Raw genomic sequence first — 144,179 nt, forward strand, 5'->3', positions numbered from 1 at the left:
GGTGGCGACTCCAAACCATTGTAGATGTGGTCGTCGTAATGACGAAATCACGTGTCTACAGTGGGTGATAGACACGTGGTACTTAAATTGATGTTTGTTTTCCAAAAATATGGCCAAAGAAATGGCCCAATTGTTTTTCGTGCACATGACACATAAATTGATGGCAGTTTTTCCAAAATATGGCCAATGAGTTGACCCACTGATTTTCACGCACGTGGCACTTAAATTGATATTCATTTTTCCAAAACTTAACCATTGAGTTGACTCACTAATTTTTGTGCATGTGGCACCTAAATTGATTTTCATTTTTCCACAACAAGGCCAATGAGTCGACTCATCGATTTTTTGCGTACCACATGTAGATTGATTTTCTTTTATTTCTAAAATTTAGGTCATGAATAGATTCAACCATTTTTGTGCATTAATTCGCAAATCACTTTACTAATATGGCCATAGGATTTGGTTGGCCGGCTTAACATAAATGATGATGATGATTGGATATTAAAGCAGTTAAAACTATTTAAGAAAAACTTGAAGGAAATTGAAATTGAACTGAAAAAATTATTGCTCTTGGCTTCATCAATCTTTCTAATGGAGGGATCTAGCTTAGGAGGATTGAGAAGGAAAGAAGATATACGAAGTAAAAAAGCCTTTAGTGATTGCAACTTCAAGAATACACACTCTCTCTCTCTGAATTTAACAAAGAATTACAAAGAAATTGGTAAAGAAGAAAAAAACTAAACTACACTAAATTATTTACAGGTTGGAGCCTTCATTTGGAACATTCGAGGTTTGTACACATGTGAGAACATCAATTACAATCATTAGCATGAGACAACAAATAAGGACAAGGCCCGCGACATAACTTGATTCACCAGCCACGCCACCAACACCTTTGATCATGCCGTAGTGATTTTGAGCTTTGATTCCACCAAAACTTTGGTGATTTGTCCTTATTCAGGCCTTGAGTGTAATGGAGCTTCCAATTTTGTGCAATGGTTCCTCATATGATCTGAATTATCTTCAAGACCTCCAAAATAATTCCTACATAATTACGCTCCTTTAATTACACATTAAACTATGTCAAAATGAATGAATGAAATAATTATTTAATATAAGGCATTAAATTGACATTAACATTATTTTTTATGTAAAACCTTGAATAATACCAATAAAAAGTAGATAACTGCCTTCAAAATACATGAAATAATTCAAACATTTAGGCACTCATCGGTTGTTTCTAGAACAATTGGCCTTGCTCTACAAGTACCTTACTGCAAAGGTGCCCATACCTTAGAATTTACTAGATCTATTGACCTAATTCATATAGGTCTACCTCACGAAGTACGAGAAAGTGTATTCAACATTTATTTATCTTGTTTTGAATTTGTTCTGTGTAACAAATGCTTGTATATAAGTTTGTCTCTTCAGATTGCGCTAGTTATATGAATCTGGCCGATCGATCCTACTCTTCTGTGTTAAATATTCAATAATTTTAATTTTAGTCTAAAGCAAAATATGCATGAATTAGGGGATTTTAGCATCTAAACATGAATTAGGACTAGGTTTAAGACTAATGTTGTAGGGTTTCAACATTAGGATTTTCACAACATCAACCAAACAAAACACATGGAAAGATTCACATTTCAATAGATCAATTCCAACTTCGACAGACACAATCTCAAGATTTTCTTCTTAAAAATATCTTGAGAATACCAAGTTCAGATAGAGAAGGGGAAAGATGAGAGGAAGGCAACGAACTGGCATTCGATGGGTTTAGTAGAAGACATGACTTGTTGTGTAATTTTCATAATTTAACGAGGATATAATAGGCATACAACCGTTATTTTGACGATAAATTTGTGCTCCGGGCAAGAGTAGTTTTGAGAAGTCAGAAAAAACTGTTCCGCCAATTAAAGTATTTTCTCTTTTGTGGAGTAATTTCATTTTTTTGGAAACCGAACGCATGGATAAGTACTTCTAGCTCCAGTGGGGAGCTATAAGTACTCTTTAGAATGTATCCATACACATACTCTCTCTCTCTCTCTCTCTTTAGATAAGTACTTCTAGCTCAAGCCGGGATCTAGAAGAGTTCTCTGGAACTTATCCATGCACTCTCTCTCTCTCTCTCACACATTCTATGGATACGTACTATAAGGAACGTATCCATAGAAATACTCTCTCTCTCTCTCTATGGATAAATACTTCTAGCTCTAACAGGGAGCTAGAAGTACTCTTTGGAACGTATCCACACACATGCTCTCTCTCTCTCTCTCTTTCTCTCATTCTGCTTCTTCCTTCAAAACAATGAACTAGAACAGTGCCACCCAAACACTCTACACTTTCACTGAAATACCAAGCTCTTTTAAAGATCTTCTTGACTTTTATATCCTTACTATCAAATATTTGATACTTCATTGACACATCACAGGCAAAATAACAATGTGTTAGCGTTGGAAAATAACAATGTATTGTTGCTTTCATACCAACAACATATTTGATTGTTAGTGATCCATTTTCCAATCCATAAGAAAAAATTTATTGACAAAACCAGATTTTCGGGGAAATTTATTAAGGAAGGTGACACAAAGGCAACATAAAAGTCAATATCATAAGAAATCTGGAAATATTCTACAACACTAATCAAGCCTAAAATCATGCATAAACAATTCTCTGTTTTGAGATTTGTAACTGATGCATTGATGTGCATTTAATTAGGTAGATTCTGTAACTGAAGTGTATATGTCAGTTTTGATAGCAGTATATTTCCTAAGATAGATTTACAAACCTGTATAAAAATATACTCAAGATATCAATAAGAATGTGTGCTGAAATTTTCCATTGTGAGCACTTGATATTTTTACTGTTCTATATGGTATCAGGAGTCCCTATCTCTAACGAGAATTTGATCCTTTTTTCACAAATGTCTTCCGCAAATCAACTGATCTCTTCCTCTGAAACTCCTCTTGTTGTTTTCAACATTACAACTCAGATTAATGAGAAACTCACACCCTCAACATTTCCCCAATGGCGTGCTCAATTTGAGGCACTCCTAATTGGCTATGATCTAATGGATTATGTCAATGGAGAATTGCAATGTCCCTCCTCCGATGGAACCCCACTGTCTATCTCCAAGAGAAACCACTGGGTTCGGCAAGACAAGCTAATTCTTAGCGCTATTCTTGCATCTACATCACCTACCATCACGCCACTCATTGCCACAGCCAAAACCTCTCAGAAGGCATGGAAAAAATTATCAACTATGTATGCAAGCAGATCGCGTACAAGGGCAATGCAACTCAAGGAAGAACTAACCTTGATCCAGTGTGGAAATCGACCAATCCCAAAGTATCTTCATGCGGTTAAAGGATTGGCTGATGAGATTGCTCTCATCGATCACCCAATCTCCGACGATGACTTAACCCTATATGTTCTAAATGGGTTGGGTCCTAAATTTCGAGAGATTGCTACACCTATTTGGACAAGGGAAAAATCACTTGCCTTTGAAGAACTCCATGACTTACTTGTTGGACATGAAAACTACTTGAGAAGAATGGAAGTTGCTACACAGCAACTTGTGGCTGCTGCGAACTTCACTAGCCGTCGACCTGGGTTATCTAGAACTCAACAACAAAGGGGAAATAACAAAGCAACCGGCCCTTCACATCAACAAAACCAATCTCGATCTCCAAATGGCCCACCTCGAGACCAAAGACGCAACAACAACTCGGGTCGCTCCAACTCAAATCAACGGAGATTTCAACCCAAATGTCAATTTTGTGACCAAGTGGGCCACATAGCTAAGTCCTGTCCACAAATACAGTCTCATGAAATGACTGTTAACTGTGTAGCAACATCTGATGCACAAGAAAACAAATGGCTCATTGACTCTGCAGCTTCTCATAATATCATTGGTGATCTACAAAATTTATCCATTCATTCTGAATGTGACGGCACTGATGAAGTTATTCTTGGTGATGGTACAGGTTTGGCGGTTACACATATTGGTTCTTTAACCTTACCCACATCGAAAAAAAAAATTCATTTACATGATACTTTATGTGTTCCAAATATTCACAAGAACCTCATTTCAGTTCATCACTGTACAAAACAGAATGATGTTTTTCTTGAGTTTCACCCATTTCATTTTCTTGTGAAGGAACGAGTCACGGGGGCGATACTTCTAAGAGGTGCGTGTGAGAATGGTGTCTACATATTTTCGAACTCAATGGTGGCTTCTCCAACTCAAAAAATGGTTGCTAATGTGCATGAACGGACCTCAATCGATGTGTGGCACAAACGTCTTGGACACCCATCGATTAAATTTGTTCAAAACCTTGTTAATTCCTTTTCTCTTCCGCTTACCACAAATAAGCTATCTTCTTCATGTACTTCCTGCTCAATAAATAAAGCACATCAACAACCATTTGGTTCTACAAGCTTTCAAAGTCATTCTCCACTTGAAATTATATACACTGATGTTTGGGGACCTGCTTATATCACTGGTCTAGATGGCTCACGCTATTATCTAATATTTGTGGATCATTATACCAAATACACGTGGTTTTATCCAATGCCTACAAAATCACTTGTTTATAGCATTTTTCCTCAATTCAAAAAACTTGTTGAAACAAGATTTAAATCCAAAATAAAAAGTTTGTATTCAAACAATGGTGGAGAATTTCTAAAATTAAGCAAATACTTGTCTGAAAATGGTATAAGCCACTACACTACTGCGCCCCACACCCCACAACAAAATGGTGTTTCTGAACAGCGTCATCGCCATCTTGTGGAAACGGGTCTCACCCTACTTCATGATGCTTCTTTACCCCTCTCTTATTGGCCCCATGCTTTTCAAACCACTAGCTATCTCATAAATCGTCAACCAACTCCACTTCTCCAAAATAAGTCTCCTTTTGAGGCACTTTTTGGTCAAAAACCAAATTATCTAGAATTGAGAAAATTTGGATGTCTCTGTTATCCCCTCACAAGGCCATATAACACTCACAAATTACAAGCAAAGTCTATACCATGCATTTTTATAGGATACTCACTAACACAGAATGCATATAAATGCATGGATCCATCCACACATTGGCTCTACATATCTAGACATGTGACTTTTGATGAAACAAAAAGCCCATTGTCAACAAGTACCATACACGACCCAATACCGAATGAGATCCCATCTGCAAATAGTCACTATCATCCCTCATCTCCTTTACAGAACTCGTTCCCCAACCTTTTCCTTGCTGCTCCATCAGTTCCCGTGCAATCTCCTCTCTTGGGTCAATCATCGCAGCCACCAACGAGATCGAAAAATGAAGTCATCGTTACTACGCCACCTCCAGGTAACACCCCCTCTTTCTCTACTCTTGTTTTCAGTGAATCACATGAAATGCTAGGTGCAGAAAATTTAAATTCAAATTTAGCAAATATGAATTCTGATTTAAATGTTGGTGCACCGAATACATCAGTCTCACCACAACCTGCATCCATTTCTATCTCTGATTCAATGTGTCTTGTGCAACATGAAAGTCACCCAACCCGAATCCATCCCATGACCACACGAGCCATGAATAATATCTTTAAACCCAAACAATTGCACACTGTCTCAAAACATCTCCTTCCATTACCTCTAGAACCAACATGTGTGAGCCAAGCCGTATCTCATCCTGAATGGCGTGACGCCATGTCCAGTGAGTTAACAGCCCTTATGCGACATGGCACATGGGATTTAGTTCCCCCACCCAAAAATTGCAAAGCAATGGACTGCAAATGGGTGTTTCGAGTCCAACGAAAAGCAAATGTATCAATAGAAAGATTCAAAGCCCGGCTTGTTGCAAAGGGGTATAACCAACGACCTGGAGTTAATTATAAAGAAACATTTAGCCCCATTGTTAAACCAGCCACAATACGGACAGTGCTCAGTATTGCCATCATGAATGGGTGGGATTTGAAACAAATGGATGTAAACAATGCTTTCTTACATGGAAAATTGACTGAAACTGTTTACATGATGCAACCTCCAGGTTTCAAAGATTTGTCCAAAATTGATCATGTGTGCAGATTGAAGAAAGCAATTTATGGCCTCAAACAAGCCCTGCGGGCTTGGTATTCAGCTTTAAGAAATGCCTTACTACAGCTCGGGTTCCACAATTCTAAAGCCGATTCTTCATTATTTGTTTATCAACATGACTCCATTATATGTTATTTCCTAGTCTATGTCGATGATTTAATCATCACGGGAAATGAAAAAAAATTTGTGACTCATGTTGTTAACAAACTTAGTGAACAGTTTTCCTTGAAAGATATGGGCTCACTACATTTCTTTCTTGGAGTGGAAGTAATACCAACTCATGCAGGATTATTTCTCTCACAACATAAATATGTTTGTGACATTTTGGAGAATGCAAACATGGTTGGAGCAAAGGATGTCTCTACACCATTGTCAACAAGTCAATTACTTCAATTGGTGGATGGAACAACTGCAGTAGACAGCACAGAGTATAGGCGAGTCATTGGCAGTTTACAATACCTAACCTTAACCCGTCCGGACATCTCTTTTGCAGTAAACAAGTTGTCCCAATTTATGCACAAGCCAACGGTCACACATTGGACAGCCGCTAAAAGACTCATTCGGTATCTCAAGAAAACAATATTCCACGACATCCACATAAAGAAATCAGCAGCACCATGCTTAACAACATATAGTGATGCTGACTGGGCTGGAAACATTGATGACAGAACCTCTACATCGGCATACATCACATTTCTAGGCTGCAATCCAATCTCATGGAGATCAAAAAAATAGAGAGCAGTAGCACGCTCAACTACGGAAGTTGAATACCGAGCCCTGGCTAATGCAGCATCGGAAACCATGTGGTTACTTGCACTTTTTCAAGAACTTGGATTTTCATTAAAGCAGCCACCTTCTCTTCTATGTGATAATCTTGGAGCAACTCATCTTAGTTTCAATCCGGTTCAACACTCACGAATAAAGCACATCCAAATAGATCTTCACTTTGTGCGTAACCAAGTTCAGAACGGTACACTTAATGTGAGTCATGTACATACTCAAGATCAACTGGCGGATTTGCTGACCAAGCCATTGTCCCGGGAACGTACAGAATATTTAAGATCCAAAATTGGTCTTACCGATGGAAGCTCAATTTTGCGGGGGCGTATTAAGGAAGGTGACACAAAGGCAACATAAAAGTCAATATCATAAGAAATCTGGAAATATTCTACAGCACTAATCAAGCCTAAAATCATGCATAAACAATTCTCTGTTTTGAGATTTGTAACTGATGCATTGATGTGCATTTAATTAGGTAGATTCTGTAACTGAAGTGTATATGTCAGTTTTGATAGCAGTATATTTCCTAAGATAGATTTACAAGCCTGTATAAAAATGTACTCAAGATATCAATAAGAATGTGTGCTGAAATTTTTCATTGTGAGCACTTGATATTTTTATTGTTCTATAAAATTCTCAAAGTTCTGTATAATGGGATTGAAATGCAGGACATGGATTGAGGATCCAAACTCACTCTTCAAGGTTATGTTGTTAGGAAAATAAATCCAATCTACCCATCAAACGAAAACATAAATAGAAAAAAATTCATCCTAATCATTAATCGGCTCTAATCAATACTGAAAACTGAAAGCAATTGCGTAATCCTAATATTATTTCACACCATCTGATTCTATTGCACTATAATCAAGCTATAGAGAGAGAAGCTTTGCAATTTCTAGAGAGAGAAACTATAAAAAGAAAGTTTAGGAAGATTCGTCTTTCTCCCTCCTTGTGTAGAAGATTATAGAATCTCCGTACTTTCTGTGTAGTTTTTCCTTTTTGAATTAATAGTGGCTTTTTCATCTGGTAATTCTTGGAAAGATCTTTTAAAGGGAGGTCGCACTTCTACGATTGAAAAAAGGCTGGAATTTTTTCCTGAAGTGAATGACGACACGGTTTTGTTGCCAGAAGACACAATAGAATCTGGAGCATCTAAATGGGAGAACTCTCTTGTGGGATATCTCTTAGGGTAACGTCCATATTTTCATGGCTTAAAAATTTATGTTCAAAGGATGTGGAAAATAAAAGGAAATATGGAGATGCTATCCATGGAAGATGGATTTTTTTTATTTAAATTCAGTAATTCAGAGGATTGTAATATGGTTCTCAACTCCGCAAAATGGAGTATTAGAGGTAGACCATTAATTCTTAGAAAATGTTGTGTGGACTCTAAGCCTATGTGTGAAATGCTATCTTCGATTCCGATTTGAGTTCGGATACTGCAATCACCAATTCATTTTTGGTCCCCTATCTACTTGGGTCGAATAGGAAATAAAATTGAACTTCCGCTGCATTTTGATGAGGCTACTGCAAATAAATCACATTTTGGATTTGCTCGTATTTGTGTAGAGATTGATTCTCTCTGTACATTCTCGGATATATTAATTTTAGAGAGGGAGAATGGAACGAAATACAATCAACGAGTTATTTGTGGATGGTAGGCAAAGTCGTGTAAGGTTTGCGTAACTTTTGATCATAGTCATGATCAATGTCCGGAATCGAAAATAAAGAAGCCTGTGATTACGGTCTCTACCTGGGCTGCAAAGCCATCAAGGGCTAGAAATAATACGAAAGCTGCTAATGATGAAGCATTCGAATATCTGGGTGGTAATGATGCCGAAGTAGAAGCAGAACTGGTAGTTAATGTTGAATTTGAGGTTGTTGCAGGTGCAGTAATGGGGGATCGAAGTGGAAAAGATGATAATGACATGGCGATAACAAAAGCCATGAATCGAGTTTTAATGCTAACTTTTAAGTAGAATACTTGACTAGCTTGAAATGCAAGAATGAAAGGCTCATTCTCTTCTTTGTCAATTCCTTTGAATTTGTCCATGTTACACAATATCAAATTTGTGTCAGGATCAACTTTACATCTGTTCGTCCTATCTTCTACTCTAACCCAATCACAATAAAAAACAGTTTGACGAAAATCAATGTAATTCAAATCAATAATCTTCCTCACAACTCCATAATAAGTGGTGTCTCTTCTTCCTAATAATTTTTGTCTTTGGCACTTGCTTTGTATTTAGTGATGGCTTTCATGGAGACCCTACTATTTTGTGTCATCTTGTTGATCTCATACTCACTTGGAGTGAATAAAAAATCATTTACACGATATTTATTGTAACTTTTTGCTTTGAATGTTGGTCCATCTGCTAATCGCTTCAATATTGACTCACCATCAATATGTTTCAACTACAAAAAATTAAATAATTTGATATTAGTATCATAGTTATAAATAAATATATCACTCTATGTTTTAGAAAAAATAATAATAATTAAAGTGATTACCTCCTTCCTTAACCAAAGGATGAAACCTCCATCTCTATCCTTCGACTCAGATCCCTTTTTTTTAGGCCTTTTGTATTAATTGATTTCAGATATGTTTCATATTTCCTATGTTAACAATAGACATATTTCATTGTAATTAAATGCTCATCTAATTATTCAAATTGAATGCTAAGTAAAATTTATGTACTTACTCTTTCCACTCGTAAACTCTACCATAGCAATGTAGAACCCATCTACGTACTTGTTGATATTGTACTTGAGTTAGACATATGTCCTTGCCTTTGCCTAAAGGTCCTTCATCGATGAATTCATCATCCTCATCTAAGAATCTTTTACATGTATACTTATGATTTCCTTTTTCACTATTTGGCATGTATTCCATATAATATAAAATAGACTCCTCTACGATATAACGCTCAACAATACATCCTTCAGGGCGTGCAAAATTTCTCACGTATCCTTTATAAGTTTTCATTAATCTGTTCAGAAAAATGTCCAATTATGAATGTACTTCTCAATTTATGCATGAATTGATACATCTTTAATAAAATTATAAAATATACCGTTCAAAAGGATACATCCAACGAAATCTGACTGGACCGCACGATAATGCTTCATCAGCTAGATGTATCATAAGGTGAATGCTGATAACAAAAAATGAAGGTGGAAAAAACTTCTCCAAAACACACATTACTTCCACAAGATTGTGTTTGATAGTAATGATATCATTTACTCGGATCACCTTTGAGCATAACACATTGAAGAACATACATATCCGTCGAATAGCGGTATGCAGTATCTTATGCTTCGAAAATGCATGTTGTATCAACACAGGAAATAATTGTTGCATAATTACATGATAGTCATGCGACTTGAGTCCCTTTATTTCAAGATTCTCTAGGTTCACATGATGCTTCAATCTGGAACTATTAGGGACCTTCAAATCATGTAAAGTATGGCATAACAATTCTTTCTCCTTGCGGCTTAGAGTAAAGGGAGCCTTGGGTTTATCTATTTTTCCATCTATTTCTTTCATCCACAAGTTTTTTCTTATGTTCATTACATCACGTGCACTTATGTCGTCCTTCGTCTTTTCTTTGACTTCAAGAATTGTCGATAAAAGATGGTCAATAACATTCTTCTCAATATGCATGACATCTAGGTTATGACGAACATTAAATTCCTACCAAAAATATTTATGATGTAATATTAAGTTCTAATTCGTCAACATAAATGTAAATGATCATTAATTTATAATTTGAGGAAATTACCTTCCAATATGGCAAATCGAATAGCTTTGATCTTCTATACCATGCTGTTAAATCTTTTGTCTCATCGTCATAACTTTTTTATTTTTTCTTTTTTGATTTACCGATTTCCATCTTAATACCAGTTACTTTCTTTTCAATTTCTGCACCACTCAACCGTTCAGGACATCTGCTATTCTCTACTTTATTATTGAAAGGTGCCTTTTGGGTCCTGAATACATTTTTAGTAGGAAGAAATCTTCGATGACCCTGATAAGAGTACTTCTTACTACTTTTAAGACGTTCAGCAAAAGTTCCCTTAGCACAAATAGGACATGTATATAAACCATGTGTTACACAACCCGATAAACTCCCGTATGCAAGAAAGTCATGAATTGTCCACATCAAGATAACTTTCAAATTGAAAGTTGTCTTAAATTGAGAATCATATGTTGACACCCCATTAGCCCACAACTCATTCAACTCTACAATCAAAGGTTCTAAATAGACATCAATATTCTTACTTGGTCCTTTCGGCCTTGGTATTAATAAGGTCAACATTGAGAATTCTCTTTTCATGCACAGAAAAGGTGGAAGATTATAGGGTACTATAATCACAGGCCAACAACTATAAGCACTGCTAAGATGACCAAAAGGATTAAAGCCATCAGTTGCAAGCCCTAAACGCACATTGCGTGCTTCCCTGGCAAAATGTGGCCATGTGACATCTATTGTCCTCCAACTTGATGAATCAACGGGATGCCGCATTATACCAGTAGATTCTTTAGATCTAGCATGCTAAGTCATTTGCTCAGCTATCCATGGTACACTACAAAATAAAGTTTTACGATTCATAGTTACGTATCATAAATATCTATTATTTAGTGAGATATTAAAAATATGTTGAAACTTGATTATTACTAACCTGTAAAGCTTTTTTAGTCTTGGTGTGAGAGGAAAGTATCTTAACACCTTCGTAGGGATTCGTTTACCTTTTCTCTGTACCAAATAATCTGATTTTCATCTAGACACATGATAGATTGGACAATTATTTCTATATTCATTATCTTTTCAATAAAAGATACAATCATTTGGACACGCGTGTATCTACTCATAATCCATTCCCAAGTCTTTGATCATTTTCTTCGCTTGATAAGATTTATCAAGTAATGTGTTTCCATCCGGTAAAATTTTCTTAATCAATTCAAGCAGTTCATTAAAACTATTATCTGACCAACCATGCCGTACATTTAAGTTGTATAACTCAACAATAACTGACAACTTTGTTAATTCCTTTAGACATGAAGGGTACAATGGTTGTCTTGCATTGTCACATAAAGTCTTGTATCGTCTTACTTCATGGTCTTCATGGTCATGAGATTCTACTGAACATAACCCACACTCATCTTCAATTTTTCCCATATCTTCCATAACAACATCAGCATTTCCACCTATTTTTTCAAATGCATCATTAACGAGTTCACCCATTCTTGGATAGTTGTCGTTATGTAGATCAAGAAAGTCATTTATAGAATTTGTTGTTGATGGTTGTTCTTCATTTAATGATTCATGTTCTCCATGAACAAACCATACAATATATATTTGATCAATACCATTTATGATCAAATTCTCCGAAATCATTTCAATAGAGATTTTTCCCTTTCTATTACGACATTTCGTACATGGACATGAAAATAATGTATCTCCACCATAATTTTTTATAACAAAACCCAAAAATGATTGAACCCCATCAAAGTACTCTGCACTTGTCCTAGATTTAGTCATCCATGCTTTGCTACTTGATATCATTATTCTACAAAATTAAGAAAACATATCAGTGTGAATAAAATTCACCTATGAATCAAAAAAGATATACTTTATAAATAAATGCAGCTCCTCTACAAGAATACTACAAGTACTTACAAATATCAAGATTCAAGCATATAATAAACCCAACATTTATAGCATTGAAATGTTGTTCACAGTCTGAAAGAAATTGAAATTAAGTTGAGGTACTCCAGACAAATATAAATTACCTACTAGATATTTGGGGTTGAAAGTCCCTATTATATCCACAAAATCAAAAGTGCCTTATGCAATCTTATGATCATACCTTTGGATGTTTCTCAAGATTAATAAGACATGATGTGGATGGTACAAGACATGATACAGGCTTATACTTTTACCTAAATGATGAATTTGAGATCAAGAATAATCTTCTAAAGGAATTAAAGTGTAAACTAAACACTCCTTCAACCATAAACCAATAAAAAAAATCTAGTAAGGAATTACTTCAGATTGTAAGGTAATCATAGTATTACGATAATGAATTCCTTAAGTATCAATAGAAGGGATGTCAATGAAAGAACGATCTTCTGCTAATTAGAGTTTCTATCAATAATCCTAATGGAGTCTCCTAATGAAATTAAGGTTTCAAGACAAGTCTAGGACCAAAAGGGTAATTGATGTCTAACACAATTTTAAAGAAAAAATTAATTTATTGGGTATGTGAGTAGGACCATGATGGTTAACTAAATGAAAGGTCTGAGATTAAGAATAGATTACTTAAAGCAAAAAAAATAAAAATAAAATCTGTCATTCATCCAAAATACAAAGAATATCAGATAAATAATTATGTTGAAATTCCAATGTAAATCTGAACTTTGAGATAATAGAACAAACAAAACTGTGTTTAATAACATCTAAAAACCTAAATCTTTAATCCAAATCATTAATACAATCTAGATAAAGAAAAGAGAGATTAGAGATAGTACCTAGCCCAAGAGATCGATTGAGCGAGCGACTAAGCAAGAGAGAAATGAGATCGAGCGAGAACGACTGAGATCAAGCAAGCGACTGAGCGAGAGAGATGACTAAGCTAACGACTGAGCGAGAGAGAGAGATGAGATCGAGGGAGAGCGACTGAGATCGAGAGAGACGATCGAGTGAGAGAGAGATGAGAGAGCGACTGAGATCAGAGAGACGATATCGATTAAAACCAGAAAATTAGAAAACGAAGAACATGAAATCGAAACAAAAGAAAGAGAAGAAAAATCAGAATAATCGAAACATTAGAAGAACAAAGAAGCAGATTTTACGCTGGATTAAGCTTCTTGTGAGCGATAGAGCCTTTTGGAGGTCCTCTCATGGCGTCTTCACTTGAAAGTTGAAACAGAGAGACGATCGATTGAGAGAGAGACGAGAGAGCGACTGAGATCAGAGAGACGATCGATATCGAGAGAGACGAGATCAAACAGACGATCGATTGAGAGAGAGACGAGAGAGCGACTGAGATCAGAGACAAGAGAAAGAGAGAGAGTCGAGTGAGAGAGACAGCTGAGAGAGATGGATCGGACTTTCGTTCCATCTAAATAAGCGGATATGGGTCGGATAAAACGGTTTTTAAAAATAAAACGGTTTAATACCGTTTTTTAATAAAAACGGCTTAATACCGTTTTACCCTTATGTTCCAATTTTACATTTTTTTTGTAGTGCATGTGGTTCGGAGTTGGGTGGAGAAACTGATACGGGTTTGAGAAAGACTAATCTGGTGCTGGATTCCACTCCAACAAAAGATGGATGGAATCTGGTTGTTAATAGACATGCATCCTTGTCAAAGAAAGGTGGGTTGGATATGGGGATACCAAACGGAGATGATATAATAGTGGATAATCCGAATTTGACAGTAAATCTCGAGGTTGTTTTGAATGTCCAACCAATGAGAATCAAAATTGCTTTTCAAGCATTAGAAAACGCAACTGAAGTTAGAGATTCTGTTCCTTCACAGAAATTTGGGGAAAGCAACAATGAATCGGTAGATTTACATAGTGAATTGCCTAATGTCATTAGCAACAACATTACTAAATTTGTTAAGAAGCAGGGTGGGAAGAACAATAAGAAAAAGAATGTGGTGGAGGGCGCCAACAGAACCACGAGATCAAAATCTATCCCTATTGAGGGGAATCCAAATATTCTTTTATAATATCAGTTATAATGTGGAATGCTCGAGGGCTGAATTATGCGAGAAAGAGGAAATCTATTCGCGATTTCATTAGGGATGAGAAGGTTGAATTGATGGTCTTCAATGAGACAAAGGTTCAGGTGGAAGATGCATCACAATTTCAAAAGAGGTGGTGCAGAGCAAGGAAATTCATCGATAATTATGATTCTTACTACTACGGCCATATTTGGGCGGGATGGATTCTGTTGTTCTTTTATGTGTAACAGATTTTTGAATCGAGTCAGGTTATTCATTGCAAAGTAACTCATCTAAGGGGTGGATTTGTTTGTTTTATGTCATTTGTTTATGCTGAAAATTTTGGAGAATGATAGACGACAGTTGTGGATAGACCTTAGTCATTTATCCATGCCGAAACCATGGATAGTGTTGGGCAACTTTAATAGTGTTAGGTTCCATGAAGAGAAGGTTGGAGGACAACCAGCATCAAGCCGTTCAATGTGTGAATTCAATGGTGTATTAATTTGATTGGTGTTTAGGATTTGAATTCTAATAATGATTGATTCTCATGGAGTAATAAATCAATGGGAGATCAACGAATTCTATGCAAGTTGGATAGGGCGTTAATCAATCTAGCATGGTTAGTTAAATTTCTACAAATGACTGTGAATTATTTGCCTTGTAGAGTGTCAGATTACACCCACTAAAATTGGTATTTCCAAGAACTTCTGGAGGACCAAAAATGATTAAATTTTTTTCTTTGTAGATAGGTAAGCTAGGCTTAAAAGAAGTGGTATTCAATGCATGGAAAAAAGAAATTATGGGGACTCCAATGTTTAAGATCACAAGAAAAATTTGAGCGTTAAAAAACTCCATTAGAGAGTAGAACAAGAATTATTTTGGTACTATTCACAGCCGAAAAGAGAAAGCTAAGGAGAATATTTCCGATACAAAATTAGATTTGGAGATAGTCGATAGATAATAATCTTCAAGTTCAGGAGGTGGAGGCAATGAGGGTTTATAATGCTGAACTAGAGAGTGAAGAAAGTCTTTACAGGCAAGAATCGAGAATTCAATGGCTTCAGGAAGGGGATAGAAATACTCGATTCTTTTATACTTCAGTGGCCACGAATATTGCAAAGACTGGAATTATAGAGCTGAAAACGGATCATGGAGAAATACTCAAAAATGAAGAAAACATTGAAGCATCAGCTACACAGTTTCTTTTAGCAATGTTTCACAACCCGAGTCCTATTGTAAGTATGCAAGTGCCGTTTATTTCTAAATTTTCTAAAGGACATGTGCAAATTTTATCAAGTCTTGTTACAAAAAAGGATATAAAATCTGTTATTTTTTGCTTCCCCAAATAATAAATCTCCAGGACCGGATGTTTTTGGGGTTGAGTTTTTCATCAAATTCTCGGATATTGTTGGAGAAGATATTTGTGTAACTATGTTGGATTTCTTCAAAATGGGAAAGTTGTTGAAGGAAATTTATACCACATTAATTTGTTTAATCCCAAAGGAAGAGAATGCCAATTATCTTGAAAAATTTAGACCCATTGCCCTTTGCAATTTTATCTATAAGATCATTTTCAAAATCTTAGCAAATAGGTTAGTCATTTGTCTTCCACATATTATTTCTTCTAATCAATCGACTTTTGTTAAGGGGAGAAAAATTCAAGATAATATCCTTCTTGCCCATGAAATGGTTCATAATTATCATATTTCAGTCTCCTGAATCTTTTTGTGCCAAAATTGATATTTGAAAATACTATGATTGTGTTAATTGGGATCTTTTGAAATCAATTTTCATTCAATTAGGTTGTCTTCCTGTTTGGATTGACCAAGTTAAGGAATGTGTGTCCATTCCAAGTTTTTCAATTCTTATTAATGGCATGTCTTGTGATTTTTTCAGAAGTGAAAGAGGTCTAAGACAAGGTGATCCTCTATCTCCTTATCTATTTACAATGATTATGGAAGCAATTTCTTGCATCCTTATTCAGAAAATTTCTTCCAAACATTTGAGTATTCCTAGAATTATTGGTGTTCCAAGTATTTCCCATTTGATTTTTGCTAACGATGTTCTAATTTTTTCTAATAATAATGTAACATTAGTATCGTCTATTCAAGATGTACTAAATTTATTTTACAATGTTTCCGGTGTTCAAGTAAATGAAGCAAAGAGTCGAAGTTTTTTTTTCAATAATTCATGTAAAAACTAGAATCTTATTCTATCTACTCTTGGATTTTCGAAAGGTACTCTACCTATCAAATATTTCGGACTTCCTTTATTCTCATTAAGATTATCCCATACTCTTTGTGAATCTCTGATTGATAAAGTCTCTAAAAGGGTTGAGGGGTGGAGAGTGAACCTTTTGTACTGTGTGGGACAACTAGAATTAATTAAATAAGTATTATCTAGTTTTCAAGTCTATTGGTCTGTATCTTTCAATATTCCGGTGAGTGTCTTGAAAAAAAAAGTAGAAAACATCCTTAATAAATTTTTGTGGAATGATCCTTCATTCATCCTATTAGTTGGGAAAGAGTGCAAAACATATGAAAAAGGATGCCTCGGCATTCGATGCCTAAGGGATATAAACAAAATTGTTATAGTTAAATTATACTAGAGATTGGTGAAAAATAATGATGGATTGTCGAAGCATTAGATGCGCGTGGAAAACAAAAGAATGGTACGAACACGAGTGCACAATCAACCATGCTAAATGTGACACGTGTGCGTGGCGCATACATTCACAATTATCAATATGTGATAGTTGGCAGCACACTGCACAAGAGAAACATTTAAAGCGCCATTATGGAAGTCCGAACGGTTGGACTTTGAATTTGATGCCAAAAGCAAAAGAAGAAAAGAAAATTGAACATTAACAATCCAATAAGAAGCTGCCACACATCGATAATTGGATCAAGATCTAAAACACCAATAGGGGGTATTGTGAATGATATTTTTCAGACGTTGACTAGTGGCAGTTATGAGATGATTCTGTTAAATACCTGACCTAATAGTAAGATTGGAAAAAGGAAGATTAGATGTTACAAGAGGAGGATCTTAAACCTAGAATCTGAGGATCGAGGATGTAGTTTGGAAACATCGTATCTCAGAAAATCAAGCATTGTTTCATATTCACGAGAATCAAAGGAAGTCCCAAAAAGGGCAGAAACGATTGAAACGGAAAGAATGGAAATCATGGAGGAAGCCCTTATAAATAGAAGGGCACAAGGTATTGCAGAGGTACGCGATTTTCTCCCTTAAAATCCTAAATAATATTTTTATATACGAAAGCTCTGACTTGGATGTCGGAGAGGTATTGTTGCAAGTACACCCAAGTGTATAGGAAAGGAAGGAATCTGATTTCACTAGTAATCTCGAGGAGTACAAGTTTTTACTACTACAATGATCATAGTGGTGGAATTGGTGTTCTAGGAAAAGTAAATAAGAAAGGAATGAAATTTAAAATTGGTGTTTAAGGTCATGATCCAAAAAACTAGAGCCTAAGTATTATTAAAAGGTATCTTCGCTAAATACCTCCATATATAATCTTTTTTTTTTCTTTTAAAAGAAAAAAAAAATTTTAACTACATTGTGTGTCATCGAAAGATAAACACTATGTTTGTTTCAAATCACTAATTTATTAGAATAAAAGTAGTTTTTTTTTTTTATATAGCTAACAGAACAACAATCAAACCACTATTAAAAACCAAATCGATAGTTAAACTATATTTGAATGATCAAAGTTCTACTTTTTCAACCTAATTTGGACACTTGATAGGCTAAATTGATTCATTGGTAGTACATGAATTAAGGAATGGCTCAATAAAACAAACTCATCTAAACTGAAAATAGTGGAAGAAGCTTTCAATTAAAAAAAAAAACAACAATTAGAATTTCAATCACATTAAAAGACTACAGATCAAAATGAAACACCGACTCACAATGAAATATCACTCAATCCTCGCTTAATGGCAATAGGAAAATTTAGGTTTTCTAGATAACATGCCAAACAAATGCAATTGAGACAGAACATGATATAGGTTAGGGTTAGTGTTTGTGTTGAGATTTGAACCTTTAAGAAGAGATTAATGGTTCTAGAGAAAGTTAGGTCTAACTCTAAGGTGTTAAGTGTAGGTGGGTTCTGAAGTAAGTTCCTTGTATAGTTGTAAACCCCACTATGGTTAACTCATCCAAGACCGAGACGTATCGCTCGAATTAACTCAATATCAAAATTGAACGAGACCAACTCACAAAGTCATTTTTTGACCGAGATTTATGACTCACGTTCATTTTTTTTATTTAACTCATGAGACATCTCAAACGTATCGAAAAACTCGTCCGAGATGACTCGATATCGGACCTGGACGAGACGAGACGAAAAATAGAGTTTAAAAACCATGATCCCCACCGCTATTTCCAATGATATTTAAGTCTTTCAATATTTTAAAATATAAAAGAAAAAGTATAGAAGAAATTGTAGAATAAGAATAAATTAAATCCCGATTTTTGGCATCATCATCTCGCCATATGCGATGCTAAATGACTTTGGATGACACAATCACGAACAAAATTTTAAAACCATCGTGCTTCAACTGGAGAAAATTATATGTAGCAAGACCAAAAGAAGCTGGGTTAAAAGGCTAATAGCCAACATTAATTTCAATCAGACTTAACTTCTAGACTACATACCAAATGACTATTATACAATTAATTAAAAAAATTTACGATGAGATTAATAGTTCTAAAGAAAGATTAATGGTTCTAAAGAAAGTTAAGTATAACGTAGAGGGGTTTAGGAGGATCCAATAAGTTCCTTGTCTAGTGACAAGGATATACTCATATCTGACCCGAATTCGACCCATTTTAATCCCTACCGTCTTGTCTCATTCATTTTACCAACATGACTTTAGTCATCTTGGTTTTTGAAGATTTTGAAGTCCAATTCCAATTTTTGAACCAGAAAATAGAACTGAAAAAAATATTGAAGATAAAGAAGAATGTAATTTTCTTTTTTGGCATCTCATCTTGGTCTCCAAGTAATCTCTATCTCAAAAGATTTTCGAGTGATTCTATTATGATTGGTCCATTGAGAAGTGTGAGATCTAACTAAGAAAAACAATAAAGAGAAAGGAAAAAAATCAAAAGAGAAGTTGTGTAGAGAGAGAGAGAGAGAGAGAGAGAGAGGATTCCTCTGTAATCCTCCGCTAGTTACAAAAACAAAAATCACTCATCCAATCTCTCTATATGTAATACAAAATAATACCAAAAAAAAAATTAAAGATCCAACCCAAAGTCACCAATATAGCACTTCTCCTAGGCCTAGAATATAAGAAACCGAATCTCTCAAATTACAAAACAAATTACTCAACTACTCTCTATATATGTAAATTACATAATGGAAAATGTTCAACACCAAACATTTTGGCAAAACATTTTTCAAAACATGAGTTAGAAGTTTTGGAATGGGCTGATTTTTAGTGAGGATGATCATCATCACCAAAAATCAGCCCATTCCAAAACTTCTAACCCTATCAAAAATGGTTTACAAAAAATGGACGGTCCACGATTTTTCAACTTGTAAACATGGGGCTAAAAGTTTTGGAATGGGCTGATTTTTGGTGAGGATGATCACCTCACCGTAGAGATCAAAATATCAGCCCATTCCAAAACTTCTAACCCATGTATGACAAAAATGGTTGGCTAAAATGTTGGCCAAAATGTTTGGTGCTGAATGGGACCCTTACATAATAGCACTAAAAAGTATATTCCTATTTGCATTTTAAATGACAAAATAGATCCAACCCCAATTCACAAATATTGTACTTCTCTTAAGTAGAGAGAGAGAGAGGAGGTTCAAGGTATACTTATTGCCCAAGACAGCTTGAAGGTGTATTATCATTTTCTCTTCATGATCAATAAAATTACCACGTTTGATCCCTGGCCTAAGGTGATTAGTCCATCTGAGTCTACAACTCTTACGACATCTACACAAACCTGTTGAGAACACACACATCAAAGAAAATACAATATTTTAATCATCAAACCAACCCCAAAACAAAATTAAAATAAACAAATGGTTATCATAGATCTATGGTCTAATTCATTTGAGTACCAAGTGGAGCTCCTCTCTTGCCTCAACTACAGTCCCTATCATTGTTGTAAACAACAAAGATGAGATCCGACGTGTTTTGGAGAAATATACAGGGGGACCTTGGCACACCATAGTGAACTAAATACAGTAGTGAAGCATTACTACTCTTCCGTTCATGTATGTGAAAATAACTGAATACTTGAATAATAAACCGTGTCATCATACCTACCAACCATGGCCTCCAACAACTACCACACTTCCAATTCCCAAAACCATCAATCTCAATGACCAACAAAATGATTCATATAGAACCCATTTGGTGGGTCTTTCAATCAGATTAAGAGATTATAGGTGTTTCAAATAAGAAGAGCTGAGTGATTTGAAATATGATTACAGCATTGTGTTTTTAACATATCGAGGTCGAGAAGCTTATCCAATTTATTTAGGGAACAAAACCCAAATCTCAATACCTCAGAATAAATTGTTAAAGTACTAATTCTTAGACTGTGCTTTGTAACATGTCTTGTATTGTTTTACATTCCAACATCTTAAATAAACCAAAATCATGAAGCTAATGTTGTTTTCCAATGGTTGTTGAATTCTACTCTTTCCTTATTACTCATAATTATAGATTTACAGTAGAATGATCACTTAAAACCTTTTCATTGCCGAAAAGATTTTCTTGCACAAGAGGTTATGTTACCTTAAAGTGACCGGACTAAGCCTCCAAAATGCAGAAAAAAGATAAATTTTGATAGCTCCAAGTCGTCACAAAATTTAATAAACTTTTGTAATAATTCATAAATTTTTTTTTGAATAATTGAATTGGCAAATCAACGAATTAATCAGCGATTTTCTAATTAATCATACCTACATACCTATACTCCGCTTCAACATCAAGATTCATCTTCTACAAACTTCAAATCTCAAGAACAAGATAGGTGTTTTTAGGGAGGTTAAAAATATAATTTGTATCATCTCTGAATTCTTTTTCAGAACTTCTATTACTTATCTGAATTAAACTGAATTGCCCCATCACTGATTAAATGTTGTATTCAAACTCAGTTACTATGCTTTCAAGGATTAGACCCTTGAGGAATGAGCACACAAATGTTTCACCTGAGATCAGTATCACCCTTTTTCTCAAGATGGCTGACTTAATACACTACCATCTATAGCCATTGAGGTGGTCGGCCTCCACACGATGCCCGAAGTTCCTATGTTCATTTGACTCCACATCTCTATTCAGGTCCTTCTCTTAATTCAAGTTTCCACAAATCTGCGCTACTACCTCAATCCAAGTTTAGGCTCATGTAAATAAACTAATTTACACTCTCTTGGATTTTTAATCAGTATATATACAAGTAGTGTTTTAGTTGGCAGCATTCCACATAACTAAACAGAAAACATGTTAATATAAAAGGAAAAAAATTCATCATTCATGTTCGTGTTCTTGAAGATCATATATAATTTTTTTGGGTAAACTGGGCTTCAACCCATAACCTCAGGGTTGCTTTGCAATGTTTCAGATTTGTAGGATATTCAAGGTGTAATTTCACAATTAAATGATCCAAGCAAAGTAGGTAATACTTGTTTAGAGCAATTAAACAAGGTATTGCTCCTATAGTATTATAAGGAGGCATGGACCTTACAGTTTTTTCCACAAATAACTCTCACATGGTAGCAATTCACAACGCCCTTTTATGCAAGGGAATAGAACGATTAACCACTAAACAGAAAGAAATTAATTAAGCATCATAACGTACCTTTCGTCACGTCACTCAATTTCATGCTTTCTCCTCAGGTCAGCTTTTCGAGCCTCAAACTCTTCTCTGCTCATCATAGCAATCTCAGAGAGATCTATAAAATTGTGCTCCCTGAAATTTAATTTGCAATGGTTTGAAAAATTCATAGGGACTGTTATAATTAAACTTGCCATGGAGAGAAACTGAGGACAGAGCAAAACCCAAACCCTTCATCATAGTTGGGCCCCATTACTTAAATATGGAATCCAACTAATATTTGATCACACTAATGAGATCCACTTAATAATTTGGTGCAGTTGGACCACCTACATACTTTGTTTATAAATGAACATAACCACCTTAGCTTATTGATCTTCAACTTGTTGGCTTTCAAGATACTCCCAATCTTCTAGAGACAATATTTAGTAAAAACAGTAGCACATTTCAATAATTATAAGAGACTTACTAATAAATATATTTTGGATCAGATCAATCGTTGATAAGTTATTGGATCAACAGAACTCCTAGCAAGCCACGAGTTATTGATCATGGTAATTGAGCCATGGGTTTTTACGGGGCTTCTTGACCCGACGAAAGGCTACCTAAACTGCACTGTTACGCTTGAACCCAGACCTGAATGCTCACTACCACACGTGGTCACCTCGCTTTACCCTCTCCTTTGGCTCTAAATAGGCCAATTCATACCTAATATTGCTACTTGAGGTGTTACCAAAATGATGCAAGGTCATTCAAGATGCTTTGATGTTCTTATCACTCAATTCTAGGAGCTTTTGTAGCTCCTCTAGTACAGTTTTACTAGCGGCGTGCATGCAAAAGTTCTCAAAGGAGAGGTTGAAATCTGGAATGTCCGGTTTTGATGCCCTAAGATAAAGGTGAATTTTTTTTTTTTTTTTGTAGAGAGATGTGCAAAAAACCTGCCTAATTTCATCTATTTAGAAGCTTTAGAGATCAAGGTCGTTTACAAATACGATTCAGGTCTTTTTCTTACAAACGAAAATCAAACACATTTGAATCTCGCATGTTTATTCAAGAAAAAGAACACTTAGAAACAGAGACATTTTTAGAGTACAAATATTTCTATAGAACCCCAACTGAGATCATGAATTTTTTTTTAATACAAGACCAATAGGTGAGAAAAACTGATATTGACTTGTAAGTATTGTTTCCAAAGAAATATTTGTTGTAATTCTATCTTGTAGAAGTTGATTCTTTCTGAGAAGATGAAATCTCAATCTTCTCTTTATAAACTAATGCTAAATGACCTAAATTCCCTTGTCTTCAACAAAGAACCAAAAACCACTCATTTTTCTTTAAAAACCAGCCATCTTTGAGCTCTTAAATCCATAATCTAACGGATTTCAACCAAAGACTCTAATCCAAACCTATTTTTAATCTATCTTAGATTCATCTTCAATCTACTGTATCAACTCTACCCTAATACCTTGTCGAAAACATCTGATTTTTAGAAAATCCTATTTTCTTCTTGAGATTTGAAGATTGAAATAGATAAAATCTGTAGGTTGTAAAAACATACCTGAAGAATGTTAGTAGACAGATCCGGAGATGGAGAGCTTCAATAGAGAGAGGGGGACTTTCAATTGAGAAGGAAAGAAACAATAGAGAGCTTTTAATTGAGAGAGAGAGAGAGAGGTGCATCAAATAGTGGAAGTAAACCCTAAGAGTTAAGATAAAATCAAAACCCAAATTTTTGCCATTATTGTAGCAGAGAGAAAGAGAGAGTTGTGATTAGAGGGTAGAAGAGGGTTTCGATCTGTTGGGGAAATAAATCAAGGTAGATCCATTGAAAATATGTAGTTTCAGAGTAAACGACAGATTTTATCAGTCGTTTAGAAATGACCGCCTTTGGCAGTCGTTGTTTGTGCCATATGATAGTAGCAATAAGGCGTTTTTGACATAGTGAATCTTTAAAATAGAAATATATATATATATATATAGATATATATATGTGAAGAAAAAATTGTAGAATAAGAATAAATTAAATCCCGATTTTTGGTGTCATAATCTTGCCATATATGATGCTAGAGGACTCTGGACGACTCAATCACAAATAGAATTTAAAACCATCTTGCTTGAGCCAATGAAAAGTATATGCAGCATGACCAAAAGAAGCTGTGTTAACAGGCTAATAGCCCACATTAATTTCCATCAGACTTAACTTCTAGACTACAAACCAAATGGCTATTATAATGTTAATTAGTCCAACTTGCCCAAAAAATGGAAATAATATTGGTATTTAGGATCGGGGTTAGTAGTAGATGAAGTTCAGGTGATCAAGAGTGTGGTTTCAGTGTAAATGTATGACACAAATGCTATATTCAACGTTTTGTGCAGTGATTTACTATTGTTGGAAGGAACAGAATCAAAGAGTATTTGGAGACATTATGGCTCCAAAGAAATTTGTGTTGAAACAGGTGGGAGAGACGATTAAGAATCAGTTTGATGGGGTAGCTGTTGAAGACGATTCAATGCAAATAAATGTACTGATATAGAAAAATTGGAGCTGCTGCTATTCAATTATAACCCCACCGATCAAACATATTTCTTGGGCAACACAGGCTGAGAATGTGGGGAAGATCAATGCAGATGGGGAAAGATCACTGCATGGTTCAGGATTTGGATTAATCGGCAGATATAACGGTGGTGAAATTCAATTTGCAAGCTGGAGTAATACACTTGCAGAGGATATCATTATGATCGAGCTTCAAGCGATATTAGAGGCAATGAACTACGCACGAGCAAGGTGTTTACAACGAATTCTAATTTCTTCAGATTCACTATATTCAATCAAATGCCTCAAGCATGAAATCGAACCTTCATGGAAATATAGTGAAAACTGCTGGAAATTTCTGAACAGGTACAATACTTTGATTATTGTTCCTTTAAATTCTTTTGGAGAGAAACAAATCGGACTGCGGATTATTTAGCTTGTACTTACACTCGATAGAAGTGTTTTCAGGGTGTGGTCCTTTTAACTCGAGATAATAAAATGTCCAACCAAAATAGAAACTGAATGAATGGAATAATAATTGCTGACCTTCGATTTACTACTAAGTTGGGATCGGGCCAATGACCTCATGCTTGCAGTGCTAATCTTCCACTTAAGATTTTTCATCTTCAAATCTTTTGTCCCTTAAATTTTGAGAGATCAATCAATTGACCTACACGCACAAAATTCAATAAAGATCATACCTTTAACAGTGAAGAAGTAAGTAAGAAAACAATGAAATTTGAAAGTGATGTCCACAATTATGTGAAAAAGGGTGAAATAAAAGTGGTAAACTAAATATGATGAAACTCCAATCCCCTAAACATGAAAAGCAAGATTTCAGGCTTTCCAAAGTGACGATCTCAATAGTTTGAAGTAGCAAGATCGTTGCGAATCTGCCAGATTGTCACATTGAAAAAAAAAAAAAAATCAACGATCTTGCTATTTAAACTAGCGAGATCGACACTTTGAAAAACTTGTGCCACCACAATGTGTTTATTTCCAATTACTTAGAATTTATCAAAATCAAAGGAGATATTTTGGAAAATTAAAAAAACAAAATGAATAGCTAAAATATACTTTAATGATCAGATTCTACTTTTATAATCTGATTTGGAGACTTGAATAAGCTAAATAGGATTCAGGACTCATGGGTATTGGGTACAACAGGAATTAAGTATTAAAAGACTATAGATCGGAGCGAAACATTGACTCACCACGAAAATTTCATTTGAACCCCGCCCGAGCCTTCAATCAATGGTGACTGCAACTACTTGATAACAAAAGCGATTAAGACCAAAGAAGAAATAAGTAAGGGTTTAGGGGGAATACGTGAACCTTGGAGAAGAGATTAATGGTTTATGAGAAGCTTAATAAGTGAGAGATATAGGGTTAGGGTTGGATTTTGTTGGGAATAAAGATGGAGATTTCGGTGGGATTTTGTTTCCATTTCAAGAAGTGAAAGGTCTTTTTGGTTGACTTATCAGTCAATTTATTTCAAATGGGATAAATCATTGAGTCACGCTAGGGCCCACATGTATCATCAACTAAAAAAAAATAAAAAACAACCTAGATTAAAGATAAAAAAAAATATTCAAAATAATAACCTTTGTGTGCTTGATTAGTTGAAATGGATTTAATAAAAAATCCAAAAAAAAAAAAAAAATGCTCTTGATTGGTTGAAAAAAGAGGAACACCAAACTCCCAAATTTCAAAGAAAAAAAAAATAACTTTATAAAATATAAGTTCTCGGAATTTTTTATTCCAATTTTGGCATCGTAATAGGTACATGAGGAAAATTAAAATGTTTATGATTCAATATCACAACAGGTAAAACTTTTTGCGTATGTTAAAATATACCTCTAGAGATCCATTTTATATATTGGGTGCTATGACTTGTGCCCTAAGGGCTCATATTAAGATACATTAAATAAACCTCAAAAATATATTTTAAAATGTACTCAAAATATTTCCTACTAAACTACCCTCAAAGTCTTATTTCCAGAGTGTTTTTAATGCATCTTGACATGTGCTCTTAGGGCACACATTAAGAAAAATCCATTTTATTTATGAAAAAAACATAGATTGTTTACACCTAGTAAGGTGGGTTAAAACCAGCCTCCCTCACCTCAATTATTCCCACATAAATATAAAAAATCTTTATTTACTTGACCATTTAATCTCAGATCTATGTGCAAAATTTGAGGTGTAGAAGGTGGGCTTTAATCATCCACCCAGGGTATATATCATCCAACTGCTTTGCTAAATTCTATGATAACGTCGTTAGATTATTTATGTTTGAGTTTATTTCAAAACGTTTTCATTAAATAATGTAGGATTAGAGAATTTTAGGAACATTAAAATCTTTACCAGTTTTAAGAATTTTTTTCTATTTGAATAAGATATTAGATTTTTGATAAGAACATTGATAGTACTAAGTGGATCCAAATTAGATAATCTGAAAATCTATTTCAATGAAGGTGAAAAGTGTTATTTTTATTAACAAAACTATCAATAAAATTTTAGTTTCCTTTAAAGAATCATTTCTCTTCTTCATCTTGTGATAGTAGAGATTCTATAATGGTGATGATGGTGACCACATGATCAAAACTAGCAATAAAGATGGTGGTTAATATTTTTGAAATATTACAAGAGCATACCCTATTTTATGAGAATGCCACATTTCGTACGGAAACAAAAAAAATGGATTTGGGGAAGAGAGATTTATGGTTCTAAAGAAAGTTAAGTATGAGGTATATATAAGAGTTTAAGAGGATCCAATAAGTTCCTTGTCTAGTGACAAATCTCATTTCATGCATGTAGGTCTTAAAATGGGTCATAACTTATCCAAAATCTGAGTGATTCGAATCCAAATTTAAAAGATTTGGTTCTTTCAAGTATATCCAATTAAAAATCGGTCGGATATGGGTTAGTGTCCATTGACTCAAGCCTAATATGGGTCAATCCCTATATATGCTTAGATCCGAATGATATGTTTTTTATATTCTTCAATGGACAAGTGTTGGGCACAGTGGCCAAGGCACCTTTTGACTATACCTTAGGCAATTTTTCTTGAAATAATCTTGAAAGTTTTGAAATTATCATATCAATCTTATCCGAATCAATTAATTCAGTCGGGTCAGATACATATACAGGTTTAGTGAAAGCAAAATGTTTAGGATATGATTTTAACTAGTCGGATCTGAGTCGGATCAGATTTGGATCCCGCTAAAAAATTCTGATATGGATATACTCATTTTACCAACATGACTTGGATTAGTCATCATGATTTTCAAAGATTTTTTAAGTTCAATTCCAATTTTTGAACCAGAAAATAGAGAACTGAAAAGCATATTGAAGACAAAGAAGAACGTAAATTTTGGATTTTGGCATATCGTCTTGTTCTCCAAGTAATCTCTATCTCAAAAGATTTTCGGGTGATTCTATCATGGTTGGTCCTTTGGGAAGTTTAGTCAATTAGAAATGTTGGAGTATTTGATGAAGAGAAGTGAAAAATTATTCCTTGGATTAAGGTGGATTTAATCATGGACCTAAATGCCACAACATCGAAAGAGGAATGAGGACTTAATTAATGAGGAAATAGTACAATGGTTGGCTATAATCTCACATTGACGTCGATGGTTGCATTGTCAGTCTAGAAGATGGATAATTTGAAAAAGATTAACCTTGAAAGATAATAAAGGAGTTGACCATTAGCCACTCCTGTTCTTAGAAACAAAATTTATATATAATTTCCTTTTTAAGCAATTACAAAGAGTATTAGCAGAAGAAGATGCACTACTGTTAAAATATTCGGCAGAAATCAACTATATAAGCCTTGGGGTGTCCCAAGAAGCTGAGAACAATACATTTCTTCTTACTTCACTCCCTTACATAACTAATACTTTTAACACTAGGCCATTATATGCCCCACTCCCTTACATAGCCAAAAAGAATGGAAAAAAACATATATTCCTATACATGTGTAGCTACTTTGTTAATTGCTTAGATTTTATAAGCTCAAATGTTTTCTCAATTGAAGATATTTGTTAGAAACTTTACCTTGAGAAATTGAGTTTTCTTGAAAAAATGTTGGCATCTGGATTCATTTCCAAGAAAATTAGTTTTTTGGGGTTTGAGTTTGAGAAAAATACTTCAACTAGGGAAAATGTTCTTTTATATGAAAATGTAATCATATTTGAGAAAAGTACCAAAACACTATATGAAAATTTAAAATTTACCAAAAGGGAAAACTATTAATCTTAATTCCAAAAAGAATAATTTACCATTCTCAAAAATAAATTATATTTTTATAATGGTGAAAGTGCCCTCAATTGGAGGGTTGCAGATCCACTTTTTTGGTGTTTGAGAGTCACCACCTAAGTTTACGGTCTAGAAATCGAATCATGACTCTAAATAGATAAATAACACTAATCTATAAAAAAGAAACTACAGGTCCGGAGATCATGTTACGGGATTGGAAAGTGTTAGGCACCAATCCCACTTAGCAAATGCCGATTTCTACTTTTCTCAAAAATTACATTATTAAAAAATGACATAAACAATAAAATAAATATATAAAAAAAACTAGTTTACCTGAGTGATTATGACTGCTAATTCCCTCAATATTGACGGAGTGCGTTCCTCGTATGAGTCTTTCTACTTTTGTCTCTGTCATTAGATCCACTTCCGATCTCCAAGATGAGGTGTCTTCTTCCTATATCTGAATACCTTTTGAATGTTTTTGGGTGTTTTGAGAGTTTCTGAGTATTTTTTGAGGATTTGGTCATTTTTTTTTAATTTTTCTCGTAAAGCTTTTTTTTTGTCTCAAAATAATGATTTCTATGTTTTAGGTCATATTTTACTAGCACAGCGTAATATAATTTCTAAAGTTTTGCTTGCTTGAAATACCTTATTTGAATTTCTGAAACATATCTAAAAACAAATAAAAAAATTAGAATATTCATCCATCATTGGGAACCGTCACAATCGGGTTGACGAGTTGATTAATCAAGCAAATGCAAAAATGAGGTGTCTACAGATGTCTCTCTTTGACAGGGGGTTGAAGCAAACTAGATAGTAAATCTACTTTGGTAGATAGTGCGATATCGAAATGTCAAAGTTAATGACAATTCATTTTGCAGTTTGATTTAGCAATTCGTCGGGGTGTTCGGATTCTTGAGGGTAAAACGCTCCCTGAATTAAAAGTTGTCAAGTCCTCGAGCACGTACTCTCACTGACGGCGTTAGATCCTTGAATTTTAGAAAATTCTCATTGACTAATACAAATGTAATGAATGTGCACGTGTGTGCATAGTGTAATGATGATTTTGAAAAAGTGCGTCTCCATTTTGCGCATTCATGAAAAAAACTAAGTAAGATGAATGAGCAAAACCTGAGAAAAAATTTGAATTTAAACAAAGAAAATTTTGAATAAGGTCTAAGAAAAATTTGAACAAAAATTGAATGTCCTACTCTACCTACTCTGGGTAAAAAGATGCATGTGGCATGCACGAGTTTTATTTTTAGCGTAGTTCTATAGCTTTTTTATTAGTAGAGCACTAGAGCTCCCCAATCAAAAATAAAGACCATTGGAAGAGTAAACACAGCTCAAAAGAGAGTAAGACATACAAGAAAGTACAAGGGATATTCAGAAACATACATGTAGACATGTGTCCTTGATGGTCGAGCATTAATTTTATGTGACCCTTTCACAAATGAATAAAAATGCCTTCACCTCATGCAACTTAAGATTGAACACAAATACTTTTTAAGAGATCAATAATCATGTAACTTTCTGGTAAGTGGTAAGGTATTGGAAGGGAGTGGATTGTTGATTATGAGGACATTATCATTTTTCTTTCTTTCTTGTAAATTGCATAATGTGTCTCTATTGTAAAGAAATTGTTTATGTGCAAAAGTTTGACATAGTTATTGGGATATAATTACGAACTCAAATTGTGCCTCTTAGATCATTTTGATGCTACCTTCATCCATCCTTACTAATGCTGTAACATCTAAGCAGAGGAGCCCGTTCTACAAAATGTAAACATGTCAATAAACCCAAATGAAGTGGTTGCAATTGTAAGTAACTGTCTACCCTTTTTTTTTCCTTCTGCTACAAAGATCAAGAAATAACTTTTCTTTTTTGATTAGGTTGGTCTTAGCAGTAGTGGGAAGAGCACATTAGTAAATCTTCTGCTTCATCTATATGAGCCAACAGATGGTTAAGTAAGCTTCATTAGTTCACTTCATTTGGCCTTGTTTACGAGTCAAACAACATGAAATGTAGTGAATAATTTACATGAAAAGAATTCGTACTTATATTGTTTTAATAATCACTAACACTCTGTTTGGATTGAAAGAAGCAAAGAGAAGAGAAACTCATTAAGAGAAGAGAAGACTAGTCCTTCTTCACCTTGTTCGGATTGAAAGAGAAGAGAAGAGAAAGAACCAAATTTCTCCTATTTGATTAGGATTCATAAGAGAAAATAAGAGAAATTATTCTTGTCAAATGACTATCATACCCTTCATCGCTTGCCCAATAGCCTGTCCAATAGCCTACCCAATGGTGACACTTATAATAAAAATTACGGTGGAGAATCCATTTAAGACAAGAAATAAATGTCACTTTGGGATGACAATATGAGAATATTAACGAGTTACTAACCCAATTTTTTTTTTCTACACTATTTTGTTTTATTCCAATCTTGAAAATGGAATTCCACAATATGTTGCAGATCTATTACCTCTATGTTTAACCTAATTTTTTCTGTAGTTTGGTTTATATTTCTATTCTGTTTTTTTTTTTTCCAAGGAAGAGTACTTACAATGGTTGAAATAATGATTTTCATGGCATAGTTGATAGTCGGAACATCGGCTTTGTGGGGTTGGAGGAACTAAGCTTACTCCAAATGAAAGCATAAGAGGAATGGATATGCAACAATGAAGCGGTTGTCATGTCTTGCCTCCGGAGTTTGATTGACTTTATGTAAATAGGTATATTTTTATGAAACATTACACGTACAATATAATTATGAGTTTTAATTTTTATCTAGTTGTATATACCAATCTTTTTTTTACTGAAATATTAATAGGCCTAAATCATTGTAAATTATTTTTTAATAAAATTATTAAAAATATATATATTAATATATTATTATCGATGGTTAAAATAAGCACCTCGAATATCTTGTTTTTTTTTTATAAATGTATTATTAATACTATTACCGATGGTTTCAAAAACACCTCTAATACATTATTTTACAATGGTGTCTAGTAAATGCCGTTAATATTATATATTTACCGGTAGTTAAAATAAATGCCTCTAATACATTATTTAACGGCAATTTACAATAAATGACGTTAAAAGGATCCATTACCAGCGATTCAAGTAACCGCCTCTAATAAAAATTTCAGTAGTGGTTTCCAATAAACGCCGTTTATATTAGACATTGCTGACGGTTTATAACCACCAGTAATAGAAAAATACACGTGGACAAAGAGTTTTGTTGGTATTTAATAACCGCCGGTAATTGGTCCGAAAACTACCTTCAAAAATCTATTATTGTTAGCGGTTCTATAACCGCTGTTTCAACCGCCACGATAATTTTTCGTGACGCCATAATTACCAGCCAAACTCTAACCCCGTTGATATATACTACCGACGCTTCTTTCACATATGGCAGCGATTTGAAAACGTCAGTGAAGACTGTTTATTTTGTAGTACTTGCACATGGAGTTTTTGTTTTTCGTCTACTTGATTCGTGTCTATTGTGTACGCATCGTTAACATCTTTTGCCATTCGATTTTGGCTAAGATAGCAATAGTAGAACACTCGTATGCAATTTACTTGTAAAAGAAACAACCATATATAGCAAGCAAAACTATGAATTCATGAACACGATCATATGATCATGACTATACTAATGAAAAACATTTTTAATTGAATGTAATAGGAAATATATAATTTAGCTTACAAATCAAAAACTATAATCATGACGGTGTATTTATCGAATAAATCAAAATGAAGAAGGATTCTAGCTTTGCAAGCTTTTCACCTTCTCCTTTCCCTACACTTGAGAGCTTCCAGCTATCTCAATTATGCAGAAAACCTTAGTGTCTGTACTAAAATATCAGTTGTTAAAGCAAATGGCAAAGAATCAAAGGTTGAAAGTTTGAACTTCTTGAGTTGGACTAGTTGAAGTCTTTGAGGGATGTTATTTACAGAGATCAAGGGTGGGTTGAGGAGTAGCTTGGAGTTACTACTAAGCAAAGAGACAAAATAATCTCTTTCAGAGGTTTTATAGAGACCCTAATTAGTTAATCATGGTTTGAGTTGGAGTTGTACACGTGGCATAAACTGTGGTGGGGGCAATATGTGCCCCCACAAAGACCATGGTTAAGAAACCTCATGGTTAGGTGTCAAAGGCTACCTATGAGTCATCTTGACTCTAGTCAATTCTTATTGACTCAACTTAATTAAGCTAATCCTAATGGGGGCGGTTCATGGGACATATGTCAAAACAATAGTTTTCCAAAATATGAGTTAGAGGTTTTGGATTGAGCTGATTTTTTGCGAGAATGGTCACTATGATGAGAAGATCCTTACAAAAAATCATCTCATTCTGAAACTTCTAAATCCATCAAAAGTGATTGACAAATTATTGGCAAAAATTCAACGGTCCACTAAATCACTTTTAATGGGGTTAAAAGTTTTAGATTTGACTGATTTTTTTTTTTTTTTTGGATGATCTTCCCATCATAGAGATCATCCTCACTAAAAATCAACTCAATCCGAAACTTCTAACCCATATTTTGAAAATTTATTAATGTTACATTGTTTTTACATATGTCCCTTCATCTGTTCCCAATCCTAATTATTTAATTTTAATTATAACTGAATTGATTTTTCAAGTGGGTTGTGGCGCCCATCTCATGTGAGACAGAGCTCATTACTCAGTATTTTACTTTGGTCAAACTTTATTGACCCATATGATTTTTTCAGGAAAATCTGACTCTGGGACACTTGATCGGGTTCAATGACTTCGGGACACCGTAATGGGGTAACAAGGATGATGGTGGACATCACATTGGGGTAGAAGAATAGGTCTAGAGTGAGAGATGCAATGATATGATGAAGATGATGAGAATGATAGAATGAGACCCCTTTGGTTCTCTTTGTTTCAAATCTTTTTTTTTATTCCTTGATTGATGGATAATTAATTCCGTATCCTTCCAAAATCCTGATTCTCATTGGCAATTTTTTTAGTAAAATTTTATGAAGATCAATTCCTGGCAACCTGTTTGTTTGGTGCATCATTTGGGTTCACGCTAGCTGACTCTGATGCTTAAAGGAAAATCTCTTACAGCGGTGAGAATCAATAAATCAAATCATTTTCAAGACTCAACTGTTGTCTTCTGTTCTGAAACAAGAATAAAAACGACAAAACAACATACAATCTGAACATTTGGATGATTTTTTATTTCTATTCTTGCAAAACATCTGGACATGGATTATAGATACATCTCACCTATTATAATTATAAACATAAACTTGTTCTTGTTTGGAACAAAATTGTTTTTAGGGTTTAGGCTTTATCGTCACTATTACAACATATGTCGTGGAGACACTTTAGCATCCACCACCTTCAATATCATCCCTCAGTTTACTTACTCTCTCTCCATATGTCCATCTTATTTTCTTGATTCATTAATGAGAAAAAAAAATGGGACTATTGGTCTTTTATAGAACGAGAATTATGTTTCCTGTCATTGTTTTCTAACATCTTCGGTCATTTATTCCAGCCATTTGTTGTAACCTATAACTTCTATAAACCTTGACGCATAAGAAATGTTCGAATTAGTTCAATTTCAGTCTATCTCGGACACCCAACCCAAGCTTCTCATTAGTTAACCCCAAAGCCTTCTTTTACATAAACTGTGACGAGAGTCACGAATCAATTATGCAGGTTTTTAGAAACCGAAATACAGTTTGTTGCAACATTTTCTAAAAATTTAATTAATTGAAAAAAAAAAAAAATTATAATCTAAAATTAAAGTCACTTATTTTTCTAGGCAAGCAAAGGTTCACCAACTGTAAGGTGAGCAAACATAGATCAGAACAATGAGTTTAATATAAAAATCCTTCTTAGAAATATGCTGACAATCTACAAATACTTGTTAGAGATATATATGTGTGTGTCAATACATCTATTAGCTCAATGGCAAAAGCATTATGAGCACGTCATACCAAAATAGTTAGGCTTACATACAAAACATTCTCGTGCTCATTAAAGTCATATCCTTCGAACAAAAGGCTGCATACTTAAAGGAGAGCATTTGTTTTAGTAAACCAAAATGATGATGGGATATGCTCACCAATACTCTTTAAGAATTCTCGGCCACTGCCTCGTCAATTTCATCCAAATGATCCCGAAGTATAGTCCACTTCACAAAGAAAAAATGGGACTGAGTCATTAAATTTCTTAAACAGTTGAGAGGTATAAACTATAATGCAAGAAGAGGGGAAAGAGCACACCTGATCCATGCTTAGAGAGATACCTGGAAGAACGAATGGCATAACAACAATCAGTAATTAAAGCCAGTAGAAAAGAAAAAGAAAAAAATAGCACTCCAATAAGCTGTAAAGCAGTTAAAATTCATCAGCATATATGCTGCCAAGAAGTAGTTGATGTCCTAATTTTCGTTTGTGGTACCAAAGTGCTCTGATCAAGACAACTTTCGCATAACTATTGAGCGTTGACCATGATGTACGGTATTTGTAAATGAAGTCTAATTTCATCTTAGCCCCTCATCGGAAGAAAATCCAATAATTAAACAAACGAATAGATGACACTTCTCTTCACACCATAGTGGTGTGGAATGTATAATGTGGTTAAGAACATCTATAATAATGATCAGAAAGACAAGGCCGAGGATTTGGGATTTAGTTATCTATTAGAATTACTGAAACTTTTAAGAGTGGAACACCTTGTAGCATCTTTGACATTTACCCAAAAAGGGAGATTTTATATGAAAGGTGAGGTTGAATATCACCCAGAAGAATGTAGTGATGATCTCAGGCTTACTGGTGATGGTTTAGCAGAAAATAAGATTTATGATGGTGCAACCCAAGCATAAAATTGATAAGGTATCATTAACTTAAAACTTGATTTATGTCTTTATTCAACTGTTCTCTTTTTCCTTGAACATGCTAGTTTTAGGAAATGCTTCATTTATCATTTTAAAAATATTTTGAAAACCTTGTAAAATTTCTGGACCAAACCTTGATTGACCATGTTAAATACTGATGATTGAGGATAACTGGAGTGACTTGTATGTACCATGTTTCAGTTGTCTAGTCTTGTGGTACCCAGCATATCAAAAATAAAAGGCTAAAAATGTTGAATTTCGATGTCGTTCTAAGATTCCGAAAATAAATGACAAGGAGTGAGATTAAGCACTGGCATTATTAAAACTGGTAAGATATATTTTAAGATAAGAAGATCCAATGGAAATATTAATTTTAAAAAATAATTAAATAAATAAGCTCTCATGGAAAATCCTGGCTGGTGGAGATGGGGAGTTTGTTTAGGGAATGAAGAGTTGAATTTTTTATTTATTTATATTGTTTTTTTTTTTTTTTTTTGATAAGCAAAACTTTTATTAATAAGAGGACAAGGTGTCCTCAAAGAGTATAGCACAACTAACCTCTCACATTACAAACGAGGTCCTATCTAAACATAAAGTCCTCAAAAAAGAAACCTCTGAACTCTCCAAACTGTTTGCTCCAAAATTAAGCAACGAATGCTTGCAATGAGATTCTGAGAAGAAGCTTCTTTCCTTCAAAGCATCGCATATTCCTCTCTTTCCAAAAGCCCCAAGAAATGGCAAAGGGAACTGGGTTGACACCATGCACACTTAACTGAGCGAGACAAATTGCAAGGAGAAGATGGTCAACTAATTCCCCACTCGTCTTACACACAATAATTGACAAGAATCAGACCTCTCGACTTGAGATCAATTTTATGGCATTTATTCAGTATAGTGACCCAAATGAAGAAAGAGACTTCAAAAGGGACCTTTAGGGACTAAATAGCATAAGCTGGAAAAGAAGACTCAGGACTTCCCTCAAGAAGGTCAAAAAAGACTTTTAACATAAAAAATACCATTCCGGTTTCCATCCCAAATTCTTTGATCTTCCCTCTCAGAGGAAGGAGCACAAGAGGATATTAGATCGATGAGAAAGGCTGTTTTTGGGATTTTCAAATCGTTAGATCTTCTTCAAGGGTTAGAAAGGCTGACAATATGCATTCCTTTCTTAGAAGACAGCAGGTAGAAGCCTGGGAACAGAGCATGAAGATGGGAGTCACTAAACCATCGATCCTCTAAAAATCGAACATTGTTTCCTCTTCCTACATTAAAACAAATATGCTTGCCAAAGTCACGTGCAACTTTGTAAATCCCTTCCCACACACTACACCCATACGAAGACCTAATTGACTTGGTTTCCCAACCCGAAGGACTCTCCCCGTATGTAACTTTGATGATCATCCTCCACAAACCTTCTTTCTCTTGACCAAAGCACCACAACCATGTCCCCAACAAAACTCGATTAGGTAACCTTAGTCTTGAGATTAGGGGTGTCAATGGAGAGTCGAAATTTCGGATATCGAATTCGGATTCGGATACTTTAATTTATTCAATTGCTTATTGGATACAGATACGGATATTGACATATCGAATCCGAGACTATCCAATCCGAAATAACATTAATATTGTATTATTTATATTTGTTATATAATATATATAATAAAAGTTAAAATCCCTTTTCTTCCTCAACACGTCTCTTCTTCTCTACTCTCTCTAGGGTTTGGGGATGAGAGCTGCTATATCAAGCAAGAGCTCATGGCAGACGAGATTTAAGGTTGAATATGGGCTGATTATGATGATGAAATTGAAAGAGTTGAAGATGGTTTTGAGAAAATACATGGGTTTTTGATACATGATGAAGGCTAGGGTTTTTTTTTAGTGGATCTTGATTGAAGATGAATGATAGTTGGACTTGGGGGATTTTTATTTTTTTTATGAATGGGATTGAGAAAAATGAAGTTTCTTGTACAAGATGAAGACTTTTTTTTTTATTTTTATTAGTGCATCTTTATTGAAGTTGAATGATGGCTGGATTAGAGAAAGAAATTGATTTTTTTTCTCCACAGGATATTGAAATTCGAATCAGATATTATCCAATATCCGATAAGATAATCAAATTCGAACAGAATTTTAGATTATCTGACAGATTAGGATTCAAATTTGAATTCGAATTCGGATATGAGATAATTTTTTTGAATTCGGATACGACTATAGCTATATCCGAACATATAGGTATCCGTTGACAACCCTACTTCGGATATCCAAACTCCCATTTTTCTTTGGTCGACACACTAACTTCCAATTCACTAAGTAGAATTTCCTCTTTCCTGACTTACCATTCCAAAGGAAATCCTTCACCAATTTTTCCAATTGAATTTCGACTTTCTTCAAAATTGAGAAAATGGCTAAGTGGATCAGAATACTCAACAAAGTGCCCTTGATTAAAGTCAGCTTTCTTCCTTTCGAAATAAATTTTGCTTTCCACAAGCTCAACCTTTTACCCAATCTCGACTATGAGGTCCTAAATGCTTTGAAGATTTGTAAAGAACCTCAAGAGGAAGAACTAGATAAGAAGGGAAGCGACCAATCTGACAACCCAAGAATTACGCCCAAGCTTCAATGTCAAGGGCATTCCCAATGCCCAAGATCTTACTTTTCCTAAGATGGATTAGAAGATAGGAGACCTCATAAGAAGCAAACTTAACTATGAGCCACATCGACGAACAAAAGGGTGTTACTTGCAAATTGCAAATGAGATATTCTTAGACCTTTCTCGCCTGCCTTGAAACCTGTCAAAGCTCCCACTCTAGTAGCTCTAGAAAGCATCCTCTCCAAAGCTTCAACCACGATATTGAATAGAAAAGGAGATAAAGGATCACCTGCCTTAAAGCTCTTAAACTTTTAAAGAAACCTATTGGATTGTCGTTGACCAAAATGGAGAAAGATGCTAAGGAAATACATTTGCTGATCCAGGATAACAATTTCTCTCCAAATCCCATACGTCTCAACAAATAGCAAAGAAATTCCCATTTCAAATGATACAAGATCTTCATTTCTCTTAAAAGATTCTTAAGTTGTATTCTTGGCCAATTAGAGTGACAAAAACAAGATATTTCTGATTCCTTTGTTTAGGGAATGAAGAGGTGGGAACTGTTAAGGTATATTGTTTGCCAATTAGCGTAGTAGAAACAAGATCTTTCCAATGCCTCGAAATTTAAAGGACCAATTGTCAAGGCTTCTTGTAGTAAATGATTCCTTGAATATGATTAAATGAGCAAAAGGATAGGTGATAATTTCCTAATTATATAGATCATATTAGAGAAATAGTTAATAGTTAGGGTATCTTCTTTAATTTTTGTTAAACTTTCAAATAACCCAGTAATGTAGCTCATGACAAGACGTTCTCCAAAAACAATGCAAGCATCATAATCCAACTGCAATTGTGAGTTTGCAGGGTTGGCTATGGGGATAGGATTAATAAGTTGCAAAAATAGCTAGTTGCTGCGAAGAATTGGCAAGGGTTTTTTTTATTTTTTTATTTTTATTTTTTGTTTGATAAGTTAAAATTTTATTAGAAAAAAAGGCGATGAGAAGACCCCGAGGATACAAAACTCATCAAAAAGTGAAAAACCAGAAAAGAACTACACAACTTCTAAATTACAAATGACTTCCCACCGAACAACAAAGCCCTCGAAAAAACACCCCTTGAACTCTTGAAATGCCTTTCCCCAAAAGAACAACAGCCCCAACACAAAAAGAGTGAGTTCATCAAAAGACAGATCCTTTCCTTCAAAAATCCGATTGTTCCTCTCTTTCCATAGCCCCCAACAGATGGCAAAAGGGAGGAGACTCCACAGAATTCGCTTTGAAAGTCTTAGGGAGGAACCCCAAAACAGCCACATCTCACATTGGACAAGTGCAAGTAAAAACCTAGTCCAGGAAGACAAATTATTTTGGCCACTTGGACTTTAGCAACTTTGAAAAGTGTGGAGTGAGAGTCAGTTGATTCATTAGAGAAGAAGAATCAGCACAAGTGAGAGAGATATAAAAGGGGAGAAAGCTTGAGGCCTTGAGATGACTACTTTTATCCATGGTATTGTAAGTGTATGAAGCTTAACCAATAAAATTTCAAGAGAGCAAGATGGAGTACATGAAACTCCACATAAAGAGGATATGTACAGGAGGCAACCTAAATGGGCACACGTAAAGATAATAGAGGACATCAAAAACTGCATGGATGACAAGCAGCAACTTTCTCTTGGAGCTAAAAGGTGTTGACGTTGTTCAGATTCCTTGACCCTTAAAGTTGGGAGATGCACTAAAACCTTTATTTATGCCAACCTAAAAAGTATAAATGTTTGCAAATTCCCTTACAAGTCTTCTAGAGAGCGGCGGGGAGGGTGGCATTTTATCGTTCAAAAATGTTGAAGGTATGGTCATACAATGCTAGAAGATTGGGAAACAAATCTAGAAATGTAGTCGTTCAATCTCTTAGTAGAATGAGAAGGAAAAATGTAGTAGTCCTGCAAGAAACCAAGTTGGACAATTTCAATACTAAAATAATTTTGAAGCTTCGGGGTATCAAAAAGAGTTAGGGTGGTCCAAGCTTCCTTCGGTGATGCAAGAAAAGAAGGGGTCAACATGTCTAATTTTTTAGTCAGGGCATCTTATCTGTCTTTTCAATTCTTCAATGCCACAGTGGTGTGGACTGTATAATTTGGTTAAGAACCTCTATAATTATAAATAAAATAAAATAAAAGGCAAGTTTGAAAGTTTGGGATTTAGTTATCTTTTAGAATCTCTCATAATTTTGTAAGTAGAACACCTTGTGGCATCTTTGACCTTTACCCAAAAAGGGAGCTTTTATATGAGAGGTGATGTGTTGAATATCACCAAAAAGGATGTAGTGATGATCTCGGGCTTATTGGTAATGGTTTAGTAGATAATAAGATTTATGATGGTGCAAATTTGAGCATAAAATTGATATCATATCATTCACTTAAAACTGAACTTAAACTTTCTTCAACTGCTTTATTTTCCTTGAACATGATAGTGTTAGGAAATGCTTCATTTATCATTTGAAATGATGTGATTCCTTATATATGGAAAACCATTCTTTATATGAGAAATCATGTACTTGCAAATCTACTACAGAACTCTCTCTCTCTCTCTCTCTCTCTCTCTCTCTCTCTCTCTCTCTCTTCTAGAATTTCTAGGCAATGATGGGACACAAAGCATTGTTGTGGGATTTGACCTAGGTTATCCTAATCTAATTTGGGCTTCAATTAGACGAGGTTTTTTTTCCTTCTATTCCTGAAGAAGGGGTGGATGATCTATCCCATTTCATAATATGCAGATATTGTCTTTAGTAGTGATCTAGAACTTTGATATAGTTGCCATATGCCTACAAGTAAAGTTAGTAATTTAGCTTGAGATGTATGGGAACATTGGTTTAGTAAGTTAGTAATTACCTAACTAGATAGGATTGTGGGTAGTTTTAGATAGGCAACGAATTGGGTAGTTAACCTTTCGTGTGTTGAGGTGAAATGTTAATATTTAAATTGACGTCTTCTCTTTAATGCAATTATCAGATTATCAAACTTAACTAAAATTTCTCCGAAAATTAGGAGGATTCGATTCCCCTTGAAGCGAACCAACAGTTATTGTTTCTTGTTTATTAGTCAATATATAGGCAAGAGAAGGAGTGCCCGTATCAATTTGGTATCAAAGCCAACTGAGACCATGTCTGACTCTAGAATTTCTTTAAATGAGGTCGAGATCAAATGCTTAAGGAAATCAATACAACAGTTTGCCGCCCTTAATATCAAATTTAAGCATATTTCAATAAACTCCCAACCTGAGCGAGGAGAACGATCTGATAAACACACCAATGTATGCCAAGGTCGAGCTAATGTTGTGGGTGAATCATCTCAAGCTAGATTGTTTGGCTCCACACAATGTCAAACTATTCAACTTGACTTACCTCGATCTCAAGGTAGGGAGCCATCCAGATGGGTCTATCAAGCCGAACAATTTTTTTCCTACCATCAAACACCCCGAGATCAAAAACTTAGTATTGCTTCATTCCGCTTAGAAGAGAAGGATGTTCAATGGTTTTATTGGTTAGAGAAATCTCAAGGCATTCCTACAAGGGGTCAGATTTTGTAGCTACTCTCCATGCTTGATATGGACCAACTGAGTTTTGAGCATTATGCGAGTGCTCTTGCAAAATTGGAGCAAACTACCACGGTGCGAGATTATCAATCTCAGTTCGAGAAGCTTGCAAATCGAACTAAAAGGCTCAACAAATCCTTTTTCGTCAGTTGTTTAGTGTGTGGATTGAAAGATGAGAATTTAGATGGATATCCAAAAGTTTCATCCCATCGCACTCACTGCTTCCATTGGATTAGCTCGTTTACAAGAAGAAAAATTGAATGCTAACTCAAAGCAAGCTTGTATAGAAATGAACTAGGGCACATTTTCAACTAATATTAATACCAACAAGGTCTCAAACCCACCAATCAAAAGGTTAACCCCAATGGAAATCAAAGAAAGGAGAAATCAAGGACTTTGCTACAATTGCGATGAAAGGTTTTATCCTGGACAACATTACAAAAAACAAAGACCTTATTTTTAATCGAAGGTGGGTGGACGGAGGAGAGTGAGGAGTACAACTAATTGTTGCAACTGAAGGATCATTCATAGAGCAACATCCAAATGTTAACCTTGAGGACAAGGTTCATCCAAGGGGGGTGGATTGATATGTGTCATGTGCCTAGGGGTAGAGTTAGTAATTTAGCTTGAGATGTAGGGGATCAGTGTTTGTAATGGAATATGAGTTTAGTACGTGGGGTAGTTCCTTAACTAGATAGGATTGTGGGTAGTTTTAGATAGGTATTTGATATAGGAAGGAAACTGTTTTAGGAGTGGGGTAATGAATTGGGTAGTTACCCCTTCGTGGGTTGAGGTGAAGTGTTTGTATTTAAATTAATGTCTTCTCTTTAATGAAATTATCAGATTATCAACTTAACTAAAATTTCTCCATAAATTAGGAGGATTCGGTTCCCCTCGAAGTAAACCAATGGTTCTTGTTTATTAGTCAAGAGGAGTGCCCGTATCAAACTTTCTAAGATATAATGGTAGGTCGAAGTATGCTTGTTTGTGGGGTCTATAAGGCTTGAACTTGTTTGGACAATTTTTTTGAGGTTGTGTAGATTGAAAAGTTGATAGGCTGATCTTGGGAAATGAATTATATTAATCGATTTTTGGGTGTTGTTCCTCAAGTTCTAAGGAGATCCAAACCATTGATTGGTATTTCTAACTGATGGATCTCATATATGTGCCAGTGAAACAAGTTCAATTTTGTTAGAAAGTCTATCAACAGGATCTAGAAGTGATCTAGACACTTGATTAGGTTTTCTAGATGGAATTACTTCAGATCTAGCCCTTGAAAGAGTTTGGATAGGTTTAAAGTATGATGATGCGTTTGGGAAATCAGGACACCCTACGTCCATTTTTTGGGTTGAGTTTATCTTAAAAATAATCCATTAGGTGAATTTTTTGGATTTCATTGGAGTTTGATCATGTGTGTGGGATAATATGGACCCTATATGAGGTTTAGGCAAGTTGGGGCTCTAATTTAGGCCATTTAAAGGAATTGAGGTCACATTTTAGGGCATGTGTTGTGTACCAATCAATCAATTTAGGTGGTGGGTATCAATCAACTATAGCCGTAGTCAAAATCATAGTTACCAAGTCGGGGTTCAGGAATAAGTCAATAAGGGAAAAAGTCAAAAAAACAAAAACAAAAAAATCGGGAAAAAATCTAAATAGTGTCAAGACAATATATTTTTTTCTACTAAGTGATTTTATCATTTATATCATCAAATCCTATTTTAAACTTATGAATAAATGATCTTCGAAAAAACCCTTTTAAAACAACTTGTTCAGCAAAAAAAAAATATCACATTTTTTTGTGTTTAAATCGCGACTTTTTCAAAAAGTCGAGATTTAATCGCCAATCTTTAAAATCACAATTTAAACATGATTTTTTGAAAAAGTCGAGAACTTTGGTGACTATGGTCAAAATGAACAAAAACTTCACTGAAACCTTAGAATGAGTTGAAAATGAGGAATTTTAGGCTAGTCCTTATTGGGGTTGGACATCTTCACAATCAGAAAAGGTCGAGAGTTACCTCAAAAGTATTTTGGTCATTTTGGTTAAATCAAGGAATTCCGGGGAGATGGTTTTTAGGCTAAAGTTCTGTAATTTTGTAGTTATCGAGGGTTACCCCAATAAGGGATATAGGTTTCTTTCCTAAGGAATGGTATTTTAGATACTCGACATCATTTTAATTTTTTTAAGTACTTCAAAGGTTTGGAAGAAGTTTTGCTCATCACTAGACATATCACCTCAAGAAGATAAGTTATTTAGGCGTGTACAAAATGGGTATGATCAACCTCAACCTTTGAGTCATTGGCATGGGTGATGTCAACTTAAGCACCTTTGTAACAACAACAAGATGACTTGAGCATGGGCACCCTCCCCCTACATATCTTTTGTGTGGGCACTATTGGTATGGTGGCATGGGCATAGGTGCCACTGAATGTGAATCATTGTCGAGCCCAAATGGCCACGTTTGCTATCAAAAAGAGTTAGGGTGGTCCAACCTTCCTTTGGTGATGCTAGAAAAGAAGGGATCAACTTATCTGATTTTTTAGTCGAGGCATGTTCTCTGTCTTTTCAAGTAAATTGTGTGGGGCAAAATTGTTCTTGGGTGCTTATAGAAGTTTATGGACCTTCAGTCTCTGGGAAAAACATTGATTTTGGGATGAATAAGAAGATATTGCCAGATACTAGGACCACCTGCAATGCTTAGATGAGGACTTTAATGTTTTAAGGTTCTCCTTTGAAAGAAAGAGGGTGCACAAGTGTCTAAAACGTTGAGGAAGCTCAGTGTTTTTGAGAATCAAAAGGGAGTCTTCTCAAATGGTAATTTTACACTTGGATTATAACTAAGATTCTACCACTTTAAGATATTGGATAGATTCTTAGTCTCTTGACTTGAGAGCGAGGGGAGCATGATGCAAGACGATGAGGGGTGCTAAGAAAATATGGGGGTTCAGTGAATTCTGGTTAGGGATTGGGTTAAGGATTTGAGTGACAATTGCAAAAACATTTTGAAATTACACAGTTGAGGGTATTTGGATTAGGGGAAGGCTTAGGGTATTTGGGTATAGGGTAAATTTGGATTAGGATAGGACAAACCCAAAAGCTAAAATGAAAATTTTATTTCAATTAGTGTATGATAGAGAAAAAGGTAAAGATTTGGAAAAGAGATTAATGAAATAAGGATTAAAGATTCGGACTTTGATTGGCGATGGTGCGAAGCTTTCACAAGAAGAACAAGAGACTCTAGTTATTGAAGTCATTTTATTATCCTTTTCGTTATTTCTATCATTAAACTATGATGTTTTTTTATAGGTATCATTAAACTATTATGTCAGAGGCTTTGTAGTAAGGGACTTTTAACATTGCATTGATTCCATGTTTGTTATTGGTTATTATGAAATACTTAAAACTTGATGGTATTATGCTTGGAATTCATGTAGGCAAGAAGAAATTTTCAATTTCGTTGATAGTCATAAATCTGGAATTTTTTGGACAGTCTGAAACAAATCAATGAAATTAATTATTTTCAAACCAATATTTTTAGGGGAGTCTCTTGGTTGTTAAGTACAACACCACAAAAAAAAAAAATTGAAGGCAAATTCACCCATTTAATATTTTTATCATACTTTTAAAGTGGACTGTTTTGGAAAATCTACTGCTATCATGTACAGGCTTCAACCTCAGTTTTCTCTAAATTTTTTCAAATAACACTCCTTTTTTTTTTCTTTTTCCCTAAAAGTATTCTAAGATACCTTCCACTGGCAGTTGGACCTATATCAAAATAATTTATTGATACTTATTTACATCTTTTTCAAGCTTAAGGTGTTAGACAAAAAAATTTGGACCAGTCCAATGATTGGACTGACTTGAGGCCCATTTTACACTAATTTGAGTGAAGAACTAAGCTTCGATCAAAACTAGAAAAAGGTGAGCCTTTGAGTGCCCTTTCTAGCACATTTGACCATGTTTACAATTTTTACAAGTTGATGTTTGTAGAAATTATTTTCTGTTGCAACATCAGTTGCAAGTAGCAACCACCCTTTTTTGTTTTATTGGTCGTACCATTTGAGTGAAAAAATTTGCATCAAATCTTGAAAAACAGACCCTTTTAAAGTTTTTTCCTGAAAATGTCGGTAATAAATTTTCAATAAGAATTGACGTCTTCCCTTTTCCGAATTGAAGTGGTTTTTATAGAGAATCATTAGTGTTATAAGGTTAGTTACCCTTGCATTGTATTCGACAAGTGTTTTAGTAGTATGGAACGGTCCCACTGAGTCAACGTGTGAGTTGAGTCTTGAAGGGATTCTCTTGAGTTGTAGTTCACCTCACCCCCAGTTTTGGACCTTCTAGACTGTAGGCCGAGAGATGTGGACAGGTTGTAGGTCCAAAAACCGGGGCCTGACATGACTAGTGTTAGAGAAAATAAAGATGAGAAAAATGGGTTCCCAAGTACAATTAATTTACATCAAGTATCGATCTTGAGTCCATATTTATTTTCTCTAGTTATAGATAAAGTAACCCCCTATATTCAAGAGCACGCACGTTAGTATATGTTGCATTCAGATGATGTAATATTAGGTTATGAGACTAGAGAGGGAGTCAACACAATATTAGAATTATGGAAAGATGTGTTAAAGTCCAAGGGATTTAGAACAAGTAGAACCAGGACAAAATATGTAGAATTTAGTCATCATATATTAATATTGACACGTATGAAAAGAAATGCAATAAAATTGATGGTCTAAAAATACTTCAAAGTGACCATTTTTGTTATCTGGAACCTATTATACATAAAGATGGAGCCTATAGAACCAGAGTGACTGATTAAAGTAGAGGTGTGATTCTAGATTTCTATCTGACCGATGTATATCAATCAAATTAAAAGGAGAATTGCATAAGACGGTAGCAAGATGGAATTTACTTTATAAAGCTGAATATGATCCAGTCAAGAAGCATTATGTTAATAGATTGAGCATAGCAAAGATGTGGATGTTGAAATGGATGAATGGAAAAAGTTTCATAGATAAAATCAGAAATAAAGGCATTGGGAAAAGGTAGTAGCTCCAATAGATGATAAAGTAAGGGAAAGTCATTTGAGATGGTTTGGGCGTGTCCAACAAACACCAATTATAACCCCAATTAAAAGGAATGTGCAAGTTGAAGGTTCCAAAGCAACAGGGAAAAAAAACACATGGATTGAAATATTGAAAATGGATATGAAGAGACTTTCACTAATACAATTTGGGACCCTGAACATAATTGAATGGAGGAACAAGATTCGTTTAGCTAACCCCAAATGTATTGGTTAAGGCTTCAATAATGATTATGATGAATAGAAACATAGTGCCCTATTTTGAGCAAGTGCAATTACGATTTGTATCACCATCATTACCTTCGATAAAATCATTTATCATCATGTTTCACATATCCTAGGTAAGGACGTGAAATTTGTAGTTGAAAAACCCTTGGATAGTCACATGAGTCAGGGATTAATGGATAGTGGGTATAGTGATCAATTCAGGCAAGAGTAAGATGATGTGGTTGATTTATTAGATTTCCAATATTTTATAGAGGGTGACTTTCATATGATTGGATCCTCTCACAAAAAATAGGTGGAAGTAGAATTACCAAGAGTATGATGCATTCTTAGAGTTATATATAAATAGGAATTCCCTTTTAGATATCTCATTCAAATGCGGAAACTTCACCCAGTCAATTAACCATGCAAACTCAAATCTGTGTAGATTGGACAAGTTGATCAATAGGAGATGGGCCGATCTTTTTTCAAGTATCCCAAGTAGTAATTTCAAAGCCAACCTCCAACCATGACTGGCAATGTAGCCACCCACTCGACGATTTCCATTTCGAAGATGTGTGGTTGAAAACCCCGAGCACCATGTAAAAGGAAGGGAATGGTTGAATTAGTTTCATACAATAGTATAAGTCGGTTAGTTTTGGGAAGAATTTGTGAGGTTCATGTTAGGTTTCTATTTTTATTTAGGTTCCTACTTTGATTCTATCATGGGGTGTAAACCCATTTTTATTAAGTATTTAGGAATCTTTATTTATATAAGGATGTAAACCCATTAATAAAAAGTAGAGAATATTTATTTCAATCGTGTCTTTATCCTTGGTATGTTTGAGCACTCGAGATCTCCCTTTCTCCCATTTGATGGGACAGTTCGAACCAAAGTTAAGATTTATCTTGAAAGAAGTAAAAAATAAAAAATAAATAAGTAATTTGTTTTGTTGGTTGTGTTCGTATAAGTGACTCCACAAGAAAATCCCTCTAAATAAATTTAGTTGCAACATTAAAAGCTTAACATCAAAATCTTATAAATTATAAACAACTAAACTAAACAATTTGTCAAAAATACTAAAAGTTGATAGTGTCAACTCGAAAGAGATTCAAGAACTCTGTAAAATCTCAACAACATAATAATTTGTGTAAAAAATTCTGACCTTTCTTGCCGGGTAATTGCTTCCCGTCTTTAACATAAAATTCCCGAATGTCAACCACAGGCTTTCCTTGCCAGCTCCTCACCGAAACCCTCCTATTCCTCGAAATCTTCAAATCAACCCAAAAATTTTCATTGAGAAAGAAAAAACTAAACGAAATTTGAAATTAAACTCAAATCAGAAACAGATTAAGAGGGGTGAGAGAGAGAGAGAGACCTCACAGACGATTATGTTGCCAGGGTCTTCGTCGTCAGAATCTATCTTTTGGGTTTTCTTGGAAGGTGCCCCTTCGTCTGAGTCTCCATTTCCCTTATCGTCCTTTCTCTTTCCCTTTCGGAACATTTTTTTTTAAAAAAAACCAAAACCCTAAAAGAAGAAAAAAGAGGATAATCTCAGTAGCAGTGGAAAATTGGGGAAGTTTGAGAGCAGGGTTTCTTGTCCCGGCTATTTTCCAACTCTGCAGTGTACGGCTATAAATATTGATGTTATGGAACCAGTGGTAGGTTAATATAATAATACCGAGTTGCTGACGCTAGATACATGAAAGCAGATTTTATTTTTTTATTGATCAGACTGCTTATTATTTGATGTGACACTTATATTTAGAGGCTGAGTTGAGATACCCCTATATTTTCAATCAATTACATGCCTATTTATCCTCATTCCCTCACCTCTCTCCCCATTTGCCCCCACTCCCTCACCTCTCTCCAATTTTAGCCCCCATAAAACTTTGAGACACTCCTATATTTTCAACTAATTATATATCCCATTTGTCCTCATTCCCTCACCTCCCTTTAATTTTTGCCCCCACAGAATTTTGAGATATCCTTATATTTTCAACTAATTACATGCCCCATTTGTCCCCACTCCCTCACCTCTTCAATTTTTTGTTGATAATATTGCCTCTTGACCGAGACTTCTCAAATATTAATTGAAAATGATCTAAATATCATTATCTTCGACTTCTAACTAAAAACATCTTAATTTCTCCTTAAAATCATTCATCTTCACTAAACAACTAACCATAGTTTGCCCTCGCTACAAGAAAATCTTGGCTTCGCCCCTAATGATATGATTTTGCTCTTGAGAGCAACACCGACGCACTCGTACTCCAATGCACTTTCCAATTGGCTCTCTATTTTAAAATATTTTGGATAGAAAAAAGATTTGATAATGAAAATAAGAGAGTGAGATAATATCTACCTTTGGGGTGACAAATGAAGATGGGCATTGTTGTAGATGTAAGCTAAGTTAAAGACCACTGGAAGGACCTTCTTCTTTTACTTTCTTTTTACTTATAAATCCTCTTCAATCTTGTGGAGATCAATTCAGTCCCAAAATCTGCTTCAATCCTAGGTAGTTTGAAGACCATTGTAAAAACAAGCATGAAAACCTCTTCAATCCATTGCAAGGATTTCAACAATAGAGGTATCATCTTCATCCTCATTCTTTAAGAGAGATGCTATTGGTACCCCAACTTTTACTCATTACACCCCAATCAAAAATAAAGAAAATAAGTGAATGTCGACAATATGGAATTTTCAACTGTTGTGAGATGTTTAGTATTCTTATTGGGCTTGGACTTCAAGAGGCAATGTAGTATCAAAAGGGACCTTTCCCAATGTGGAATGGGCTCAATTCGGAGTGAAAGGGAAAGGTCTCAGGTCATATTACTTGATTGGGCCTACAAAGAGGTTCGGGGGTAACACCCTCGACATGAAATTTTTTGGGTACTTTTCAAATAGGGTTTTATTATTATTTTTGCTCTGTGACGTTCCTTGTGGCTGTGGACAAAAAGTCTGTAAGCTTTATCGTTGATAGTGATTTTTTTTCTCCCTCTCTTCCATGAATGTAGGGAATTTGTCAAACCACGTAAATCTTGTGTGTTCGTCTTGCTTTCTTATATTTACTCTTGTTACACTTCTGCACAACAAGTGGTATCAGAGCTAGGGTTCTTATTTTTGAACCACGGAGATGACGAACACAAAGTTCGAGGTCGAAAAGTTCAATAGAAAGAAAAATGTCTCTCTTTAGTAAAAGATGATGAAGGATCTCCTTATTCAACAAGGAGTTCACAAGATACTAACAGGTAAAGATAGAAAACCTACAAAGATTGATAATGACGAATAGAAAGAGATGGGTGAGAAGTCAATCAATGTGATTCTTCTCAATTTATCAGATGATCATTCACAACGTGATCAACATAGAAACAACCAATGTTATATGGAAGAACTTGGAGAGTTTGTACATGGGAAAATATCTGACGAACAAATTGTATGTAAAAAAAATAACTTTACAGTTTACAAATGCAAAATAATACAGATCTGCTTGAACATCTCAACCATTTCAATAATCTGAACAGGCAGTTGACGAATTTTGGCGTTAAAATTGAAGAAGATGATAAAGTGATACTTCTGTTGGCATCGCTCCCTGATTCATTTGATCATCTAGTGACAATCTTGTTATATGGGAAAGAAACTCTAAACCTAGGAGAGGTAACTGGAGCTCTTTTATCTCATCAAAGGAAGTTTGTTGGTGATGATTCGCAAGTAGAAGGATTAATGGCAAGGTCTAGTCAAAGCGTGGTAAAAATAAGGAAAGAGGTAAGAGTTTTGCTTGGAAGAAGTTTCGATCTAAGTCGTGACCAGTCGCGAAAAATGTGGAATGCTATTACTTTCACAAGATAGGGCATTATAGGAGAAACTATAAAGCCCTAAAACAAGATCTAGAAGATAAGAAGAATAAAAACCTTCAGATTCGACCAATATCACTGAAGATAAGTTAGAAGATAGTGATGTTGACCGAAATCTTTTATCAGTATCTTCAGGTATCAATTTTTTAACAGATTCTTCGATCTTGGATTCAAGTTGTTCATACCACGTGTGCCCAAGTAAGGATTGGTTTGATACATTTAAACCTTGTACTGGTAGTATAGTTCTAATGGGCAAAGATGTTGCTTGTAAAACCATTAGAATATGCACAATTAAAATCCAAATGATGGTGTTGTGTAGTCCCTTGGCAATGTCAAATATGTCCTAAAGTTGAAGAAAAATCTAATTTCATTGGATACATTAGATTCATTGGATTGCAGTTATTCAACAAGAGAAGTTATAGTTATACAGCAAGAGGTGGAGTAATAAAAATCACAAAGGGTGTTTTGGTGATCATGAAAGGCCAAAAAGTTGGAATCTTGTACAAGCTAGTTGGGATCACCATTGTAGATGGAATTGAAGTCTCCACACCCATAGAATCCTCCATAGATGACATGACATTGTCGCATATGAGAGAACGTGGCATGATGAAACTCCATAAGAAAACTTGTTGAAATGAGTAAAACCATGTAAGCTAGATTTTTACAAATTTTGTATGTATGGAAAATAGCACAAAGTTATTTTGAAGGCAGTGTCTCATACTAGCAAAGGTGTTCTTAATTATGTACATTCAAATGTTTGGGGATCAATGACAGTATCTTCACACAGTGGCACAAGATATTTTGTAGGTTTTACTAATGACTACTCCAGAAATGTATGGGTTTATTTTATGAAACCCAAGTTAAATGTTTTTAATATATTCAAACATTTGAAAATAGAGGTTGAAAATCAAATAGGGAGGAAAATAAAATATCTCATATCAGACAATGGCTTGGAATATAAAGATTCAAAATTTATAAAATTATGTAACTCAAAAGGGACTACTCATCACTTCATAGTTAAGAAAACCCTACATCAGAATAGGGTTGTAGAGAGATTAAATAGAACAAAGGCTAGATGAATGGGGCTGAATGCAAGTTTGTCAAAAAAAAATTGGATTGCGACAGTAAACACGGCATGCTACATCATCAATCGATCTCCATCTGCAATCGTTGACTTCAAAATTCCAAAGGAGCTTTGGTTAGGTAAACTAGTAAAATTTTCAATTGTTAAAATATTTGATTGCCATGTTTATGTGCATGTTGTAGATATGTGGATTTCATCATTAAGACGACCACATCTACTATGATTTGGAGTCACCACCATTCATGTTGTAAGTGGTGTGAATGGTCACCCGATGTACATTTTTCAAAAAAATGACATTTTTGGCATTAGTGACTCACGATGGATAAGGAACTAATCGAACCTAGAGATTCGGGTAAGTGACTCGATTGGAGAAAATATAAGGTGTTAGGCACCATTTTCTCCCCGTCAAGTGGCGGTAACCTCAAAAACTCTGTCATTTTGATTTTTGAAAAAAGTAAAAATAAAGTGACACGTGTCGTGTATTTGTACCCTAAGTAGGGATTTATTCTCGGCTTGATCATAGGATCATCTCATTGAAAGAGATGATCCTAATGGATCATTTGCCTTGAGGTCCATTTAAAACAAAGTGAAGAGGAGAGGAGATGATAGAAGAGGGAAGAGAAGATGGTAGAGAGAGAAGGGGGGTTATTTTTGTTGAACCCACCTTGAAGCTTCAAGGTTTTTTTTCTCTCCTTTCTTCTTCTTCTTCAATCTCTTCTTGAATTGAGTCCTTAGTGAGTTATAAGAATGTAACTCTTTTGAGGTTAGTACGAGAGAGTAGTGAAGAGATGAGTAGAGAGTAGAGTGATTTTTTTTATAGTGAGAATTGGGAGAGAGAAAATTGGTAGTGAGAATTGAAAACCATTTTCGGGAAGAGAAGGGGGATATTTATAGATGTTGAAGGGTTATTTTAAGGATATAATGGGATAAAGTGGGGAAGAGTAAAGAATGACATATGTTTTAAAGGTGGGGGATATAAAATTATGAGTTGGAAGAGGGGTAATTATGTAATGAGGGTAAATGGATTGTATTTTGATCCAAATGGTTTGAATCTTAACCAAATCATTTGGGTGGAGTGTTTGGTGAGGTGAGATAATGAGTGTTTAAGAAGGTGATTGATTGATTGAGTGGTGTTTGATTTAAGAGAATGGAGGGTGTAAAAGGGTGGTTGGGAGGATAAGGGAGATGGTGACATGTGGCAAGATGTGTGAAGGTTAGGGGTTTAGATTTAATTGGTGGGAGAGAATGAGTGTTTGATTTGAAAGGATGGGTGTATGTTTAGATTATAGAGATGGGTTTATAGGAAATGATGATGGTAGATTAGGGGGAGGTGTGATGATGGGAGGTGTGAGTTGATGCGTTTGATTTGAGATAATAGGGGTTAGGAAATTATGATGGTAGGTTAGGGGAGGGTGTGGGTTGATGTGTTTGATTTGAGAGAATGAAGGTCTATAGGAAGTAATGAGGGTAGGTTAGGGGAGGGTGTGGGTTGATGTGATTTTTTAAAGAAAATGTGATGTGGGTAGTTAATATTTTAGAGAAAAGTGATGAGGTGGGTGATTTGATGAGGGAGGTGAGAGGGAGTGATGACATGTGTCATCTTTTGATGATAAAAGAATGATTGGTTGATGTGGGTTGTGATTAGTGGGTTAGGATTGTGGGTTGGATATGAATTAGATATGGGTTTGGGCTTAGGGGCATTGGGCTTGGGTTTTGAGAAAGGTTAGGGGTTTTATGAATTGATTTGGGGTGATTTTGGATTGGATTTTTTTAGGGTGGGTAGGTCATAGGATTTAGGTTATATGAGATTAATTTTAGGTTAGGGGGGTAAGGTGGGAAATTGGTTTTTGGAGAATTGAAGGTTCATGGGCCATAAGTGGGCCTAGGTTTTTTTGGATTTGGAGATGGAGCGGTGAAGGGATAGGTGTGCCAAGTCTCATTTTTTAATTTTATCTATTTTTTTGAGATTTTTTGAAATTATTGGATTGGTCAAAATGTCATGTGTTGGCAAATTGGGCCTTTTAAGGCCTTTTGGTAAATTTTATTGAGAATTCGTCATTTTCGATTTTGGGAATGGCGCGATGAATATTGGGAAAGCGTAGGGTAGGTCGAGTCCTTTTGGTGGGCCTCCTAGACCATTAAGAGGTCTTAGGGGCATCAATTCGATCAAAACGTCACTTTTTAGTGATTCGGGCCTTTGAGGTCCGTTGACGATTCCTATTGAAAAATCAGTATTTTTGTACCCTTTCGAGTGTGGGCCCGTTCAAATTGGGGTGTATACAACTGCCCTTCTTTGCAGGAATTGCGTGTTAAGAACTACAAAGAATAGACTAAACCCCTATTTGCACGGGCCAGAGAACTTTGTCAAACACGACTTCGAATTTTCAACTAAATTAATGACTTTTGTAGAAAATGGCTACTCAAGCACGGGGTCTGACAGAGTCTTGCCTTATTAATTCCGTGATCTCGATGGCCCGGAGCTCATGTGAGATTTCAGATTTGATGAAAGTTTGATGAGTTTTAAAATTCGAATATTTTTTATTGTGTTTTAACAAATCGGAGTTGAGTGCAACTTGAAAGGATTTTTGAAATTCTTTGATTTTTTGTTTTTTGTTTTTTTTATTGATCTTACTTTATTTCTTCCATGTATTAACCCTCTCAATTCATGCATTATCCCTTGTAATGACGTCTTTGATCTTTTCAGCGGTGCAAGTAATATGGTTGTTAACAATTGTCACAGATCCAAGAGAGAGTTTTGTTGTTGGACCATAAGTGAGTCTTCTCAATTCATGCATTGTCCCTTGTAGTAGTGTCTTTGATCCTTTTAATGGTGCAAGCAATATGGTTGTTTGCCACAGATCCAAGAGAGAGTTTTGGTGTTGGACCACAAGTTAGTCTTCTCAATTCATGCATTGTCCCTTGTAGTGGCGTCTTTGATTCTTTCAATGGTGCAAGCAATATGGTTGTTAACAATTGCCATAGATCCAAGAGAGAGTTTTGTTGTTGGACCGCAAGTTAGTCTTCTCAATTCATGCATTGGCCCTTGTAGTGACGCCTTTGATCCTGTTGTATCGGTGCTACTCTCATGCAATATCAACATACTCTTTCGCCCTTCTTGATTTATTATCACACTAATATTTCTAGTTTGCGTGTTACTAGTCATAACACTTGTCGATCTAAGGTAGCAACCTATCGCTTTAATCCAAATCCAAGGTCAGAGTTAACCGATGTTCTATATATACTGTGAACTGCTTTGTCATCCACTTCTACATGTTCGACCCATATGACCTTGGAGTAACCATTTGGCATTTCTTGGATTAAACAGTCTGATGGCCTTCTTCGACATCTCAATATCGGACTAGGACGCCAATGATCCAAGGAAACATCGACCAACACCCAAATCCCCTCGGCATGTTGTTTACAATACCTTACAAAGAAACTCTCTTGAGTCGAAACCAGAGGTGAAGGGATTTGAAATTCTGTTATCATCACTTGAAGGGTTCCATTGTAGTTTCCTGCTACGTTTAGTGAGTCGTGATGCTTCGGACGTCGAGGTGGTAATGATGGTACCCATATTTTTTTTTAATATGATGTGAAGCTTTTGAAATAAAAGGAAAATAAGTTTTTTTTACTTACCTAGCCTCAAGTGTATCTAATGCTTTGAAAATTTGAAGTTTTAATAAGTCCTAAAATTTTCATCATCGGCCAAAATAGTAGTTGAAATCGCCTCGACCCCCGCGGCCGTCCGCTAAATAGCAGATTAGGGGTTCGATCTATGTATCTCGGGAATTTTTAAAAGAATAGGGAGCCGCCACCTAGTTTAGGTCTAGGAACCAAAATTAACTCCAAATGGATATGGGTCGGTCCGTGGATCAGGAAGATGGGTAAGGGGTCAGGTTACGAATTTCGAAAGGTGTTAGGCACCGAACCCGCCTGATCAAGATGATCAGTCTCTACTGCGATACAAAAATATCCTACGGTCAACATTCAAAGAATAAAAGTCAAACTAGGGTCCAATCATCATCAAATTGCATCGGATTTACTAAACAAATCCTACGGTTAAAATAATTACATGATTTAATGAGGCATACATGACACAAAAATTTAATGAATCAATTCGATCATATTTTGAACAATACAAAATCGATTTTCAATGCCGCGTATATAAGATTAGTGAATTGGCTCATTGACGATATTTTATCAAAGAGATTCGATTTTTGAACCATTACGTGAATTAAATTCAGTGGGTTAACTCACAAATTTTGATTTGCCACGTGTATTAAATCGGTGAGTTAACCACGTGCCTAATTTTAAAATAAAATCGATTCAAATTTTCAATGTCCCCAAAATCAGCGAGTCGACTCACAATTTGTTAACCAAAAGAATCCTAATTTTTGGAATCGCCACGTGTATTAAATTGGTGATTTAACCCACATGCACAATTTCTAAAAAAATCGAACCAAATTTCCAATGTACCAAAAATCAGCAAGTCGACTCGCGATTTGTTAATCAAAATAATCAAATTTCCAATGTGTTAAATATGTGATTTAACCCACGTGCACAATTTCAAAAAAATCGAACCAAATTTTCAATGTACCAAAAATCAGTGAGTCGACTCGCAATTGGTTAATCAAAATAATCTTTGATTATTTTTTTAAAATCGCCACATGTATTAAATATGTGATTTAACCCACGTGCACAATTTCTAAAAAAATCGAACCAAATTTCCAATGTACCAAAAATCAGCGAGTCGACTCGCGATTTATTAATCAAAATAATCAAATTTCCAATGTATCAAAAATCAACAAGTCGACTCGCGATTTGTTTATCAAAATAATCAAATTTCCAATGTGTTAAATATGTGATTTAACCCATGTGCACAATTTCAAAAAAATCGAACCAAATTTTCAATGTACCAAAAATCAGCAAGTCGACTCGCAATTGGTTAATCAAAATAATCTTTGATTATTTTTTAAAATCGCCACATGTATTAAATATGTGATTTAACCCACATGCACAATTTCAAAAAAAATCGAACCAAATTTCCAATGTCCCTAAAATCAGTGAGTCGACTCGTAATTTTTATTATGAAAATCTATTTTTTTATCTTTCAGGTACACCATTAATTTTTATTGAATAAATCATCATTAATGAGTCAACCCAATAATGTAATAAATCGACCCGATAAATATCAACACCCAATGAGCCGGTCCACCAACTTAATATTAGCGAATTAACCAATCAATTTATCGACAAAAATGAGCGAATCAATCCACCAATATTTTGAAATCGTAAAGATTGCCATGGCGCCACGCCTACCCCAAAAATCGGTGTATCTATTCGGATGCATACGAAATCAAGAAACAATAAAAAATAAAATGAAGAAAAATAATAAAAATAAATAAATAAATAAATAAAATAAAATAAAATGAACATAAAAAATAATTACCTTTGCCAGATGATTTTTGATGCGTGGATTCCTTCAACAAAGAATTCGAAATAATGTGAGTACTTATTGTGTCAACTACTACGACTGATGGATATAATGGATTGAGTGTCGTAGTATAGATTCTTCACAGTGAATTCGATGGTAATTTGTGGGAACACGTGATAGAGAAGATGATATGGTTGCTGCGATAAGATTTTTAATATGATGAGGTGATGGAGATGACGACTACTCCAATGAAATGAGGAAGATGTGGCTGATGTGATGAGGGTGTTAATGTGATGAAATGATGAGGATGGTGGCTAGGCAGCACATAGATGTATCGTGATGTTGTGAAGGGTAAGAGAGCTGAAAAAATGTGGTTGGAAGAGAATGAAACTTGTTGGTTTAATGGATACACAAAGGGGGCAGCAAAGGGTTGGAGTTTGGGGCTGTAGAAATGTGATGAATGAGTGAGTGAAGGACTATAAAAAATGAGATGAATGGGTGAGTGAAAGGCTGTGAAAAATGAAATGGAAGGGGTATGTGAAGGGCTGTAAAAAAACGTGGTGGAAGGGGTGAATAGAGGGCTGTAAATTAATGAAGAAGGTGGGTTGTGTGTGTGTTTTTATGGAGATGGATGTAGCAAGGTGTGCTGTTTGGAGAGTTGCAGAGAGAGAGCTAAGGATGATGGGAGGAAGATGTGGGATGGTAGGCTGTTTGGAGAGTTGTAGAGAGGGCTGAAGACAATGACAAGGTTGCTGTATTTTTTTTAAATGGGAGGAGAAGATGATGAAGTATTATTTTTTTTTGAAGAAAAAGATGTGCTGTTTTTTTTTTTAATGGAGGCAGCAAAAAAAAAATCGTTTTTTTTTTCCTTTCTTTTTTTTTTTTTAGATAGAGAAAGAGAGACATGGAGAAATTGAGAGAGATGTACGAGAGAGAGGGATCAACTTGAGTTTGTTTCCTAACGTGGAGGGTTAGGGTTTGAGAAAGAATGCTAAGGGAGAAAAAGATGATGGCCTTTTTCCCCCTTCAATGGCTGCTATTTTTTTTATAGTTAAGAGAGGGAAAGATGGAAGTAGTTAGGAGAGTGGGTGGTTATGGAGTGGAGAGTGATGAAGAGAGTTGGAGAAGAAGTGGGGAAGAAAGAGGGAGAGAGGGTTGAGCTCATTGGAGAAGAAGAAGTGAGTTGAGGACGTGGGAAAGAAGAAGAAATGTGGTTTCTTCTTCTTTTTTTATTTTTATTTTATTTTTAAAAGAATGAGAGAGGGGGATCCTACGCTACTTGTACTACGATAACTCTCCGCCAATGAGGCGTGATTGGTCGATTTAATTTTCCTTCCGATTGGTTGATTTCGAATTTTTTTTTTTTATTTTAGTCAATGTTTTGATTTGAAATTTAATTTGATGTTTTAAATTACATTTGAATTTGTATTTGATTTTAAATTTTAAATTTCGATTAGAATTTAATTTGAACAATTTGGTTGTTGGTTGATTTGATTTTGATTTTTGATTGATTGATCGTTCGATTTTATTTTTACATTTTAATTGGTTGGGTGATTCGATTTTTAATTTGAGTTTTAATTGTTTAATTTGAATTTAATTTTTTGATTTAAATTTTGAACGGATTGATTAATTTGCGTTTTAATTTGAAATTTAAATTGATTTTAATTTTTAATTGGTCGGTTGATTGGATTTCGATTTAAATGTGATCGAATGGATTTTAATTTCTTAATTACATTTTTGGTTGGTTGATTTGATTGATTGATTTAAAATTTTAATTCAATTTTGTATTTTAATTGGTTGAGTGATTTTTAACTTGATTTTCAATTTGATTTTGATTTGTATTTTAATTGGTTTCTTGAAAATGTAATTTTTATTTTGTATTGAATTTTAATTTGATTTTACGATTTTAAATTAATTTTAGATTTTGGATTTTATTTTAATTTTTAATTTGAATTTTATTTCAGTTTAATTTTTTTATTTGAATTTTATTTTCCTAGGGATCAAGGTCTCTATGTTAGAGTTAGATGTTAAGGGGCGTTTTGGTCATTTTTATGATTTTTGACGATTTTGCTTGAATTTTTCTGTTTTCATCTATTTGGGTCTCGTTAGACTCGAAATCACGTTCTGAGTGCAATGGAGGTACTTTCGAGACTTTTCTGAGATTTGAAATTTATTAGGGGTATTTTCGTCATTTTGATGATTTTTTACAAAGTTTTACCAATTTATCTGTTTTCAATGATTTGGGTCCCGTTAGACTCGAAATTACATTCTAAGTGCAATGGAGGTACTTTCGAGACTTTTCGGAGATCTGAAATTTATGAGGGGTATTTTCATCATTTTGATAATTTTTCAAATTTTTAGGGATTTCAGCGTGAGGTTTCTTTCAGTCACTGTGTGAGTATTTTTAAGTTCTAAAGTTGTATTTTTCTAGCGTAGCGAGGTCTCTAAGTTATCGAATTGTGTAACGAACCTATGCGTACGCGCTTGCTAAGTCAAGTGTAAGCTGTAGCGATCCTAAGCGTGCGTAAATTTCTAGGTCGAGTAGTGACGAGTAGGGGGGATGAAAAGACTAGAAACGGAACGAATCAAGTGGTACTCACAAGCCTTCGAGTTCTTTTATATTCATCATTAGGAATCCACCAAAATCGAGTGACGAATTGTTGAATTAGGCAGATGCAATAATGGGGTGTCTACAGTAATTTTTTTTTAATTTATTAAATGTCTTTATCAAATGAGTACGATAAATTCAGGATTTGTAAAATCTTTGATTGTGACGATCTTGGTGTTTTTGCCAACCACAGAGGATATAAACGTCAATTGCTCTGTTGGTTCCTTTAGAGTCATCCCCAATACCCTGATATTGGAAGATTATTATCTGTTTGGGTCTCGGGATTCTTGAAAAGATTTCGTTGTTCACAGTTTATACTCTTGCGGGCCAAGAGTTTTTTTTTCTTTTTGTTAACCTTTACTGCCCCTGGTGCCAGTTACGGTTTTCACCAGACCCCATTTCCACATTTTTGCGCATCGACGTCCTTCTTGGGATTTTCATCGTGTCGGTAGCTTTGATCTTGCCATAGTTTGATTCTTTTACTCATAGTGCCCTTTCAGACTATGCTTGTATTTTTTTTGATTTTTCATTACAATTCTGCTCGGAGTCTCTGTGTCTTTGTGGTTTGATGACTCAAGTTGAGTTACGAGATCGACGACTCTACTCTTGTAGTGGCATTATTTCTTGAGTAACGATGTAGATTCTCCTCTCGAATTTTTCGATGACTATTCGTGATTCGGCAACTCAAGTTGAGCCGCGAGATCGACTACTCTATACTTCGAGTACTCTTTTTTTTTTCGAATTTCTGACCTGGATTCCCCTCTCGAGTCTTCCAACGACTAATAAGACTTTGAGATCCGGACTAAGTTGCAAGATCATTGGTGCTACCATTGTCATTATGTTGCCCTGGAACATTCCCTGATCAAAAAGGACTTTAAGTAGGACGAAACGTTGCCTTAGACTAATGGTGGTGGAAGGATACAAAAAGGTTAAGGTCTGGATGTATTTTGGGTGGTTTAGACATAGGGCTTGTTTATTTTTGTTTCGAAAAAGTGATCTATGTCTCCTCCCAACGTCTCTCGAACTTGTTTAGGCTGAAGATTTGGGTCGAACCAGGATCAAGTGTCCGAGTTTTTGACTTTTTTGATTTTTTTGTACTTCTAGTCATTCACAATTTATCCTCATGCGGGCCAGGAGTACTTTGATGCTTTGATATTTCTGATTTTCTTTTCTTTTGTCTTTTTTTTTATTTTTTTGTTTTTTTTATTTTTTTTATTTTTTTTTGTTTTTTTTTATTTTTTATTTTTTTTTATTTTTTATTTTTTATTTTTTTGTGATTGTTGACTTGCCCCAGTCTTAGGTTAAGAAATGAATGTGATGGCTCAAAAGGGTTGACTAGGGTTAGATAGTTTGTTTGGGATAGCAAAGATGGCCTTTCGTCATCTCAGGGTCAGATCTTAGGCGTAGTATTTCTTGATAGTGTCAGCATTGATCGGTTGCGGGAAGACTTGTCCGTCCATCTCCGTAAGGATCATAGTTCCTCCTGTCATTACCTTCTACACGATGAATGGTCCCTCATAGTTTGGTCTGAATTTTCCTCTGACATCTTCTTGGATTGACATAATTTTTTTCAAAACAAGGTCTCCTAGCGAGAAGTCTCTAGGCTTGACTTTCTTGTTGTAGGCACGGGCTATTTGTCGTTGATAAATTTTCCCATGGTAGATAGCTGCAAGTCGTTTCTTCTCAATCAGATTCAACTGATCAAACCGAGCTTGAACCTATTCAGCTTCATTTAACTCTGCTTCTTTTAAGATTCGGAGAGAATGAATTTTGACCTCTACCGGTAAAACTGCTTCCATTCCGTAGACCAATGAATACGGAGTTGCCTCAGTCGAAATTCTGAACCAGGTTCGATAGGCATGGAGTGCAAAAGGCAACATGTCGTGCCAATCTTTGTACGTAACTACCATCTTCTCGATAATTTTCTTAATATTCTTGTTGGCTACCTCGACTGCTCCATTCATCTTAGGTCTGTAAGGTACAGAGTTGTGATGAGTGATCTGGAAGTCATCGCACATTTTGATCATATCCTTGTTTTTGAAATTCTTAGCATTGTCAGTCACTAGTCCGCTTGGAAGTCCATACAGGCAGATAATGTTGTTCTTGACAAACTTCAGGACATTGCTTTTCGTGACATTAGCGTAAGAAGCGGCTTCTACCCATTTGGTAAAGTAGTCGATAGTAACGAGAATGAAACGGTGCCCGTTTGCAGCTTTTGGAGAGATTTGCCCAATGACGTCCATGCCCTAGAGCGAAAAGGGCCAAGGAGTGGTCATATTATGCAATTCTGAAGGTGGGGCATTGATCTTGTTAGCGTAGATCTGACATAGATGGCATTTGCGGACATGCTGATAGCAGTCACTCTCCATTGTCGTCCAGTAGTATCCCATCCTCATAATCTTCTTGGTTAGCATATAACCATTCATGTGAGGCCCACAGACTCTCCCATGTACCATCTAAATTAGTCGTTTTGCTTCTGTTTCTTCTATACACCTAAGTAAGATCTCATGATGCGACTTCTTGTACAGAATACCGTTGCTTAAGAAGAATTGTCCTGCTAATTTTTGAATGGTCCTTATATCGTTTGGCGTTGCATCTGAGGGGAGGGTTTGATATTCTAGATATGCCTTGATGTCCGAGTACCATGGCTTTTCTTCCGGTTCTTCTACTTCGAAGGGTAAAAAATAGGTCGGCTCATCTTGAATCCCAATCTCAATTGGGTCGATGACTAAGTCTTCCGATATAATGATCATAGAAACAAGTGTAGCTAGTGCATCCGCAAATTGATTCTTAGCTCTTGGCATGTACGTGAATGTGATTCTATCAAAGCGTGAGCTTAGTTCCTCCAAATACTCGTGGTAAGGGACTAGTCTCTGTTCCCGGGTCTTCCATTCTCCAATCGTCTGATAGACTACTAAGCTTGAATCTCCGAAAATATCGATCTCATCTACCTCGAGATCTAGTGCTGCTTTCAACCCTGCTATGCATGCTTCATATTCGGCCTCGTTGTTAGAGCATTGGAATTTTAATCTGATTGCAATTGGCACGTGGGACCCGTTTGATTTGATCAAGACTGCCCCTATTTCATTTCCTTTCTGATTAGCTGCTCCGTCGAAGTACATTTTCCAGCCTGGTTCTTCGTCATCATCATCATTTTCAATCTCGGTAAATAATATGACTTCATCCAGAAAGTTTGTCTTTAGTGGTTCGTAATCAGGCAACGGGTGCTCGGTTAGGTGGTCGGCGATGGTTTGCCCTTTGATGGCCTTTTGAGTGACATAGGTGATGTCAAACTCAGATAACAATAGTTGCCATTTTGCTGTGCGACCTGTTAATGTCAGTTTCTCGAAAATGTACTTCAGGGGGTCCATTCTAATGATGTGCATAGTCGAGTAACTAAGCAAATAGTGACGTAGTCGTTGAGATGCCCAGACTAATGCACAGCAAGTCTTCTCAAGTGACGAATATTTCGCCTCGTACTCGGTAAACTTCTTGCTGAGATAGTAGATGGCCTGCTCCTTTTGTCCTAATTCATCGTGTTGCCCTAGCACACATTCCATAGATGTTTCTTGCACTGAGATGTACATCAGTAGAGGTTGCCCTGGAGTAGGAGGGACTAAAACTGGTGGATTGAGCAGATATTGATTGATCTTGTCGAATACTTCCTAACAGTCTTTGGTCCACTTTTTTGGCGTGTATTTCCTTAGTAGCTTGAAGACTGGCTCACAGATAGGTGTGAGTTGAACGATGAAACGGTTACTATACTATATTCTCCCCAAGAATGTCCGAACATCTCTCTCTGAAACGGGTGTTTTTATCTCGAGGATATACTTAGTTTTCGTCGGATCTATCTTGATGTCTCTTCTGTTGACGATGAATCCCAATAGCTTGCCTGATGTTGTCCCGAATACACATTTTGCCAGATTTAGCCTTCAACTGTACTTCCTCAACCTGTCCAACAACTTCTTTAAATTCACCAGATGGTATTCTCCAATGCCGGATTTAGCAATCATGTCATCTACGTAGACCTCCATTTCTTTATGAATCATATCGTAGAATAATGCGGTCATTGTCTGTTGGTAAGTCGCCCCTGCGTTTTTCAACCTGAATGGCATGATTTTGTAGTGGAAAGTACCCTATGGTGTGATGAATACAGTCTTTTCTTGATCTTCTTCTGTCATTTTTATTTGGTTATAGCCTGAGAAGCCATCCATGAACGAGGACATGCCATACCCTGCTATACTATCGACTAAAGTGTCGATGTGTGGGAGTGAAAAATCGTCCTTAGGACTGGCCTTATTCAAGTCTCGGTAGTCAACACACATACGTACCTTCCCATCTTTCTTGGGTACTGGGACGATGTTAGCCAACCATTCAGGGTACGTAGAGACTGGAAGAAACCCTGCTTCGAACTGCTTCATGACCTCATCTTTGACCTTGAGGGTCCATTCTGATTTTAATCTTCTTAGTTTTTGTTTGATCGGCTTGCTTCCGGTAGCGATTGGCAGTTTGTGGACGACCAGATCTGTGTCTAACCCAAGCATATCCCTGTACAACCATGCGAATACTTCTTGATACTTCTGTAAGAATTTGACCATTTCTCCCTTTTGTTGTTGTGTCAGTAAGACTCCAATTTTGACGATTCGTAGGTCCTCTTCGGTACCAAGATTGATTGAATTTGTATCCTCGATGTTTGGCTAAACACCTTTCTTGTGACGATCTACCAAGTCTTTGATTTTTTTGGGTGGGTATTCCATTTCGTCCTCAGATTCTTCTTCAATCCTCATGAGGTCAAAGTCGAGTTCAAGATTGAAATCATACTCATCTCTTTCAAATTTCGTTTTATCTAAGTACTCATTTGATGGAGACAGATCCCTTAAAAACTCTTTTTTTGATTTTTGAAAAATATCTGCTTTTTTTCAATTTGGAAAGCTTTTTGATTTTTGAGAAAATTTTAATTTTTTTACCTTTTGAGAAATATTTGCTTTTTTGTTGTTTTTAGGATACCTGAAATAAGAAGAACAATCATGCAAATTCGTTAATAAAGATAGGGAGCCCTTAAAACAGTCTTTACCCAAGGACGATGGCTCATTATGACCCTCGAGCAAACTAGATTCGACTAATGGTATTTTTTTTAGGCCTCAATAGCCTCGAGGGTCAATGGGAATTCCTCCCAATTGTCTAGAACTTCCCCTTCTCTGAGGGGACGAATGAGATGAGATAATGATTTGTTAGGTGATTTGGTCGATATTCGGAGACAACCATTATCTTCGATTGATTTTTGTTATATTGGGGCATGGTCTTTCCCAAGTTTGGTGGGATGACGACTGATGCCCAGTCAATGCCAGTGGGGAAAGGTGAATCGTTTTCTCGGCTGGTAGTGATTTCTGCCTTGGTGGATTCTAGAGCAGTCTCTAATAGACTTTCGTTGGAGTCCTCATTGAATAAAACATCAATGCCTTCCATGAAGGATGACTAGGACTCGACAACAGAGTCTTCATGAATGTGCACAGGTTTGAGATTGACCACTTTTGGCTTTTTTTTTTTACAGATTTTATTAGCAACGGTTCTGATAAATTGTCGGGTCTAATCTGAGACTTTGGGAAGCTAACGCTGATGTGAGGGACCTTGTCCAGATTCCAGACATTCGGTTCTCGATTTTGTTTTCTCGCTAGTCGAAGCTCTTTCTTCTTTTCGTTCATTTCTGTTATATCTTTTTTTGTGGGCCTAAACCCCAATTCGAAATAAGGATTATATTTTTTTGCTTCGACTGGTGTAGCTTTCCCTTTTCCTCCTGGTCTCAACCCTTGTCTGGGTCAGTAACCTGCTTTCTTCAAAACCCGACCAATCATCAAATTTGTTCTCAATAACTCTGCCTTTACCTTTACCTTTTCCTTCCCTTTTTTCCACGTGATTAACAATAGCAAATTGATATGAGTGATAGAGTGCTTTATCTTTCGTCATTTCGATATCGATAAATGGCACATCAGGAGCTCTCCCAGCCGGGATAAGATTTTCTGCTAACACATATATCATCTTTTGCCCCATGATAAATTTGACTCTTTGGTGCAACAAAGACGGTACAGCCCCTACTATATGGATCCACAGCCTGCCCAACAGCAAGTTAAAGGTAGTTGGTATTTCCATGACTTCAAAGGTGCACGGGCCTATCGTGATAGGTACATCCACCTCTCCCAAAGAGTCTCTTCTTGAACTGTCGAAGCCTCGGACAACCTTGTTGTTGGGCTTGACATGGGACCAATCAGCATTGAGTTTTCGAAAGGTTTCAAGCGGACAGACATTTAGTATCGAGCCGTTATCAATTAGTACTCTTGCCACCATCATGTCCTTACACATGACCATGATGTTTAACGGTTCCACATGCCCACGTCCTTCAGGCACAAATTCACTTTCAATGAAGATAATAGGATTGGGGGCCATGATCTGGCCAACCGTTTGCTCTAATTGTGCTGGTGAGGTAGTTGCGGGTACATGCGATTTTCCCAAAACTCTCAGTAATACCTCTTGGTGTTATTTTGACTTTTACATCAGACCCAGAATACTGATTTGAACTGGCCATTTTTTTAGCTGGTCCACTATATTATGCTCACTCTTGCGAACGAGCTTAATGAAGTCTGTCGCCTCCTTGTCTATCACTTTTGCCTTTTCTTCTGTCTTGTCCTCTTTGTACAACTTACCCTTTCCTTTTGCCTTCCTTTTCTCTTCATCTGTCACCTCTTTTGCGATCTCTTCCCTGATACTTACCCCTTTTTTCTGACAACTTTTGGCATCTCCCTGCCCTTGTCATATGGTTGATATCAGCCACCATTATCTTTTTCATATTTTCAACCCCTACAGTTGTGGTGATGGTTGTCTCGTAACTCTAGGGAACTGCCTGGGTCGATCTATAGGGGAATGGTTTAGGTGAGCGAATGGTCTTGGGAGATGGTTCGGGTTTTACATTGAGAATGAGGGGTGGTGGTAATGATTTGGATGAAATGGTAGCATGAGAAGTTGATGGAGTGTATGGGATGATGAGTGGCGGACGTGAAAATGCAGTGTATGGTATATGAAGAAGGGGTCGGGTTGATCCTTGAGCATTTGACAGTGTGTAGGGGATAACAAGAGGAGGTCGGGTCGAGTTTTGATGGTTTGGTGATTTGTAAGGTATAACTAAAGGCGGTCGGGTAGTAGCATTTTGATGAGTGGGATGGATAGTGAGGTCGACCAATTTGAGAGGCACTTGTGGATTTTGAGATGAATTTGTTGTGTAATAGTTGACTGTACTGACCGTAGACGCCTTTGATTCCTGAGTTAAATAGACCCTGATTTTGGACCCAATAGGGGCTATCAAAGTAGACGGCTTGAAATCAAGTTCCCCGTGAATGACATTTACCCCGTGCCCACTTCCCCCTCTATTGTGAGTAGGTAAGGGGTTTTGGTTGATGTTCTGTTGTTGGGGATTGGCCGGCCCATCCAATATGAGTGCCCTTTTGTATATCAAATTCTGCACCTGGTGCTTGAGTTGCCGCATTGATCTGTAGAGTGTCCTGGAGCACCCATGTGAAATTCACAAAACAAGCTTGGATTGTATCCTGGTGCCTTTTCGGCTTCTAGGTTTGGTGGTCGTTTCGTGAGGTACTCTCCCCTGAGCAAGATCGGGAGTAATTCTGATAGTGTCATTGGCAACCGAGTAAATACTCTGTTAACTCTGTTAGGCCGTGCTTGCTAACCTTGCCCATATTGTGGTGTCACTGGTGGAGGATTTGCCCTGAACTGGTTATGAGGTATGGAGTTCCAGACTGGCGGAGCTGCCGGAGCCCAAGAAGTTGACGGAGCTTGTGGTCTCGGTGGTGGTGCTGGAATGAAGAGGGACTGGTTTGGTTGTATATTGTTGACCTGCGTCTTTTCTCTCTTCTTCACTATGGATACTGATTTTCTCTGAGAGGGGATTCCTGCTATTACCCCTAAGCTTGTAAAATTGAATATCAGACCAGTTCGGATCCCATGAGAACATGCTTGTAGTGTGCCCTACCAAGTGAGTATAGAAGGCGTGTCCTAGTGTCGAGATAAACGTGGTGTTCATCTCTTGTTCGGTCATTGCGGGCCTTACTTGGGAGGCAGACTCTCGCTACCTCTGTGCATACTCTTTCACCATTTCTCTCTGTTTTCTCGTCATCTTCACCATATCATTCTAATCTAGGCCAACATCCGTATTGAATCGGTAATTGTGCCAGAACATTTCTGTCAGGTCTTGCCAACTCTTAATGAGAGTGTGGTCCAACCCAGATAACCATTTAAGTGCCAGCCCTATTAAGCTTCTTTGGAACAACTGCACTAATAGCCTGTCATCCTCGCCGTACTGGCACATGGATCCACAATATAACTTTAGATACGGTAGAGGATACCCTACTCCGTTATATTTTTCGAACTCCGGACACTTGAACTTGGCCGGTAATTGAGCATTGGGGTAAAAACATAGGTCCTTGAACCGAGTTCCACTCATCGTGTTGAGGCCCTTCATTCTTCTCATCTCTTCCTATAGAGACTTGATTTGCTGAGCCAATTTTTTGTCTATTGTGCTCTTGGCCTCTGTGGCCCTGTACTCACATTCGTTATCAAGAATAACCACAGGGGGTGGTCGATTCTGTGGAATATAGAGCGGGGGCCCCTGGTATTCAGGCATTGCAGGAGACATTGTGGTCTGTGGTCCCTGTGGAGGTTGCTCGGGTAAATCCTAATTCAACCCGGATGCGTGCTGCTGTATCGTTTGGGCTTATAGGATGCTGGCGTTGGCTAACACGGTACTTACTATCTTTTCTTACCTTTCAATTATTTTCAATAGTGCTGCTATTTGTGGATTGATACCTAACGTTTCGGTTACTGGGGGTTATGCTGGTTTAGAAGAACTCATGGTGACTGTAGATGATCTCAGAAAATATGGAGGTACCTCTGGTGCTTGTATTTCTTTCGCTTGGCCACCTGTGGGTACAGAAGACCGAGCGTCACTATCTTGTTTATAAAAAGAAGATGCATGATGTTTTATTAGGTCGGGTAAGGTTGTTTATTATGGGTTTTAACTAAAAAATAATTTCTCGGCTCGGAACCGGCACCAATACGGAGTTGGTGAAATGCATTAAAAAAGAATTACATCAGCACGGAGCTAGCATCGACACGGAGTCGATAAAATGTATTTGAAAACGGAATTATCTCAGCACGGAGCTGGCTTCGACACGAAGTCAGCATCAACACAGAGTTGGCATCAGCACGGAGCTGGCATCGACATGGAGTCGAAAAAACATTTTGAGAAAAGTAATTTCATCAGCATGGAGCTGGCATCGACACGGAGTCAGGAAAATATTTTGAAAAAGTAGTTTCATCAGCACGGAGCTGGCATCAACACGGAGTCGATAAAATATTTTGAAAATGAAATTATCTTAGCACGGAGCTGGCATCTATACAGAGTCACCATGAACACGGAGCTGGCATCGATACAGAGTCGAGAAAACACTTCGAAAAAGTAATTTCATCAACACGGAGCTGGCATCGACACGGAGTCGAGAAAACATTTTGAAAAAAATAATTTCATCAGCACGGAGCTGGCATCGACACGGAGTCGGGAAAGCATTTTGAAAAAATAATTTCATCAGCATGGAGCTGGCATTGACACAGAGTCGGAAAAACATTTTGAAAAAAGTAATTTCATCAGCACGGAACTGGCATCGACACAGAGTCGATAAACATTTTGAAAAAATAATTTCTGAGATAAATCGAGTTGGAATAACCCTTATTTTTGGTAACCTCCAATTCAGTTCTCTGAAATCATCGCCGGCTAGGCAGATCTCCAAGGAAGAGGCGGCGCACAATGACACTCTTAAATCACCTTATTCCCTGAATAGACGTAGTCTATCCCCCTCGTATCGACAGGGTAAGATCTTTCTAGGCACCGACTTTGATCAAGGATTGCAATTGGTGCTTTTTGAATTTTTTTTTTTTGAAAATGATTAAATTCACTTGAATTAATTGGTTGGTTGTTATCCTTGTTAGATCATGAACTTGGTTCGAAATTGGATATGGATCCGATTTGTAGTGGATCTGGGTCGTAGACCCAGTTTGAATGGATCTGGGTCGGGGACCTAGTTGTAGTGGATCTGGGTCATGGACCCAATTGAACGGATCTGGGTTGTGGACCCAATTGAATTGGATTTGGGTCGTGGACCCAGTTTGAATGGATCTGGGTCGTGGACCCAATTGAAATGGATCTGGGTCGTTAGCCCAGTTGAAATGGATCTGGGTTTGTGGACCCAGTTGAAGCAGGTCTGGGTCGTGGAAACAGTTAAAAATGGATCTGGGTTGTGGACCCAGTTGAAGCGGGTCTGGGTCGTAGACCCAGTTAAAAATGGATCTGGGTCGTGGACCCAGTTAAAAATGGATCTAAGTCGTGGACCCAATTGAAGCAGGTTTGGGTCGTGGACCTAGTTAAAAATGGATCTGGGTCGTGAGCCTAGTGGACCCAATTAAAAATGGATCTGGGTCATGGACCCAGTTGACAACGGATCTGGGTCGTTGACCTAGTTGAAATGGATCTGGGTCGGACCCAGTTGAGAATGGATCTAGGTCATGGACCCATTTGGAAGTGGATCTGGGTCGTGGACCCAGTTGAAGTGGATCTGGGTCATGGACCCAGTCTGAGTGGTGCGGGTCGTGGACCCATTTAAATGGATATGGGTCCTGGACCCATTTTTGATGATTGGTGATGGATGGTAACGAATTTGATTGTAGGCTAGATTAATAGTATACCATGTTAGGTAGGGTCAACTTTGATCAATAGAATGTATGCGAGTTCTGTTTTGATCAAACAAATAAAAATAGCAAGGAGTACGCCCTAAGTTTAATTAAAAAATAATCTGTTTAAGCATTTTCAAGCCTTAAACATCAAAAGAAAAATAAACCTGAGAACAAAAGTTGTCAAGACTGATGTTGGAAATAAAATGAGCAAATTTTTTTTTAATCCGTATTTCAAACACGGATGGGCATAAAATACGCCAAACCGTACTTGAAATACGGACCAGTACGAATTTTTGGTTTTTTTTTTTTCCTTAAATCTGTATTTCAAACACGGATAGGCATAAAATACGCCGAAGTGTACTTGAAATACGGACCAGTACGAATTTTTGGATATATTTTATTTTATTTTATTTTTATTTTATTTATTTATTTTTTAAGTTTGTTAGTCCAAAATGAGGCACATTGCCTCTGGTTTTTGGCTTGGGCAAAAAATAAGTTACATTTTTTCATTTTTTTATTTTTTTGTATTTTTTGATGATATGCATGATAAAAAAAAAAAAACTGATTTTTCCCCTCTTACCAAGGGAATAAGTAACAAAAATACATACCCCTAAGTCTATACAACTTGCCATTGTGGGCTAACAACTTGGACTTCGAGGCCTGAATATATTAAACATTTACAACGTTGCTTCGAGGGTCAATATAGAATTGAAGACTTGTGTCCTAGCATTGTCTAATCGGGCACATGCATGCGGCTAGTAGGTGGTTTCACGGCTACCCGATCTTCAAACCTCATTGTCTAATCGAGTTTGATGTGTTCATTTTCGACCCTTGAAATAACGATCTCAAGCCGTAAAACTACTAAGCATCGGGGCTAAGTATATTGAGGGTGGGGTGGCTTCGAAGTAGGCTATGCTCGCAAGTTCACGTACAACAACATTTTTCATTTCTTTTTCATTCATCGACCCCCTTACAAGTACATAGTGAAGCAAAACAAGAAGGTAAGTAAATATTACATCATGTACATGGGAATGAAAAAAAAAGTGGAAAAAAAAACACACAAACAACAACCAACAAACAACATTAGTAAAACAAAAATCTATATTTTTTTTAAATAACCGAGTTTGTTACGAGGGATGAACCAAAGGTCCCTAGTGGAGTTGCCAACTATAGATACTGGATTTCGTCATTACGACGACCACATCTACTACGGTTTGGAGTCGTCACCATTCATGTTGTAAGTGGGTGTGAATAGTCACCCGATGTAAATTTTTCAAAAAAAATGACATTTTTGACATTAGTGACTCGCGATGGATAAGGAACTAATCGAACCTAGGGATTCAGTTAAGTGACTCGGTTGGAGAAAAGGGAAGGTGTTAGGCACCCTTTTCTCCCCGCCAAGTGGCGGTAACCTCAAAGAACTCGATCATTTTGATTTTAAAAAAAATAAAAATAAAGTGTTACGTGTTGTGTATTTGTACCCTAAGTAGGAATTTATTCTCGGCTTGATCATAGGATCATCTTATTGAAAAAGATGATCCTCATGGATCATTTGCCTTGAGGTCCATTTATCCCAAGTCCATTTAAAATAAAGTGAAGAGGAGAGGAGATGATAGAAGAGGGAGGAGGAGAGGGTAGAGAGAGAGGGGGGGTTATTTTTGTTGCACCCATATTGAAGCTTCAAGGTTTTCTTTTCTTTTCTCTCATTCCTTCTTCTTCTTCTTTTATGTCTTCTTGAGTTGAGTCCTTGGTGAGTTATGAGAATGTAACTCTTTTGAGGTTAATGCGAGAGAGTAGTGAAGAGATGAGTAGAGAGTTGAGAGTAGAGAGTAGAGTAGTTTTTTTTGTTATGAGACTTGGTAAGATTTTTTTTGTAGTGAGAGTTGGGAGAAAGAGAATTGGTAGTGAGAATTGGGAACCATTTTTAGGAAGAGAAAGGGGGTATTTATAGATGTTGAGGGGTTATTTTAGGGATATAATGGGGTAAAGTGGGAAAGAGTAGAGAATGAGATATGTTTTAAAGGTGGGGGGTATGAAATTATGAGTTGGAAGAGGGGTAATTATGTAATGAGGGTAAATGGGCTATGTTTTGATCTAAATGATTTGGATTTTAACCAAACCATTTGGGTGGAGTGTTTGGTGAGGTGAGATGATGGGTGTTTAAGAGGGTGGTTGATTGATTGATTGATTGGTGTTTGGTTTAAGAGAATTGAGGGTATAAGAGGGTGGTTGGGAGGATAAGGGAGATGGTGACATGTGGTAAGATGTGTGGAGGTTAGGGATTTATATTTAATTGATGGGAGAGAATGAGTGTTTGATTTGAGAGGATGAGTGTATGTTTAGGTTATAGAGATGGGTTTATAGAAAATGATGATGGTAGATTAGGGGGAGGTGTGAGTTGATGTGTTTGATTTGAGAGAATAGGGGTTAGGAAATTATGATGGTAGGTTAGGGGAGGGTGTGGGTTGATGTGATTTTTTAAAGAAAAGGTGATGTGGGTAGTTAATGTTTTAGAGAAAGATGATGAGGTGGGTGGTTTGATGAGGGAGTGATGACATGTGTCATCTTTTGATGATAAAAGAGTGATTGTTTGATGTGGGTTGTGATTAGTGGGTTAGGGTTGTGGGTTGGATATGAATTAGATATGGGTTTCGGCTTAGGGGCATTGGGCTTGGGTTTTGAGAAAGGTTAGGGGTTTTATGAATTGGTTTGGGGTGATTTTGGATTGGGTTTTTTTTAGGGTGGGTAGGTCGTAAGATTTAGGTGATATGAGATTAATTTTAGGTTGGGGGGGTAAGGTGGGAAATTGGTTTTTGGAGAATTGAGGGTTCATGGGCCATAGGTGGGCTTAGGTTTTTTCATATTTGGAGATGGAGCGGTGAAGGGATAGGTGTGCCAAGTCTCATTTTTTAATTTTATCCATTTTTTTGAGATTTTTTGAAATTATTGGATCGGTCAAAATGCCATGTGTTGGCAAATCGGGCCTTTTAGGGCCCGTTGGTAAATTTTATTGAGAATTTGTCATTTTCGATTTTGGGAATGACACGATGAATATTGGGAAAGCATAGGGTAGGCTGAGTCCTTTTGGTGGGCCTCCTAGACCATTAAGAGGTCTTAGGGGCATCGATTTGATAAAAATGTCACTTTTTAGTGATTCGGGCCTTTGAGGTCTGCAGACACGTGATTTCGCCATTACGATGACCACATCTACAATGGTTTGGAGTCGTCACCATTCATTTTTGTAAGTGGGTGTGAATGGTCACCCGATGTGCATTTTTTTTAGAAAATGTGACATTTTTGGTATTTGGTGACTCTCGATGGATAAAGATAATCAACCCTTGAGATTCGGGTAAGCGGCTCGGTTGGAGAAAAGGGAAGGTGTTAGGCACCCTTTTCTCCCCACTAAATAGTGGTAACCTCAACTCAACTCGATCATTTTAATCAAAAATACAATAAATAAAATGATGTGCCACGTGTTGATAATGTGTACCCTAAGTAGGGACTTATTTTTGGCTTGATTATAAGATCATCCCATTGAAGGGGATGATCATTATAAACCTTTGCCTTGGGAAGAGGGGAGGGGATAATAGAAGAGGGAGGAGGAAAGGGTAGAGAGAGAGAAAGGGGGGGTTGCCTTGAACCCACCTTGTATCTTCTTTCTTCTTTGTTTCTTTTTCTTTGAGTCTTCTTGAGTCCTTAATATAATATGAGAGTATGAGAATGGGAAGAGGTGATTAGAGAGAGTAGGGATTTCTTTTATTTTATTTTATTTTTTAGTGAGACTTGTGGAGGATTTGTGAGAGAGAGTTGGTAAACTTGGTGAGAATTGGTGATGGTTGTTAGTAGAGAGAGTGTTGGGGAGAAATTTTGTAATGAAAGTTGGGGGGGATAATTTTTGTGGTGAAAGTTGTGGGCCATTTTTGGGAAGAGGAGGATGGTATTTATAGATGTTGAGGAATTATTTTAGGGATATAATGGGGTGAAGTGAAGAAAAATGATAGAATAGTTATGGGTTTGAGAGAGAAGTGGGTGTAATTTAGAGGACATTGGAGGGTATTTAGGGAAGGGGGGTTAAATGGGTGAGTTTTGACCCAAATGATTTGGATCATACCTAACCAATTTGGGTGGAGTGTTTGGTGAGGTGAGTTTAAGATGGTGGTTGTGATTAAATGGTATTTGATTTAAGAGAATGGAGGATTTAAAGAGGTGGTTGATGATATTTTGGGGGGGTGAGGGAGATGATGCCATGTGTTAAAGTGGGTAGAAATGAAGGGTTGGGATAGGTTGATGGGAAAAGTTGAGTGTTTGACTTGAGAGGATGGTGTAGGTTTATGTTGTAGATGTGGGTTTTGTAGGGAATGATGAGGGTAGATTAGGGGTGTGGGTAGATGTGTTTGATTTGAGAGGATGGTGTAGGTTTAGGTTGTAGATGTAGGTTTTGTAGGGAATGATGAGGGTATATTAAGGGAGGTATAGGTTAGGGGTGTGGGTAGATGTGTTTGATTTGAGAGAAAAGGTGATGGGTTGATGTGTGGGTAGATGGGATTTAAAGCAAATTAATGGGGTAGGTAGTTGGGTGAGGGAGGTGAGATGGGGTGATGACATGTGTCATCTTTGATTATCAAGATGGTGATTGGTTGATGTGGGTAATGGTTGATGGGTTAGGGTTGTGGGTTGGATATGAATTGGATATGGATTTGGGCTTAGAGGCTTTGGAGTGTTTTGGGCTTGGGTTATGAAATGGTTTTGGATTTTAGGAATTGGTTGGGGGTTATTTTGGAATGGATTTTGAGGGTATAGGTTGGTTTTAGATTTTGGTTGATGTGGATTGATTTTAGGTTAGGGGTAAGGTGAGAAATTGGTTTAGGAAAGTGTTGAGGGTTTGTGGGCCTTAGGTGGGCCTATGATTTTTGCGGATTCGGAGGTGGAGCAGTGGTAGTAGAGGAGGGGTAGGCATCTCAAGTCTCACCTTTTTAATTTTTTTAATTTTTTTAGATTTTTGCAATCATTAGTTTGATAAAAAATGTCACGTGTTGGCGAGTCGAGCTTTTTAGGCCCGTTGGTGAAATTTATCGAAAGTTTGGCATTTTTAATTTTTGGAAGCAGAGCGGTGAATATTGGGAAAGTGTAAGGTAGGCTGAGTCCTTTTGGTGGGCCTCCTAAACCATTGAGAGGTCTTAGGGGCATCGGTTTGGTCAAAATGTCACTTTTCAATGACTTGGGCCCTTAAGGCCCGTTGGCCCATTTATTTGGAAAATCGATATTTTTGGGCCCTTTCGAGAAGTGGCCCGTTCAAATTGAGGTGTCTACAAGGTCCGTTGGCGAGCTATTGAAATATCAGTATTTTTGGGCCCTTTCGAGTGTGGGTCCGTTCAAATTGGGGTGTCTACACATGTGCCTAGTGGAGAATGGTCGATATTGGACCCAAGATAAAGAAAATTCATATTTCTTAATTTTGAAAAGGGTATTAAAGGCTACATGTTTTGGGATCCAATTTCAAAGAAGAAAGTTGTGAGTAAAGATGTGGTATTTGATGAAACATACATGTTTGAAGAAGAATGAAGTTCAAGCTGACAACTTGAAATAATCAGTTGAGGTGGAGTTTTATGAAGATAGATCATCTATGAAAAGAGTTAAAAATCAAGAGCTTGAGACTAATCCACAACAACTACATTAAAAGTCTTATTCATTGATCAAAAACAAGGAAATATGTGTTCAAAAGTCACCACAGATGTATGGTTTTGAAGACATGGTTACTTTTGCCTTAATAGCTAACGGAGATTCCTTTTTTTTACAATGAGTAGTTAACGATAAAGACAATGAAAAATGATTGGTTGCAATGTCAGAAGAGATAGATTTACTACGAAAGAATGAAATTTGGGATTTGGTGAAATTGCCCAAAGGAGAGAAAGTTGTAGGTTGCAAGTAAGTGTACCGCAATAAAAAAGTACTTTTACAAAAAGAAGTTGAAAAATACAAGGCACGGTTAATAACTAAGGGTTGTTCATTGAGAGAAGGAATTGACTATAATGAGATTTTCTCGGCAATTATGAAACATACATCCATGAAAATCTAGATGAGTGTTCTATATGTAACAACTTAAAGGCTTCAAGGAACCCGGTAAGGAGGACTTTTGTGTGCAACTAAAGAGGTCATAGTATGGCCTAAATAGTCTCATCGGTAGTGGTACAACATTTTGATTCATTCATGGTGACACATGGGTATACGTGTTGCAAGTATGACTGTTATGTTTATTTCAAAATATTTGTTAATGGTTCCCTTATTATGCTTGCTCTATATATTAGTTGCTACAAACAGTAAGCATGAAATCAACATGTTAAAGTCTTTATTGAGTGGTGAGTTTGATATGAAAGATTTAGGGGCATCAAGAAATATCCTTGGCCTAAAAATATGTCGTAATCATTAGGTTGGAAAATTATAATTGTCTCAATAGAAATATTTTGAAAAGGTATTTGAAAGATTTAGCATGCTTGATGTAAAACTTGTGAAAACACTATTAGCAACACACTTTAAGTTGACATCACAGTTATGTCCAGCCACAAATGATGAGGTAGAGCAAGTCTCGACTGCCATATGTTAATGCAATTGGTTGCCTTATGTATTTGATGGTGTGCACTAGGCTTGATGTTTCACACACCGTTAGTGTGATCGATAGGATATTGCAAATCCAAGAAAAGAGCATTGAAATGCAGTGAAGTGGATTCTAAGATAACTTGCAGACACACGTAATTCAAGCATAAATTTTTGGGTTATGTGGATGTTGATTATGCAAGGGATCTCAACTCTAAGAGGTCCATAACTGGTTATGTGTTTACATTTGTAAGATGATCGATTTCTTAGAAATCAGTATTTGAAGATACTATTGCTTTATCCACAATCGAGGCAAAGTATATGACAATGACAGAGGCATGAAAGGAAGTTATATGGTTAAAGGGGCCAGTTGAAGAGCTTGGTTTCAAGTAAGAGAGTGCTTTGCTACATTGGGCTAGTCAAAGTAAAATTCACTTGGCTAAGAATCATGTTTATTATGCTAGAACCAAACACATTAATGTTTGATTTCATAAGATCAGAGAATGGGTATCTTTTGGAGAGATAAACCTTTCAAAGATTCACACCAAGGAGAATGCAACTGACATGTTGACAAAATCCATTCTTATAGAAAAGTTCAAGCATTCCTTGGACTTAATCACTTCACTTCTAGTTAATTTTCGTGGTGGTACACCCCTACTTGTAAAAGGGGGTGCAAAGAGGTGTACATGGGCGATACCTCATAAAGGCATCTACAAGCATCCTTCATGGTAGTTTGAGGGAATACAAGCCAAGGTGAAGATTGTCGTGAGATGTCTAGTATTCTTATTAGGCTTGGACTTTAATAGGCAATGCAGTATCAAAAGAGACTATTTTCGATGCGGAGTGGGCTCGACACAGAGCAAGAGGGAAAGGTCCCAGGGTCAGGTTACACGATTGGGCCCATGCGGGGGTTCACAGGCAGTGTTCCTGAGACAAATTTTTTTAGGTATATATATTGTATTTTTCGAGTAGGGTTTTATTATTGTTTTTACTCTATGAGATTCCTTACGTCCATAGACAAAGAGTCTGTAATCTTTATCGTTCATAGTGGATTTTTTCTCTCTTTCCTCTGTGGACGTAGGTAATTTGCCGAACCACATAAATCTTGTATGCTCGTTTTGCTTTCTTATCTTTACTCTTATTATTACACTTCTACACAGCATCAACACGTTCCATTAATATGTTTTTTGCTAGATTTTTATGTCTTGGGTTTAGGATTTTATTTGATCATAATCACAATCATAAAAAACTACTTAAATTGTTTGGACATGATGTTTTGTAGATTACAATGTGAGCCAAACCTCGGTAATTGTTTGGATTAGATTTCATTTTCTTGATAAATAATTTGTGAAATTGGATTTTTTTTATTTGAATTACGAGGTGAAGAACCTTCTGGGGGCAGGACTGTAACTTTATTTTCTTTGTTGTGCAGATGGCTTATCAATATGGTGATTCTTACACTAGTCAGCTGTTTCAACTCTCATATCGAACTACAACGGATTGAATACCTTGGCTTTGTAGGTACTCCTTTTCATCAGTGATTTTCCTTGAGCCATTAGTAGTAAAGATGTGCAAGCTAATCAATCTAAAATTTTCAACATCTATTTCACATCTCGAGGCTGCTGATATCACCCTCAATTTTGTTCCTAACGAAAAAAGGTTATTTACAAGATCCAATATCATGACAGCCTCGTCCGGATTCAAAGATATCAGTGCACAAACTGTGTACATTTCACACAAGTTTTACAAAACATATAAAGGGTACAGTTGCATGCTTACCCTTGATCCTTTTCTCGGAGTGGCAAAAACTCCAACCAAATGTTGGGATTTTTTCATAGCGTGAGCCTCATGAAGGTGATTTAAGAGCATCGATTTCACTAACTCAATGAAAGACATTACGTCTTCATCATCCAAAATCTCAACTTCCGACTTTGTCTTTAAGACTATATATCTTCTCCCAAGATGCACTGTTTTATAGCCACTATTTTCTGTCTGCTAATAGTCTTTTTAAGTCAAGCTACTTCGTGTCCGAGCTCTGTCGATTATCAGTTGAATGCCAGATAAATCCTCTTCGTACCCGACAACCTGTACGCACAAAATGTAACACTTATCATCCACAGAAGCTTTGGTCTCAAAACAACCTACAATAATTGTAAATGAGTATGATCAGAGACCTGAGAGTCAGTTTGCGTTTCACTGAAACCATCGTAAGTGCCTTGCTTTACGTCTTTTCCAGAAGGATTGCTAAGATGATCTTGTTTCTCGGTTCTGAAAATGAAGTAGATCTTAGTAAGAATAAAAAACTAAAAGTTGATCATGGAATGAAGCATCATCACAGTAAAATGGAAGTAGAACAATAAATTATGATCACATCAAGAGCAAATAACATGGTTGGATGTTTGCATGTAAAAATAGGCTTAGTGAGAAGCCTATGAGGTCACTTAAATTAATGAGGACCTAAACAGAACAGAGATGAAATACAACCAATTGCAAACTTTTCAATTTCTTGCTAGTTAGCAACTCAAGTTTTCTTTTAAGCTGGTAAGGGTTTGAGACAAGGACACCAACTACAGCCTTAATTTTCCAATTCATCCTGAAATAAATACAATTATTACTCATAGTGGATTTTTTTCATCTACACAAAAAAAATGTCTACAACAACAAAAAACATTGAAAACTACAACCAAGAAACTGATGATCTAATAAAATCCCGACATCCCCACACACGTCATAAAGATGCTGAAGGATGGAGACAAATATGGGGAGTATAAATAATCTTTATTTCCTAAAATCCTAAAGCATGTACGTTGGATTTAATATCCAATCAATCGGATATTAATTCTAATCAATCAGCTATATAATACCAATCAGTTGGATACGAGTTCCAATTGAGTGGATAGAATTTTCTTCGTAAGTTTCTTTCTTTAATTTAGTTGTATCTGGTCCTTTGGGCCCACATAGGTTGTAACTAGGTCTTCTAACCCATTCAATATAAATATAATGTGATGTGAGACTGAACCAAGTTAGTTCATCTCCTTTTCCATCTTCTTCTTAGTCTTCTTTTCTCTAAATCATCTTCTACTGGTTACTGCCCAAGAATTAACCAATATACTGATGCAGCATAGACGAACCCATATCCACATATCTGAGATATGGGCACCTTAGATGTTTAGGCTTTATGGGCCTATTCACGAAACCTATGATGAAAAGGAAAACGTATTCATTTCCAATAGTTATGAATCACTAATCTGGCTGGTTGTATATATATATACACACATATATTTGCTAAGCAAGCAAATGAGAATTAAAAAAAAAAAAACAGGAAATTATACAAATCAGTATTGAAGATCACCGGATTACATATACTGAATGCCCGAAAGACCTAATAAATCACCATAAGATTTGTCTATCCGGAAATGGTAAAGAATCCATTGAACTATACTTACTAGAAGATTTATTGTCCACCACGTGTTGCGTGAGAGAGTCAGCAACCAAATTACCTTTCTCGAAAAACATGGATAACAGGCCCAGAAACATTTTTTAGACAATTCCAAATTATACTGAGCCATACATCAGCCTTCCATAGAAAAGATCCCCTCTCAAAGAACTAATCAATAAGAATGTGTAAGCCATAGAGAAACGTCCTTGAGAGACCTTCAGCAAGAGCTCTAAACTCCACAACGTTATTTGAGGCATAGTTACAAAGTTGGAGTAAGGGTTTAAAATGGCAACGGTAAACTTCGGAAAAAAAAACCGTAGAAAATGGGGAAAAAAACGATGAAACTTAAAAAATGAAAAAATATATTAAGAGTTATGAACAATGTATATATCTAATAATACATAAGAAATTTATTTTAATTTATTCTATGTTTCTAATATAACATGTTCTCAAACATAATTATACATGTTATGATGCCAAAAAAAAGTTTCCTCATCAACAAATCAATTGTTCAAAATAATACACTATTGAAAAAAAAAAATGAAAATTCATAAAATCAAGATATTATCATCAAATCCCACATTTTTATATTTATGAATCACCAAATTCTATTATGTATCAGATCCCACATTGTTTAATTTTTTTTTGAAAAAAATGCGTTTAAAATTTGACTTTTTAATCGTCAGAGGTACAAAATGCATTTTAAATGTGTTTTTTTTGTTTAAAAAATAAAAAAAGTCATTTTTTGTTACTATGATTTGAGGCAAAATCCAAAGAAAAGACTTCCAACCCGAATCATATTGCCACCATCATCCCTACTAATAAATCCACACTGGATTTCCGATGCTTGCACCATCCATAATTAGCTTTTTGCAGGGGAGACACAGTTTACTCCAGTAAATAGCTTTTAAAATGGGCACCCACTGCAAGGTTTGCCATTCATACCCAATTTGGCCAAAATCAACCTTTGGGGGCAGTTGCGCCATCAGGACCAGATAAGACATACAGCTCTCTCTAAAGCTAAGAGAATATTTGAGAACGGATGAGATTAAGAGCCTTCAAAAATAGCTTTGTTTCTACATACACAAATAAACTAAATAGTGACCCAAGGAGCAACTTTGCAAAATTATATCAAATTGGTTTGCGACTACCAATTACTCCATTGAAGAATATAGCTCATCGTCATGATTTGGGGGGTTGGGCGATTAAAAAACTAGTTAACCAAACACTACATGATCTTTGAAAAAGGACAAGACAAGAACAAGTGTTTGAAAGTCTTAATATCTTGCTTACAAAGGCAACATCTAGAGGCCATTTGCATATTTCTCCGCATCTGAATCGAATCAACAGGGCAAGCTTAGTGGAAAATTTTCCACCACAAAAGCTTCATTTTTGTTGGGGAGTAGGGCATCCAACACCTTCTCCACAAGATTTGAATAGAACCCTCAATTTGACTGACCTCCCTAGCCAATCTCATGCTAATGCGGACCAAGCTTGATGGTTGCCAAACAAGGGATTCGATGATCCAAACGAAGGTTGAATGGAAGCCAATATCTCTACCACGGCTTCACCTAATGAATATTTGATGAAGTCAATATTCCAAGACCCATTGTGCCAACACAACTTAAATTGCAAGTCTGTCAGAGAGTTTGGAAATCTCTTTATCAAAGGACCATTCCCCAACCAGTTACTACGAAAAATTCAGGCCTCGCTGTTTTCGGATTAAATATTATTAATAAACAATATTGTTTTCTTCATTCTTTAGCAATAGATCTCCGTAATATAGAATATTTCCCTACGTTGGAGGTCGACCACCAACATTTAGGGGAACATATTTGTTTGAAAGAAATTGCACCCATAGCCTTTTCTCAGTTTGGATCCACCAACATAACTCCGTCATTCCCACTTCATGAACCTCTTAAAGATGTTTAATCCCAACAACTCCTTCATTTATAGGTCTAGCCATATGAGCCTTCTTGCACAAATCATTATCACCCCAACAAAATTTTGCAAAAAATGATTCGTTTTTTAAATCATTTTTGGGATGGCGCAGATGATAATACATGCTTTAAGAGAACTAGCCACCCACCCTTGGATTATAATTTTGCCTTTCAATCTTCCAATTTAGCAAGTTGCCATTTCAAAGAATCTCCCTATCATGGACCACACAAGCACCCCTAACAAGATATAATTTAGTCACAGTGCTATGCATCACAACCTCAAGGGTCATGAATTGGTTTGCAGATTTTAGGAGTTTCATTTGGATACGGGAGCGAAACCAAAACATCCAAATAGAGCCACAATTTGAAGCAGGGTCATTATCAAAGGCAGCGGATGTTCCCAACTTAAATGCGGTGAATGGTGAAGTAATCATAGAGATGCTTTGCATATCCCCTTACTCCTCCAAATCCCATCCCACTAAGAACATAGTCCACATTGCCTTAACAATATGATCTTATGCTTTCTCCACATTAATTTTACAACGATCCAATCCTAGAGTTTGTGCACTTAGTGGAAATGAGAAAGTCATCCATATTTTAACTACCCATAATTAATGCAACTTGCTCTCAGGAAATTACAAGGGGTATGGAGAGGATCCTCAAACATATATATCACTAGTTCCAATAGTTTAAGGGACGAAAGATATAAAAGTTTTGTTGAAGCAATAATCAATATTAGCTCCATCCTGAAATTCCTGCACCGCCTTCATTAAGTCCCCACAAGCAATGCCCCAATAATTTTTTAAGAAAGCCGAAGACCTAGAGCTTTGTCCTCCTCGAGATCCTTTATAGATTTCTAGATTTCCTCATATTCATTGGTATTTTCAACACATTCCAACTCTTTCTAGTTTATTCAATACTAGACCATCTATAGTTGGCAAATGAAGAGGATACCTCATAAAGGCGAGAAAAAAACTCCACCATCCCTATCCTAATTCTCTCATCATCCTATAAGATTGTATGCAAATCCTAAAACTAGAAATGACATGCCTCTGTTACGAGCATAGACTATTCTATGGAAAAAACTCATGTTATTGTTACCATAATCCCCTATTTCAGCCATCTAACCCCAGAATTTCTGCTTCTATTTAATTCTCTCCAATTTAACAATCTTCTGATATTTCAAAGAACTTGTCGTTGTAACTTTTAGTAAAAATTCTTTGTTTTGAACTAGCAAGCGTAGTTTACGGAGCGACTAAACCTTGCGAGTAACTTGAATATGCATAGAATCAACTAAACGAACGAGGATCTGGAAGAGAGGTGTTGATCGACTTTGCATGCTCCATCCATCGGCCGTTAACCTATCGGCTTGGCAAGCAAACTACCTTGATCCGTCTTTAACTTCGATTTGTTATGCTCAACAGCTCCAACAAGCACGTCAGTCACTTGCTGCCTAAAACTCATCTCATTCCTCTCCTCTAAAGGTAGACTTTATAGATGATGCAATCAGATCTAGAAATTTTGACTAATTTGAGTGAAAACTTCAAGAGAAGTTGAGAAGTTAAGCTGGAAGAGAAAAATCTCTCTTGAATTTATTTTATTCAACTAAACACTGGTTTACAACTACATTTGATGGCCTATTTATTGGCAAAATAGAAACATAACAACTAACTAACACACTCTAACAACTAACTATTCCAGATTGTTACTAACCGAAATAACAAACAATTAACTAACTCCCTCCAACAACTAACTAACTTGGACTTCATCATTTTCCCATCATTAAAGAACTCGACCCCGAGTTAAGCGACATAATAGGGAAACAAATGTTGTACATTAAACACATTAGATGTGTTAAATGTGGAAGAAGCTCCACCCTATAAGCATTATCATTGATTTACTCCAATATCTTGCAAGGTCCTACTTTGCGAGCTTTAAGTTTGGTGTGTAAGCCACCTGGCTGCCTATCTTTGCTTAAAACCACCCAAACCAAGTCGCCTACATTGTACACAAAGATCAACAGCTTCCTTATATTTGTTGTTCGAGCTCTCAATTTGGAATTTGATTTGTGTATGAAGATCCTTCATAAATGCTGTCACATCTTCAATCCTAGCATTGGTCATCTTGTTAGTACGTAAAGGAATCAAATCAACAACACTAGAGAGCTTCGAACCATAAATCCCTTCAAAAGGAGAAGTATTAGTAGTCCGGTTCCTTGAAGAGTTGTAAGCAAATTCAACCAAAGGAAGAACATTATCTCAGACTTTGATATGCTCCCCAACTAGACAACGGAGCAAATTCTCTAGGCTTTGATTGATAACTTCCGTTTTCCCATCGTTTGAGGGTGAAAGGAAGTGTTGAAATTCAATTCAATTCCCATGAACTTCCATTAAGTCCGTCAAAAATGACTAAGGAACTTAGCATCCCTATTGGAGCCAATAGAAGTAGCAAGGCACACCATGCAACTTGTATACCTCTTTGAAGAAGATTTTAGCAATATGTGAAGCATCCATAGTTTTCCGGCATAGAACAAAGTGCGTCATTTTGGAGAACCGATCCGCAATCCCCATGATAAAGTCATTCTTTCTTTGAGTGGGTGGGAGATCCAACAAAAAGTCCATATTAATGCTTAACCAAGGTTTGCTAGATACCGGAAGTGATAAGTACAGCCAAGCATTAGAACCACAACCTTGCCCTTTTGGCACACATGGCACCTTTGAACATACCTTGTAATTTCCGGTCATAAGTATTCCTTTTGAAGCAATGCAAGAGTCTTATCTCAATCAGAATGACCCAAATTGTGTAACCCAACAAGAAACTTCTCTCTTAGGGAACATTTTGGCACACAAAACCTCAAATTGTTGAAAAGAAAACCATCTTTGAGTAGAAAATCAACATGTTTACCTGGTTGAATTGTATGTAAAATAGGAGCGAAATAATGATCCTTAAAACTATCAAAAACATCTACTGCATTCGACTTAACCCATCAACTACCTTATTAAGAATACCCAACTTGTGCTTCAAGAGAAAGTAAATTGTTGAAAGAAATTCACCCACTTGGCATGTTGTTTGCTTAGATGAGAATGACTATTGATGTACTTAAGAGTTTTATGGTCGATACAAAGAATGAACTCCTTGTAAGCCAAATAGTACCCCCCCCCTCCCCTCGCCCCAATGCTTGATAACTTGTACCATGGCATAGAACTCCAAATAATAAGTTGAATACTTGAGCTTGGCACCATTCAAATTTTCACTAAAGAAGGCAATGGGTTGTCCTATTGACTAAGAACACATCCAATTCCAACTCCTGATGTATCACAATCTAATTCAAAAGTTTGATCAAAGTCAGGTAAAACTAGAACATGAGCCTCCTTAAGTACCTTCTTCAAGCGCACAAAACTACCTTGGGTTTCTTGTGTCTACTTAAATACCTTCTTCTTAAGGAAATTCGTGAGAGGGGTTGCTAAGGTGTTGAAATCTCTGATAAACTTTTTATAAAAAGTGGGACGACCATGAAAACTTCTCACTTCTTGAATGCTAGAAGGTGTAGGCCAATCCACAATCACTTTGAGTTATCACTCTCATGAAAGTGCCAAGAGCATTGGTGAGTCCAAATGGCATGACAAGCCATTCAAAGAACCCATTGTGTCTTGAAAGCGATTTTCCATTCATCCCTCGGCAGGATTCTAATTTGATGATACCCACTTCAGAGATTAATCTTGGAAAACACTCTTGCACCCGCTAAGTAATCCAACATGTCATCCAACAAAGGAATCGAAAAACGGTACTTGATAGTTATCTTGTTTATAGCCTGACTATCCACACATTCTCCAAGAATAATCCTTCTTGGGAGTTAATAGAGTTGGGACTGTATGTACCCTCACTCCAAGAGCTCTTTCACTTGCTTTTGAAGCTCATTCTTCTCTTTAGGTGTAAAAGGTTTAGAATACACATTTTCCTTAATTAGAAGTAAAGTATATTGTTGATTTCCTTTGAGAAGAGTATAAGTGTTCTTTTTGGCATCATGAATTGTTTGCAGGTCATATTGCCATGGTCTTCCATGTAAGAAATGGCATGCATCCATCGGAACCACATCACACCACATCTCATTAAAATACTTATTTTAGATGGAGAAAGTAATCAAGCACCTCTTGGTAACTTTAACTTCACCCCCCTTCTTAAAGCATGATAGTTTGTAAGGATGGGAATGTTCTTCGGATTGTAAGAATAGAAAAGAGAAAGAAGGAAAAGTCAACTAGCTGTATATCTAAGTTGATCTCCTCTGTTATATTTATAGATGTTCACCATGTTACAAAAGGAAACTAACAACTAGGAAATCCAAGCAAATAAAGAAACTAGACAAATATATAAAATAAGCAAATAAAGAACACTTAAGGAGCAAGAACTTAAGTGTGGGCTGGGCCCAAGAAACCCAATATAATTTCTCCTTTAACACTCTCCCTCAAGCTAGAGCATATACGTTATACATGCCCAGTTTGAAACACAGAAGAAAATGAACCCGGAGGTAGAGGTTTAGTGAGGATGTCACCAATCTGATCTGTAGACATGACATATGACGTGACGATCTACTTGCTTAACACCAAATCTCAAATAAAATGGCAATCAACTTCAATGTGCTTCGCCCGCACATGAAAGACAAGATTATTGGCTATGAATATATTTGCCTAATTGTCGCGATACATAAACAAAGGAGCAGATTGTAAAACTTCCATCTCGAGTAGAATGGATTTCACCCACATCATTTCATAGGCAGTATCATAGCCTTATATTCAGCTTCGACACTAGAACTGACTACTACAGTTTGCTTTTTTGTTTCGCCAAGTAACAAGATTGCCACCCACAAAGGTACAGTAACCAGAGGTAGAACAACGATCGGACTTGTTACCAACCCAATCAGCATTAGAATACCTAGTAGTGCACAAATCAGAAGGTCGATAGAGTAAACATTTGCCCGGTGCATTCTTCAAGTACCGCAAGATACAGTAGACAGCATCCCCATGTGCTTGGTGAGGAGAATGCATAAACCGACTAACACACCAATTGCAAGGGTGATATCTAGATGAGTAACAGTAAGATAAAACAATTTTCCAACCAAGCAACGGCATTGACCAGGATCATTGTACAACTCCATCCAATTTGGTTGTCGGGTCCATAAGGGTATCAACCGGTTTGACACCCAACATACCTCTCCTCAAGTAAGTCGAGGACATATTTTCTTTAAGAAAGGCTAATCCCGACAGGAGAAAGAGCTACCTCAATATCTAATAAGTAGCAAAGAATACCAAGGTCCTTGGTGTGAAAATACTAACTCAGAGGAGTTTTAACGGTTGCAATCCTACGAATGTCACTACCAGTAATAATTATATCATCCACATAGACCACAAGAACTATAGTGCCAGAATCTGCATGTCGAATAAAGATTGAGTTATCAAAGGATGATCGAGTGAATCCGTATTGTAAAATCACCTTACTAAACTTGTCGAACCATGCACGAGGGGACTGCTTAAGCCCATAAATGGCTTTTTTTAAACAGCATACATGGTCAAATTTTCCATTAGTCACATAACCAGGTGGCTGCTCCATATAGACTTCTTTTTGCAACTCCCCATGCAAAAAAGCATATTTTATGTCCAACTGATACAAAGGCCACTGACGAGAGATAGCCACAGACAAGAATTCTAATGGAATTCAATCAAACCATAGGGGAGAAAGTCTCAAAATAATCCACGCCAAAGGTTTGACTGTAACCTTTAGCAACCAACCGAGCTTTGAGACGCTCGATAGTACCATCAGGATGGTATTTAATAGTTTAAACTCATCTACAACCAAGAACCTGTTTCCTAGGAGGTAGTAAAGTCAATTCCCATGTCTGATTTTGTTCAACAGCTTGAATTTCAGCATCCATTGCTTGCTTCCAGCCAAAAGAGGTAGTAGCATGTTTATAATCTTAGGAATGGAAATAGAAGATAGAAACAACGCAAAGGTGCCCCAGCTAGGTGAAACACGATGAAGTGAAACTTGATTCTCAATAGGATGATGAGTACAAGAACGAATACCATTGCAAGTAGCAATGGGTAAATCAAAGGATGGATCATCAATCGAAGTCGATGATGTAGTAGAGGGCAAAACATCAACAGTAGGTGCAGCGGTATAACAATGACAAACACACAATGGTGGTGATGAGTCAGTGACAACCGGTAATGGTATAGGTGACAACGTGGAAGAGATCACAATATTTTTCCCCAGAGTACAAGCAAAGAGGTCATCATCTAAAGCTTTGCCAGAAGTAGAAAAGAATGGAGTAGTTTTAAAAAAGGTAACAACTGCACTCACAATGTAACAATTGAAAGACAGACAATAGCATCGATAACATTTTTTGTCCGAGAATACACAAGAAAAATGCATTTGGTAGCATGAGGTGAAAGCTTATCTAGACTCGGTCCAAGATTTTGTACAAAAGCAATACAACCAAACACACGAGGTGGAAGCCCAAAGGGTTTTTTTTCAGGATAAAGAGAAACTGGTGATTGATTACCTAGAACTGACGATGGCATACGATTGATCAAGTAGCAAGCAATCAAGACAGCTTCGCCCAATCAGGGTTTTGGAACATTCATATTAATCATTAAGATACGAGAAATATAAAGAAGGTGACGATATTTGCGTTCAGCAACATCGTTTTGCTGCAATGTATTAACACACAATGTTTGATGGATTATGCCATGATCAACACAAAAGTTTTGGACAATGTTTTGGGTATATTTAAGCACATTATCTAATCGTAAGATACGAAGCTTGACATTAAACTGAACTATAATTTCATTACGGAATGTTTGAAAAACATGAGGCAGTTCAGTACGATCTTTTAACAAAAATAACCATGTCATTCTAGAGAAATAATCAACAAAAACAACAAAGTAAAAAAAATCACCTAGACTATGAACTCGAGCAGGACCCCAAATGTCCGTATGTATCACATTAAAAGGACTCGATGAGCGACTATCAATGCGAGAAGGAAAAGAGCTACGTGATGTTTGCCCAATTGGCAAAGCTTCACATTGTAAAATAGAAATGGGACTCAATTTAGGAATAATTTGGCACAACTTGGTGATAGATGGATGACCCAATCGACTATGCTACTGATAAGGTGTGATGCTGGAACGAAGTGCGGTAGCAGAAGTTGTAGGAATGTTATCCAAGTAATAGAGACCATGTTGCCCATACAACGAACCAAGCACTTTCTTCGTGCTAAGATCCTGAAAAACACACAATTTAAGAGAAAAGGTTCTGGAACATTGAAGATATTTGGTTAGTTTACTAACAGATAAAAGATTAAAAGGAAGATGTCGAACATAAAGCGTGAAAGATAAAGATATGGAGGAGGTGGGATGAACATCACCTTTACCTTGAACACAATGTGTGGACCCATAAGCCAATATGACTTTAGAAGAAAAAGGTTTAAAGGTGGAAAAACAAGATGAGATACTAGTCATATGTGCAGATGCTCCTAAGTCAATGACCTAAGAAGAGCATTTTTTGGTTAACAAACATGTAGGAGTACCTAAGTGTAGACACCCCATTTTTGCATTCGCCTGATTAATCAACTTGTCAACCCGATTGCAACGGTTCCCAATGATGGATGTTTATTCCAATGCTTTATTTTGTTACTAAATATGTTTCAGAAATTCAGATGAGGTATCTCAAGCTAACAAAACGTTAGAAACCACGCTACGCTAGGAAAATATAACCTCAAAAATATAGAAATCATCATCTTGTAGACAAAAACAAACTTTACGATAAAAATCACTAAAAAATAACCAAATTACCAAAATACCTCTAACCTAAAAACATCTCTAGAGCTTACATTACGCTTAGGAAAACCCATTCAAATACATAAAACAACAAATCAAAACCAAATAAATCATTTTGCCAATTTTCACAAAATTTGACAAAATTACAAAAATACCCCTCATAAAGTTCACGACCATTTCGCATAAAAAATTTCATAAATGACACAAACCAATATTTCCATTGAATTCCTTACGAAAAATCGATTCTAAAACATCCTGAAACATCAAAACCCGACTTGAACCGCAAAAGTTCTCTTCAGGGGCAAAATGGTAATTTTCCAATTAAAATTTTTTTTTAAATTCCGAAATTTATAAATAAAATATTAAATAATATAAAGTGAAGCATTAATAAAATTAATTTAAAATTTTAAACCAAAAAAATCGATCAATCAGGCTCTCAAGCAAAATTGTTGATGGTTGCCTAGATATTTATTAAAGGACCCCTCCATCTGGGGGCCCAAAGAATTAAAGATATAATAAAGGGGGGTTCTTCAAAAAATAAAAATATATTCTTAGTCAATCACATAAGACTAAAATCAATCAAGTAAGACTAAAATCAAGATCTTAAAGTCAATCAAATAAGACTAAAATCAAGATCTTAAAGTCAATCAAGTAAGACTAAAGTCAAAATCTTAAAGTCAACCAAGTAAGACTAAAGTCAAAATCTTAAAGTCAATCAAGTGAGACTAAAAGTCAAAACCCTAATAAAATTTTAATTAAATAATAACTCTATTTAAAACAATCATAATTAAATAATAACTCTATTTAAAACAATTATAATTAAAATATAACTCTACTTAAAATAATTATAATTAAAAAATAACTCTCTCTAAAAGAATTATAATTAAACACTAATTCTATCTAAACAAACACTTAAAAAATCTATAAATAGGGGTCCCTACAACCTATTTTCGGATGAAAAAAAAACCATAGAAAAAGTAGGTCAAAAAGCTTTCCTAGCCTCCCATAAACCCTAATTTTGAAGCCCCAACTCCTTACCTAACATACATACCCTAACTTTAGCTCAAAAAACACCTAGAAACCCTTCCAAAACACCCCAAAAATCCATTAAAAAAATTAGAAAAATTCAGAAAGAGATAGTTTGTTTTGGAGATCCGAAACGAATCCGGTAACAGAACGAAGCGAGGAGTGCTGTACGAAGAACTATTCTACCAGATCTGAGGGAATAAGACCGTTGTCTTCGTAAAGGTAAAGATTTAAAATTTTTTTTTTATTGATTAGGTATTTTTAGCAATGTAGTTCTATTTAGGAATAAGTAGAGACCGGCGTTTGCCGGGCGGGGTTGGTGCCTAACACTTTCCAACCCCGTAACGTGATCCCCGGACCCGTATTTTTTTTCGTAGATTAGTGTTATTTGCCTTTTAGAATCAAAGTTCAGTTCCTAGACTGTAATAACTAGGTGGCGACTCCCAAACCTCAAAGGTCAAAAGCGGATCAAGGGCGCTTTCACTGAGCTAGTCATAATCATCATAGGGGTAGGAAGACTAGTTTTAAAAGATTGAAACTCTTGAAGATGTGTAAACTCTTCACGAGAAACATAGGAGTTGAATTCACATTCCCATTAGTAGTAGTTTGATCAGTAAATGATTGTTCAGGAGCGTTTGAGACTTGATTTTCTCCAGCCCGATTGCCCCGTTACTGCAAACAATAATCAGATCCATGATTAATCCGCCCACAATGAATAAAAGTGCGGTCCTCGAATGAAAAATTCTAAGAACTACAACCGCCACATCCACAACCATTAGTACGACCGCCACGATCACTATGAGAGAAACTTCAACCACCACGACCCCCAGATGGGGTAGAGAAAATGAGAGCAGAACTTTCCTTAGAACCAGGCGGAGCCCGAGTAGAGGTGCCAATAACAGCTCGTTGAAGGCGAGAATAAGCATTGTTGGAATTAGGAATAGACTCACTAGCCAGTAGTTGACCCTCAACAGAGTCGTATGATGCATTGAGACTAGACAAGAGAGCAACCTGAAATTATTCGCACTGCCGTTTTTGTGCCTCCAAGTCAATTGTAATTGGTTGATAGATGTGTAACTCCTCCCACATACCACGAAGGGTGTTGTAGTATTCACTGAGGGACTTTCCCCTTGCTTAAAAAGTTGATAAATACGAGAGACGTTCTGATCCTATGAATCCATCTCCTTGATTGAGTCCCAGATTTGCTTCGCAGCATCCAAGAACATAAAATTGATAGAAACAGATCGCTCCATGTTGTTCCACAACCATTTCATGACAAGAAAGTTGTTACATTGCCAATCTTCATAATTTTTGTCAATAGGTATTGGAGGATCATCAGTTAGGAATATCAATTTCCCTTTTGCACCCAGAAATACCCTCATAGATTGAGACCACAGCAAGTAGTTGGAGTCTTGAGCTTGATAGTAGTAATCTGAGCTCCTACTACAAGGGGTAGCCCTTAAAAACTAGGATCAAAGGTTTGAGAATAATACTAGATAAATTCAAATCTCTCAAGGATTTAAGAATAATCGCAACCCTAATAGAACAAGAAGTTATCCCTCCTTTTTTTTGGTTGTTATCAATAGAGCATGGGTTTCATGGGACCCTGAACCATAGTAGAGAGAACAAAAAGAAGGCCTGCAACAGCTTCCTAAAGCATAGGCTGCAGTAGCCGTTCTACAGGGAGATTGAACCAGTAAAAAAAAAGGAAGGGAAGAAAGGAAGAGAAAAAACAAATCAAAAAAGAAGAGCAGAACTTTAGGCTTACAGAGTTAGTGCTTTGATACCATATAAGAATAGAAAAGAGAAAAAAGAGAGAGAGTCAACTAGCCATATATCTAGGTTGATCTACTCGGTTATATTTGTAGATGTTCACCATGTTACAAAAGGAAACTAACAACTAGGAAATCCAAGCAAATAAAGAAACTAGGCAAATATAGAAAAGAAGCAAATAAAGAAACACTTAAGGAGCAAGAAACTTAAGTGTGAGCTGGGCCCAAGAAGCCCAATATGATTTCTCCTTTAACAAGGTTCAATTTATCAATCACCTCTTGTGACACCACATTCTCACAACTCCCTCCATCAATGATCAAGTTACACACTCTTCCACCAATATTACAAGTGGTAGAAAAGATATTGGTTTTCAACCAATCTTCTTCATTTTCATACTTATGAATAAGAAGAGTCTTTTTCATCATGAGTACTAGTCCCTCTTCTTCATCAAGATCTCCACCAATTTTTCTCATTGGGATGTTGATCATAAATGGGTAGCTCTTCATTTGGTTCTGATTCCACCATTTCCTTCAATAAAAGTGTCTTAATTGCAAGGACCATTTGCCTTCCTACAATCTGAAGACTTGTGTCCGAACTCACCACATTGTGGCATTTGAAGTTTCCACCTTGGAACTAATTTCCAACCCCAAATCGATTTGTATGGATTGATTAGGTGCATTAAGAATAAACTTTGTTTCTTGACGAGTTGTTAATACCTTCGCATACTCCTAGTTTGTTGTTTTTCCACCAACAAGGCTTTCAAAACAGTCCACAAATTTTGTAGACTAAGAATATCTTGAATAAAAGGCTTCAAACAACTAAGATACCTTGCAACCATTTGTTCTTCAGTTTCGTTCAAATCAACTTTTGTTACGAATTGATAGAACTCCTTGGTGTATTCACCCACACACCCATGTTGTCAAAGATTGTTATATATGATTTGCATGTAATTGAAATGAACAAATTGCTCCTTGAGCTTCTTCGTCATCTTGCACCAATCCTTGAACTTTCCTCTACCTTTTCGAACTCGACTCACTTGCAATTGTTCCCACCATGCGGAGGCCCTTCCTTTGAACTTGATGGCAACTAATTTCACTTTCCGCTCCTCGGAAATCTCATAATACTCAAAAACTTATTCAAGAGTACTAAGCTAATCAAAAAATTCTTCCGAATCGAGCATAACTTGAAATTTCTGTAGATCTACCTTGGAATTATTCACCAATTGAAAATTCCTATTCCGATTCATCCCAAAAGGATTTCCGAAGTTGGAGGTGCTTATAGCCTTCAAGGTTGTTTCATTGGAGGTTGAAGGCATTGAACCATCTTAATTAAAGCCTCAACTTGACTTCGAAGATGTTTCATCTCATCTTGCGGTTTAGGACGTTGTGCTGCCCCATTTCCTTTAAGATTAATAGCAGCAATGGCGTGTCCACGACCACGTTGATTTCGTCCTAGTGGTTGTCAATTCATTTTTAATAATACCTGATGGCACAACTTCAATCGTCGAACACCAAAATTTTCAGATCTGAAATCCAAAATGGATATGAAAATTTGCAATATTCACCAAATCTCAAATGGAAAACAGATCTGAAAGATCTGCAATTTTTCACAGATTTAAAATTAGATTTCATTTTCTCTGATGCCAAATGATGCAATCAGATTTGAAAATTTAGACTAATTTGTGTGAGAACTTCAAGAGAAGTTGAGAAGTTAAGTTGGAAGTAGAAAAATCTCTCTCGAACCTATTTATCCAACTAAAAACTGATTTACAACTACATTTGATGGCCTATTTATAGGCAAAATAGAAACATAACAACTAACTAACTAACTCCAACAACTAACTATTTCAGGTTGTTACTAACTGAAATAACAAACAATTAACTAACTCACTCCAACAACTAGTTAACTTGGACTACATCAATAGATCATATAGTCGTACTTCTAATTGCAAACGTTTTGGTGATCAAATTGTTAGATTTTTATGTAACTAGGGTCATGTATGGAAGCTTAGAGATTTTTTTTTCCTTAAAAAAATATTTCAACAATAATGGAATATTCAATGAATTTTCAAAACAATAGAAATGTTTTTTTAAGTAAATATTTTTCAGGAAAAAAATCCACATATATAATTTCTAAGCTTCCAGAGAGAGCCATAACCCTTTGTTGTTTCCTTATTATTAGATTTTCCACTGATATTGTATATTTGGATTGCAAGTGCAAGTGCATAATTTTCAGTTATTTTTCACTAAACTTGGCAGCTTAGGTGCTCATATTTAATTATTTTTCTAAAAGGATCAAATCCATTGATAGGAACCTAGTCATTTGAATCAAGGCAATGTCAATTAAGTGAAAGAAAAAACTACCTGCTTTGCCAATGCTTAGAAATTTCAAATGCAGAGTGAGAGTCTAAACGATCTTGACCAAGCATCAAACGATCAGGTGAGAAAATCTGCATAGCTACTGTCAAAGACCAACTGATCCATATGTCCATAACATTAAACATCATAAATGAAGTATAAAACCATCTTAAGGATACACTTTTATCGGGTGCAGTCCTCCCTGGTGTCACCATGTCTTGAATCTTAAACATCATAAACCAGAAAAATAAAAAGTTCAACAGATAAAAGTCGCAAAATTTTGTTATAAAAAAAAAAGAATAACTGTTGTTTAGTACCTTATTTGATTGTGCTAACAAGTCCTCAATAGCAGCAGCTACATCAGGAACAGCATGAGAAACATCCCCAACATCTTCTAATATAATGTTTCTCATGGAATCCATTTTGCAGGTTGAAACGTCCTCAGGAACTTCGGCCGGGAGCAAACCCCTGCTGTTGTCTTCTTTCACGAGCTTTGCCCTTTTATTGGAACTACTATCACCAATATTATGAGTTGGCTCTTTTGTCAAGCCTTGGGTTTGACTTGATAACTGAGATGGACCATCTCCAGATACCATCCGGGCAGCTTGCGTAGGATATTGGCTCATTGTGCATAATCCTGCTTCTTGATCTTTAGCAGTAACATCTTTTGGCCGAAATGGATCAATAGAAACAATTCTATCCTGTAATAGAGTATTGATGAGATGCACAGATGGTATCTTACCTAGGGCATAAAATGAGTCGGAATTTATCCAAAATCCGAGTGATCCGAATCCGAATTTAGCGGGTTTGGACCATTGGAGTAGATCCAAATAAAAATATGGGTTGGATATGGATCCATCCATATATCCAAATGACATATTGCTTTGAAAATTATATTTTTATGTTTTTCAAAATATCTTTTATCTACTACTTTAATATAACATGAATTATTATAAAATAAATGAATTATAATAGTAAAATATAATAATTTAACAATTAGAAAAGAAATATAGCAAAAATGTTGAACGGTCAGAAATTATCCAACTCGAATCAAGTATTTTGGCCAGGTCGGATCTGGATTTAGTGAAATCAATATGGTTTTAGCCAACAAGATCCGAGTCGGATTCAAATATGGATCTGAATAAAAAAATTGGATCTGGATATTGATATACTCAGGTACGGCGCGAACCCGACCTGTTTTAAGCCCTAAATTCTTACTGCTCTGAAAAACAGGATAATGTGATAACAGGAGCAAGTTAAACGGCCAAGAGAAAGATCAGAGATTTACCTGTCTTATGCATTCAGAAATCCACTCAGAGGTAACTGATTGTATTCCCCATTTACAGGCAGCCTCATACTTTGGTCCGCTCGTAAACTTACATATCAAATGGGTGACCCTTTTACTCAATTTTTCAGTGAATTTAGCTCCTAAAACAAAGCACAGATTTCTTAATAATAGCCTATCTTTCTCTTCATACTGCGAGACACAAAACCGCAAACCTCCAAACCCAGGTAAAGGAATCCGGCAGGGAAGAGGTGAGTAGATAATATGACTGCCAACATCTGGCATGCATCCACCCTGCGAAGTAAATCCCAGTCCCAAACAAATTAGAATTTGTCAATTTTATGTGGTGTTCACAGCAAAACCGAATCATTATTTCAGGAGAATTAGTATAGGAATGATATTATCCATGTTTACCACTCAAATATGGACCGTCGATTAGAAAGATAATTAAAGTGATGACAAAAAGATTATATAAAAGCTTAACTTTAACTGATATAAAAAGAAAAGAAAATCATCAGTTTCAAAGTTGACATCAAATTCATCTCACTAAATATTTGTCAAAATATTGAAATATATGTGTGGATCACTTTAATTTTCATCCAAGTTTTACAAGATAACAGGATTATTCGATTAAGGCACATGCGTGAGAAGATGAAGCATGTGAGCTGATGAGTGATGAGCCTTTTATGCTATGTAACATAGTATCTTAAAGAGTTAAGGGAACCCAATCAGGGATATTTGGATATGGGATTGAGCTAAATCAGATAAATTATAAAGATAATTTTGGATTATATTCAGAATAGTTTGCAGATTTCAGATTATGAAGTTTTTCAGAATTTCGATTATTTGAGTTATTATTTTAGTGTCACACCTTTGGTGCACAATTAAACAAGTGAAACTTGTTAGATAGTTCACCACACAACTATATGGTTCAAATTGTGTTCAAGATCTGATTGTTAGTGCCCTTTGGTTTCTTACAAAAAGTAAAAATATTTCTTTGCTTTTCATAAGGGCAATCGATTAATTTCCAAGGATTCATAGATAGTGGTAGTTGAGCATATAAATGGAACCTACCCACAAATTCATAGATAATGCTCCATGAGTCATTTTGTAGAGATAAACTACATGAATCACTATTGCTGATTATCAATACACCGATATCCATAGAGAGGAAGGGCCAGTAGAAATTGAAAAAGCCCATAAACATGTCGAAGAAATCATTCTAGTTACATTGGTTCTATTATCCATAGGGACAAAGAGATTAAGGATGATCTTGTCTATATAATTAGAGCTGAATGGTTAAAGTGGAGGTGTACTTTTGAAGTGCTATGCAACCGAGACATTGTAATCAAACTCAAAGGAAAATTTACAAGACAACAATATGATTGACTATGCTTTGTGGAGCTAAATGTTGTGTAAACCCCTTAGCAACTAGGTGTGCTTGTACCAATCAACAGTCCCATCGACGAGATATTTCACAATGAAGACTCATTTACAACCAACGGTCCACACCCCAGACGGAAGGGTAACAAGCTCCCAGGTATTATTTTTCTGCAAAGCATCCATCTCAACAGTCATAGCTCTAGTCTACTAAGTCTCTAGCAAAGCCTCTAATACAAACCGATGAATGCGAATAGAATCAATGACTGCAAGATAGACCTGATAAAAACAAGAAAGACCCTAATAGAAAACAAACTACACAATAAGATGATCAGTCACACAGCCCCGCTTACCTTTGCGAATGGCAATAGGCAAGTGAGAGTCAGAAATAGGAGGGATACAGACAGGTATATGTGTAGAGGTAGGAGAAGATATACCTAAATCCAAGTAGGAGGATGGCAAAAGTAGAGGAAGGCGAGGGCGACGGGTATAAACTTTAAGCGTCGACAAAGATGGAGAAAAAACTGGAAAAGACAACACTATAGGAGACAGGTCCTGCAAAGTAGATGTAGCACTAAAGTAGGGAACATTTTCAAAAGAGTGGTGATGAGGATCTGTGTCTAAAGGGCCTCAAACTCGGGTCATAGACCCATAAGATATTGGTAAGTCTGATGTCGAGCAATCCTCTTAACCACATAATCCGCTGCTTCTGAAAACAATTCAGCCATAAACTCATAATGAGAAAGTTCCTCCCAACGTGATTGAAGAAATCCAAATTAATCTGCTACACTTTGAGTCCCGTGGGTAGCCTGAGCAATGTCTCGATAGAGCTCATAAATCCTCGAGTCATTCTTGACATTTGCATATGTCTGAATAAGTGCGGACCACAAAGATGAGACAGTCTCATGGTACATGAACATGGTATAGATGTGTTGCTCCATGGAGTTGAATAGCCACCCAAGGATAGTGCAATTGTCAATCTCCCATTATTCAAATTTTGAATTAGTAAGGGGTGGTTTAGTAACGGTGCCAAAGAACCATCCAAATTTCCCTCTACTACCTAGATAAAGGCACACAAATCGAGACCATGACTGATGTAAGATATTTACAGCTCTAAGTAATTTTCTAATTCTATTAGGTTTTATTTTTATTTCTAGTTTTAGTAGGATTTCTATTTCATTGTCATGTTATTAGTATAATTCCTTGTTAATTTCTAATTTGTTTTAAATTCTTTATTATTATTTAGGCTATAATTAAAAGTGTTTAGAAGTGTCCAATTTGAGGTCTAATAAAATTAGAAAGTTAGTATTATGTTATAATATGTTAGGAATGTTAATTTTTAGTATTTTAGTAAGATTATAAATTGTTATGATGGAATTATTTATATAAGGAGCTCCAAATCCGAAAATAAATAATAATCAATTTAATTATCTTTTCTCTTTTAATTACTTTTTAGTTTTATGCTTTATTTTCTTTCAAGCCACTGTTTATTTATCAATTGAATCTACTGATTCAAATTGATTTAGAGTATTCCATTGAACTCAACCTATCGAATCTATTGATTCACATGCTTCCACTACGTCAATTACGAACTGAATTATAAACGAATTCAGCTTGTGCAAGTGTCAAGTCCCATTGTTTTGGTTTGTCACCGGAAAGGCACCGAATCAAGTTGCCAAGAGTACGGTTCACAACTTCTGTTTGTCCGTCCGTTTGAGGACGGGCGGTGCTTGAAAGCTTAAGTTCAGTTTTCAATCTTGCCCATGAAATCTTCCAAAACCAACTCAAAAACAAAGTCACTAGATTATTTCTAAAATAACACTAGATTATTCCTAATAATATGGAAGGGAAGTTTAAGGGCCATATACAAAACCAAACATTTTTCAATATATGGGTTAGAAGTTTCGGAATGGGCTGATTTTTTATGAGGATGATATCTAGAGAGAGGAGATCATCCTAACCAAAAATCAGATCATTCCGAAACTTCTAACCCCATCAAAGTGGTTCAAAAAAATTGGACAGTTCACAATTCTCCAAGTTGTAAACTGGGGTTAGAAGTTTTAGAATGGGCTGATTTTTTACGAGGAATGATGATGATCTCCTCACCATAGAGATCATCCTCACAAAAACTCAGCCCATTCTGAAACTTCTAACCCATATATTGAAAAATGTTTGGCACAATGCTTGGTTTTGTATATGGCCCTTGAACCTGGTCCCCCACTACCCACCCACCCACCCACATATATATAGTGCATAGATCGAGGGTAGCAAAGATGAGGATGTTGACAAGGATGAGTTGAAAAACTAGAAATGGAAGCATTTAGGAAAACTAGTAGGGGGCATGTGCAAACGCACATGTATTTTAAGGATCATTTTGCAATTTAAATATTAGTTGAGAGATATAAAGATAATAAAAGAAAATTGCTGACTAACAGGTGGTGGTAAAGAAATTGCAAAACAAAAGTCACTGTTCATCAGCTGCAAGAGACGTTTTGTATAGAGTTTAAATAGATGTAGTAGTAGGCCCAATAGATGATAAACTAAGGAAAAGTTTATTGAGAAGAGTAGGAAGACCTAAAATAAATGGATTGAGGCAGTGACAGCAGATATGAACACTGTAAAATTTACACCCATGATAGTTGAATTGAGAAACAAGATTCACTCAATTGACCCCAAACTTTCAGGCCAAGGCTTTGATGACGATGAATAGCATCACACACGAAGCAAGTCAGAATAAACTAAATGTTTAGGTTTCCTAAAATTGTGTGACAGCAATGGAACTAGAAAAAGAAAGGAGCATTCGAGTGTTTCATTCCTCCAATTAACGTAAACCCATTCAAATACACAGTATAAAAAAGACTAAAAACAAAAGAAGGAATCATGTTTTGTAAGGACATGCAAATCGAAGCAAATGGCCGAAAAGCTTTGCAAGGCGGATTATTATTACTAATCAATATTTTGATACGAAATGGAAAAGTAAAAAAGAAAGGGTCTTTCCAACAAACTAACCAACTAGTAAGCAGAAAGTTTAGCAGTTTATAATTTCAGTATAACAGAGTAAGTCATTAGAGTTTCCAAGAAAAGAACCAACTAATGGACTAAGCTTCAGCAGCTTATAATTAAAACCGATGAATTGCATCATAGGGAAAACGAAAACTATAGTAGTCAAGGTTAAAGATAAGAAAATGAATTCGTGTACCAGCATAAAGTCTACCTCTAAACAAGACCTAATCCAGTGAGTAGAAACAATGGTAGTCTGAGAAACATTAGCATGCCCCCGCACCAGACCATGACACTCAATGGTGAACTGCACATTCTGCTTGCTCTGTTCATCCACGATTGCTCCTTCCCCTTGGTTAATCCATTCAACAATTTCAGCCCTCTGTCCACAAATATGAACCAGTTAGATTCAATAAAATGAAAAAAAAGGCATATAGATAATAACCTCGTCAGGTTAAAGAACTGGGAAGAAGGATTTGCAACCAAAAAGATTTATCATCTTTCAAAGCCTTTTCCTAAAAGTTTGGGATTGGTTAGTTTACAACCAAAAAGAAAGATGTTATCGTCTACAACAATGCTACAAAATTCTGATTTGATCTCACCATTTTTTGGTCAAAATTCAAGTTAACATCAATTCAAGATAACTCCAAGTCGATCTAAAAAAGCATATAGCTTCAATATCTGAATCATTTGGCATGTTATGAGTAGTTCTTTGAGGGATGGTATACAAAGGCGTTCTCACAAAATGGGAAGGATCACATGGAAGCCTCTTATATTCATGGTGAGTGAATCCATCTCACATGGAGTTTTGCTCCATAAGTGTATCTTGGCTTTTTTTTTTTTCTTTTTTTTTTTTTTTGCCTTTTCTTTATTTTATTGGGTTGAGCCCGCTCTCGCTCCCCTCTCTCAATCGATCAGGGGGAGCATTTGAGCACCTTACCTTTGCCTTTAGACTCCGTGTACCCACTCTTTGATCCCTCTTTGGAGTGATTACTCTTTTCTCCCTCACCTTTACCTTGATAGTGGTTAAATAGGGAAAAATATCAACTTTAAACTTCCAGACACTTTTACACCCCTAATCTAGCTTATTCACGAGTATTCTACACAGATCATTTTTTTTAACTTTGATTGATCGCAAAATTTAAAGGTGAAATAAGTATCATGAGAGTTCCCTTGTAAGAGCTCCCTCACAGAACTAAAGGATCCTTTCTTAACAACTGCAATAGTTACACTTGAGCTCTCTTTTCCAAAGTTATTTAAAACATTTTAAGCAATGGAGTCAGCTATACTGAGGAATGGACAAGAATCTATACTCTATTTAAACCACTTTAGAGTTTTGCATGGAAACTTCTTCCATTTGAGGTGTGCGAGTGCATTTCCCTCAAGTCTAGCTCTGTCTATGTATATCGAGCTTTTTCCCTTCTCTTTACTTAATATAATATATATTTCACCCATGAAAAAAATTATGCAGAACTTGAGCTCAACACGGTGGTTAAATGGAATAAAATCAACTTTAAAGTTCACAAACTTACCCTATCTTCAGGAAAAGAACTTGAAAAGCGAAATAGTAGTCCCTTGAAAATATTTGATGAGCTTTGATTTTGGACATTCCTAGTGTCAAAGTTAGGGTACGATTTCTTTTGCCTGTTTAGTTCACCATTTAGTGAAGAAAACAGACCCTGCTGAACAGATTTTGCAGCTTCGTCCACATGGTCACCTCCTTCCAGATTTATTGTCTCTTTTCTTTCTCTGGTTTTCTCCATGGACATCCCTACTTCAAAGGTCATATCCGTCCTTACCTGACTAGTTGGCATGGTAGAGGCTGCAACGGAACTTTTCCCTTGATTTAAACCAGAAATGCCAATTACTGCTGCTTTAAAGGATACAGGATCTACACAATCAAGACACCCATAAGAAACCCATTTCAAACATACATGTTACAAGCTTGTTATTTCCAACCCAACTTTTCAAGTTATTTAAACCACATAAAAATATATTTCTACACGCATAATACTTGCTTGCAGAAAAAACAATTCAAAACAGAAGTAACTGCACACCTTTCGGAAAAAGTAGATCAGAAGCAATATGTCTTTGGGACACAGGAATTTCTTTCTTTTCCCGATCACAATCTTCCAGCCAGATGGTTCTAACCACATAAATGACACCCAAAGCTGCATGCTGCCGTACCTCCTTCTTTTCACTGGGCACAGAGAAAATTAACTTAGTCATGTAACAAATATGAATGTAGTTTCTAGCCCTCCAACATGAGCACTATCCTATGGTGTTTTAACCCCTTCTTTTGAATGTTGGGGCATTTGAAAAGAGAGGAATATCTAGGCTTTTGAGGGAAGGAGCACCCCATTCAGGAGGTTATCATCAGTATTTTTGGTATTTTGTATTTTTGGTGCAAAGTCTTTAAGGAGTTCAGGGTGTGTTCTTTGAAGATCTTTTGTTCAGGTAGGACATAATGTGGAAGGAGGGACAATGAGATGCAGAGTGATTTGGTGTCTTTTTTTTTGGTTTTGTGTCGTTCTTTATTCTTTTTTTCTTTCTTTCTGCGTTCCAGGTATTGGAAATAATTTAGTTTGTTGCTATAATTGCTTTCTAGTCTTAATTACTTAGTAGTGATAATCTTTTATGTAATTCTTATTTATAAGGATCTTTCTGTAATTTGACCTTTGTAATTAATATAAATTCCTGCCAAGCTCTCACAAAGAGACTTGATACAATTATTCTCAAATTCTTCTTTGTATCAGAACCAAGGAATTTTCTCCTTCCTCTCTTTCTTCTCTTTACTCGCGAAACTCTAACCTAGAGTCAATCTCATTCGACCTTCTCCCCTTCAGGGGTCTTTCAATTTTTTATTTTCATTTTATCACATGCTGCAATAATGCGTTGTGTTTCTACCCTATGTTAGGGTTTGTCTCTTCGTAACAAGAATTGCCCTTTTTTTTTTGTGTGCATAGCAACTGAGCTACATTAGTGGTTGTTTTTGGTGCTATAGCCACTGTTATCAAATCCTGCGACAACCTGGAACAAGACGACAGAAGTTACTATTTCTTTTTGGTCCTAATAACTCTGCGACGGCCCTAACACCTTCGTTTCAGTTCTGCGACAATCGTAGATGCTTCGTTTTGGTTCTACAACAACCCTAATAACTTCGTTTTGTTTCTGCGATAGTACTAGCTGCATCGTTTTGGTTCTACGATAGTCATAGCTACCTCTGATTAACTTTGCAACAGCCCTATCACCTTCGGTTTGGCTCTACGACAGTCGCAGCTGCTTCGTTTTGGTCCTACGACAACCCTACAGCCCTAATAACTTCATTTTGGTTCTACGATACAAGCCTGTTGGACCTTGTGGAGGAGTACAATAGTAGTAAATGCTTCGATTTGGTCTTGCGACAGCCTCAGATCATCTAGATCAGCAAGCGACAGCAGTGGGTGCTTCGTTTTGGTCCTAAAATAGATCTGTTGGACCTTGTGGAGGAGTTCGACAGTAATTAGCCCTTTTTTTGAGTTTTACGATTACACAGCAGGTTGTAATAGAGTTCAACAGCAGGTTGTAATAGAGTTCAACAGCAATTTGGACATTGCCCTACTATTTGGGCTGCTCCAATTTATTGTGTGAGTTGCCAACAGTAGTAGGATTGTTGTCTGTGCTTTGCGATTGCATCGAGGGTGTCAATTTCTTCTTCAGATCTCCCTTCAAACCAAATAATGTCTTCAGAACAAGGAATTACACATTCCGCTTCAGTACTTGGGTCTACCTTCTTAGCTCAACGTATTACCACTGCTCTTCTTGATGGTCGGAACTTTCAATCATGGTCTCGATTTGTGCGTTTCTTTCTCAGTAGCAGAGGGAAATCTGGATGGCTCTTTGAGACTGTTACTAAACCACCTCTTAGTGATCCTAAATTTGAATCATGGGAGATCGACAATTGCACTATCCTTATGTGGCCGTTTAACTCCATGGAGTAGCGCATTTATACCATGTTCATATACCATGAGACAGTTCCATCTTTATAGTCAACTCTTACTCGAACATACGCACATTTCAGGAATGACTCGAGGATTTGTGAACTTTATTAAGACATTGCCCAGGCTACCCAAGGGACTCAGAGTATAGCCAATTACTTTGGATACCTTCAGTCACGATGGAAAGAACTTTTTTACTATGAGTCTACTGCTGAATTGTTTTCAGAGGCAGTCGATTATGTTGTCAAGCGGATTGCTCTACATCAAACCTACTAGTTTCTTATGGGTATACGTCCAAAATTTGAAGCACTTTGCACACAGATCCTCAACACCACTCCTTTACCTTCTTTATTTGAAATATTTGCGACCATTGACTGTGATAAGCGTCGTCGCCGTATTCCTCCTCCTCAGACTCAGGTCCCTGACATTCTTTCTACTCCAACTACAGATCAGATGGCCTTAGCTACCTACTCAAGTTTCTCCAACCACTGTACCCTAGATCAGGGAATCGTGGTTGTGGTAGTTGTGGTCGTGGTAAAAGGAGTGGCCTTACTTGCAATCATTGTGGGAAGACTGGTCATGAGAAGGCTCACTGCTTTCAGCTCTATTCTCATCTAATAATCTTTGGGACAGACTGCTCCTCGTGCTGCTACAGTGGAGTCCTCATCTACTAATCCTTATTCACTTGGTATGATTGACTTGCAACAGCTACAGACTCAGATTGCCACTATTGTCCGGGATCAGCTTCAAGCTCACACTAAAACCTCTTCGACTGCGGCCTCAGGTATTATGCCTCCAGGTACATCCTTTGCATTCAATGTCACTCAGCTTAGATCTACTCCTCTGACATGGGTTATTGATTCTAGTGCCTCTGATCACATGACCGATGAGTCTAGTCACTTTACTTCTATTTTTTCCACCACCGATAAAGAGATTCGCCTTGTTGATGGATCTCTTATACCTATCCATAGCAAGGGTATCGTCCCTTTATCCTCTAGGATTTCTCTAGATTCTGTGTTTCATGTCCCTCACCTATCTCTTAATCTTTTGTTTGTTAGCAGTATTACTAAATCTCATAATTACTCAGTTACATTTTTCCCTACTCATTGCATTTTTCAGAACTTGACTTCAAAGAGGATTTTTGGCAAGGGGTATGAGAGGGATGGGCTGTACGTGTTTAGATCTCAGCCTACTGCTGCTCTGGTTTCTTTTGTGCTTCCATCATCTGGCAGCCACATTTTTACATCACAGACTCTAGATTTATGACATGCTCGCTTAGGACATGCCAATTTTCAACACTTGTATTCTTTATTTCCTACTTTAAAAATTGCTTGTAGTGTACATAAATTTCAATGCTCTGTGTGTAAACTTTCTAAACACACACGTACTTCTTATATTCCTCGTATGCATTGATTTAATGCAATATTTGATTTAGTTCATTCTGATATGTGAAGGCCTTCCCCTGTTACTGCCTTTAATGGTCATCGTTATTATGTTACATTTACAGATGACTACTCTCGTTGCACTTGGGTTTATCCAATGTGTTCACGTTCTGAGGTACTCCCAATTTTTGTTAATTTTCTTAAAATGATTTAGACTTAGTACAATATCACTGTGAAATCTCTTAGGTCTGATAATAGGGGAGAATATATATATATCTGATGGTATTCGCTCCCATCTTCATGAGAATGGTATGCTTCACCAGTTGACTTGTCCTTATACTCCTGAACAGAATGGGGTGGCGGAACGCAAAAACCGCCACCTCATAAACATTGTCCGCTGTCTTTTTCGCGGAATGCATGTTCTAAAGGCATTTTGGAATATGGCAATCCTAACTGCAACTTTTCTACTTAATCGCGTTCCAAGTTGCACCTTAGAGCGGCAGTGCCCCTTTATGTCCTTCAATCTGATAGCATTCTCTTCCCTATTACACCTCGAGTATGTGGGTGCACGTGTTTCGTTCAGGACAAGACCCCCAATCGTACAAAATTGGATGACAACGATGCATTTTTTTGTGTTACTCCTCAAGGGGTATCAGTGTTATGATCCAGTTTCTCAGCGTGTCATCTACACTCTTGATGTTACCTTCTTTGAAAATGTTCCATACTATCATGCTACATCTACTTTGTAGAACTCGTTTCATATTATGTTACCTTCTCTAATTTTTCCTCCGTCTTCGCCGTCGTTTCAGGTCTACACTCGTCGCACTCACTCCTCTACACCCTTGCCAACCTCCTCCTTGGATTCAGATATACCCTCTTCTACCTCCACACATATACATGTTCTTATTCCGTCTATTTCTGACTTTCACTTACCTATTGCCCTTCACAAAGATAAGCGGGAGTGTGTTACTGATCATCCTATTGTCCAGTTTATTTCCTATCAAGATCTTTCTTCCTCTTATCAGGCCTACCTTGCCGCAATTGGTTCTATTCGAGTTCATCGATCTGTCTCAGAAGCATTAAGAGACCCTCAATGGACAAAAGCTATGACTGCTGAAATTGATGTTTTGCAAACCAATAATACCTAGGAACTTGTTTCTCTTCCGTCTAGGGCGTGGACTGTTAGTTGTAAATGGATTTTCACAGTGAAATATCTCGCAGATGGTACTGTTAATTGGTATAAGGCACGACTAGTTGCTAAGGGATTTACCCAGACCCCAGGAAAAGATTTTGGTGTCACGTTCGCTCATGTCGCCAAACTCTCCACTATTCGCCTTCTTATCTCCCTAGTTGCGTGTAACTCCTGGCCACTTCACAAACTTGATGTGAAGAATGCCTTTCTGAATGGTGATTTGACTGAGGTTATTTATATGACCCTCTTCCAGGATTTCATCTTCAAGGGGAGTATTCTGGGAAGGTATGCCGCCTTCTTAAGTCTTTGTCTGGACTAAAGCAGTCCCCGCAAGCCTGGTTTCAGCGTTTTTCTGAGGTTATTCTTTCTATGGAGTTTTCTAGATGTCACTCAGATCATACTTGCTTTGTTTGTCAAGGAGTGGATGGTCGTTGCACCAATGTTTTGATCAATGTGGAGGATATCATTATGACCAGAGATGATGCACAATGGATTGACAAGGTTAAAACGTTATTATGTCGTGTTTTTGAGGTTAAAGACTTAGGTCCACTCAAGTATTACTTGGGGATAGAAGTGACTCGCTCTCGCCGTGGTATATCACTATCTCAGCGTAAATACACATTGGATCTTCTTCAGGACACTGGGATGTTTGATTGTCGTCCTACTTTCTCTCCTATGGAATCATCATCTTCAAGCTGATTCTAGTGATCTTTTATCAGACCCCTCTTCTTATCAAAGACTTGTAGGCCGTCTGATTTATCTAACATTAAATCGGACTTGTCCTTTGTAATCAGTGTGGTTACCCAGTTCATGCATACTCCATGAACATCTCATCTTGATGCAGTTTATTGCATTCTTCTTACTTGAAGTCGCATCCTGATTTTAGGTTTTCCTACTCTTCCACTGCTCAGTCGCATTTTTCTTATTTTACAGATGCTGATTATGCTGGCTCTCTTACAGATAGGAGATCTACTTCTGATTTTTGTATCTTTTATGGTAATAATCTTATCTCGTGGAAAAGTAAGAAACAGAATGTGGTATTTCGTTCTTCTACCGAAGTTGAGTACCATTCTATGGCCCTTGGTACATGTGAAATAATTTGGCTTCGGTCTTTGTTGACAGAGTTGGATTTTCCTGTTTTTAGTTCTTCTACTCTGCTCTGTGATAACAAGTCTACTATAATGCTTGCTTCTAACTCCGTTCTTCATGAAAGAACTAAGCATATTGAGGTTGATATTCACTTTCTCAAGGAGAAAATTCGATCTGGTGACCTTCAAACAGTCTTCGTTCCTTCCACAGATCAGCTTACCGATATACTTACGAAGTCTGTCGGTCCGTTTATCACTAATTCTCACCTTGTAAAGCTGGGTTTAGTTGATATATTCTCCCTAACTTGAGGGGGAGTATTGGAAATAATTTATTTTGTTGCTATAATTGCTTTCTAGTCTTAATTACTTAGTAGTGATAGTCTTTTATGTAATTCTTATTTATAAGGACCTTTCTGTAATTTGACATTTGTAATTAATATAAATTCCTGGCAAGCTCTCACAAAGAGACTTCATACAATTATTCTCAAATTCTTTTCTAGGTAGGTCTTCTCGACCTTCATTTCTTTTGATGGATTAATAAAATTATCTTTATCTATAAAAAAAAATACATAATGTGAGTAAGTGAGTGTGAGTGTGTGTGTGTGTGTGTGTAATCACCACTAACATGCTCATCTAGTAAATATATATACACTAACATTTTTATGTATAGAAAAAATTATTGAAAAGAGAACATAGATAAAATCACAAAGTTTCATATGTACAATAAGAAATAAAGTATTAGTAAACCAAAAATAATCCCCTACAAGTGCATAAAATGGAGGAACACTTCAGAGTATTAGAACTAAAAGGGAAAAAAAAAATTATAAGATAACAATTAGAGCAGCCATGGTTTTATGAAGCAATCAAGAAATATGTTTAACTCGCATAGCAAAAATGGATGAGTAGTAAGACTAGGAAAGACAATGCGAGGAAGTTTAAAATAGCCCTGAAATTTTATAAATAAAGGGTAGTTAGTTAACATGGTTTAGTCATTTACATCGAGGACCAATAATATCATCAATGAGGAGAGGTTTCATGCAAATTAATGGCTTTAGTTTGGTAAGAGGAAGGCCAAAAATGATATGGACGGAGGTAGTAAGATAATATCAGAAGACACGTACATTGTGAATATTGGGCTCTAAATAGAGTTGAATTGCAAAATAAGATTCATGTAGCCAGTCCGAATAATTGGGACAATGAATAGATGTTGATGATGATTTAGTGTTAACACGCTTCACAATATCTCCAATACATGTATAAGCATCTTTGACACACAAATTTTGCAAAGTAAGCATCAAACAGAAACCAAGAAATCTCTTCAAAATGTAACCATAACGCTTGCTATTAGCATTAAGGCAGAGAGGCATACTTCTCTGTGGGAGTACCCACAACAATGTGTGTCAACTTTTCTCCGAAATGCATATACCGAGAACCTCCACCTTTACGCACCATATTGACTAGTTTACGCATTTCAGAAGCCTGGAAGCCAACAAGTAAAATTCTGCATTCCGACAAGTACAAATCATTATCTTCAGTCTGAGAGTCATCGGCAACACAACCATCAAACTTAATTTCATCTCCAGGTTCAAAGGCAGGTGCTTCACTCCCCTCATCCTTTGTGAAGATGGTGGAATCAGAAAATGTAGAAGACATGTTCTGAGACATGGTTGCTTCTAAATCTGCAATCATTGAGGATGGAATAGATTGTGATGTGTTGCCCTTATCTTGGCTATGCTGTCCCTTTAGACCACCTTTTATGATACCGTTTGAAGAAACAGAAGCTCCTTGAATGGGATAGGACTCCTCATCTAGACAAGCTATATATAAAAGAATAGATCATCAGTCAATGTTATGTTAAGGACCTCCTCTCAAAAAAAAAAAAGAAGAAAGAAATTAAGGTGTTATGAAGTCATCTGCAACCACATTTGTAATTAATGCATACTAGTAAATACAAGCATTACCTCTTCTAGCAATTGACTGATCAACCCATTTCTGAGTAACAATATGAATGTGTCCCCATTTCCGGGCAACTTTATATTTGTCACCTTCGGGGGCGTACTGCATGTCAAGGACACCAATTGTACTGAAATTAAAGCAACATGTAACAGGAGAGTAGCCACAACTATCATGTGAACAAGTAATTGTTGGATTTCAATCATGAATCTCCTTGAAATGGCAATGAGACTATAATACCAGTCTATGAGGTTTAAAAAATATAAACGGAGTAAATGTTGTGAGAAATAAAATAATATGGCCACAGAAAAAAAATTTGAGTGAATAATAATTAATTAATCTAGCTTAGAGAAGAATGAATACTTCTTGAAGATAGTTAGAAGCGCAGCCCCCACCACCCTTTTCAGGCAGGGAACACCAGCGACTATTATCTCCAAGATTCAACTTAGCAAACTCAATCTGAGTCTTAATAAAATTACACAGCCCTCAGAGAACAAGTACAGATCTCTGTTCTGGTTGCCCATTCAGATTAAGTATAAAACTTATCAATATCTTAACATAGGTCAAACAGTTTTTTTTAGTTACACACTAAAGGAGGCCACAGAAGACAGGACCTGCGTACAAAAGTTACAAACAGACCTCTCATTGGTATGCAGGAATCAGATTGTAGAAGAAAAGACATACAAAACAGACATACACACACATAAATAAAATTGAGAGGATTTTTAGCAAAACTCAAGATGCTTCCTGGCCTGTTATGTGGCTAAAAGTGTAGTTCTACTCTGACAACTGGAGTAGTCTGTTTCCCTTCTCTTTGATGTGAGACTTCTGCGGTTATCCACTCAGACCTCCAATTGTCTCCTGAAATAGCTTGAATCTCAGCTAGACCCTTGAGAAGGTCTTTCACAGTGGACAAGCCAAGAGAAATAGATGTCTTTAAGAGAGAACCAGCTATGTCAGACCATCGGCCAGAACATGGGTAAAATGCTCCGACATTATTGAAAAATGATTTTACAAATTGATGGTTGTTTTGGGCGTCCATGTGGACCCAGTCTATATTTATCACGTATTAGGACTCCTCTTGGAGTCAAAGTCCTAATAAGGTTGAATATCTATTAGGTTAGGAGACTGCAATCCCTTTTCTATTATTTATCTCTATAAATAGATGAGATATTGGGATGTGAAACATAGAACAAAAACACTACAGAATATCAGATTCTCCAAAAACAGAATTTCTTCTCTCTAAGTTATTTTTCTGGGTTTCTATCAAAAGACCATAGGGTTTAAGGCGTGGAAACAGCGACCGCTCTAGAAGCATCAACGTGACGGGTTTTTTTGGACTTCCGATCTCCGGCGATTGACTCAACGTGACACGACTCAAGGATTGGATCTCCGCTGCGACAATAGGTTCGCTCCCTAAATCCTAACACAAACAAAAAACAACCAAATGGAATAATTTATGCAAGAGGAATGGTGCTCCAAACATTAGTTGCAAGCAGATGAAAGACTTGGAATTTGAGAGGCAATTTTTTTTTATCAATATAGAATCAAAGATTATATTAGGGGCAATAAATAATGACCGGAACGTAAAAGGTCGAGAAGACCTACCTCCTAAAAACAAAGAAACAAACAAGAACACAACTAAAGACACTAATTACCCATTTACCCCTGATTGGTGCACTGTCCAATGTAGTTAAAATCCAAGAATTTAGGATTGGAATCATAGAAAAAAGTGGATTGAATTCATGCATGAATCATATTTTAGGGATGAATTGTACGATTCAGATGTGAAACGATCATGGATCTTAGGACTCAAATTTGTTATGGTTTTTGGAGGAGATACAGTGTAACCTTGCTTTGTATTACAACTTCGACAGCTTCTATGATCACCTAGCTTTCTTTTCTTCTTTCTTTGGAAACCAAGTATCCATAATAGAAGAGAGTATGGAGCCCTTTAACAAATAAACCTAGGATTCTTTCTTCTTGAGTTGCATATAAAAACTTTAAAAAAAAATACTAAGAATCCCTAGAAGAATAGACCATGTCAGAAGAAGCTTTTTTGTTTTTTGTTCTTGTGATCTTTTCTTTCTTCTTCTGAAAAGCTTTTGGTATACATGTCAATATTTGGCAGTACATTGCACGCTATATATAGCCACCAGAAAACATAAAATAAATTTTCATGTGATGAAATATGAACGATTTAGACTAGACATATTCTGGTATTTTTGAATATTATACATGTTTTATTCTCAACTAATTATGAAAATCTTTTTGAATCCTATGATCCAACAATTTGAATTTTGGTTTGAATCCAATCCCAGTGCTTAAGATTTTATGATCCAATTAGATTTTGACGATATTGGCACCATCTAGATAGACAATCCTCAAAAAACAAACCCCTGCACTCCTTAAATGACTTGGCTAAAAAATAAATGGAACCTTGATGTTCAAAACAATAACCTGAGTAACCTCTACCTTTTCATCAAGCAATTGTCAGACAGGAAAAAAATAATAATGCCATTTAAGTAGATAAAATCCGATTACAACACTGAGTTTTCGTAGACAAATTTAGCTATGACCCTAAATGTGCATGTTTAGGGTAAAATGAAAGGAAATTGAAGCTTTCCTCAAATTATTGGGTTTCTTACAAATTAAAAATCTAAAAAATAACAACAACAAAAAAATTAATCTAAATGCATGACTGATCCCTAGATCAGCTGTACTTATACATTTGAGAGATTAATATAGGTTACATTTATTAAAAATAGATACAGAGAAAAAAGGATTTTTGGCTAAGAACAACTCCAAAATACACGACTTGAGGAGCGATTTTCGACCCCTACAAGTTTGTTACTTGAGCCTCACCAACCTTTGAGTAGTGATCATTTTTCACTTATCAACCTCCCAAAAAATGAGCATATGCAGGAAAAATGGGGATATGCATTCTTTTAAGCAGTTCTCATTTATTTTAGTTTCAGTCATGAACAATAAAAATATTGCTTCTCCAAGTTATCAAACCAACAAATTTAACTAAATTTGGCTAGTTTTATTATATTATTTTAAATGGCTAAACAAAAATATGCATATGAAATAAATCAAAACCTACAAGGGTACTCAAAAGAGAACAGAATAAACTGTAAGAGAAGGATATATCAGAAACTAAATGTGTGCACTTCTTGGTCAGATCGGCAGAATATTGCCCACCGTTCTGTAGGATAAGCTTTTCCATCTCCTTTCGTACATCTGAGTGGAATGAAGACCTTAGTCCCATTAAACAGGAATACATCAATTTAAGCAGCAGCAGAATATAGTCAATATCACCAGAAACAGAAACTAAGTAACTCAATAGTGTCAACCTGCTGAAATTCTGGTAGCACATATGGTCAATCCAGAAAAAGGAAGAACCCTGTATGGTTCGTGAGGCACAACACGGTGCTCACTCCAGCATTGACTTAACCAGCTGTTGGTGACAATTGGTTTCTTGAGAATGGTCAAAGCCCACTGCAAACAAAAGAAAGAATGAGATCCAGGTTAACCAGTAATCATATCTCTTCAAAATGAAATGAAAGAAAAAAAGGAAGAAAGGAAAAGAAAAAAAAAACATAGCAATAACATAAGTAATTAAACACCTACTTCAGCTATAATGATTAAACAATAATCAACACCAGCTTAAGGAACAAAAACATGAAAAAAAAATAGAGATTGGGAACAAAAAACTACTTCCTAACAAATATTAAGTTGCCAATTGAAATACAAACCATCTAACTTGTCAAAACCCTGTACAGCATGATAGAGAAAATAAAATATCTTCGTTTGCAGTTGAGTGTAAAGAAGGAAAAAAAAACTAGGAAAACTGATTGTGGATAAAACATCAAAACCTTATGAGGCCTAAGTTCTAGCAAGTGATGACACAAACGATCAGAATACATGACGGAGAAAGCTGCCTAACATTACAAGTCAGGAACGAACTGACAAAACCACTGAAGTGAATGTTTTGTGTTTGCAGAGGAATTCTAAGTAGTCGGTCAAAAAACCAACCTTGTATATCGTGTGTGCAAGTGAAACGAAGTTATTCACTTCCACTGTGTTGCACTCGAAAGTGTTCAGTACACAAATGGGACACAAAAGCATAATCACACATTATCCTCATTCCTTAAAATCAAGTTAGTACCATTACCATATGCCCCTGCAATAAAAATCTCATTTTCCCAACACCTTATTCTGATGCAACTCTTCATCTGCTGGATTGAGGGAAGGAGTGGGTGGGAAGCTATGGCAGCCAGTTCTTCTGGACTTTTGTGGCATAACTAATTTTCTCCTGGGGATAAAAAGAACAGAGAAGTACTTGCATTTCCAGAATTGAGTAAGAAAGATGCGATATAAATCCCAAGATCGATATGGGAGAAGAAAAATGAGAGATGGGAGTGTTCACTGGTTGGATACCTACTACGGAAGAGGCCATATTACCAGGGGCTGCAGGACACAGTGATGAAGATTGGAAGATCAAAGAGACATTGGAGGTAATGTCATTAAATGATTTCTTTTTCTTTTTAACTTTAGCCTCCATGAAGATTGTCAGTCGGTATTGCATTTTGCAATTTGGGAGTGTTGTTGATGCTCCATTGTACAAGCCGATATTACCAGTAAACATGCTCACCAAACCTATGTTAGAATATGTGTGGAGATTGATACTGATTGTGATATCCAAAGTCTATTACGTTGGGGGGTGATGAAGGAGTCCACGCTCATGTAAGAGGTGTCTGAGACATTTGATCACATTGTTGAAGAGCGCCCAAAAAATTCTCATCGACCAACCAAGATGGAGTGGAATATTAAGAAAAAATCTGTAGTAGTTGATGGAGAAGCTCTGAAAATATCTTGAAAAATCAAAGTAATACGGTCACGGAGGTTGGGGAGATGCCGGTTGTTGGATCAGGAAGTCCTTATATGGAAAGACATATGAAGTAAAGGGAACAGGTTGCTATATTAATTCTCAGATTGAAGGATGGATTCATGTTTCTAAAATTGGCTACCTACTAAGTTAGCCAAAAATTATTTTGATTAGTTAAAGATTTTATTAAAAAGATAAAAAAGTGAGGTCAAGATGACCCCTAGAATTACAACTTATCAAAGAAGAAAATAGAAAAACCTTTTAGGCCACCTCTAAGTTACAAACAATCTCCCACCTTACTACAAAATCATTAAAAAAGATCCCTTTAAATTCTTTAAATACCTTACCCCCAAACAAACAAAAGCCCTTGGACATATAAGATGAGATCCAAAATTTGATGTTCCTTTCCCTCAAAAGTTCTTCTATTTCTTTCCTTCCAAAGCCCCCAACAAATGGCAAAGGGAAGCAGACTCCACAAAATACACTTAGAAGCTTTGAAGGGAGAACCCCACACTACCCAAAAAATAAATGTTACCAAATCAAGTGACTCTAGCTCTCCAATACCGGAAAGAAAAGTGAGGAGATTATGTAAGAGCCAAGTATGGAAATGATTCCTTATGAAGTTAAATACCCTGAAGTTTCTGAAAATTGGATTAGGGGAATGAACCAACCCAGATTGGGTGACCCAAACCCGTTTCAGCCTTTTCAACTTGAGGTACAAGAGGAGTTCGTCAACCAGTTTAGCAGGTAACAAAGAACAATCAACTAATGATATGAGAACCATAGCACAAACTCGTATCAAAGCTTAGTTATCGTAGAAGATCCAGATGAATAATTTGTAACAGTGGAAAACCAGGCGTTTGTAGCATAGTGACAAAAATCAGTGTTTTAAAAATCGTGATTAAATCACTATTTCAATAATTGCCAATTAAATGACGATTTTTTTCTAGAAAGTGTCGAGTTTTTGAAATAAACGATGATCTAAAAAAATGATTGATCGTGATTTTTATCGACGGTTTTTTGAAGAAAAGATACTAATTATTTTTATTTTTAGAATTTTTTAAGTGTTATTTTATCATTTAATTTATCAAAACAAATATTTTTTTATACAAAAAAGATTGTTTTATTTTTAATTTATCTAACATTTTCTCGACTTTATTGACTTTTTTCCAAGGCTTTCCCTTGCCGAATCATTCCTGAACCCTGACTTTGTCACTACAGTTGTTAAATGAATCAAAGAGTAATTTTGTAGGGATGGTATGCTCTAAAGAAGTCGATGAATGGGATATAAGCAAGGTCTGAAGAATAGATTGAGGAGGAAAACATCGTGGTCCTACTTGTGCCCTTTGATCAACGCTAAATCTAAATCAAAAAGAGGAATATAATGTTTTAGGCTAGGTCTTAGTAACACTTGGGCAATTTACATACTGGCCTGTTTAATGCACAACACAACTTAGTATTCATACCGAAACACCATGACATAATTAATTGAGACGGTTCAAAACAATCATTAGATATTGAGGATAAATATGTCTAGAAAAATTGCAGAAATAAATACCTTCACCACGGTATCTTGCCAGTGAGGAAACAATTGTATGGTAACCAGTTTAATTATTATAAGCAGGTTGGTCAGTAAAGCCTTTCTTCTTTTAAATGCATAAAAAAGTGACAAAACAAAAGAATCAAATGGGAAACTGAAAAGTAAACAATCTTCAAGTGATTGTACCTTGTACTTTGCAGCCAAAACATTCTTTACAATGACAAAGTTAACATCCAGTGACGCCCTATTTTGAAAAACTCCTCCCATTGCACTCACTAACTTTTCAATCTTAATCTGCAAAACATTAACAATGGTAATGGATCAACAGTAAAAATATAATAATAATAATAATAAATAAATAAATCAATTTCAATTGCAAAAAATAGGGAGTTGAACTGATTACTGATACTAAAGCTTAGAAAAAAAGCAACAGCTTCAATCCATGACTCTGCAACATAATGCGTTTCCAGCATACATGTATGATGTATCACAATTAAAATATGCTTAATTCTAAAAGAACATTATTATTACATATAAGCATGCAAGCAACATACATGAAAACCTTCCAGCATAGGCAATGCCATATAAATAAAGGACCAGAACTCTCCAAATTTGATTGGCAAAACAATTAAAACCACAAATGACCCAACTAAGTTATTTTCAGAAAGGATACAAAGGATACAAAGGATACAAAGAATCAGATAATGAGAGAGTTTACTAATGTTAGCCACGCCAAGACTCCAATGAACAAATACATTTTTGACTATTTGTTCTGTTCACAAGATACTCCAGCAGCCACCTTGGACCAATTTTTTTATAATAATTCTAAATAATATTGAGTGTCTCGTTTGTTTTATTTCATTGTGAGAAATTAATATTTTTTTTATAATTTTGCATAGCTTGTCAGGTATTGAGGTTTATATTGGTCATGTGCATTTTGTAATTAGTTCCCTATTATTTATAACAAGCACAAGTGTGCTGTTGTCACAATTATTATCAACAACAAGAAAGAAACAAGAATTCATGGAATAATACATCTTTTATTGCAATTCATATTGCATACACTCTTTCAAATACATAAATCACATAAAAATTTACCTTTTCCTCCTTTTCGAAGCCGGACGCAAGTACTTTAACCCCATCCATTGCAAGGCAACAAGTGAAACCTTGTCGTTTAGGCAAAATTCTATTTTCTTTTGCACAAGAGAGTACACATTGAGGACCTGCGGACCGATTGAAAATGCATTATAAAATCAACTCTTTTACAACAAACAAATTATTTTTAATTAATTTTGAATTTGAACTTCAAATGCAATACAACAGCAACAAAACATCGAACACTTACCAAGCAAATTACAGCCTTTTGCTTTAAGATCCTCAAATTTCTCCTGTTAATTACATAATTAGGTTATAATCCGATTGGAGGATCGAATGAAAAAAAAAAAAAAATTTGATTGAATTCTTACATGTTCGGGTGAGGAGATGATGTGAAAATCGTTGGGAGCGGATCGAGAGGGATCGCAACAGAGGAAGACCTCTGCTCCGTTCTGTTTGACAGCGTCGTGAAGGGTGTCGAAGATTTCAGGTGGGACAAGGTTCCGAGACAGGAACACGTTCGCTCCATTGAACGACTTGGTTATCATCTTCATTCTCTGAATCAATCAATTTGTTATTTTGATCCCTATTTTAGGGATTCAGCATCACTGAGGAAGAACTGGAAATCAGGATTAGGACTTTGGTTGCTTCGATTCTTGCATGTGTTCTTTCTACGTTTAAAATTTTATTTTACAACCCAAAAATTAAAGTTAAAATTAGAGAGCCACTATTGCCACGCCAACTTTACTAATGCCACATCAATTCCTATTCCTATTGAAATCAGTAAAGAATTGCTAACAGTTGGTGTGGCTTTATCAAAGTTGGTGTGACAATAGTAACTCTCTAAAATTATTAAGAGTCCGGTTAGTATGACTTGTCAGGTGGCATACTCAATCGACTCCCAAACTTGACACATTCGAGAAATCGTAAATTTATATGTCTCAGGATACATGATTGCACTTCCTCATAAAAAAAGTATATCCCAAGGGAATCATGTATACTAAGACGTACAGATCTACGATTCTTGAACTTGTCCATATCATCAGGGAATCGATTGAATATGCCATCTAGCGAATCGTATTATCATAACTCAATTATTAATAAGGACAATGGCTGCAGAGATGAAAGACCTATTTTTTGAAATATGTACCAAAAAATCCATTCAAAAAAAAATATATGAACTCTTTAGCGTCGAATTTATCAAATATTAGTCTAAAAAGGATTTTTAAAACAAAAAATATCATAATTACCCTTTTAATGATATTTGAAATATAAAGAAACATGTTTATTAGAGCTACTCCTATGTGTTATAATTAATGACATGTCATTAGCTATGATCATCTCTTTTTTCATTAGCTATGAAAAAAGAGAGTTGTTTCTCTTATATTTGGGTGTTATACACCTCATCAATCTTTGATACGTAGAGCAAAACCTATATGGTAAAGTTTCTAAGATAAGCAAAAAAAAATATAATTAGGTGTTTTAATGCACATCAATCTTGAATGTCAGTTGAAATTAGATCTTTAGTTTAAAGGTTTTATGAGCATGAAAGAATATATGCATGCTTCCAAGTGCATCAATTTTGATGAGCATTGGATCAGTTTGATTGCAACTCTAAGCATGAAACATAAAAATTTGGGAAGTGAGTTTTATTGGATGCTTTGCATCATTCCGATATTCCACGTCTATACTTACCAAAACCTTCTATTTTCTATGGGTAAATGGAAATCAAATATTCATTAAAAAATTTAGTTTGGGTGTTGGCTGCATACAATCATTTTGGTGTGTGGAGGTTATACCACTTCAGCTCAGTTCAATCAAATGAGCCCAAGTCGGTGACATAAATAAGGAGATGATTGTTCAGTCCAACCCCAATTCAACCAATCCAAGATCAAATTTGGAATCCCAACTAGAACTTGGGATCTAGATCTGAGTCCAACTTAGTTGAGTCAAAATCATATTTTGGGACTCAATTAAGTTGAGGTATTCAATCGAATCTTGCATAAATTGAGAAACAGTTCCAAGCGAAGGGACTTGATCGAATAAGATAATCAAATTTTATTAATGACTCCTCTGAGTCAATAGATTCTGCTGAGTAAAGTAGATCGGCTTATTAATTGCGAACTTGACTGAGTCAAACAACTTCTGATTCAAGAATTTGAAGTTATTAATTAAGAACTCAATGAGTCGAACTATTCAACTTATCATTCAGAAATTCAATCGAGTCAAGGGACATTGTTAACTCGATCGAATTACTTGATGAATAGTTTAGAATTCGTCCGAGTCAAGTAACTCAATGGATTAATGGAAAATGTAAGTGAGGGTTCAATTTAACCCCAATTCATCGAGTCATGTGGTATAAGTAGGGGTCTAATTTGTTAATTGGAGATTGACCCCAACTCATTGGCCTCAACTCAATGAGTCGAATGGGTTTGACTTAAGAAATCAATTCATAATTCAGATTCAATCAAACTACATTATTTTGAACAATGACACAGATCAACAACATTGCATTGAGAACTAATTGTTTCATCATTTATGCAATTATTATTGTTGTGTCTATATTACTTTAAAAGATGCATATTGCAAAAGAGCTTGACAACACCCGACTCATATGGGAAGTTCGATGCACATCTTAAGTTGATTGTGCAAGATCACTTAGTGCAAGCCTGACCCTTTGGCCCATGGCAAGAATCAAGCCCGACCATTAGGGGTAGACCAGTATTGGATCGTTTTGAGATCCAAACCCAATCTAGGATTTTGGTCGGTTAATTTATTATATTTATCTAAGTCTTGATTCATTCTAGGATCCAAGCCCGATCTAGGATTTCAGTCGGTTAATATATTATTTATCAAAGCCTTGGATCGTTCTAAGATCCAAGCCCGATCTGGGATTTTGATTAGTTCTTCTATTATTTATCTAAGTCTTGGATCGTTCTAAGATTTAAGTCAGATATGAGATTTTGATCGATTCATCTATTATTTATCTAAGCCTTGGATTGTTCTGGGATCCACGTTCGATTTGGGATTTTAATCGATCCTTTTATCATTTGTTAAAGTCGTGACCCGTTATGGGAGCTGAGCTCGATCGTATGAGTGAAAATGCCTTCGATCCGCGGGTGCGAATCTGCTTTTTATTTTTTGTGAGTCGTCATCTAGTTTTACATTTTAGGAACTGAAACATGACTCTAAACGGATAAAAGGTACTGAACTATAAAAAAATGGTCCAGGGATCACGTTACGGGATTGGAAAGTGTTAGGCTCCAATCCTACCCGACAAACGTCGGCCTCTACTTCTCCAAAAAAAATTACATTCCAAGAAAAAATAGCTTAAAAATTAAAATAAAAAGATTACCTTCTTTTCATAGATGATTGCGACGGTTGATTCCCTCAGAAACTGGCGGAGAGTGTTCCTTGTGTAAATCTTTCCGTTTTTGTCTCCTTCATTAGATCTGCTTTCGATTTTCGAGATGAGGTTTTCTTCTCCTATATCTGAATATTATTTAATTTTTCGAGATATTTTAAGAATTTTTGGGTTTTTTTAGGTGAAAAATAGGGTTTGGTGTTAAGTATGGACTTGGGGCTTTAGATTTAGGATTTTAGGAAGTCTTGGGAGAAGTTTTGGCCTCTCTTTCCTATGATTTTTCTTAACCTGCGAATTTAGCTGATGGAAACCCTTTTTTAAAGAGTTTTTGAGAGATTAGGGTTTGAGATTAGGTCATTTAAAGATAAGATTAAGCTATCTCAATTAAGGTTTTGAATTTTGACTTACGTAGAATGATAATTTTTTTTATTTTTGGAAAACCGCTTAATAGAGGGTTCTATATTAAATTATATTTTTTATTCTTTGGGACCCCCGGTGGAAGGTTCTTTAATAAATATCATGTGGGCCCCACTTAAATAAATGGGCAACCACTTAAAATTTGACCTGTGAGTTTAATTAATTGATTTTATTTGTTCAAAAATTTTAATTTAATTTATTAAGATTTCACTTTATGTTAATTAATGTTTTAACTATTAATTTTAGATTTTTGATTTTTAGGATTTGAAAATTTATCGTTTTGCCCTCAAAGAGGATTTTGCATTGAAAGATTGATTTTTGACGTTTTGAAATATTTTGAAATCAATTTTTCATAAAGAATTCAATGAGAGTATCAATTTGTGTCACTTATGAGTTTTGGCATGAAATGATTATGGCGTTTTTGTAATTTTGTTGAATTTTGTGAAAATTGGTGAAATGATTTATTTGATCTTAATTTGTTATTTTATGTGTTCAACAGGATTTTCCTAAATGTAATTTAAGCTATAGGAATATTTTAATGTTAGGGGTATTTTGGTAATTTGATAGTTTTTGATGATTTTTCTTGTAAAGCTTTTTTTCGTCCCAAGAATGACGATTTCTATGTTTTTGGTCATATTTTCCTACTATAACGTAGTTTTTAAAATTTGCTTGTTTGAAATATCTCATTCGAATTTTGGAACACACATATAATAATATAAAAAAATATTAGAATATTCATCTATCATTGGGAATTATTGCAATCGAATTGACGAGTTGATTAATCAAACGAGTACGAAAATAGAGTGTCTACAAATGACCCTCTTTGGCAGAGGGATGAAGCAAACTAGATAGTAAATCTATTTTAGTAGATAATGCGATATCCAAATGCCAAAGCTAGTGACAGTTCATTTTGCAGCTTGATTTAGCAATTTGTCGAGATGTTTGGATCTTTAAGAGTAAAACTCTCACTGAACTAAAAGTTTGTCAAGTCCTCGAGCCTGAACTCGCACTAACAATGTCAAATCCTTGAATTTTGAATGTAAGTATAATAAATGTGCACGTGTGTGCAATGGTGTGATGTTTACGGAGTATTCTATAGGATCATTGAGAATAAACTTTCATCGATTAAAAAAGTGTCATGATCTATGTCCCTACATAGCCAAAAGTTACCACTAATCTTTTACTTTCCTACCAACCTCCTCAAACATTGAATATGGTGTCCAACATCCAATTCCCATACTATACAATCTTCTTTATTCGTTGAATGAACTCCAAACCATGTAATTACCCCCTCTTTGGTATAGTATTCCCCAATGAAGTTTTCACCACTAACTATGAATTTTTCAACCAATCTTCGTATGAAACATTTTTCTTATCACCACCTGTAGATAGCCCATTTTTGCACTTGCCTGATTAATAAACTTGTTAACCTGATTGCGACAGTTCCCAATTATGGATGGTTATTCCAATGCTCTGTTTGTTATCAAATATGTTTCAGAAATTCGGATGAGGTATCTCAAGCAAACAAAACTGTAGAAACCACGCTACGCTAGGAAAATGTGCCCCAAAAACATAGAAATCATCATTTTTCAGACCAAAAGAAGCTTCACGATAAAAATTACTAAAAAATGACCAAATTACCAAAATACCCCTAACATCAAAATATCCCTAGAGCCTACACTACGCTTAGGAAAATATTTTCAAACACCTAAAATAACAAATCGAAATCAAATAAACCATTTCACCAATTTTTACAAAATTTGATAAAATTATGAAAATGCCCCTCATAAAGTTCACCACCATTTCGCACAACAAATTTTATTAATGACACAAACCAATATTCCCATTGAATTCCTTACGAAAAATCGATTCCAAAACATCTTGGAACATTGAAAAATGACTTAAAACGCAAAAAAATCATCTCCGAGGGCAAAACGATAATTTTACAATTTCAATAATTAAAAATTTTGAAATTAATTATTAGAACATTAATTAATGTAAAGTAAAATCCTAATTAAAATTAAATTATTTTTTAAGTCAAGTCAATCAAGTAAGACTTAAGTCAAAATTCTAAAATCTAGTCAATCAAATAAGACTTAAGTCAAAATTCTAAAATCTAGTCAATCAAGTAAGACTTAAGTTAAAATTCTAAAATCTAGTCAATCAAGTGAGACTTAAGTCAAAATCCTAAAATCAAGTCAATCAAATAAGACTTAAGTCAAAATCCTAAATTCTAGTCAATCAAGTGAGATTTATGTCAAAACTCTAATCAATCTAATAAGACCAAAGTCAAACCCTAACCCTAATAGAATTCTAATTAAATTCTAAAACTATCTAAAAAAATATATAATCTAACTCTAACTTTATTTAAAAAGCTCTTAAAAAAATTTATAAATAGGAGTCTCCACACCCTAATCTCGTAGGTCAAAATAAACCATAAGAAAAGTAGGTCAAAAAGCTTCCCTAGCCTCCTTCAACTCTAATTTTGAAACCCTAACTGCTTACCTAACATCCATGCCACAACTTTAGCTTGAAAAACACCCATAAACCCTTCAAAAACACCCAGAAATCCATAAAAAAATCAAAAAGATTTAGATCTAAAAAGAAGGTACTTCATCTTGGAGATATAAAGAAAATCTGGTGACAGAATGAAGCAAGGAATATTAATCAAGGAGATCTCTCCGTCAGCTCTGAGAGAACCACTGTTGTGATCATCAAGGTAAATATCTTTTATTTTTTGTTTAAGTCTTTTTAACAATGTAGTCTTCTTGGAAAATAGTAGAGACTGGCGTTTACCGGGCAGGGTTGGTGCCTAACACCTTCCAACCCCGTAACTTGATCCTCGAATTTAGTTTTTTTTTGTAGATTAGTTGTTTTATCCTTTTAGAGTCGATATTCGGTTCATAGACCGTAATAACTAGGTGGTGACTCCCAAATCTCAAAAGTCAAAAGCGGATCCGAGCACCCTACGGATCGAGAGAGTTTTCAGTGGTGACTCTGTTGGGGATTATTGAGGATCAAACTTGAAAAGCCCCAAGTATGGGAACATTGCCAAATTGACCTAGTTTTTTATTTATTTATTTAGCTTGGTTTATTTTATTTGTTTATTTATTTATTTTTATTTTTGTGGCTTGATTGTGGATTGTTTATTTGGATTTTGGGTATTGTATTTTTGTTTTTGATCCAATTAAGGGTCACTTTTTGATGACCTTAAACAATGAAAGATTCAAATTGACATATAAATTGAGGATGGAATCATGGTGATTGGGATGAGAGTCATAGATTTTACCTTTTTTTTAAATAAAAAAATTTTGGATGAAATTTTTTTAGCACGTTACTATCCATGGGTGCGAGTTGTGAAAATAAATTATCTGTAAGTGATGCATTAAGAAACAAAAAAAAAAAGTGCCTTTTTTAATGTTGTTCGTGATGATGAGAGAATTCCAAGAAAAAAAATTAGAAATTTTTTTTTTTTTGCGTGGTGTGCCGTTAGCAGAAATCTGTTTTGTTGTTTTCTATCTTCTTCTCCACAAAGAAGAAAATGAAAATTAGCAAACAGAAATAGACGTTTCTCACACACACACACACACTCTCTCTCTATATCTTTTTATCGACTCTTGTTAATGGCGATTTCGATAACGCTAGTTTGGATTTCGATAATCTTCTGTTTCAATCTCATAAGCAACAATGGCATATACCATCTTTTCTACCAATACAACCCCAACGGTGCTAATGAGCACTGATGGAAGCATCAATTTGCAGCCATAGATGGAACTATTACCGAACTTCAAGATCTATTGGTTGCAAAAAAATATTTTGGTGAGGCATAGTGAGTGGCCGATGGAGGAGGAGAGATTTTTTTTTTGTTGAAGTTCTTTGTTCATATAATCTCTTATTTCTTGCCTGCAAAAGAAGAATACAATTATTTTTCGTGTTCAGATCGATTAGGATTTATAGAGATTCAAGAAATAAATGATTGTGGATCTGTGTTTCAGAAGATTCTCCCATTCCATTAATGGATTAAAATTCAATGATGGGTCTGGGTCTATTTCCAATCAGAACCTTATGAACGTGTTCAAACTCGAAGAAACATCTATGATAAATCACAGTCATGGAACTTTTTCGTGTTCCACTGGTTTGAAACCCTTACGCCATTTTTGGTTGAATGATAGTTTCGACCATTTCTTTAAAAGAACTTGTGGTTGAAGTGTTTTTGTACATTTGAAAACTGTGGACAGAATGAAAAAAACATGTTGAAAGTTGGTGTAGACACTCCATTTTTGCACTCGCCTGATTAATCAACTCGTCAACCTGATCGCAACGATTCCCACTGATGGATGTTTATTCCAATACTTTATTTTGTTACCAGATATGTTTCAGAAATTCGGATGAGGTATCTCGAAATGACAGAACTGCAGAAATCACGCTACGCTAGGAAAATATGACCCTTGAAACATAGAAATCATCATTTTTTAGACAAAAAGAAGCTTCACGATAAAAATCACTAAAAATAACCAAATTACCAAAATACCCCTAACATCAAAATAACCCTAGAGCCTACGTTACGATTAGAAAAACTCATTTAAACACATAAAACAACAAATCGAAACCAAATAAATCATTTCGCCAATTTTCACAGAATTTGACAAAATTATGAAAATGCCCCTCATAAAGTTCACAATCATTTCACACAAAAAACTTCATAAATGACACAAACCAATATTTCCATTAAACTCCTTACGAAAAATTATTTATAAAACATCCTAGAACATCGAAAATCGACTTAAAACGCAAAAAGTCCTCTTCGAGGGTAAAACGGTAATTTCACAAATTTCATAATTAAAAATTTTGAAATTAATAAATAAAATATTAAATAATTAAATTGAAACATTAATGAAATTAATTTAAAATTTTGAGCTAAAAAAATCAATCAATCGGGCTCTCATGAAAAATTATTGAGGGTTCGTGAGATATTTCTTTAAGGACCCCTCCATTTGGGGGTTCAAAGAATTAAAGATATAATAGAGGGGGGTTCTCCAAAAATTTAAAGTCAATCAAGAAAGACTAAAGTCAAGGTATTAAAGTCAATCAAGTAAGACTAAAGTCAAAATTAAAGTCAATTAAGCAAGACTAAAGTCAAGATATTAAAAGTCAATTAATTAAGACTAAAGTCAAAATATTAAAAGTCAATTAAATAAGACCAAAAATCAAAAATCCTAATAGAGTTCTAATTAAATAATAATTCTATTTAATAGAGTTCTAACTAAAATACAACTCTACCTAAAATAATTCTAATTAAAATATAATTCTACCTAAAACAATTCTAACTAAAATACAACTCTAACTAAAAGAACTCTAATTAAACACTAACTCTATCTAAATCAACCCTTAAAAAAATCTATAAATAGTGGTGCTCACACCCTATTTTCGTATCAAATCATAAATCCTAAGAGAAGTAGGTCTAAAAGCCCCCTAGCCTCCCATAAACCCTAGTTTTGGAGTCCCAACTCCTTACCTAACATCCCTCCTTCGATTTTAGCCTAAAAAACACCTAAAAGCCCTTCCAAAACACCCTAAAATCCATAACAAACTCGAAGAATCCAGATAAAAAAAAGTAGATACCTTGCCTCGGAGATCAGAAATCCAATCCGGAGATAGAACGAAGTAAGGAATATGGAACAAGGAGCAGTTTTTGTCGGATCTGAGGGAACAAGGTCTTTGCTATCGGAAAGATATAATTTCTTATTTTTTTTATTATCTAGGTTTTTTAGCAATGTAACTTATTTGGGAAATTAGTAGAGACCGGCTTGGGCCGGGCGGGGTTGGTGCCTAACACCTTCCAACCCCGTAACATGATCCCCGAATTCAATTTTTTTTTCTGTTCTAGATTAGTTCTTTATCTGTTTAGAGTCATTGATCGGTTCCTAGACCGTAATAACTAGGTGGCGACTCTCAAACCTCAAGGGTCAAAAGCGGATCCGCGCACCCCGCGGATCGAGGGCGCTTTCAGTTGGTTGTGCTGGCAGCAACACAAATAATGTGGCAGCAACATATAACAAAGAAGTGCGCTTTGTTTTGTCGGTAACAACATATACAAAGGAAAATTTTTTGAGTTATGTGTTGCTGACATCAACATGTATTTAAAAAAAAAAATTATTTTATGTTGTGGCAGCATCATATTTTATACAAAAAAAATGTAAGTTTTGGATGTGTGAGTTTTGTGTGTGCTGCCACCTACTTAAAAAAAAAAAGAAAATTGATTTTGTGTAATGGCAACAACATATTAAAAACACAAAAAAATGTGAGTGTTGTTGGCAGCAACATAAAAAAATTTGTTTTATAATTTTTTTTTTTAGCAAGCAATCTTGCTAGCTTAGTAAGTTTTTTTTTTTTCTTACTAAGGGTTATTGACCTTGCCACGTGGCACCCAAAAAGGAGATCCAATGCCACGTGCTTATGGCGGATGAAACTCTATGAGTTTTTTTTTTATAAAATAAAAAATAGAATTTCAAGAAAATTTTTAAAAATTCATTTTGATTTCGAATTTTGATTTCAAATATGATTTCATAGTCGCTCATTTTCAAAATATTAGATAAAAAAAAAGTGAATTTCACTTTTGGATCTAAACTTTTCTATAAAAAAAGCTATGATATTGGATTATCAATGAGATGGCCACGTTGGCTTAATGACTTTTAGTAAAATTTGAAACCTTATGAGTTATTCAAGTTAGCCAATGTTCTCCAATGATTTTCTATGCATATCTTTAAAAAAAAAATTGTTTATCGCTCCTTATCTCTACAACTATCAATTTATTCTCAATTCAATATTTTGTGAGAATCTCGATTTATTTAAGGTCGCCCAAAGCATCCTTGATTGGACCATAAACAAAAGAAAAAAAGATTTGTTTTTGGTCGATGATTAGTTATGGTTGTGCTATCTTTGTTGATTGTATATCTAACATACCATGATCTTGATAGATATATTTTGATGTGCATGTTTTGACCTTAATCTTGATGTGATGAATTGTGTGGGTAATATCCTTATGATATTCATGTTGTGATGTAATGATCAGGCCCATAGACCCATTTATTTGAAAAATGCCCTAAGCACACCCCACCCTACTTTGCACACACCACTAGCATGTTTATTTTGTTGCATTGCACGCTTGCATGTCATTTCTAGCCAACGTGGCACTAGTGCGTGGCCCAATCTATTCGGAGATGCGACGTTATTTATGAAATCCACAACTTCAGTCACGTACCTTAGGGTATATAAAACTGGGGCATCAATACCGTTTCATCAGGTGACTCTTAAAGGTATATCGATACACCCATGTTGGGGCGACCTGAACCTTTTGTCCTATTATAAGCCGCACAGTCACATGTCCCAGTTGCCAACGTAGTACTATTACGTAGTCGGTTCCTTCGTGGGATGTTAAACCATTTATGAAAGCAACCCTAGACTCGTATCTATACGGTATCAGTACCTAAGCAAATCCTACCCCTCTGTACCCTATTGTATGAGGGGAATAGACCACGTTTATTCTAGACGAGAGGTATTTAAGAGGGCCCTTGCTCAGAATTGTGTGCCAGCTCTAAACAGAGGATTAAACTGGCTGCTTTTGACTTCAGAGAAGTGGGTTGGAGTTTTATATTATCACCTATACGATATATCAAACAAAATCACTACGTATCGTTTAATTGAGTACGCTCGAGAAGTATATAGGTGCACTTGGGCAAGGGTGACTAGATAAATTGTATTACACGTACTAAACCTAGAATTTAGGAACCTTCCTATAGGTCACGACCCGAATCGACTATGGGTGTTTCCGAGTTGCTCTAATCAATCCAAATAATAGGTAAGTGGGGTGCGCGGATCTGCTTTTGACCTTTGAGGTTTGGGAGTCGCCACCTAATTATTACGGTTTAGGAACCAAACTTTAACTCTAAAAGGCAAATAAACTAATCTACGAAAGAAAAATACGGGTCCGGTGATCACGTTACGAGGTTGAAAGGTGTTAGGCACCAACCCCGCCCAACAAACGCCGGTCTCTACTAATTTTCAAATAAAACTACATTGCTAACAAGACCTAAATAATAATAAAAAAATAAAAATACTTACATTTTCCGAACACAACGATTTTGTTCCCTCAGATTTGATAGAATAACTCTTTGTAAAGTATTCTTCGCTTCGTTCTGTTGTCAGATCTGATTTCTAATATCCAAGTTGAGGTATCTTCTTCTTGGATCTGTGAATTTTATAATTTTTTATGGATTTAAAGTTGTTTTAAAAAGGTTTTTTGGTGTTTTTTAAGCTAAAGTTGGGGTATGGATGTTAGGTAAGGAGTTGGGACCTCAAAATTAGGATTTATGGGAGGTTAGGAAAACTTTTTGACCTACTTTTCTTAGGATTTATTTTTGGATACGAAAATAGGGTGTGGAGGCTCCTATTTATAAAGTTTTTTAGAAGAATTAGGGTTTGATTAGGGTTTCTTTTAGGGTTTTAATTAGGGTTATGACTTTGGTCTTATGAGATTGACCTAGTCTTTAGGATTTTAATTTAGGATTTTGACTTTAGTCTTATGAGATTGACTTGATTAGTTTAGATTATGATTTTGACTTTAGTCTTATGAGATTGACTTTAATACTTTGACTTTAGTCTTTCTTGGTTAACATTTAATATCTTGACTTTAGTCTTACTTGATTGACTTTAAGATTGACTTTAGTTTTACTTGATTAACTTTAATTTTTGAAGAACCCCCTTTTATCATATCTTTAATTCTTTGGGCCCCCAGATTGAGGGGTCCTTGAATAAATATCCTGACAACCATCAATAATTTTGCCCAAAAACCTGATTGATCGATTTTTTGTTCAAAATTTTAAATTAATTTTATTAATGTTTCACTTTACATTATTTAATGGTTTATTTATAAATTTCAAAAATTTTAATTATTAAAATTGTAAAATTATCGTTTTACCATCGGAAATGATTTTTTACGTTTTAAGTCATTTTCAATGTTCGAGGATGTTTTGGAATCAGTTTTTCATAAGAAATTCAATGGGAATGTTGGTTTTTATCATTTATGAAATTTTTTGTATGAAATGATCGTGAACTTTATGAGGGGCATTTTTGTAATTTTGTCAAATTATCTGAAAATTGGCGAAATGATTTATTTGATTTTGATTTGCTATTTTATGTGTTTGAATGAGTTTTCCTAAGCGTAACGTAGGCTCTAGGGTTGTTTTGATGATAGGGGTATTTGGGTAATTTGGTCATTTTTAGTGATTTTTATCGTGAAACTTCTTTTTGGTCTACAAGATGATGATTTCTATGTTTCTAGGGTCGTACTTTCCTAGCGTAACGTGATTTCTAAGGTTTTGTCAATTCGAGATACCTCATCCAGATTTCTGAAACATATGTGGTAGCAAAATAAAGCATTTGAATAAACATCCATCATTGGGAACCGTTGCGATCAGGTTGACGAGTTGATTAATCAGGCGAATGCAAAAAATGGGGTGTCTACAGATGCCCCTTTTTGGCAGAATGTTGAAGTAAACTAGATAGCAAATCTATTTTGGTAGATAGTGCGATATCCAAATGCCAAAGTTAGTGACAGTTCATTTTGCAGCCTGATTTAGCAATTCGTCAAGGCGTTCGGATCCTTGAGGGTAAAACTCTCCTCGAACTAAAAGGTTGTCAGGTCCTCGAGCTTGAACTCTCATTGACGATGTCAGATCCTTGAATATTAGAAAATTCTCTCTAACTAATGCAAAAGTGCACATGTGTGCAATGGTGTAATGTTTACTGAGTAAAATGTGTCAGGTCCTAGAGAGTCTTTTCTCGCTGACAATAATGATTCAAAATTGAAATGTGATTATGCAACGAAAGCAATCATGACAAGGTTGAACAATAAGGTAATTGGAGTCATAACATTTTAGGAACTTCGTTAAATCCTATTTGAAATTCTTTTTTAGAGTTTGAAAAAATTTGAGTCTCGCTTATCGGACTCAAGCCTATTGTAGCCACGCTTCTCGGACTAAGAAACTTAAACAATCCTGTTAATTCATTTTATGATTCAAACAAAGTTGAAGTCTCATTTTTCGGACTCTAGTTAAGGTTTACAAGAACTTAAATAATCATATTAAAATTGAAGTCTCGTTTCTTAGATTCGAACTAAGGTTTATAGGCACTTCAAAAAACCTATTCATTGTATGATTAAAAAAGTTGGAGTCTCGCTTCTCGGACTCGAACCTAAGTTTGTAGGAACTTCAAAAAACCTACTCCTTCTATGATTCAAAAAGTTGGAGTCTCATTTCTCGGACTCGAACTTAGGTTTGTAGGCACTTCAAAAAGCCTACTCATTCTATGATTCAAAAAGTTAGAGTCTCGTTTCTCAGACTCGAACTTAGGTTTATAGGCACTTCAAAAAGCATATACATTCTATGATTCAAAAAGTTGGAGTCTCATTTCTCAGACTCGAACTTATGTTTGTAGGCACTTCAAAAAGCCTATTCATTTTATGATTCAAAAAGTTGGAGTCTCATTTCTCAGACTCGAACTTAAGTTTATAGGCACTTCGAAAATCCCACTCATTCTTATGATTCAAAAAATTGGAGTCTCGTTTCTCGGACTCGAACTTAGGTTTCTAGGCACTTCAGAAAGCCTACTCATTCTATGATTCAAAAAGTTGGAGTCTCGTTTCTCTGACTTGAACTTAGGTTTATAGGCACTTCAAAAAGCCTACTCATTCTATGATTCAAAAAGTTGGAGTCTCGTTTCTCATACTCGAACTTAGGTTTATAAGCACTTCAAAAAGCCTATTCATTCTATGATTCAAAAAGTTGGAGTCTCGTTTCTCAGACTCAAACTTAGGTTTATAGGCACTTCAAAAAGTCTACTCATTCTATGATTCAAAAAGTTGGAGTCTCGTTTCTCGGACTCGAACTTAGGTTTATAGGCACTTCAAAAAGCCCACTCATTCTATGATTCAAAAATTTGGAGTCTCGTTTCTCGGACTCGAACTTAGGTTTATAAGCACTTCAAAAAGCCTACTCATTCTATGATTCAAAAAGTTGGAGTCCTGTTTCTCAGACTCGAACTTAGGTTTCTAGGTACTTTAAAAAGCCTACTCATTCTATTATTCAAAAAGTTAGAGTCTCGTTTCTCGGACTCGAACTTAGGTTTTTAGGTACTTCAAAAGGCCTATTCATTCTATGATTCAAAAAATTGGAGTCTCGTTTCTCGGACTCGAACTTAGGTTTGTAAGCACTTCAAAAAGCCTATTTATTCTATGATTCAAAAAATTGGAGTCTCGTTTCTCAGACTCGAACTTACTAAGCCACGTTTCTCGAGCTTAGATTTATAGGAACTTAAACAATCATATTAATTCATTCTATGATTCAAAAAGTTCAAAGTTTGAAAGATTGGGCCTTTATTGGCTTATCATGCTTCTGGATTCATAATTATCATTGGATTTCTTCGGACTTCTAAGTAAGATTTTTTTTTATCATGTGATTAAGAACAAAACTTTAGAATTAAATGACTTTCAAAAATACCCCTACTTTCAAGGTTTGTTTTAACAGGAACTTGACTACGAGACTGATGGAATGGATTACGCTTGAAAAATATGAACTCTGATGTATGACAGATAGAAGAACTGACGTTCCTTTAAATTTAAGACTCTTAAGGTTATCATATGTGCAATAAGGGATTGATCATTTTCTTTCGAATTTCTTTTGAAAAATACTTGAGTTGGACTTTAAAAAATCTTGATAAATATTAGAATAGAAGATCTTTCTTTTCAAAGTGGTTGATGATTCTACATTTTCTATTAGCGAACACTTGAACAAATAAACATACTCTTGAAGATCCTACAATGTTTAAGATGACTTCTGATTTTTTTCGACTTCAACATTGTCTTTGTTGGATGTGAGCTCTTGGCTGAAAAATAAATATTGTGGCTTGAATGGTTCTGCATTTTCTAGTTTCTGCACAAGCTTCCTTCTAAATTTTCCTTCTTGATGGGACATTTTCTCCCATTTGATGATGCCCTAATTTTTGCCTATAAAGCCTCTTCAGATTTTCAATCTAGCGGACTTTGTTTTTTCTTTTTCTGATGATGCCTTGATTTTTGCCTAGGTCGCCTTTTCAGATTTTCAACCTAGCAGGCTTTCTTTTTTTATGGTTATGCCCTAAATGTCGCCTTTTCGAGTTTTTGACTTAGCATGCTTATTTTTTTTTCTTGATGATCTTGAGTAACTAACTCGACAACTTCTTGGTTCCCTGTACGTTAACCGAATCAATTAGCATTCAGGAGGACTTAATAGGTAGGTTTAGGATATGGTTTAAAAAGAAAAGATATAAGGTTCAACTTCCCAAAATGCCCTTAGTTTGATATTCTCTCTTTTTTGTCAATTATTTTGATTTTTTTTAAATGCCCCTAGTTTGGCATTCTTTTCTTTTTATCAAATTTTTTTATTCTTTTTTCTAATGCCCTTAGTTTGACATTTTCTTTTATTGAACCTTTCAATAGGGGATTTTCCTTTTAGATAACACTTTTCTTAAGAGAATACCTTTATTCTTTGCGTGACCGGGCTTGAAGTAACTTCTCAGGTTGCCTACGTACCCCAAATATTTATTTTTCTTTTGGGATCAGGTCAAAATGTAGTTCATACTAAGATTCCCTCCTAAGGTTAGTCGATGTGGTTTAGAAAGCACTACAACATTTTTGATCTACAGCGGCGGATTTTTTCGCCGCTACAAGGTAATTTTTCTGTCGGTAAAAGCTATTGCGGCGATGAGCAGCGGAAGCAAATATCCGTCGTTGTTTCCTCCGTCGCTAACTATAGCAACGGATAATGTATTCCACTGTTGCAGGTAGTACATTTAGCGGCGGATATTAATATCCGCTGCAATAGGTCGAATTTTTAACAAATAGAATATAATACATATAGCGGCGGATCTTAATATCCGCTGCAATAGATCGGTTTTTTAATTAATAAAATATACTACCTATAGCGGTGGATCTTAATATCCGCTGCAATAGATCGGTTTTTTAATTAATAAAATATACTACCTATAGCGGCGGATCTTAATATCCGCTGCAATAAATCGATTTTTAATTAATAAAATATACTACCTATAGCGGCGGATCTCACTATCCGCTACAAGAGATCCATTTTTAATTATACATATAGTGGCGGATCTTGATATCCGCTGCAATAGATCAATCTTTAGAAAATAGAATATAATACTTATAGAGGCACATAATATTATTCGATGCTATATATATATATATATTACATGACCAATGTCCTCCTACCTACAAACATTGAAAACTCAAACAGAAAAGAGCATGCATAGAACAGAAAAGAGAAATGTAAAAGCCTTTAGTATAATACTCACTACATGAAAATAAGATAAATTCGATGGCCCAAAATCGTTGAATTTTGAAAAATGCGACAGTCTCACCCGTCGAATTGGGCCATGTCGAAAAAAAAAAATCGACAGCCTTAAGCCATAGAAATTATTTTCGATGGCCTTAAAAATTGTCGACAAAACTATATTCGACAGCTTAAAACCGTCGAAAAAAATAGCCCATTCCAGCTAAGGTTTAAAGTTTAGATTGTTTTTGTTTGCAAAGATCATTTGGTATTTTAATTAAGTTATGTTTATTTGTGACATCAAGTGAAAAAATGGGGCTGACCATATAATCGAGATAAGAGTTATGATGATCATGATATGTGGTCAACCCAGCTGATTCATGAGATGTCAGTTAAGAACATGGTTTAAATCAGAATGAAGAAAAATGAGAAGTTGAGCTATGACATCAAGCTATGAGATAAACATACATCAAGTATTCCTTTTACTCCCGCTTCCTCTAAGGCTTCACGACATGCGGCTTGGCCAACAGTCTCATCATTTTCCCATCCACCCTGACAACTGAATCACGAAAATAATATCACATTCAATACTCACCAATAAAGTAACAAGAAGATCTGAATATTACTGAATAAAATTATTAGAAAGGAAGCGGAATGAAACTTACCTTTGGGAAGACAAGATCTTTACGATCCGGGGAAGAAATCATGAGGTCTTTACGATCCGGGGAAGAAATCATGAGGACTTCTAACCTATTCTTCAATTCAATAGTCAGATCATCAACATCTTTTATGATCCTGTAAGGAATACACCTGTGTATTGAATGAATAAATGGGTAAGGTATAGTTCACTTGTATGCAAGCAAAAAGTTCTAAGGAACATGATTGAATGGAGTGCTTACGCATAGAAGCAACTCCATAAATCCTCAAACAAGCTACTAATTGGTTTAATTAGACATAGTAGGGTTCAGAACAATGGTTTTATGGGGTGTTTGGCAATGGATGATGTTGTTAAGTTCTGCATCTCAATTTCTATCTCCATAATTGAGTGTTGTATGTGAAGTATCTATAAGAATTTCTAAATGTAGTTTTATCTCTTTATATATATATATATATATATATATATATATATATATATATATATATAATTAGAACATTGATGCCTACACAAGGAATAACAATGAGAAACCTTCCACTAGATCTGTGAGAAAGTTTTTTTTTTTTTTCTTAGAAAGAAAGATTATACTTGTAATTTGCAAATCACTAAAGTGGTAAAAATTCATATTTGGAATTTATTAGGCATTAAAGCAGTTTTACAAATTATGATACAAATTAACATACAACACTCAATTATGGAAAGAATTTAACAATTTCTTTTATAGTAATGCTGCTGGTAGAGTACCTTTGAGGCTAGCCAACGATACCTTAAAATATAAATACAAAGAGAATATACACCACAAGAAAGAAAAGCCTTAGAATGAAGGAATAAAATTGATCAGTATGTATGGGTTTATATCAAATCATGATGCACTTACAAGGCGCTATATGGAGCCAAACTTAGGCTTTCTACAAATGACCAAGCATATAGAGGGGTGAGTCCCAATTTTTCATTATCAATATCACTCTAGGACTGTTCTTCTCCCACATCTACCACAAGACATCACTTTTATTTATGGGTAAGCCCGAACCCATGACCTCAAAGTTGCTTTGTAATGTGTCAAACCAACCAAGCTATGGGTCCATTTCCATTTCATTTACTTGGCTACTTTAGTATGGTTTCTCTAATACTATTTTCAGTTTGAGGGAGTTACAAGTTTATACACATTGAAACATGTATATGTACATACAAATGAGCAGCAAGTTAGGTACTTCTTATTATTTCTGAACTTTGTATATGTCAGCATAGCAACCCATATCAAGAATTTATTTGTCAATTTATGAGATACAGCATATTATCCAGACTCCTGAGTGTTCCAAAAACACTGACAGCACCAGAGTCATCCTTGTGTCCATCAATGTGCATACCACAAAGCATGCAACCCCATAAAAAAAAAGCCATGGGCAAGGTCATCAATTACGAGCTGATTCAGACTAACCCAGTCACCCAAGCCTAGTTATTGACATTACTACAAGGCACAATCTTGACCATTTGATCATGATGAGCACCTGATAGTTGATCTACAATAGAGCATTAGAAAGTCCAGCACAAATAAATCAGGTTGATTTTAGACCTCACATGGATACTACCCCCCCCCCCCAAAAATAATAATAATAATAATAAAATAAATAAATAAAAGATAAAAAAACCCTTTAATGCATTTACAGTAATGCTGCTGGTAGAGTACCTTTGAGGCTAGCCAACAAAAGAATGCAAACAGCATGTGGACCATGATGAGAAAATGACATTATTTTTTAGGATACATCTTGAAATGTAAACACCCAAAAATAAAAAAAAAACTAGTTAGTGACTTAATCAAAATCAACCCAAATTTTTTTGCAGGGGAAAGTTACAGCATACATAACTATAAAAAATAAGTTGGCATGATAAATGCAAATCAAATTGCATTAGAAAAAATCAACTATATCTTCCCAATATAAACAAATGACAAATAAATATTCTCAATTACAGGCTACTACTATGAAAACATATTGAGACTTATCGAATTAGCATTCCTAAGGAAAAGTTCAATTGGGGACCTTTCATTAGGGGATGGACCTACAACCTTTAACCAACATTTCCCTACATCTGGAGATACATTTCATGAAAAAGAATGAAGTTGGAGGGGAGTTCCACCTTTAGCAATAATGCCATGCCAATAGTGATCAATGTCCATAAGGCCCTAGCCAGAAGGTCCTCCCACTTGAGGCATTTGCACCATCAATCCTTGACCTCTTGGATTCCCTTTGAAAAGAGTTTGAGATTTAAACCAATACTAAAGCTATGGAAACCATAAAAGATATCTAATTGAGAATAAGAATAGAAGTAAATACTACAAATAAGTAATAAATAACAAATAACAAAAAATAAAATAAAAAAAGGAAATGAGAATGGTCATAAATCTTGTAAGTTACAAAAGTGAATATGTTGCTTTGATTAAGGTTTTTGAGAAACTAAATGTGTTTGATTATCTGCATTGGTGTTAGATTATATATGGAGATGCTAGACTTTCTGTTTTCTACATAAAGCATTTACATGATGAACCTGTTAGTTAGATGGGATCTAATTAAACAAAAATATAGAATAAGAAGTGCAAACCTTAAAGAGCTTCTTAGTTCAGTTGAAGTGCAAGCCTAAAATCAGTTTGTGTAGGGTACACAAGTACTATTCTTGGAGGTTTGATAAAATCCAAATCTGTAAATTGTTAAAAGATGAGAACTTTGTTAGATCTAGACTCAATCCAGACCTGATTGGATCTACCATTTTACTTTATATGAAATTGATTTGGTATAATATTCAGAGTTCAGGATACATATAGGTGCATAAACCAATACTCAACTCAACATACAAAAAGAGTAACAAACATGTATATATGTCAACCAGCAAAGTCAACACTCCAATACTCCAAAATTTCATAAAAATAAGAGATACCCAGGTACTAAATCATCACTATTTTCATATTTATCAAGTAATAAACATATTAGAAAGGTCAAATTATACCTCATGGTCTCTGAAGAGTAGTCACAAATACATGGAGGACATGAAGCTTGACCAACTAAATTCCTTGTTAAGTGCCAGTACAATGAACATGATCTTCTTCACTTAACCATAACTATAACTCACAATTCAAACATGCTTATATGCACAGAAGATGAACGGGAACTGATTTAAGTCCCAACTACAACTGATTGAATCTCTCTTAATTCAAATTCAACCTCATCTGAACGATTAATTTTGTTGTTTCCCTTCGTAGAATTGGCACTTGTTCAACAAATTGGACAAATGGGTGTCATCAACAACCATGAATCGACACATTGAGCATGAAAACTATGCTTGCATATTGGAAGTAATCAACACTTCTCACACAACTTGAAGTTCTCCAAACAAACAACACACTCACTAGGACTCCTACTATCCTTCTCTTATGCCTTAAAATCAAAGCATGGAAGCGGCCAAAAAAAATGTAGAAAATGAGCCAAACCATTATAATGTTTTGTAATGTTGAGATTATAATTTGAACCAAACCATTTGTAATGTGTGTCATGTCTAGACCTTAGTTATCGATGGTGCTGTGGAAGCACCAAAAAAGAAAGAAAGCAGAAAATGAGCCATATTATGTCCAAGAATCTTTAAATTCTTAATAATGGCTCTCAAAAGGAAAGATTCAAGCAACAAAAACATGTTAGAACACTATGTTCTATTGCATGCAGTTAATATAGTTTAATACACTACATTCCAACACAAACCAAAACTTTAAACCATATGGCAGCAAATAGGTGAAATGGCCAAGCCAAACAAAACTAAAAGAAAATCGAAGCCAATAAATTCAAGATAGCTTCAAACCCTTGCCACCTCCCCTTCTTCACCTTTCCACGTTTAACCTCCCTCTCCCTTACTCTTCTCCCACACCATATGATCTAGTGAGGTTTTAGCAGGATAGAATGAAGATACTCTATATATCCAAGATGGTTAGATGTAATAAAATGGTAAAAACTACAAATGCAGTCAGCAACACTGCCTATGGTTCTTATTAATGCCGGAAAAAAAAAGAAAAAACGGATAACTGGAAAAATAAAAAAAGTTAAAACTGGATTACTTAAAATTAAAAAACATACTGCATTTAAGCAATTCTGAACAAAGCATCTGAGACAGAAACAGTTTTTGTAAACAAAACTGTTGGGATTTACATACTCTTCAAAGTCCTCATCATGTAAACAGTAACAAACAACACCCATAGTACACTTTTTTGACCTGTCAAAGAAGAGAAATTTACAAGAAGAATAAGTATCTGAAATTGAAGATTGATACTTCTTCAATCCAAATTGAAGACTAATGTAGCTAGAGTTCCATGAGCTGATGTAAATGGAAAAAAAAACACTCAATTATATCCATGAGCTTATGTAAATGTAAAAAAAAAAAAAACACTTGGCCTCGACAAAGTGTTTTGTGAGCATATCCAATCTTGTTCTTGCAGAGCAATTCACAATCTCAGGGCTGCAAAAATGATACAACATACCGGCATTAAAATGGGAAATGATGAGAGAAGTAGTTGTCCCATCATGAATCTCCTATGAAAAAAAAATTGACTGAACAAGGAAAGCATAGCCATTCCAATTAATCACTATCTCTGGGCAGTCATAGTATGGAAAATAGTCTAGAAAATAAAACCTGTGATAATAAACAAATACCAAAAAATAATAAGTAAGCCTTTAGGAAGAATCATGCTTACAGCTGGAAGTCTATCTAGTTGTGGCCCAAACCCATATGGTTGGTTTCTCCCAACTCCTTGATTATCCATCTTTCTTGCATGGAAGGAAGCATAATCAATAGGTAATAAGAGCCGAATTTTGGTCCCTAAGGATTTTAAAGTCCTCTGTTATTCCAAACTTCAAAAATTCATCTTCTAGTTGTTCCTTTGTAACAGATGGACTAATTACACCCCACAAATGTTTACCTGGTGTAACCTGCAAAATGAAATTCATAAGGTTTGTAATGCCAGCAACTTCTACAGAGTGGATACTTTTCATTTGTAATGGGTTCCCCATGGGAAAATGCTGGAATGACACAAAGGTGACAAAAATGATGTGGTGGTGCACTCATAATTGTAGACGCTTTTTATGTTTAGATACTAGGTGACATGAACCTCCTATAAAAGTTACCTTTTCTTTGGATCCGGTGCTTCCAACCACATAGCAACCCATCAACTTGGCAAATTGTCCAACAAGCTGGCCAACTGCACCAAAGGCCGCTAACATGAACACTGAAAACTGACATTAGAGTTTCTAATCCGCATCACCAACTCTCTTTAACTCCATATTCCTAGCAGTGACTAATGGTAAATGAAAACAAAAAGAAATTAAATGCTATCCAATTGCAGTGCATACAAGGGGGAGTTGGAAGGAAAACACCTGTTATGCATTCAATGAGTTACCGATGAGCAATTTCATTAGACCTCTAACAGCTTTTTTTTTCCTGAAGAGTTACTATTTTAGTTATTCTTCTACTATCCAATTGTAGAGCATGGAAGCTATATACCTGTGAAATCAATGGCAACCATAAAATTGAGTTCAAATCCACTAGAGACATAGTCCAAAAAAATATATAGTGTTTTCCCGACAAACCCATCAACAAAAAGTTGACCTTAAGCGTCTGTAGAGAAAATGTTGTAACATACGCAGTGTGACACAACAACTTCATTCAATAAGTCATTAAAAATAATTACCTTCATATGATCCTTCCGAGCAAAAGATGGGCCTGTGTAACCTTTCTCCAATTTTTTCCTTGTGAAGTCTTTCCAATTCTGCCATTGAGATCTGAAGTTTTCTGTTGGATTAAATGGATGAAATGTTACATAACCAGGAATAAAACAACTGATAACATCAGAAAGCTAAGTAATGTGGCCCAAGCATTAATTGGTTACCTATAAGTTCATGCTTGCCGTTGCTATTGAAATCAAAACACTTTATAACTAAGGGATTGTCCTGCATCAAACAAAAATTTGTTAGGAAGCAAATAATATAAGCATAGAACACAAGGCACTATTTTGTTATCTACATTGTAGTTGAAACACCAGGATAGTAAGATTCATGGTGTTGAAACCTGTAAGCATCCATATCAAGTTAGATTGAGAGTTACTTGACATTACAAAGTACAGAGACGTGTGGCATATTCTGTTCGCTATTTAACATGCTATCGAGGCACATAAAAAATCGCAAAATAAAAAAGCAACAAACTTGCCTTGCTACCAATTTGCTGTGTAGTCAGGCATACTGGTTTCCAAGTCGGATTGATGTTGACATTCACCCGTTCTGTCTTACAAATTGGGACCGAACCTCCATTATCAACAATCCTAGATATTCTTAAGAAAGGGTTCTACAAAAAGAAAACAAAAGAGTACCTGAGATACGAATCGAAATTGAAGAACTACACCAGTAATCAAGATCGAAAGGAGCAATTAGATTGAGGAGGGTTTGTAGCAGTTGAGGTTGAGGGTTCAAGTCCCTCTTTCCACTCCTGGCAGTACAGGCCAAATAGAGTGGCCCAACAATCTGGCGTCAACCCTCACGACAGCAACCATGAAGCAGGTGCTACACAAAGCGATGAAATCAGGGTCAAACCAAGCCTCTAAATGGAAGGGTCGACTGAAACTCCAATCGAGACTCGAACGGAAGAACAAATCGTTAAAACTTCAAGTTTTAGGGATTTCAAAAAGATCGAGAGAATGAGAAAGAAGAGAAGTGAAAATGGTAGAGAGAAAATGACTTTGGAAGCTTGACAATTGGTTCTCTAAAATTATCGGGCAAATATTTTGCGCCAAATCGATTGTGCGGCATTTTTTAAAATGGAGTATGTACTGTACAGCTGCGGAAGAAACAATTCGCTATTAAATTCAATTAAAAACATTTCTGACGAGGGAACTCACTGAATTGAATTTTTTCTATAAAAAAAAATTAGAATTTTTAGTGGCGGATATAATAACCGTTGCTATATTAAATTTTTTAAAAAAATTGACAATAGACGAACTCATTAATCAAATTTTTTACATTAAAAAAATATTTTTTTTAGTAGCGGATACAATAATCCGCTGCTATATTCAATTTAAAAAGGACGGAATTCAGAAAATCAAAATTTTTATAAAAAATTTCATTCTTTAGTGGCGGATATATTAATCCACTGCTATATTTAATTTAAAATAAATTGATAAAAAGAAACTCATTAATCAAACTTTTTATATTAAAAAAAATTGATTTTTTAGTGGCGGATCTACAAATCCGCTGCTA

At 35.8% G+C, this 144,179-nt stretch overlaps 2 protein-coding genes and 2 long non-coding RNA genes across 6 annotated transcripts; all 4 read right to left on the reverse strand.

Moving 5' to 3' along the window:
• Nucleotides 1-19,814: 19,814 nt before the first annotated feature.
• On the reverse strand, nucleotides 19,815-26,410 carry LOC147409834 (uncharacterized). Its single transcript, XR_015175437.1, has 4 exons — nucleotides 26,168-26,410; nucleotides 25,500-25,623; nucleotides 22,445-22,555; nucleotides 19,815-20,581 (listed from the first exon to the last, which is right to left on the reverse strand). It is a non-coding gene; the product is annotated as an uncharacterized LOC147409834 (long non-coding RNA).
• Nucleotides 26,411-35,080: 8,670 nt separating this feature from the next.
• On the reverse strand, nucleotides 35,081-49,182 carry LOC147409835 (RNA polymerase II transcriptional coactivator KIWI-like). The gene is made up of 4 exons (XM_086431904.1): nucleotides 48,951-49,182; nucleotides 48,738-48,843; nucleotides 35,490-35,512; nucleotides 35,081-35,398 (listed from the first exon to the last, which is right to left on the reverse strand). The coding sequence occupies exons 1-4, from the start codon at nucleotides 49,074-49,076 to the stop codon at nucleotides 35,339-35,341; spliced, it is 315 nt and encodes a 104-aa protein (XP_086288030.1). The 5' UTR covers nucleotides 49,077-49,182; the 3' UTR covers nucleotides 35,081-35,338.
• A 30,332-nt stretch (nucleotides 49,183-79,514) lies between these two features.
• Nucleotides 79,515-119,751, reverse strand: MEI1 (transcription coactivator). Of its 2 annotated transcripts, XM_086431905.1 has the most exons (17): nucleotides 119,453-119,751; nucleotides 119,332-119,374; nucleotides 119,085-119,209; nucleotides 118,173-118,280; nucleotides 114,912-115,056; nucleotides 114,707-114,798; nucleotides 111,564-111,657; nucleotides 110,972-111,419; nucleotides 104,021-104,163; nucleotides 103,496-103,854; nucleotides 102,178-102,345; nucleotides 97,587-97,877; nucleotides 96,616-96,999; nucleotides 96,478-96,522; nucleotides 96,305-96,390; nucleotides 80,106-80,199; nucleotides 79,515-80,016 (listed from the first exon to the last, which is right to left on the reverse strand). In XM_086431905.1, exons 1-17 carry the CDS (start codon nucleotides 119,633-119,635, stop codon nucleotides 79,939-79,941), a joined length of 2,886 nt encoding a protein of 961 aa, XP_086288031.1. In that variant the 5' UTR covers nucleotides 119,636-119,751; the 3' UTR covers nucleotides 79,515-79,938. The 2 variants fall into 2 exon arrangements, with proteins under 2 accessions (XP_086288031.1, XP_086288032.1); XM_086431906.1 differs by lacking the exons at nucleotides 119,085-119,209; nucleotides 119,332-119,374; nucleotides 119,453-119,751 and having other exon boundaries at nucleotides 114,707-114,815.
• Nucleotides 119,752-136,691: 16,940 nt separating this feature from the next.
• LOC147409837 (uncharacterized) lies at nucleotides 136,692-142,943 on the reverse strand. Of its 2 annotated transcripts, none has more exons than XR_015183180.1 (8): nucleotides 142,820-142,943; nucleotides 142,622-142,722; nucleotides 141,629-141,863; nucleotides 141,091-141,393; nucleotides 139,498-139,593; nucleotides 139,036-139,143; nucleotides 136,910-137,054; nucleotides 136,692-136,796 (listed from the first exon to the last, which is right to left on the reverse strand). It is a non-coding gene; the product is annotated as an uncharacterized LOC147409837 (long non-coding RNA). The 2 variants fall into 2 exon arrangements; XR_015183182.1 differs by having other exon boundaries at nucleotides 136,713-136,803.
• Between the last annotated feature and the right edge of the window lie 1,236 nt (nucleotides 142,944-144,179).

Source organism: Akebia trifoliata, chromosome 2 (assembly GCF_017979445.1).
Source record: "Akebia trifoliata isolate Shusen 1 chromosome 2, ASM1797944v1, whole genome shotgun sequence".
Lineage (NCBI taxonomy): Eukaryota > Viridiplantae > Streptophyta > Magnoliopsida > Ranunculales > Lardizabalaceae > Akebia > Akebia trifoliata.

Bases quoted from the DNA above. Each gene is read 5' to 3' on its own strand.
- LOC147409835 (XM_086431904.1), bottom strand. From the start codon at position 49,076: ATGTTCCGAAAGGGAAAGAGAAAGGACGATAAGGGAAATGGAGACTCA. The intron at 48,844-48,950 runs GTCTCTCTCTCT...GTTGATTTGAAG, and splicing joins GCAACATAATCGTCTGTGAG to ATTTCGAGGAATAGGAGGGT. The intron at 35,513-48,737 runs GTCAGAATTTTT...TCGTTCTTCCAG, and splicing joins GCAATTACCCGGCAAGAAAG to GTATCTCTCTAAGCATGGAT.
- MEI1 (XM_086431905.1), bottom strand. From the start codon at position 119,635: ATGAAGATGATAACCAAGTCGTTCAATGGAGCGAACGTGTTCCTGTCT. The intron at 103,855-104,020 runs GTGTGCAGTTAC...TTGATTGTGTAG, and splicing joins TGATCTACTTTTTCCGAAAG to ATCCTGTATCCTTTAAAGCA. The intron at 96,391-96,477 runs GTATCCTTAAGA...GTAGCTATGCAG, and splicing joins GGACTGCACCCGATAAAAGT to ATTTTCTCACCTGATCGTTT.